The 117,180-nt window shown below is 34.8% G+C and overlaps 3 protein-coding genes across 3 annotated transcripts; 1 reads left to right on the top strand and 2 right to left on the bottom strand.

Annotated features, from left to right (window-relative positions):
- Window positions 1-5,518: 5,518 nt before the first annotated feature.
- Window positions 5,519-68,713, top strand: LOC124371201 (probable phospholipid-transporting ATPase IIB; the record flags this gene model as incomplete). The annotated part of the gene is given in 18 exon segments (XM_046829531.1): window positions 5,519-5,663; window positions 7,328-7,441; window positions 9,501-9,668; window positions 14,049-14,291; window positions 14,459-14,644; window positions 17,639-17,760; window positions 17,952-18,035; window positions 18,658-18,796; window positions 26,263-26,520; window positions 31,826-31,987; window positions 42,492-42,668; window positions 56,788-56,958; window positions 58,263-58,451; window positions 60,359-60,548; window positions 62,814-63,054; window positions 63,850-64,016; window positions 64,212-64,415; window positions 68,316-68,713. Coding segments are annotated over 18 exon segments (3,094 nt in total), but the record flags the coding sequence as incomplete, so codon positions are not given.
- On the bottom strand, window positions 44,068-52,939 carry LOC124371200. Its single transcript, XM_046829530.1, has 2 exons — window positions 52,641-52,939; window positions 44,068-46,633 (listed from the first exon to the last, which is right to left on the bottom strand). The coding sequence occupies exon 2, from the start codon at window positions 46,620-46,622 to the stop codon at window positions 44,121-44,123; it is 2,502 nt and encodes an 833-aa protein (XP_046685486.1). The 5' UTR covers window positions 46,623-46,633; window positions 52,641-52,939; the 3' UTR covers window positions 44,068-44,120.
- A 10,278-nt stretch (window positions 68,714-78,991) lies between the features above and the next one.
- LOC124371202 (dual specificity protein phosphatase CDC14AB-like) lies at window positions 78,992-84,727 on the bottom strand. Its single transcript, XM_046829532.1, has 4 exons — window positions 84,561-84,727; window positions 80,886-81,015; window positions 80,010-80,188; window positions 78,992-79,309 (listed from the first exon to the last, which is right to left on the bottom strand). Exons 1-4 carry the CDS (start codon window positions 84,725-84,727, stop codon window positions 79,078-79,080), a joined length of 708 nt encoding a protein of 235 aa, XP_046685488.1. The 3' UTR covers window positions 78,992-79,077.
- Window positions 84,728-117,180: the final 32,453 nt, after the last annotated feature.

Below are 117,180 nucleotides of genomic sequence, written 5' to 3' on the forward strand. Positions count from 1 at the left end.
TGCAGTAAATGATTTACGAAGCACATAAATGGTAGGCCTACCGCACATGCACAACCACAGATCAGAAACTGGCCAGTCTGTAGCACAGACACTGAAGGCTAGACTCTTCTCCTACTTCCTGCTCCATTCTTACCTTCTAGAGTCTTATCACTTGTTAACACATTCAGTGCTAAGCGGGACCGTTCGGTCTCGCCCAAGCGTCTCTGCACCATTCACGGGTGCGCGCAGGACCTATCGGTCCCGCTGGCCATTGTTGTTTTGCTCTCGGCACTGTTTAGGCAGCACTGCAAAGAGGCCCTTTCTGATAGCGTGAGCGTGTTGGGCCGGTTTCGTTCTTTGTTCTGGTGTGCATAGTTTTTTCGGTTCAGCTAACTAGTTGTTTTCATCTAGTGCTGTGTTTGCTTTTATTTTGTGATTGTTGTTAGCGAAATTAACAATGGCTGGGACATCTAGAGACCCCGAGGTAGTTTGTAATACATTATTAATGATTCGTGATGATATAACAAGTGCCATGACAATAAGATGCACAATAACAAAAAGTGTTTGGTATGATGTACACATTGTAAATAAGACGTGTTAAAAACTACAAAGAACGGAGGGGATGGTTGTAAATAATAAAACTAAAAAACATTGGTATTTATTGTGTTTTATTTATTGTGTTATAAATTTATGACATAATTTGCTAATTAAAAAAAGTCAGTGAAAACACATTAGTTAGTAGAGTGAAACGCCGCCTACCGCATCAGAATACGACGATCCAGTCAGAAATGGCAGCGCATAATGTACTTCACAATGTGTACCTAAAACAAGCCGCCATTTCTGATTGGATAAACCTTTTGAGATGTGGTTTGCGGCATTCAACTCTACTAAGTGAGCTCTTTCAAATGAGGTATCACTCGACCCATGCTTCAATTTCAGATTTCCATGTTTTCCTCTGTGGGCCGTCCCCCCATGGTTGGCATGTCATGGTAATAGCAAGGAAAAATAGTTTACATAGCCATATGACACTGTGCAAAGTTTATAGATGTTATCTCCTATGGTTTTTAAAATATTAAGCCGTAACCCATACTTTTCAAACACCCTGTATATTATTCATCCTCCTGAACTGATTTGGCTTAAGCTATAACTCTCCTACTGGCCATTGATTAGTATCTAGTGTAAGTAATTTGTTTGTTTTTTACCACATATTAACGTTTTTCTCGTTCTATTTGGGGTATCTTGAAATATCATGGAATTTTCACTACTGTCCTTTGTCGGAATATCTATATACAAAATTTAATCAAAATCTGGGATGGTGACAAATTTGCTGTGTTGATTTGACATGGAATGAATCTGTATTCCAATTATTACTGATCTATTACTAAATACAGCACAAACTTTTGGTTGACAGTTTCGTGTTGCAAGGTCAGGTAGTCCTTAAAAAAGTGATAAACATGATAAGGCAGTCCTTAAAAAAGTAATAAACATGAAAAATAAAGTGCTGGAAAGCAGTTGTTGGCCTTGCCAATCAATATGAAAGTTTCATTGTCCAAGTTCATTATCTCTTTTAATCTGAGAAAGGTTGAGGTACTCATGTGATCATAGCTTTATTTTTAGATACTTTCTTGAAGGATGATTTTTCTCCAGGGGAATCTATGATGTATACTTTCCTATGATCTGATTACATTGAATGATTTGGCACGAGAAAGTACTAATTACAAATGCACTTGGCCATCAGAGCAGACAAAGGCCAGCGCTACTCATACTGTTGTTACCAAACAAAAAATACCTAAAGATACATTGAAATAGTACCTAAATTCAAGCTCAGTCCATGTTAGCACTCTAACCTTGATGATTATTCTATTGATTAATTCATTAAAATACCTTAAGATTAAAAAAGAGTGCTTATGGCCAAACGATCTAAGACATTTGACTTTGGATCTGAGTTAGAGATAGCACAGGTTTAAATCTTGTTTGTGACTGCAGCAATTTTTATCAGTATCATCTACCTTTTACTTGTAACATCTTTCCCCCTTATTTTGTTTGATAAGAACCCTCCACAAAAGTGGCCCATGAGGACGGACAGAATACGGCTTAAAAGGGGATCGGCTTCTCCTTTTGTGTTTCTTACTTTCTAATTATTACCTATCATCATCCTAAATTATATAAAAGAGATCGAAGTTGATCCAGTAACAGCTCAGAATTAGCATTGATGGAGATTTCCCGTGTGGTATTCCTTGCTTGCAATTACAAAACATTTTATTACTTGTCAAGAGGCTGGATATTGGAGGTGGCAGATATTGCAGGGCTGGATTTGACAAGTTTTACTGTATAGCATGTGTATTGTCAGTGTATTTTTCTGAAGAATAACTGTTTTTATAAATATATAGATTTTCCAGTTTTAATTTTATATTTTTTTATTGTAATGTACTTATTAAATATTTATTATAAATCATACATTTGCTGTACTGTTATCATAAGAAATGTGGTTAATAAAACTCAATTTTTACATACCAGTATAAAAGCAGTTTTTTTGTCATTTTGCAGTATTTTTATAAGTTAGAGTTTATCATTTTTTTATTTTCATAAACTTTGTCACAATTTCTTAATTTTAGACATATTTATCATTATTTTTGGCTAGCGTGACTTAATACCAAATTAATCAGTTGGATGTGATGTTTTCCTTGAAAGCAAAAGGCCTCATTGAAATAAATCCAATTATTAGATTGATTTTAAAACTAATGAAGATTGACTATAATATATTGTTATTTTTGGTATGAGGGAATTTGATTTTCTTTCATAATATACTTATGTCCATATTCTTATTTAACACTTGAAAGAAAATCATGTAACAAGTAAAGTACAACATGTAACATGTTTACTGTAAAAACCCAGAGCTTCAGCAGTTTCCTCCTGCTTATTACATAATTTAAAAAGCTGATTATCCTGAAAATGCTGATAATTTGAATTTTTATGCCCTCTTTATAATTTCATAGTTACTGTTGAATGAATAAACAGCAACTAAGCTCTCTATTATTATATTACATATGACATGCTACAGATACATTTGATCTGTTATCATATCAAACAATAGATGGTTTTTGTAATCGATGATAGTCAAATTTTTTATGTGTAATTTATCGTGCATTTTATAACATTCATTTGAGTATTGTAGAGAAGTTATAGCATGACCGGTGACTTTGAGATGCGCCGTAGGCAAAGATGGAACTAAAGTGGTGGGGGGTGGAGCGGCTCAGTCTGTTGCCGTATTTAGCCTTGTGAACTTCGGTCACCAGTCTTCTATACGTGCTGCCCAAAAAAACATTCGCTTGTGCCAATTCACGAGTTGTAATACAATTTGTGAATTAATTGCGTTGTGCTCATTACGTTTTAAGTAAAGAGTTTGTAATGGATCGTAATGTAAAAAGTAAAATTGGAGGTAGAAAGGTTATAACACGGCCAAGCAAGAGAAGTGATTGCAAATGTTTACCATTTTATGAAACGGGAAGCAGAAACCAACACACTTATAAATTTGAAGAAAGTTCAACAGCTTGTCATAATGGCAACTGGAATTTCTGAAAGTACGCTGAGACGAATTTTGAAGGAGGAAAAAAAATAAGTCCAATTGGCAATTCTTTTAGTACGCCCAACAAAGTAAGAAAACGCAAACATACTAAAAGTGATCTGGACAATTTTGATTTGGGTGTAGTTCAAAAAAGAATAAATAATTTTCATCGACAACGGGGTTTTGTTATGTTAACTATTGCGTGTGGATCTTTGGCGTTATTGTTATTTTAAGTATACATCATTAAATTAACTTGATACAAGATGGTAGATAAAACTGAGTTTTTTTCTTATTCTACTGTGTATATTGACAAATTAGTTTAACCAGTTTTATATTAATTTTTAATTTAGCAGCTAGGCTATGTCAGTTGAAAATTTTGTAGTGTATAATTGTATCTACTATCGTAAATCCTGAAGCTTACACGGTTAGTATATGATAAATTGAATTTTAATGGCTAACAAAGCGTAACAATTTACAATTCTGAACTGATGTCGTCGTTGGAGATCAAGAATAATATAAATTCCACCAGGTATCTCTACTGCGAACTCATTAAGAAGGGTGAGCTATGAACACAATTTCGGCAGAACATAGTCATTGTTAAGATCACGTACATCCGGTCCCAATATTTCCAAGATTTCCTGTATTGAATTCCCCATCATAAAAGTTCCGTCGCCGTAACTACAAAAGATTCTAGAAATGTTCAAATATTCTCAAGGTCTCCTATACTAAATTGCTCATCATAAAAGACCATCGTGGTAAGAACATAAGGGTCTAGAAATGTTGGCAAACACTACAATATTCGGCTCCCGCCACCACTATGAGCCGGGAGCCAAAAACTCTCAGTAGGGGAGTAGCACCGTATTCACTACCCTACTTTAATTGTGCCCCCACGCGCTCACCTCCTCCACTCCTCACGCGCATCCCACCGGTCATGCTATAACTTCCCTACAATAGTTCTTAAGCTACTAGAAGCATACCCGTACTCAGACTTTTTTTTCAATTTCACATCAGCAAAAAAAAGTAAAGTAAAGATGTCTTATTTTACCAGGCGAAGTTAGGGCTAAGAAGCTCTCTCTAACACTTAACCTGGGGTAAAGGCCTACAGGAAGCCTGGACCGGGTCCAATCACATGTCTATTTGAAGGGACTGGGCCCAGATTAATATCTTTTCCGGACCTACCAATGCTGACTAAGAGAAAGTTGTTTCCTATGTGCTGTTATATACTATGTAACCGAGTTTTTTATCCTGATTTTTAGGTTTATGTGGTCGGTATCATGACTTATCATCTAATATTTATATAAAACGTTAAAGACCAGTTTTGGTTTACCATTTATTGATTGACAATAGCTTTCCACAGTGAGACCTAAATATTTGAAGATTTAATTTAAATATTTTAGTTAAAGTCCTGCTTTGAAAGCAAACAATTAAAAAATAATTCACAATACATTTCATTTCGTTAAAAGATTTTAAGTTTTTTTATTCACTTTAGGAATATGATTTTGTGATTCCATCCTATAATAAGAATCCCAACTCCAGGTATCTTTGTTTACTCTACAGCCAGTGTATTTACTCATGACTCAAGTGTTCGCTTAATTTTGATAGTTTATTATCAATTTTTGACCTAATTCATCCTGCTAATGAACATTTGTTACGTTTTACTTTATTCAGCTATAATTTATTAAAATAATGTGCATTTTAAGTGTCCTCGAGTTTTGACAAACTATGAAAAAAATTTTAATAGCTGAAACAATTACAGCTGATTTTAGTCATGCAATATGATGAAAAAGCAAACAGACAAATGTAAAACTGTGCTATTTTTACACAGCAGAGAACAAATTTAAATGAGTTATCAACACAGAATATTCTCAAATAGTATAAGCTTTTGCAACAGCTAAGTCATCTGTTAAACCATGTTGGCAGAAACCATTTAGATATGAAAAGTCATGCTTTATATAACTTAAGTTCTTGTACAAGGTGCTGTCAGTGGGTGTGGCGCAGATGTTGTCGGGAACGGGAGCTGAGGGCTCGGACCATCGTCATCGGCCGCCCTAGCCCTGAGAAGTTTCCCGCAAATGTCATTAGAAACCAGAAGTACAACATTATAACTTTCCTCCCTAAAGTAAGTGGTATTTTGGTTGTAATTAAAATTCACTTGAAAGCTGAACATGAGATAAGAATTTTATTGTTAAAGATGTAAGGTTATTCAATTAATTCTAAATTATTCATTGAAACAATAAATTCAATTGTAAGGAGTGTTTTTCAGGTTTGAGAGCACTGGTTGAATTATTTTTTAATCTTTCAAGTGATTATAAAAATGCAATTTATTTTGTTGTAATTTTAAAAGGATATAGTTTATTACATTATCAAAATGAAAGCTAGAACAGATTATATTTCCTACAATAATTCAATAAGTATATTTATGTTGTAACGAATGTCAAAACAAATAGGTGCCTGTTATGTTTTGAAATATTGAGGTTTTTTACATTTTTACAATGTGTGTAATATGAAACAATAAACAGTGCTTCCATTACTTTATTTACTATTTACTCTGTAGCAAATAAGCTATCATTAAATATCCTAAAACTACTAAATACATTATTTATTAAAATACCAAACGCATAATATTATAAGTGGATATTACGATTTTCGATCCAAAAGTTTCATATAAAATATGTAGACCTAGTATTCAAGAAATTTACATTTTTTGTGTCAACAAACTGACTGTTAAATATAAACATTAGATTAATTTGGACAAACAAGGTAATTTTTTTTTACATTTTCCAAATTAAAAATGTAAATGTCTTTAGAGGTAAAATACCATTAACATGACAATATGAATAATATTGCCTTGTTATAAATTTGCTTGAGTACCATAATTTATAGTTATGTACATAAGTTTAAATTTTTATTAAATAATGTATATTTGCCTCTCTCCATTTTGTTCATTACTATTTATAACTGAAGACAAAAAGATACTAACTTATCTTCATTAAAATATATGGGGATCTTTGTATGTTAACCTGTATAACAGTTGTAGAATAATATGAAAACTTGTTTTTGGATTTAAACAATGCATTATTTTAATATCTAATGCACAAACAAATGATCTTAAAAATGTAATATATTGAATTAGTTTAAAAAATATAATTGTTGTGTGTTTTTAAGCTGCAAGGCAGCAGAGAATTATTTGGTAGTAAAATTAATTACAGGTTTTACTTTGGATGAAAAAAACTACTAGTGAATTAAAAAAAAAAAACTATTAGAATAAATCATGCACTTAATTGCAATTAAAATCAAATAATAAACTGTTCTAAAGGCCTGTCATTAATTTTATCCATAAAATATTGAGACTTACAAATTTAAAAATAATATAGTTCTGGATTAGATTTATACTTATAATGTGCATGCTCTCTTTTGTTTATTTTTGTTAGTTTTCACATAATTTTTATATTCAATAATTGTGTAATAGAGCAAACTGCATGTTACATGTAAAACATTTTCAGCATAAAAAAATAATTAGAATATAACAAGAATTAATAACAATAATAATTTACAACTATTCTTGATGTTATTACTATCAAACATCAATATTTATTATTTTAATGTGAGCTCATTATTATTGCAAAAAAATTGATTGATGTAATGCAATCTATTTTATAGTATAGTGATATTTGGCTGTTAAAGTTGTTCTACACATTTCTAGGAAGTTGGTTGTTATTGCAGTCTTATATTATGGTAACTTTAATGTGGATTTGTGAGAGCTCAATAGTGTTTGTTGTACAGGTACTGTTCCAGCAATTTAAATTCTTCCTTAACCTCTATTTCCTTCTGATGGCCATCAGTCAGTTTGTCCCAGAATTGAGGTTGGGATTCCTCTACACGTACTGGGGACCACTGGTGAGTAAACTCACGATATATGTTTGTCTTATGTGAAGAAAGATACTATTTCAACTCACATGTATGTAAATCAAGAATTATAAATATTGAAGTTTTCAGGTGCATGGAGAAAACAAACTTGATCCTAAAAATACCTGCCTGCTACAATACTCTTCATAACAGTGTATGACACATTCTCCTGTGCATTCTCGACTTAGGTCTACATAAGGTCTTCCACTAGTTTGATGCAGTAAAAATTTTTCAGGCAAATAGAAGTTTGTACAACGTATGTTAAGCACACTACAGATGTAATGATCTGGAATATAGCTATCCAAAGTCCGGGTTTTCCAAAGTTTGAGATAAGAATTAGCCTAAGTTTTTATAGTAATTCAATTTCACCATTAACCCTTTGCGTGCCACGGCGACGATACATCGTCGCCAAAAACCCTTGCGAAAAGTGCCACGGCGACGATGGATCGTCGCCGACTTACTGTGCGAAAAGTGCCAGGCGACGATCCGTCGTCGCCGTCTGTTATCGTAATTTTTAACGCTTTATTTTTCATGAATTTCTTTTCACAACCAATATTGTTTTATTTGTTAACTATCCTGCAATAGATAAATAATAGTTTCACATGGTACTTTATATTAGTGAAGTTAAAAAAATCACAGAATAATAGAAGCAACAACAGCTGGCGGTGATCAACCGGGCGCGTAACATCGTTGGCGCGCGTAAACAACTCGCTACGTATAGTATGCGTAATATCTAAAATAATACGTTCGGTCACATGGTTGTGTTTACATCGTTTTGAGGTTAGGATCTCTAAAATGATTTTGTTAAATTGGTATCTCCCGTGCGTGCGTGCTTGCATGCGCGGTGCGTGTGCGTGATTGCGTGCGCGTGCGTGCGTGTGCGTGATTGCGTGCGCGCGCTTGTGTGTGTGTGTGTGTGTGTGTGTACATATTTTTTTGGGAAAATATGAAGAACATATATTAGATATACTTTAGAACCAAAGGATAAATGTAAGTAATGCATTAATAATTTTTTGTTTTAGTGTTGTGTTACCGGTACTGAAAAATGACTTTTTCATTATGTACATAATTTCAAGCATTGTTATGTAACTATAGTAATTATGTAAAAAAGTTAACCATTATTTTTTTTTCACATTAACAATGTTATAAAGAATATTTAAAAAATTCTTCCCATAGTAAAAATTGTTTCTTAATTAATTTGTCAAAAAAAATAAAAACTAAAAAAATAAAAATTGCTTTATACATTTTTTGGTTTTGACATGCCAAAACTAATATTATTTTATGTTGTTTCATTTGTTTTGTAACATTTTATTGTAATACAATTTTCTACAAACATTTTAATACCTGTTTCATAAAAATAGTATGAAAAATAAAAAAAATATATTGTTTTTCCGGAAGCCCGGTAATACTTCTTATTATTCCCTGGCATTTTTCGCATATGACTTGCAATATAGTTGTGCTAGTGCATTTCTTTTGTACTAAATTTTTTGCCTTGTGGCATTCAAAGGGTTAAAAGATACTGAACTCTTATGTATTATTGATTTATTCGTTACTACAACATGAAAACATACTGTGTGATTACAAAATATCTTTTGTGAGTGTCACTGCAGTGAACGACTCGTAGCTCATGCTTGAACCAGATTGTATTGTGGACAATAGTGACATTTCCATGCACACACCAGATTATTGTTATTTTATAATAAATACATTTGTATTATTTTTTGTAACTGCCATTATACACTATCATGCTATTAGCTTGCTTCCTGATAGGAATTGATAACATTCTAAGCATATAAATAGCCAACACCGACCCTGACTATTGGGGCGTGCGTATACATTTGTGCATGATGCCGCTGCTCAATTTTTAAATATCTACCAACTAGTAACTAGTTTTACTAAAACTTACTTTTTCAAGTAATGAGAAGGATGAATGCTCCTTTTGTCCGTATAAAATTGACATCACTGTTTTCTACCACACATCATTGATGAAAATAAATTTTATTTTATATCCAAATGGAATAAATTGATAACAGTTGTTTTATGTTGTCAGTGCTTTGTTCTGATTGTGACCATCTGCCGAGAGGCGATAGATGACCTTAGGCGACACAAAAGAGATCAGGAGGTGAACAATCAGAAGTACAAGCGACTGGTGCGTTCCAGAGAGGGAATGGTGTCAACAGAGATGGTCCCAGCGTCTAAACTGAAGGTTGGAGATTTGGTAAGTACTTAGTTCTGATCGTAACAATCTGCCGAGAGGTGGTAGATAACCTGAGGCAACACAAAAGAGATCAGGAAGTGAACAATCAGAAGTACAAGCGACTGGTGCGTTCCAGAGAGGGAATGGTGTCAACAGAGATGGTCCCAGCGTCTAAACTGAAGGTTGGAGATTTGGTAAGTACTTAGTTCTGATCGTAACAATCTGCCGAGAGGTGGTAGATGACCTGAGGCAAGACAAAAGAGATCAGGAAGTGAACAATCAGAAGTACAAGTGACTGGTGCGTTCCAGAGAGGGAATAATTTTAACTGATTGATAGTTAGGTCTTTAAAACATCGTGCTAAAGCTTGTCATTACAGCTCTTGTATGTTTATGAACATTGAGATAAATGTCTATATGCCAAATTACAGCCATGAGCTTCTTGAATTGACATGGAAAACTCTCAATGCATTGTAACAAATTATATTTTAAGTGTCATTTCTTAAAGGTTTTATCCAGTAAATAAATGAAATCAGAGAAAATATAATTGTCAGAAATTTCCTCAAAAAGAATTGTTATATTAAATTTTATCTGGAAGTGAAGATGGACATGTTGGTTCTTGGGTTTACATATCTGGTGTCATAACTAACATATCTAAGTTTTCCGGATCACACTGTGTCGAAACATTGCTTAAACATCAATAGATGATAGTCAAGATGGGTAGTGTTAAGCAGATTTCACTGTTCAGATGCAGGACCAACTTTTCTTAAAAATGATAACAAATTTGAGGCAGTCAAAAACTAATTAAACCAAAGTATAAAGAAATATAACAAACTTTTTTCAAGAAATGGTTTTTGAATATCTTTCGTGTGAAAGAATTTATCCAATGTAGAGATCATTGGTAACTCATCTGTTAACAAGATTCAAGATTCAAGATCTTTATTTTGTTGTTAAACATGATTTACATGCAATAAACATCGTCAGTAATATGAATGGCTTAAAAAATATTTAAAACTAAGAACTTCTTATTTCAGTTTCCTTAAGCTTCTTTCAATTTCTTAATTTTTAATAATTAATTAACAAATTTAAATAGAGTAACAAGAAACTAACAACAAGATTAACAGAAAATATTAACAAGATTAACAGTGAATAACAAAACAATAACAAAAAAAGCCTATAACTAGTGAATTAAAATAATCGAGATAAAATTGGTATAAATTAATCAACAATTTAAAATAAACTACAACAAATCAACAGTAATGAATGTATTATCCTAATTTAAAATCTCATATCACTAGTATCACTTGCCAAATATTGTTCTATAGAATAAAAAAGCTTTCTCTTTAAACCAGGTCCTCAGTACATTTTTAAATTTCTCATGCTGACTGACCAAGCTATTCTTGGTAGTTTATTAAACAATTCTATTTCAATAAATATATGACTTTTCTTTGTTTTCTCTAATCTAACACTTAAACATCTAACTTTCCATTATATCGAGTTGGGTAACTATGTACATCCTGTCTTAGCTGATATTTACTTAGGTTTGCCTTAACTCTTAACAAACAATCATAAATAAATAGACAAAGGCAGAGTCATTATATGTAATTCTTTAAAAACTGGGTAGCAAGACTCTCTTTCTGGTATACCCTTAACTACTCTTAGTGCCTTTTTTTGCCATAAAAACACTTGCTTGGCTGCACTACTATTACCCCATAACACCACTCCATACAGTAGATGAGGATGAAAGAATGCATAGTAAGCTGTCAACAGCATCTCTGAACTTACACAGCTTTTTAATTTACGTAATAAATAAATTTACTCTAGCTAATTTTTTACAAATAGTTTGAATATGAAAGTCCCAGCTTAGCCTACTATCTAAATATATACCTAACTGCTTAACAGGTTAAAATTATTGCTTACATTAAAATCTAAGGAGAAACATATGTGTTCAGTTTTGTCATTATTTACTACAAGAGAGTTGACTTTGAACCATTCTTTTGCTCTTTCTAATGCTCTGCTCTGATCCAACATAAGAAGGTCTAGCTGTTTGTTCCTGCTCAGTAGTGTTGCATCATCTGCATATAGAACTGAATTGCAAGGCATGCTATTTGCAAAGTCATTCACCGCTATAATGAACAAGAAAGGTCCCAATACTGATCCTTGTGGTACACCAATTTTTACATTACAGAAATCAGATTGGTCATTAGCCTGTACCACCGTCTGCCTTCTACCAGTGAGGTATGATGAAAAAAGTCTCAGTTCCCCATCCTTAACACCATATTGATTTAGTTTTTTCAACAGCAAGTCATGTGGAATGCAGTCAAATGCTTTTGATAGATCTATTAGTGTAGCAGAACATTATGGTTTTACATTCAAAACTATTTAAGACTTTACTGACTACTGATTCTACAGCCTTGATAGTTATTACGGCCACGTATAAACCCAAACTGCTCATCACAGATAAGACCATTCTGTGATATATATCCATACAGCTGCTCTTTTTTATACAATGTTCAAAAATCTTACTAAAAATAGGTACCAAAGATATTGGGCGATAATTGGCTGGATTCCGTTTATCTCCTTTCTTATAAATAGGTATCACTTTAATTTACTTTCATAACATTTGGAAATACGTTTTGCTGAAGCATCATGTTGCACAGATATAATAGTGGCTCCAATATAACATAAATAATTTCTTTTACAACCTGTTTGAAAACCATATATGTCCTCACTTTGAGATGAACTTAACTGTGATACACATTTCAAAATATCAAATTCTGTAATTTGATGCCACTTAAAACTTTAAATCTAAATTAGAATGACTAGACAGGTATTGGTTTAAAAATTCTAAAGCTTTGCTACTATTATTGTTTTGACTGATGGCATTACTTTGATTTAGCTGGGAAGCAGCATTAACAAAATATTCATTCAATTGTTTGGAATCCACTTCTGGTTCTTTACTTAATTTTATACTTTGACTTTCTGCTTTTATTACATTCCATGCAGCTTTACACTTGTTATTTGCATTTTGAATGTAATGACTATTTGCAGCTATCTTTGCCTGAGTAATTTTTACACTTGTATCTTTTTTTTGCCAAAGCATAGTTATTCTTAAGCTGAATTTTATCCTCATTATTTACACCATGTTTTAACCTATCGTACAAAACTAGCAAAAATTCTCTCATTTTCTTCAGTTCAGGTGTAAACCAATTAACTTTCGGTTTGTTTCTTAAAGAGTTAACTTTAGTTTTCTTAACCTTACAGCAGTTATTATAGATTAACTTGACAATACACCAATAAATGAACTGAAAGCCTCATCTACATCACTATACATTCTTAATGGCAACCAATCTACGTGTATTAGTTGAGCTTTCAAGTTAGAAAATTGCTCCTGGTTTCAGATTTCTTACACCTACAATAATTTATTCTCTTTATCCCTCGTTAAATTTTGTTTGTTAAATGTTTACAAAAAGTCCTGCATGGTCAGACAAACAAGGTTCAAAATACTTTACAGTTAGTTTTTTCTTTCAAGTCATTAGTTACTGACATTGTCCAGGCATGCATTGTTTCTTGTACTCTCAGTATTTAAGCAATATAAGTTGTAAGATCTAAGCATGTTTAGGAAGGATACAGTTTTAAGTGTGTTCTTTTTTATGTCAATATTAAAATCGCCTGATATTATGATCAATGCTCCATTGTACTTCTTAATTACAAAACTTAATCAATAGTTCTAATAAATAAATAAACATACATACATCTGAAGTAGGTGTACGGTAAATGGTAATAACAATGCTATTTATGTCATTCAAATAATTGCTGATACCTCAAATACTCCTTCAAGACAGAAACTACTTACATTAATTACGTTGTAATTTATACCCACTTTGACAAATATGCAACACCCACCCCTAGTAAGAGGAGGTTTTCTACAGTAAATATCTGCTAAAAACATACCCTGGTGGAATATACAGTGAACTTTTCATCTTGATTCAACCAGTGCTCATTGATAGTTATTATGTTACAATTTAATTTATCTAATGCTAATTCTAAAGAAAACAACTTATTTCTAATGGACTGTATATTTAGATGGAATAAACAATGACAAATTTCTCTTAAACAATGACACAGGTACAGAAGCAACTATATCAGATGTACCTTTTAAACTTTTAAGTTCATTTTGAGCTTCTTCTTCATTGAATTTTTGGATCTCTGGAGCATATAAGCATGCTGCATAAAGATTTAAAAGCGATGTATAAATTTAAACCAACTAAGCTTGGAAATTGTCTGAAATTAATAAAACCAATTTTATGTTAAATCCCTAAACGTATTGAATTAAATATGGAAGCTCAGACTTTATATTCTACCTGTACATGTACTATCTGATGGGCAATAATCGTTGTGCAGATAATTGTAGAGAAGGACCAACGCGTGCCGGCTGATCTGGTTCTCCTGCGTACAACAGAGCGTGCAGGTGCATGTTTTGTGCGCACCGATCAGCTGGATGGTGAGACAGACTGGAAGTTGAGGCTAGCTGTCCCTGACACTCAAAAACTTGAGAGCAATGCCAAACTGTTTGAGATTCATGCCTCGTTGTTTGCTGAGAAACCTCAGCGAGATATTCACAGTTTCATCGGGACTTTTACTCGTGTGAGTTTATTATTATATTGAATTATTTTTTTAATTTGAATTAAATTAATATATTTCTATGTTATTTGTCACTGAAGAAAATTTATGTTTGTATTATTTTTAGGTGAACCATATGTGGAAGTCATTAATGTTTATATTTTTCAATGACTTTGGGTATGAATTTGCAGCATGATGGCAGTGGGGAGGAGAGTCTAGATGTGGAGAACACTCTCTGGACCAATTGTGTGGTGGCCTCGGGTACAGCACTGGGAGCAGTGGTGTACACAGGCCAGGAGACCCGCAGTGTGATGAACAACTGCCAGCCTCGCAGTAAGGTGGGGCTGCTGGATATGGAGATCAATCAGCTCACTAAGGTAAGTTTACTTAGATGATAATGGCTAATGTCTGTCAAGGAAGATAATGCTTAGTGTAAAAGGTGAATATTCTAATCTGTTATAAAATCTTACCTATAGGGAAATGAAAATTTGCTTTCTATGAAACTTACAAACAGCTGATTTAATTGAACTATTGTAACATAATTTGGTATCAATTCACTTGATTATACAGTGTGAGGTAAAAGTATGGATACACTCTGTTTAGGTTTTGATGAATAAAGGTGGAGGGATGGAACTCCGGACACTTTTCTAAGAAATACAAATGAACTTTTTAGTCACTCTTACGACTTTGCCCATTTCCCCAAAATGGGGTTTTGTAGGGGGGGGGAGCTCAACATTTCTAAATGTAAAGACCAATTAACACTTAGAGTGCTAATCCCGTAATTTTACGGAACGGCGAAACTTCCGAAGAATGCTAATCCCGTAGTTTTACGTGGTTGTCATTTCAATTGGTATTATATTACATTGTCCGTATTTAAATGGGTTTTGCCTACTCTACAATGTTATTTGGGTTTTTAGTAACACAATTCACCGCTAGAAAGCGTCAGATGTATTGAATGAGCTTGATGACAAAGCAACTTCGGTCGCTTTGTTTTCGTGCCGCTGATGTGACGTTCGTTGCAGCCGGCAGTCGATGTCGCAATCATGGCTTCTCGCAGCTTGAACGACGTTGCGATCAGTGATGTATTAGATGAAGATAGTTTTATTGGTGTAGATAGTATTTTTGACGATTCTGACATCGATCCTGATTTAATGGAAGAAGATTAGACACATACTTCAGGTAAGAATAAGTCTATTTATCACATAAACATCAGTCTAAAAGTTTGGTTATGTTATTGTTTTCTTGAGTAAAACTATAATTTGTATTATAACAAATTAACTTTATTCAACTAATATTCTATTCATATGAATAAAATAAAAATATATTCATATTTTACATAGTATATTATTATGTTACAGATGCTGAAAACAGTGCTGACAGCAAAAGTAATGCCGACGCATCAATATGACGGCATAGTTTTTGTCACAAAACTACAAAACATAAAAACATTATTTGTATTATTAAAAGGACAGTTTATATTTGTAAATGGGTCATTGTAAATAATTGTATATATGCTTAGTTTAGTTAGTTAGATAACAAAACTGTCTCAAAAAATAATTTTTTTTCCAAAAATATATGTTTTTCAAAAAACAATTTTTATGTGTAGTTTTTAAAAAAACCACTAACAATCTCACGTTAAAAGAAAGACGAAAGTAAGCTGAATTAAGGCATGTAAGTATTTTTCTCGTACCTTAAATACTTTTTTTAAATAAATTTTTGAAAACCACCAAAAACGCCCAGCATTCTACAGAGTTACATGTCATTTAGGGCCAGCACTCAAAGTGTTAAGTGACACGTCATTTGAAAAGTCTTTATAAAAGAAGAGTGTAAACTAGAGCTTTCTATCTCAACCCATTATAAAATGGGAGCTCATTGAAATTAATTAAAAATTAATTGAGGCAAAACATGGACATACAAATTTAGAAGATAAAACAACTTCAATGGACAACCACTTTACTTACAAACTCAAAACCCGTTTTACAGTTATTACCTGCTGCAGCACAGGTCTCCCTTATTTTATTAGTTTTGAGGAATTCCAGTATCATGTTCAGTTTCTGGTTGGAATTAACAAAGTTATGATGTGTTTTTGTGATACTTTACATTGAAATGGAATGTTTAAGTGAACAAGAGCGTATCATAATCCTGATGATGCCATGCTACAGAGACCGGGTGAGATCTTATGATGAAATAAGGAATTTATTTAATGACACTTATCCCAACTGAAACCCTGTGTCTAAATTAGGAGGTCAAAAAACAATCCAACATTTCCAGGAAACAGGCAGCATTAAAGACCACCCAAAACCTGGATGACCAAAATCGGCTACAATCAAAGAATTGTCACTTGACATTTTATAGTGTGTTGTAGTAAATCCTCATTCCTCAACAAGAAATGTTTCTCAAATATCAGGTTTATTTCAAACATTAGTTTGTAAAGTTTTACATGACAGTGGTTATAAAGCATACAAAGTTTGTTTAGTTCATGAGCTAAGTGAGGACAACTTTTATCGTCGAGTGAAATTTTGTGAAATAATGGTCCGGAACATTGATAATAATACAATTAGATTAAACAACATTACTTTCTCAGATGAAGCAACTTTCATGTTAAGCGGTAACGTTAACAGACACAATGCTCGTTATTGGCTGATGTTAACCAACATTGGATGAGAGAGTAGCATACCCAGCACCCTGAAAAATTAAACGTTTGGCTTGGCGTTGTGAGGAACCCCCCAATTCCATTTTAGGGAAATGGGCAAAGTTGTAACAGTGACTAAACATTTCACTTCTGTCCTAAAAGGGTGTCCCGAGCTCCATCCCTTCATCTTTATCCATAAAAAACTAAACAGAGTATATCCCTACTTGTAACTCACACTGTAAAAGATTTTTCAAACTTCTGAGTGTGATATAAACCAAGGTCACAAGATGTTATTGATATGCATGCATTCATATTTCGTTTACCATTCATAAAGCAGTGTACATGACATTATGCTCAACTCTGCCAAGGGGGGGAAAGTTTGAAGAAAAAAAGTATAAAAAAGGAAAACTTCTCACCATATAAAAGGTTGAAGTGTCACCAGTTTGATGTGAGGACACCTGACATAAGTCTGTAATGTATTTTTAATACAATTTTTTATATTTTTTGAGAATAACTGTAAGATGTGCATGTCTGTCTTTTGATTTTTTTCGAGTTTTTGAGAATCTGTCTAGCTAAAGTTTTGTTTCAGATTTAGAATTTATTTTAAATTAAATATTGTATGGATGTTTATTAACATTTTAATTATTTAATATATGATCATCATTGTTTAAATCCAAATTTTAAGGATTTTTATCTTTTTACAATCTTAGCAACTCAACTTGTACCCTACTATCAACAGGTGTTGTTTGGTGCTGTGATTGGCCTCGCCTTTGTTCTCATGTGTCTCAAAGGCTTCCAGGGTCCATGGTACAGATACATGTTCCGCTTTGTGCTGCTCTTCTCCTACATCATCCCTATCAGGTGGGCTCTTTTATATGACTGTTAATTGTTACATGATTAGGTAACATGACTACATTATGAGAATAACCCCTACTAGTTGGAACTTATATATCTCTTGTGTTTGAGTTACACATATTTTACAAGAACAGCAGAGCATATGTTAATTTGTAAGTGTAAAATAGAAGTGTACAATAAAAATGGTTTGTTTGCAGTTTGAGAGTGAATTTGGACATGGGAAAAGCATTCTACTCTTGGTCCATGCAAAGAGATAAGGAGATGCCAGAGACTGTTGTCAGGTTAGAACTTAATTCATCTTTATATACATTACATGGGAGTAATAGGATAGTAGATAAAATCCTTACAACACATCAAACCTAGTCTAATAAAGTAATTGAGTAACAAGGAGACATCATTAAATATATATTTTTAATTTAATAAAGATTTTTCTGATTTCATTGAATTGCCATAATGTCTGAAGAAACTTTTGTGCAGTGTTAAGTTTTTTAAGTATAAAATTTCATATATACATGTTTAATACATTCAAATATGTACAAATTGTATACAGTTAAAACCTCTGTCTCTAAAAAAAAATCTAACACGGTTTTAGATTTTTTATGATTCTTTTTTATTGATTATGATTATTGATTATTTTTTTATTGATTATTTTATGATTCTATTATATTTTATTTATCCCTTTTTAACTGCGAAAGTATTTTGTCCAAATTTTTTTGTAGTTACATGGTATATTGATATTCTGTAGGTCATATGTGAGTGAATTAAGGAAAAATAAAAGGTTTTAAGAGTTTTGATACCAAATTTTAATAATTGTCTCAGAGCATACAAACTGAAGTTAAATACTTATGACATTCACGGCTTTAGAGTGTTTGAAAAGAGAGTAAGAACCGTGTTCTGATGCAGGTGCACCACAATCCCTGAGGAACTGGGTCGCATATCTTACCTACTCAGTGATAAAACAGGCACGCTCACACAAAACTCAATGGTGTTTAAACGGCTGCACCTGGGTACTGGCTCTTATTCCACCGAATCATTTGATCAGGTCAGTGATTATTTGTCTGGAGTATATGTTACTAAATATTTCTCAAATTTAATAATAATCTTCCTCTTCCACCCTTCCCCCTTCGTACTGTCACTTATTCAAGGGTTGGTTCGTGGCTTAGATAAGTGGGGGGGTATCCTCCCCAATCCCAAATATTTGAATCAAGTTTACTTAGGCCTATTTATTGTAGGTGTTATGTTATTCCTATCAACATGGAACTATTAGAGTTTGATAGGTTGACCATACAGTGAGGTTGTAAACCTATTCAGTGATGTTTGCCAGACCACATTGCCAGAATAACAGTGCACCTCTTTCTTACATTGTTGAACAGTGTCCTCATTATTGTTGAACAAAGACTATCATTATTCTTTGTTTGTGCTTGGTACATGGAAAAGATATAATATTTATGTGCACTTCACAGTTCAACAACCACTTTTGAACTTAAGGAAAGTCTGAATGTCATTGACTCATCTGCATGTGTGGATTCTACTTTGCTTAGTAATTGTCTTGTTAAGGTTCCCATTCAGTTTGTTCACATTCAAATTGAATAAATGAATAAATGATTTATTTCCAATTTTAACAAACATTTACAATTCTTTCATTGTTTTGGAAATATACTGGTCACTTTTTTAAATAGTGTGACCAGTTTTGAACAAAAATACGTTACCTACAAAAACATTTAAACTTATGAGTCTAGCACTTTAAAACAAAATAAAAACACAAAGTCGCCATCTGCGATACCTGTACATGACAAAATAATTGATCAAAATTATTGCTTGTTTCAATCAATCTAACAAAATAAACAGATACAAACCCTGGAAGGAATACCCACAAAGAAAACAACAGTAAAAAAAATAGTGGAAACAACAGTTACTAGTAAGCACGTATTTTAATAAAAAAAACTTTTTACTTAATCTATGGAATCTAAAAAGTTAGAAAAATAAAACAGTTTATAAGTATTTTATTATCATTTGAAAAATTTGACAATACATAAAGTACTTAATACAAGATTAACAAAAACTTAACAACTTAACAAAACTTAACAATCACTTGTAAAACCATATGTTTAAAACAGCCTTTTTGAACCATTTTTAACAACAAAAAGAATTTTTTTTTTTCTTTCTTTTCTTTTCTTGCAACAAAATTATGAAATAATTGATGAAAACAAAATATATATATCCTCACAGGTAAGAAACTTCTAGTACATTGTTGAGGTTAGGTAACCAATATCCTGTTTTGAAAGAAGCCAAATTATTACTTCTTTGCAGAAAATTTTAAAATTTATAATATTTTTTAAGATCAAGGGTAACTTGTTGTACAACTTAGGACCTAAGTACTGGAAAGAGTGGCGAAAAATTGATCTGTTTACTTTAGGCAACCGGTAGTTTTTGTTGAGCGCAAAGCGAGTGTTGTAGTGAACATGGTCAATACCTATGTTACCACTCCTGATATAAAAGAGTCGCAATACTTTAAAAATGAACATGTATTGAATTGGTAGAATATTAAGTTGTCTAAAAAGGGGAAAGGAAGATGTTCGTTTTTGTCTATGTAAAATTATGCGCAGAAAATAATTTTGGGTTGTTCGAAGTTTATCAATTAAGTATTTATAAGTTCCACCCCAGCATATTAGTCCATATTGCAATCGAGAGTTTATTAGGGCGAGATACAGAGATTTTAATAAAAATGTACTGCAGAAGTTTCTCAAAAAGTAAAACTTTCTGATTGATGGTCTTAATTTTTTGTGTAAATTTATTATAATATGTTGGTCGAAACTAAATCTTTCATCGAATGTGATTCCTAGATATTTTATGTTTGCAACCTTTTCAAGTGCCTGGCAGTCACAAATCTGCAGATTACATGTTGCGTTGTGATATTTTATAGGAAAGGGTATTTCAAAACCATAAAAGTCGAAATTAATATATTTAGTTTTATTTGCGTTAACTTGCATTTTGTTTACAAGGCACCATTCCCGTAGTAATAAGAGATCTTTATTTATTAGGTCACCAATGCAATTTTCATCTCTGTGAGAGTAGAATAGTGCTAAATCGTCGGCGAATGCATATATGTTTCCATTGAAGTTTAAATTCAACAAATCATTTATAAAAACAAGAAACAAAACAGCAGAAGTAACTGAACCCTGAGGCACACCAGACTCCACTATCCTTGGTGTGCTAAAAACATTTCCTACTCTTACCTGCTGCTTCCTTTCAATGAGGAAACTTTTGAACCAGCTCAAAGCGGTTCCTCTGATTCCCACCGCCTCTAATTTAACCAAAAGAATGTCGTGGTCAACTAAATCGAACGCTTTTTTTAAATCTATAAAGAGTCCTGTGATTTTGCATTTAGAATTTATACCATCGTAGATTTTTTCAGTGACAGTTATCAAAGCATCTTCAGTTGACTTTCCTTTAATAAACCCAAACTGAGTGGGACTAAAGAAATTTAAATTGTTCAAATACTTTTCAAGACGAATTACCATGATTTTCTCTAGGACTTTAGAAAATACAGAAAGCAGGCTGATAGGTCTTATATTGTCTAATTTAATCGAGTTGTTGGATTTTAGTAAAGGAACAACGTGACTTAATTTCAAAATTTCGGGGAAAATTCCATTTATAAAACTATTGTTAAATAAGTATACCAATACAGCTGCAACTTCGTCGATAATAAATTTCAGTAATTGTACGCTTATTTTGTCAAAACCCGTAGATTTTTTGTTTTTCAAACTTTTGACAACGGATTTGATTTCATCTTCGTTTGTAGGCATTATAAAGAAAGACTGTAGGTAAGTGTGTAAAGGCGGGAGGTTCACAGCGGGGACAGAGGTCGGCCGGCCGGACTGGACTGAGATAAGAAAGTTGCCTATCTCATCAGCGACAATGCCTGGATCCGTCTCTACTGTTCCGTCTGCTAATTCTATCTTATCAACTGTTTTGTTAGATACGCTGTTGGTCAGATGGTTGATTATTTTCCACTGTTGGGCTGTATCTCTATTACAGCTTTCAAACTTTAATGTGTAATATTCATTTTTTGTAACAGTAATTAAATTTTTCAAATTATTACAAAATTTCATGAAGTAATTTTGAAAAGCTCTGTCATAGGGTCTTATTTTTAAAATTTTGTACAATTTTTTACGTTTTTCTACTTTTTCAAGTATACCGAGAGTTATCCATGGACTAATACTTTTAGCTTTTACTAACTTAGTGCAGTTAACTACTTTTTTACTACTTTTTTCAATAACAGCAGTTAAAATATTGTAAAATTTGCAAAAAGAGCTATGCACGTTGTGATCAAGGTACAAATTATCCCAATTTACCAGCTGTAAATTTGTCTTTACTAAATTGAAATTTATGTTGCTCTTGTTTGACTGAACTCCAGTAGAATCCCGGGTCAAATTGTGGTTAGAGGAGTTGTAGGTTAGCCCTAAAAAATTGTGATCGGTTATTGGATTGTCAAAAATAGCACTTTGAAAAAGTGATAAATCTCGATTTCTTACAAAAATGTGATCAATAATTGTTTGAGTTGAAATGGTGGTGCGGGTAGGGGAATTGACTAAGGAGATAAAACCATTGTTGTTCATCAGGCTATGATATGTGTTTACAGTGAAATTATTACTAGCTAAATTGATATTAATGTCTCCAACAATAATAACATTATTTTTCAATGATTCAATTTCTTGCGACAGTTCTTGTAAAAATACATTTTCGGGTATGTTTTGAAGTCTGTACAGACAGAAGAGTTTAAAATAGGACTTCTTAAAACTAATATTTAGAAGTAATGCGTCTGCTGACATCATATTTACTTGTGCTGATAAACAACCCAAGTCCTTGTCTACAAAACATAACACTCCTCCCGCTCTATAGCTATCATTGCAATGAGCAAAAGTATTATAGCCAGGAATGTTATATAAGCAGACTTCCTCAGTGTTGATCCAGATTTCGCTTAGTATTATGAAATTAACTTTGTGATTTAAGCTGCTTAACTCTACTAAGAAACTGTCAAAACTTCTTCTTATACTTCTTATATTGGTATAAATAAAACTGAGGCTGTCTACTCTGTTATTTGGCGTAAAAAAGGAGTTGAAGTCTTCGTTTAGCGATAGATTGGATGTTTCAAAACTCATTTAGGTGTTTAGAAAATAAAAAATAAAATAAAAAGTTTACTGTAAGTTTGTTGGGGAAAAAATAATTGAATAACACTAAAGAAAAAAAAGAAGTTAGCGCCAAATATTTAAGGTTTATCAGATCAAAAAGGCTTTACAAGATATTTGAGCCTGCTTACTTGAGCTTTTCCAAATCTCTGTACGAGTCTACTTTTATGTATCTCTCACCCTGACACTTTCTGACAAAGAACTTTCCGTCCCTGCACCATGCGTACATGAAACCTATTTCTTTACATTTTGTTTTCAACTTTGACAAGAATACCTTATTATCCGGCGACAAGTGTTCGTTGATGTAAATCCTTTGCATCGGTAAAGCAGGGTTGACGTCTCTGGCTGTCATCGCTGTTTTCTTCTGCCTGTAGTTTTCGATGAGTTTGTCCCGGGTTGCTCTCCTCACAAACTTCACTACCAGTGACGGGATGCGGTCTCTCTGGTATGAAGGAACACGGTGCGCTGTTGAGATGTCCTGCTGTTGGATGTCCACACCCACCGCAGCTCCGAGGTCCCTCACCACATCGAAGACGTCCTCGTTTTGGGTGACAGGTAGCCCGCTGACTTCTACGTTATCCTTCCTCGAGTACTGTTCCAGCATCCTGACTTTTCCTTTCAAAACGTCTACTTCACAGGTCAGATGACGGTTTTGAGATCGCAGTTCTTCGTTTTCCCTCTTCATGGCGGCAAGGTCGGTTCTTATTTCCTTCATCAGGCTGTTTGACTCATCCAGTTTGTTAGAGACAAAGCTAACTGAAGTGGAGAGATCGCCCATCTCCTTTTTGAAAATCTTTAATTCTCCGAAGACCTCGGTTTTGAGCTCGTCCAAAACTCGGACCAAGAACTCCTTGGTAAGAACAGTGCCTGATGCGGAACTGGCGCCGCTGGCAGCTGATGACGTGTTACGACAGTCCCTGCACCTCCAGTCACGAGATGAACGAGTTTTTTTTCCAGCTAAGTCGTCTTTAACGCACACAACATGAAAATATTTTTCACACCGTCCGGCACATTTTATTACGGATTCAGCTTCCTCAAGCACGCAAAATTGGTTACAGACATCACAGATGATCGACATTATTTATATTAACACTTTAACAAACATAAAATAAAGAAACACAGATTGAGGGTTTACTTGATGGAACGCGTGACAAAACGACACGACGCGGCGTGCACGGGTAGAGAGTAGATAAGCTACGCAGCTGAGCGACCTTATCAGCTCGGCGGACGAAGCTAGACTGACCAACAGTCAATTAAATGTCTACCAACAAGAAAATATACAGTCAGAATGTGATCTTTGTCAAATGCTGACCTGGTTGTCATAGATTGATTCAGAGTTGCCGTTGAATTCGTCGTGGTTGCCTACTTGCGTAACATCTACTTCTGTGCATGGTACTTCTTTATCTGGTGAGGGATTCGGTCATCTCAGAAAGCTGGTATATGTTCTGTTATTTGTACAACTTGGAAAATGTGCGTAGGGGCTTATTTTCTGAGCTTAAACAAGATCAAACAGAAACCCACAGATGAAATATGTTTTTTGCTAAAATCTCAGATTAGAGTGAAACAGAAACAGAAGGTCCCTTTAGGACTAAGTGCATGGCTTAGACTCATTCCTCAGTAAAAATACCTTGGGGTACCTGCATTCATCCTATAATTCCTTTCCTTTCCTATATGTATCCTATTGTCTCTCTTAACCCTTTGAGTGCCAAGGGCCGATTTAATCGGCCTAGCAACATTTCCGCATAGTGCCAAGGGCCGATGTAATCGGCCCGATGGTATTGACGAAAATTGCCAAGGGCCGACTAGATCGGCCTTTCCAATATTGGCCATCCTGTTGCTAAATATTGACGTATAGTATCGTAAAACGTATCAAATTAAAGCCCAAGAAATGTACGACATAATTCACGTAGTGATAATTTGTATATATAGTATACAATATTTTTATGTAGCTGATATCTAGAAGCCTGTGGCGCGAACCGCCTGTTGTCACGATGCAGCCGTTTTGTTTACGTTCAGTTGTTTTTGCTAGCTGTCTATTGTGGCTGTGTTGACATTTTGATTAATGTTTTAAAAGTTTTCTACTTTTATTACTCAGTTCAATTTCATTATTGAATAAGGTATAGTTTGCCGAAATGAGTAAAAGGAACAGATCGCCCTTAAGTGAAAATAGGTCAGATTCCGTTATATGCTCCCAATGCTTAAACTTTTTTCAATGAACTTAGAACGTTACAACACGATGTAGTTGAGTAACAAAACTAACATTATGCCCCCAACGCTAATTTATCTAAACTAACCTAACCTTAAATAATCATGTGATGCCGCACGGCCTGCCGTAATCGGGATTCTCGAGAAAGATAAGATAACAGTGACAACAATACCGATCGCAATACCTGGAAATGTTTGTTGATTGATTGAATGTAAGTTCTGTTACTCAACTACATCGTTTTATAACGTTCTAAGTTCATTGAAAAGAGTTTAAGCGTTGTGGGCATATAACGGAATCTGACCGTGAAAATACATTAATTTATTCTTAGGATAACAAACAACACTCACTCAGTTATTTCATCTGAAGGATTTAGTATAATAGGCCTAATGAAATAAGCCCAAAGTAATTAATTTATGTCTGTTCATAATAAATAAATAACAGTTGTATAATCTACCTTGATTTAATTTCTTAAAACTAGTAAAATATATTTTACATGAACAAGAGTAAGCGTGCATGTTGGAGCAGGTTTTCAGCATTTTGCAGCAATATATAAAAAAAATTCAAAACTCAGTTATATATAAATGTATTTTTATGAAACTTGGTACATGTATTCCAACTAACATGGGGAACATAAAATTGGCACATAAAACTCATAAAACAAAAATAAATAAATACTTTTTGTATCTTAAACAAAAAAAATGTGTTTTTTTGTTTTTCTATTTTTGCTTACACATATATAAATATATTTTTTTTATTTATGGTCAAAATGTATATATACCAATTTGTAGCCTGTATCTTGCCCTAAATAATAAAGCAAAAAGTGTCCCATTATGTTAATATTTAAGGAAGGTGTTAATTTTTTAGTAAAATACTGCAGTAACATAAAAATAGTGCTTGGCACTGAGGGGAATGGCCTGTCACATATGACTGGCACTGGCTGCATGACCTCCGCCACTTCGCGTGGCACTCAAAGGGTTAAACAAATATTTTGCAAGCAATTAAATAATATCAATGCTATTTAGCTCTGGTTATGGTTTAAATAAAAAATAATAAAACACATTATAACACTTCCAACCAGCTTTATAATAATATTTTTCACACAAAATACTTTAGGTACGTGAGAAAGTAATGCAGACATATGCAACACCGGCTGACTCCAGTTCTCCCACGAAACCGACTGCGCTACCCCTCGCTAAGACCAGACGTAGTGAGCACTCAAGGGTCCAGGAAGCAGTGAAGGCTGTGGCTTTATGTCATAATGTCACACCTGTATGGGAGCCCTGTGATGACACCCAGTCCGAAGCTGACCAGCACTACAATATCGAGCGGCAGACCCATAGCGTCGTCTACCAGGCTTCCAGCCCTGATGAGGTTATAACAGATTATACTGTTTTACAAATAAATTTTAAATAAAAAAATATTAAGAAATGTTTTAATCCAAATTATTGTAGTGTTATCATTCAGCACTCATTGACTGAGTTTTTAACAGTACTGTAGAAATTAAATGTGGAGAAATATACAAAAAATTGTTACTAACTCGGAAAGTAAGAGTAACAGCACTTTTCAGAATTATTTATAACTCCTAATATATGAGATCACAAAATTAAAATAAACGTAATGGTGTCTACTGCCTACAAACTTACAGATGCTCTTGAGCTTTGTTTTCATCTCACTTTGTTACCAGCTCTAATCTAGATTGTGTTTTGCATTAACTGTGAAACTGTTACCAATAATCTAAACAGTTTCTCTTAATTTTAGCTACTTAAATACCTCCATATTTCAGGTTAATAACTGATTAATAACCAATGTTAATAATTGAAAATAAAATATAAAGTAAAGAAGTGTGTCATAAATGACTATCTCAAAATCAAGTTCCTTAAAACTAAAATTTAATGTAAGAACTGTGCGTAAAAAATTTTTATCACTTTATTTGAGGCTAGGTTAGATTGGTGTGTGTGTGAAAGTGCTGTGCCTAAACTATGATTCAAACTCTGACCCGAATCTTATAAGCTGTAAGGCTAACCATCTATGTAGCAGACAACCATTTAAAACTGTAAATTAATTGTGCTAGTTCTGGAAGTTGTAACCTACTTTATTCATTTGTTATGCAAGAATCTCTGAGGAGTCTGTTTACTTTGACTGAACTCTTGTAATATAAATTTGTTTTATAAAGAACTAAATTACAAAGATGCGAATATTGTAGTTGATAAGCATATGTTAAATCAGTGAACAAAAACGTTTAATCCTCCAAGCGCTACTATTGCACTGTGCGATATGTTGGTTTTTGTTAAATTACCGTAAAACGGTTTATTTATTCCGTAATTTTCATAGTACAACGTAGGAGAGATTTCTCTATGCACTGGCTCTATTTTGTAAGGCTTTGTGTAGAATGAAAAATAACAGTCAGTTGATTTTGTCAGCTGTTGCCACGCTGTACTTTGTTGTAGTTTTCAAGTATGGTTGTATGTTCTACTTCTCAAAAACAAACACATAGTCGGTACTGGTGCCCTGGATGTGATTGTGGTGTTCATCCTGGTTGCTACAGTACCTTAGAACACTTCAGGAGACCTGTAGAGGGAGACAGAAGAAAGAGGGTAGCACAGCAATCAGAATCTAACTCTGACTAGGTTTCTTTAGTTAAATGTAAATATGTATATAAACAAAAGGACCATAGTAAGATTTTTTTACTATTCATAACTATTATAACAGACATTTAGCTTTTGTGAGGTTATATGTACATTCTTGTTTTTTCTTGTAATGTGTTTACTTTGAATGTATCCATTGTGCAAATTTTGGTGTGGGGAACATTTTTTTAGTTTTAATATTTTATGTGTGTAGTTTTTGTTCAAAAGGCTTTGCAGTGACATTATTATTGTTAACACAATTAAATTTGAAACACTTTGTATATTTTGAAATATTTATAACCATGTTTTAACCCATTGCGGATCAACGACGTGAGGGTGACGCGGAGCGAGGCGTGGACCAAAAGCACAATGACGTGACCCTCACGCGGATGACGTGGTACGGATGACTCATTTGTTTTGAACGCTTATCGCTGTTATAAGTCTCGGAGATTATTTATAGTCCGTTTTCCTGGACTGGCTTCCTATCTTATCTCTGGTACCTGTCCATAAATACTCCCCTCGTTATCGGTCAATAACGTTTTTATTTGCGACAAATTGTTTGTCTGAGTCGTACAGTCGTGGCGTTCGATTTTCCTTTGCCTCGTGTGCGTGTACGTAAATAAAATGGGTGATAATTTACGATCATCTGAATTAGATAGACTATTATTAGAAAGTGGAAGTGATGAAAGTGATATCGATAGTGTTATTGAGGATGGAGACGATTCTATCACGCGTATAATTGTTTCCGTGACTATCACACCAAAATCCACTACTAAGACAAAGACAGTCTCAATATTTTGTAAATATTAGATTAGTTGTTTCTTGAAGTGACAGTATTATTACAACATTTTTTTATTGTGTAAAACGTTTGATCCGTCCTATATCAAGCAGCTACAACACGCAAAAAACGTAAGTAAAAATGTTATGTACCTGTATTTTTACATTTGTTCTAGTATAATATACTTGTCTAATATGATCTGTATAATGCTTATATAACATAAATAACAACATAAACAAACAAAACATGTATAATTATATACGCTGGCCTAATTAGCGAGCGCGCTAAGCAGGCAGGTAGGCGTGCAAACACTGCGGGTGCTGCGTTGTAATACGGATTAATTCGTACTCTAAGGCCCACGCGCGCGCCGTTTTCACGATCCGCAATGGGTTAAAACGCATTTACAACCTCACCATCTAAAAAAAAAACACATGATTTTTTAATGTATATTTTATCTAAAAAGTGGCTTTTAAGAAACCATGTATTTTGCTTCAAAACAGCCCAGCACTACTTGGAGGGTTAAACATTGAAGAGGCTCTCTGTTCAAATTAAATGTTTTCTGGTAAAAATAACTGTCAGTTTTTTACTGCTATTGCTTTTTAACCCCGTCTACATGGTTTGATGTTCTATGGACGTGCCGACATGTCTGCATTATATAGTTTGTTATATAATGTTTATCATCAGTACGTCATGTGGTTCTCTTGCAGCCAATTATTGAATTATTTCAACTGAAAAAGTATAAGAGAACCTAATAGATAAAAGAAGCAACAAATGTTTGTATTGGTTTTTTTTCTAGTTTTATTTTGCTCAGTATTCACAATATTTAACAAGCTTCTGTCAAATGCCTGCATTTATTTTATTTATAAAAAGGAAGAGGTGGATCACCTGTAAGCCTTATTCATTCTCCACTGCCTGATTCGTTGGCCACTGTCCTGGGCAAGGATCTTATCAAAGAGAATAAGAAGAGTCGATGCAGTGCAAGGTTGAAGGGATTGATAAAGAATGTAACAATCACGGACATGATTTAAACCTGCGCTTTCTCTTACTCAGATCCAAAGTGCGACATCTTACACAACTTGGACATTGGCCTTTTGGCAGCATCTGTAAATGAATCGGCAAAACTTGTTTTGCCGGAACATATTCGTTGGCTTTTTTTTCAAAAAAAGTTTTTTGTAATTAAGTGAGAGTGTAATATGTTTTCCCCAAAGCTGTGACCATATGAAAAATAACAGCTAGGGACAGTGAAATTATCTGTGCATTGACAGTGTTTGTTTTCTAATTGTAATAAATCAATTTAAACATTTATGTAGTAAAAATATTATTATAGACTTATTTTGAGTTTCGTCATGTGCATTATAGTATAAAATCATAATTATATGATCAAAATTAGGTAATGTATATTGAGTCATTACTAAACATTTGTGTTTTTTTTTAATACCATTGTTCCAAAAAAGGCCTGCCATAGGGATTATCATACTCACTAAATAAGGTTAATGATCACAGTTTGTTGTTAAATTAGATCACAAAGTCATGTATTAATTGCTGCCTAATTGTACCAGTAAACACCTTCACTAAAACTAATGTCTTGCTGGTCCTCGTGAGTTAATGTAGTTGCAGTGATTGATATAACACAGTCTCAACAGTTTTATCTAGCTTTATGGTCAATTGAATATTTTCCCTCACCATGTAGATTTATAAAAAATGGTTATGTGAAACAATTAATAATTTTTAAACACTTACAACGTGGAAGCAAATCTACCCTCTGTTCAGTTAGCAAGTATTTATTTTCTATTTTGTGGAAAAATAAATAAAAAAGATAATTTTTTTTAAGCTCTATCAGTTTTATATGTAGACTTTTGGTGTTATTTTTTATAACAATGTGAGCAAGTCATACTTTTATATCTGCATGTTGCTCCTTACATCATAAGACAAAAATTCAATAAAAGAATAGGACTGATTTTTTAATTTATTTTCTACTCGTTATGCTATCAAATTTGCTACCTGACTGTCATACAGGGTTTGTCCGGAAAGTAATAGGACTGATTTTCTTTTGCCGAGACTGTACTTCGGAGCGTGCGCGCAACGACTGGATTCGGTAGAGGGTGTTCCTAGCTAACGAACAAGCGGCTGGTCAGTTGTCTCCGAGCACCTGAAGAGTCAGAACAGGCATTTTCAAGTGACGTGTTTTTGTGAGTGAGTGGTGCAAGCTGAAAATGCAGCGTTCGTTAGAGAAGAGGTACACGATTAGATTCAGTGTGAAACTCGGTAAATCTGCGGCAGAGACATTTGATATAATCAAGCAGGCTTACCCAGATGTTGCTTTAGCAAGAAGTGGTATGTTTCGGTGGCACCAGGCCTTTTTGGAGGGCCGGGAAGAGGTCGCTGATGAAGACCTTGCTGGAAGACCTTCGACTTCGACAAACACCGACAATGTGACTCGTGTGCACAAAGTTTTGAACTCAGACTGTCGACTAAGTATTCATTTAATTGCCCAGATGTTACATTTATCGAAATCTGTCGTTCATGAAATTGTGACGGAGCATTTGAACATGCGCAAAGTGTGTGCGAAGATGGTCCCAAAAGTGCTCACTGGCGACCAGAAATTGCGGCTCACACCGTCTTTCTTGTGAATAGCTACCTGACCAAGGCCGGCATCCCAACTCTTCCACAGCCGCCCTACAGCCCAGATGTGGCCCCCCCCCAGACTTTTTTTGTTTTCTCGCCTAAAAAGGCAAGCATTTTGAGACGACAGAGGAGATATAAGCAGCTTGTACCGCGGCTCTCAAGGCTATTCCGGAGAATGGCTTCTGTGACGCCTTCAATGCTTGGAAATCGCGCTGGCAGCGCTGCATCGACGCAGAAGGAGCCTATCTTGAAAGTTTTTAAAGAATTGTAACGATTTGCTCAATACATTTTTTTTTAATTGACTCAGTCCTATTACTTTCCGGACAAACCCTGTAAATCAATACATTTACGCATTCCTACACATTTACAGAATGTTTATGAATTATAATGTGCACAATAAACTAAAATATAAAAATACGGACATTTTCATATGGCGGGTTCAGCGCACTTCCACAGACATATTAATTTGCCCCACTTTGGGGGTTAATATTATGTCCTTGGTCTAATTTGAATCCTAAGTCTAGCTGAAAAATTTTCAATTTGTGTGTTTGTAACATCTTTACAAGTACTTTACAGTAGTGTTTTGTAAACTTTAAGGAGTTGTTGTCATTTCTATGTATCAGAACAGTAATTTAATTTCTTATTTCAGGTAGCACTTGTAAAATGGACTGAAGAAGTGGGGCTTGCTTTGGAAAAGAGAGATTTAGTTTCAATACAACTCCGAACACCAAACAACAAGATTTTGGACTTTTCAATCCTGCAAGTCTTCCCTTTCACATCTGAGACCAAACGAATGGGGATTATAGTTAAGGTAAGACGTCTGTATCTGCCAACACTAGCAGTTGCAAAATGTTTTAAAAATTATTTTTTAAGACAACTCAAATATTGTTGTAAGCCAAATTTGATGAGATGTCAATTTTGATGAGGACCGCTCGTTGCTGCGCCTTATTGATGTAGGTCAAATTTGATGCGAGTGTAAATTTGATGAGAGTCCCAGGTTATAACACCAATTTGCTATGTGTCACTCCCACGTTTGGTTACGATAATTTGCTGAAAGTCAGTTCTTTAGAATTATTCACTCACCATGTAGTTGTACGCGCCTTGTCACAGTGGCACGTTGTTATACATGTTGTTCATCATAGTATCGGTCGCCATCTTGCCCAATGCTAGCTGTATTTCCTCGTATTACTCAAAAAATTATTAGATTTGAATGGTCTCTGGTGTTATCACCAGAGACAAGTCTGTGTGTATGTCAGGGTTCCAAAATATATTAAGTAATAATTACAAAATTTAACATCACTCCACACTTTTTGTAAAAGGGATATTTAAAGAAAGTCAAAGCAAGTGACCACGAGATTAGTTTATTAAATGTTCACACTCTCAAAAAATATTATAAACTCACTCACCTTGCAGTGCTTTGATAATTTTAAAAGTCTAAACAATATCCTATCCTTGGTTGATTAAATTTCAATTTACTATACAACAGATCATTACTTTCCCACGAGAACTAACACAACCTCCTTGCTTCGAGTCTGATGGTAGAAGAAGAACGAATCTCCGTATAATACGACGGATACTGATTCAAAACAACACTCATCTCTTCTCTCGTTCAAATCAGCGTCTTAAACGAATAAATTTAATTTAATTCTTTCTTATAATTGTCGAAAATTTATCACGTTTACGATAATTAATCAATTTAAGTATTTCTATTTTCTTTTTATTAATTTTTCATAAGCTTTTTATTTAAATTTTTAGCAACATGTGCTTTATGACGTCATAAATTTACAAGTCATTCATACCACAATTGGCTCTTCTGCGTAATTCTATTTAATGTTTTTGTAAAACACGAATTTTGGTTATGTTTACTTCATTTTAATTAATCAAATCTTTTCCCGTATAAAGTTCAATAAATGTCTTCGTTATTAAATAAATCTCAATTCCGACAACATGTGATTCTCTGATGTCACAGTCTGCCGATTCATTGACGTCACAGTCTGCCAATTCCCCGTGAATATTCAAATGTCGTAATTTGACCTGTTACACAACCCCCAAATATAAATTGATCATATATTTGTTATCAATTTATATTTCTCTCAATTAAATCTTTTAAATTTTTGTCCAATTACGCTATTATTTAAATTTTTTGATAATTTTGTTTAAAAGTATTCATTTAAAAGAAAGTAAAATATCAAAGCAAAGCTTACAATCATATTACACAAATTACAATGTATTAAATGTTCACACAAATTATAATTAATATTAAATGATTACACAAATTATAGTGTACATATAAATCAATACAATTAATACAAATATCAAATGAATATATATTATATATATATATATATATATATATATATATATATATATATAAGAATAGTACTAAAGTTTTAAATATTTTAAATTGAATACTTGTAACCTCTATATGTTTTGAATATAATGTTTAAACGTGTCCATTTCACATAACACAATGTTTAATACAAGTTAACTGTATCAGATTATACACTCACAAGTTATAAATAATACACAAATACTTTGTAATAAAAATCCTAAATATATTCTTACTGATAAACAATATTGTAATATCCTTATATTGTCATCTCCTACTGGAAACATATTACATATACTATCTACTATATTACATTATCCTTGTCACATCTTATTCTAAATATTTATACAACCCTATACTAATCTGATAATTGTCAGTTTTTTGGGTTCAAATGAATTTTATACTTTTTATTGTTTTATCTGACCGTTAAGGTCAGATATTTTTTATGTCAGCCCGTTTTTTGAAAAGGTTTATTTGTCATTATTATGACGGGGCATAGGCTGACTACATGGGAGCCTACAATATTTTGAAAGAAAAACTGGCTTATTCCCCTCAAGGTTAAAATTTTGACAGGTAAAAAAAAAATATTTATATAATTAGAGGGGTTATTCTTTTATTGGCACATTTCATTAAAGAGAAGGTCACAAGTTTTTATTTCATAAACATGTATTGTTTTTTTATGTGCTTCTCTGTACATTCATCCATCCACACAAGCCAGTTTATAGACCATGTTTTAAACATTTCTTAAATAAAATGGTCTCATTCAGCAATCAGTATGGTCATTCACACTTAAAGAGTTTTCTTACTCTTATTCTATGAATCTCTTTAGTTCCCTTACATTACGGATCCCAAAGGAATTCATTATTGTCTAATCTGGTTAATGCATATGCATTTTCTCTTTTAATGCCTGCGATTACATATGGTCCTTCATAAAGTAAGAAATATTTTTTAATCTTCTTATCTAATGCATTTGATAAAATATGGTTTTTTACTAATACTTTGTCACCTATTCTTATACTTAATTGGATTTAATTTCTCATCGTGTCTTTTATTTCCTTATTTCTGCCTTACTTATTAAGTTTTCCCTTACCATTCTAATTTTATTCAAATGATTAAATTTACATTCAATTGGAAACTTAATTATTTTACTTAGAAAATTATCAGATCTTTCTTCCAAACATTACTTCATATGGTATTGCTTCAATGGTGTCCTGTACTGAATTGTTTAACACATGTTCAGCAAAATAACAGAATGTCAGGCCATTGAGTATGTCTTTTATGACAATATATCCTACAAATTTTATTTACTTCTTTATTTGTCCTTTCCACTATTGAACTTTGTGGGTGATAAGGTGTACTGTGATAAACTTTAATATCTAAGTTATTAAGAGTTGTGTTCCACAAATTTGAATTAAAACATGGACCATTTGTCGCTGACTATTGCTTTCATTTTTCCTATTTGAGGTATAAACTCTTTAGTTACTTTACTTAATACACTTCTACTGTTTGGTTTCTTTATGGCATATAATTTCACAAATTTTGAAAAAAAACATCTACCATTGTTAATATGTATTGTACATTTCCTCTTCCCTTTGGTAATGGACCTATCAAATCTATTGACACCAAGTCTAGTACATTTCTGAGATATTATATTCATTTGTCTACCTTCTTGTCTTACATTCCCTTGTTTACTCTTTTGGCACAATATACACTTTTTTTAACTGTTCTTTTACACTTCTTTCCATATACTTAAAAATACAATACTCTTTAAGTATATTAAATATTTTATGACCTCCTAAATGTCCATATTTTAAATGTGTAAAATTAACTATACGAAAAACCACAAGAGAGTGCAGTTGAGGGAGGAGCCTATTTTGCCCGTAACCTTGGAGCGGCCAACGAGAGCTGAGCGACGTTGCCAAACTTGTTCCCCGCTGTAACCACAAGCCGCGCGATGTCCAGCATTCTTAAATAGTAGGCCTAAAAATTATTTAGTGGAAAATTTGATTTTTTCATAATTTAAAAATATAATTGTTCGATAATTTTAAAATTGATTATCTTGTTATATTGTTTTTTAATTATTTTTAATCAAGGAACACGTTCATGCAGTGTCCAATATAAGCAACATGTATATTAATTTTGTGTGTGTTTAGTATTCGTTTAAAATCACTGAAAAGTTGTATGGAAATAAGCAAGTACTTTACTCTGACTAAACTGACGGGACGATTTGTTTGTTTTAATCGATAGTTCGTTTGTAATAAGCCCATTAATAAACTATACCAAGTAATTTAAATATAATATAGCAAACTGTCAACGCATTTTAAATATTGTTTTTCAATTATACTGATAAGTTTTAAATGTTCAGTGTCAGTGTTAGTTGTGACAGCGCAGCGGTTTATCAGCCACAATGCGCTAGCCGTGCCGGCAACGTCGGCAATGCAGTTGTGTGGCAAACGTCGCGCAGGCCAGTCCATTCTATTGGTCGCCGCCAACTGCACTCTCTGGTGGTTCCTTGTATAAATCCTTTTTAATTACCTTCTGGAATACTTACTTTCCATACAATCACTATTTTCATCCTTTCTCTTAAAAAATTATCCCTCTATACTCCATAAATATTTTATTTATTTTTCCATAATGAACTCCTTCGCTGTCATTTAAGATATTTTTTATATTCTCAAATACTCATCCTGTTCTTGTTTTTTATCTAGATTCTTTAATATTTCCTTTATCTCACTATCTTTAAACAAACCTAAATCAATTTTGTTGTACAAAACCTTGATACTGTATTTTTCTACTGAATTTTGACTATCCTTCTGTGTAATCCTTGACAGTATGTCTGCTGGAATGTTCTCTTTCCCTTTAACAAATTCTATTTCAAGATTAAACTCTTGTATGCTAAAGCCCATCTCAACAATCTACCATTTGTTAATTTACAACTTTTTAAGAATGTCAATGCTTTATGATCTGTTCTCACTATCACTCTGGGATGTCCTATTAAATATGATCTAAATTTTTTACAAGTTAATACTACAGCTAACAGTTCCTTTTCTGTGATCGTGTAAAATTTTTTGCGCTTGTGTTAAAGCCTTGCTATAAAATGATATCACCTGTTCCTCATTGATTTCATACTAACTGGTATAATATTCCACTAATGTTAAGGTTCACTTGCATCTGGTATTTAAATAAAATGGTTTGTTAAAATCTGGATGTTTTAAAATGACTGCATTTAAAAATTCCGTTTTAATTTGTCCAAATGCCTTTTCTTCTTTTTCTGTCCCACTTCCATATCTATTTTTGATTACTCAATAAATGATTTAACTGTCCTATTAAATTGCCATAATGTCTTTGAAACTTTGCATAATACAAACATAATCCATTAAACATTTGTAGTTCTTTTATGTTTGTAGGTCGCTTAAAATTCACTATCTGTTCAATTTTATTTTTATCCATTTTAATTCCTTCAGCTGAAATAATGTATCCTAAATAATTTATCTCTTTTCTTAAAAATTGTGATTTTTTAATTTGGACTATTAATTCTCCTTCTTTTAATCTACTTAAGACCTGTTCTACATGTTTTAAATGTTCTTCATATGTGTTTGAAGTGATTAATATATCATCCACATTATGTAGTTACAAATTCTGTCAAGTCATGACCTAATACTTTGTTTAACCCTTTAATGAACAACGCAGTACTAACATTCAAACCATATGGTAGTCTTTTATATTGTAAAATTCCTCCCTTCGAAGACAAACATACATATTTTCTGGACTCTTTACTTAATTGTGTTTGTAGAAATCCCTGTGATTATCTAATGATGTCATATATTTGACTCTATAAACTTTTTCAATACATCATCTATGTTTATTGGTGATTCCCTATTGGTATTATGTGTTGATTCAAATTCCACTATCTAGACATATTCTCAATGACAGATCCTTTTTAACTACACACACCAATGGGTTAGAATATGGACTATCAGACTCCTCTATGTCTCCTTTTAACATATTTTCTATTTCCTTTCTTACACCTTCCCTCTTTGAATAAGGTATTGGATAGGATCTCCCTAAAAATGGCTTTTCATTTGTTATATTTAATTTGGCCTCATAATCTTTATACAACCTGGTTCATCTGAAAAAATATCTTTATTTTTCATCAGTATACTTTTTGGGAATTTATTTAAATCTTCATTTTCCTTTACTTCACAATGTTCTAATATTTCTAAAAACCTGTTTATCCTTCTCATCATTAACTTTGTCCTTCATATTTTCTGTATGTGTTTTAAATAGAAATTCTATGTTGTTCCAAGAATTTTTTCAGACTCATCTTCACTTACTAATGTATTTATGTAATTGCACCTAATTTTAACTGTATACCATTGACTATATCCTCTGATTCACTGTTTGATTCAGTAAATTCAACATTAATACTTCTTTATCTCCTCCAACTTTATCTTACCATGTTCAAAGTCAATTTTTGCATTGTGTTTTCTTAAGAAGTCACATCCTAGTATTATTCCCAAGTTCACTGCTTAACTACTAGAAAATTTATTTGAAATAATTTATTTTCTATTCTCCACCTCTATATGACCTGTTTATCAATCATTTTTACTTCTAATACCTGTTACTCCTATTATACTTACAAATTTGTTACCGGCAGCTCTAAAATTTCAAGTACACTTCTTTCTTTTATCTAATTATAATACTTTTCTGACATTATTGTCGCCTGGCTTCCTTAATCTATTATCATGTGATACTCCTCTTTATTTATTTTTCCAAGTATCTCAGGTAGTGCTTCTGCTACTGGTTTTATGGGAATTTAATTATAATTTTCTTCATTGGTCAATTCATCAAAGATGTCATTTTCTGGTATAAAAGCTGTATTCACCCCTAGTCTTAGTCCGGATTTTTTCTTATCTGATCTTATCAGATTTCTAAGCTCATTTGCTAGAATTGTTAGACCCTCTTTATTCAGATGTATTAAATCTTCACACCATTTTCCTTTATAGAATATTTCCTTTTTCATATAATTTCACATTACAGTCTGTACTATTCATAGTTATCATAATACTTCTCTGCCACTTCTAAAACTGTAACTTTTTCATTATTTTCTATTACTTTTTATATGTTCATTTATTCTTTCAAGTTTATTTAAATGATATATGTCATTCTCACCTAAACTTTGGTATGGGTGGAATGGTTACAAGATTGAGTGTTTATCAGCTTTCTCCAGTAAAACCTCTACTAGTTTATCATAATCATTACAAATATTTTTTACTTCTTTACCTTAATAAATCATTTGTACCTATCATTACTATTAGCTGTTTTTCTAAATTATTTGTATGTTGCTCTAGCTCTCTGGTCAACTGTTCAATTGTCTGACCTCCTATGCATAAGTTTAATTCTCTTTTCCTCCTTTCTCTCTATATTCACCTCTTAAATTCATTATTTTCTCCCCAAATCTCCTAAGTTGAGAATCTCCTATCATTTGGTATCCCTCAAATTAGGTTCCTTTTTCTCAATCGTTTCCTTCATTCTAGCCTGTCCTACCCATTTGTTTCCATCTGTTTTCCTCTAGTCATCTATTACCTCTCATACTTCCTCTTCCCCTTGTATATTCATATTGATCTCTCTGATGCCTCGTTTCGTTGTTTTCATACCTTTCTTTCTCCTTTCCATAATCATTTGTATCTCTACCCCTATTATTGCTTTGTCTTCTCCTATCATTCTCAAACTCTAGTCTCTCCCTATTATATGTGTTCCTATTGTAGTATGAGCCTACTCTAGTCAAATTATTTCCTCTAATATTCCCTCTAACTTGTGTCCTCTATATGGTGTATCTCTATGTCCTAAATTCTTGTATTTGATTTACATTTTTTTTTGAGTGTTGTCTCATTTCTCTATCAAATGATCTGTCATAACTTCTATATGTGTCACTATTTCAGTATATTTAAGTTGATTCAACAGGTTTTCTAGATCTTCTGATCTTTCAATATTTTGGGCTGCAGCAATTGCACTACTTATGGTTCTAGGAACATGTTTGCTTATATATGCTAGGAATGTTCCCATGTCAATTCTGTTTCCAAATACTGGCTTTTATTATAAAATTCCAATACATAGGTTACTAGATTATCAAATCCAACCCTGTATGTACCGTTACCCATTAGTTCTTTTTCAAATTTTTTCTGTTCTCCTATGGACCAATATTTCCCTTTAAAACTCCTATAAAATTGTTCAAAGTTTTTCCAAATTATTTATATGCTGTCGCCCCACTTTCCTGCTTCATTTTTCATATATTTTAAGATTATCAATACCTGGAAGTCCCATCCTTCTCCATTTTTCTCTATATATTTTTTACAAGCTTCCAAAAATTCCATAGGATGTACATTATTTTTTATTGGATCAAATTCCAATAAGAATATTTCTGTGTTTGCTGGTTGGCTTATTCTCATGCCACCATGTTTTGATTTCTCATCATATTTTCTAGTTGTGTTTGTTTGTTTTCTAATTTCCCTAGAGTTTCATCCAATCTCTTATTCAGGGATTTTTCTACCCTATTTCCCATGTCCTCTATTTCTGTAAAACTACTGCCCGTTACTGACTTGTTTTCTACATCCCTAGTAGCCTTACCATTTTATGTATCCTGGTCAAGTTCTAAGTTAGTTTCTGTCCCTATCTACTTACCATTTAATTCATCTAGTCTTGTTTTAAATCTCTTATTTATCTTTTCTAATCTTTGATCTATTTTCTTTTTATCATCCTCAATGTGTACAAACCTTTTCTCAATTTCCCTCATATCTTCTTCTCTTTTATCTTTTAATTTCTTTATCTCCGTTAGTAACTCTCTCTAACCTGACTTTTAAGTTTATTCCTCTCACCTTTGTTTTTTCTCAGCTTGTTCGTTTATTTCAAGTCTGACCCCCTCCTCCAAGTTCATCCCTTTAAGTCTTTATTGAAAGTATTTAAGTCTTTATTTATCTCTACTCTCATAACCTCCGTTGTCTCTACTATTTTATTGTTTAACTCACCTATCATCTGTTCCATGTCTCGTTTTAACAGTTCATTACTTCTTTAAAAAATTTCCCTTTTTTAGTTCCTCATTATTCTGATCTATTTTATAATTCCAGATCCCTTAATCCCTTCATTATTTTTATCCATCTTTTCATTATTTTTATCTATCTTTTCATTCAAGTCCTTCCTTAATTCCTCATTATTTTTTCTTTAAACCCTCACCATATTTTTATCCATCTTTTCATTATTTTTTTTTATCTATCTTTTCATTCAGACTATTATCATAGTCCTCATGAATGCAATAAGACCTTCATCCCTAGATCAACTCCTACTGAAAATACTGACTCTGCTAACCTCATTCTCTAATGAATTTCTGTCATCTCTTGTCGACACTTCCTGTTCTAAACTGTATTAGGGGATGACCAACCTAAAAACCCTGTATTAGTTGAGCTATGAAGATCTATTTCTATTGATCTAAATATTGGTGTGGGCCCTTCATTATTTTGTTCGCCTTCCATTTTGTAGCTATGTTTAATTTGAAAAATTTAATTTAGGCCTTATTTTTGTTTTATTAGCCTACCAGGAAAAATTTTACCAATTTATATTATAACTAGGTTGTTCAAAGTTATCAAACTTATAGACTAATAATAATTTGTCATTACTTCTTCTAGACACACACCTGAAAATACAATTTACAATTATATAAAAACAGTAATTTTCACTTAGTCTAAAATATGCTACCACTACCTACTTAAATTAGTTGTTGGAAGTTTCGAGGCCCTCCAGTTGGTGCGCCAATTGTTGTAAGCCAAATTTGATGAGATGTCAATTTTGATGAGGGACCGCTCGTTGCTGCGCCTATTGATGTAGGTCAAATTTGATGCGAGTGTAAATTTGATGAGAGTCCCAGGTTATATAACACCAATTTGCTATGTGTCACTCCCACGTTGGTTACGATAATTTGCTGAAAGTCAGTTCTTTAGAATTATTCACTCACCATGTAGTTGTACGCGCCTTGTCACCAGTGGCACGTTGTTATACATGTTGTTCATCATAGTATCGGTCGCCATCTTGCCCAATGCTAGCTGTATTTCCTCGTATTACTCAAAAATTATTAGATTTGAATGTCTATGGTGTTATCACCAGAGACAAGTCTGTGTGTATGTCAGGGTTCCAAAATATATTAAGTAATAATTACAAAATTTAAACATCACTCCACACTTTTTGTAAAAGGGATATTTAAAGAAAGTCAAAGCAAGTGACCACGAGATTAGTTTATTAAATGTCACACTTCTCAAAAATATTATAAACTCACTCACCTTGCAGTGCTTTGATAATTTTAAAAGTCTAAACAATATCCTATCCTTGATTAAATTTCAATATACTATACAACAGATCATTTACTTTCCCACGAGAACTAACACAACCTCCTTGCTTCGAGTCTGATGGTAGAAGAACGAATCTCCGTTATAATACGACGGATACTGATTCAAAACAACACTCATCTCTTTCTCTCGTTCAAATCAGCGTCTTAAACGAATAAAATTTAATTTAATTCTTTCTTATAATTGTCGAAATTTATCACGTTTACGATAATTAATCAATTTAAGTATTTCTATTTTCTTTTTATTAATTTTTCAAAGCTTTTTTATTTAAATTTTTAGCAACATGTGCTTTATGACGTCATAAATTTACAAGTCATTCATACCACAATTGGCTCTTCTGCGTAATTCTATTTAATGTTTTTGTTAAAACACGAATTTTGGTTATGTTTACTTCATTTTAATTAATCAAATCTTTTCCCGTATAAAGTTCAATAAATGTCTTCGTTATTAAATAAATCTCAATTTCGACAACATGTGATTCACTGATGTCACAGTCTGCCGATTCATTGACGTCACAGTCTGCCAATTCCCCGCGAATATTCAAATGTCGTAATTTGACCTGTTACACAATGTTAATGTATTTATTTGTTTAGGATACTACAACTGGCGAGATCACATTCTACTTGAAAGGGGCGGATGTGGTGATGTCTGGCATTGTGCAGTACACTGACTGGCTGGACGAGGAATGTGGCAACATGGCACGTGAGGGCTTGCGTACACTCGTTGTGGCCAAGAAATCTCTCACTGAGGAACAGTACCTTGACTTTGATGTGAGATACTGGACATTTTCTACCTTTATCTCAGCTTAGTTATTAGTTTATGAATATTACCATCTGTTGTAATTAACCAAGTTCGAGTTAAATGTGATGTGTCATGTTTCGTCTTCATAGACTATACTAATATACAAAAATGTGAGCTGCAAAGTTGGTTCACAAGGAACTAAAAAGCAATGCTGTTCATATATTTTATGATTTTAAGTTTGACTGCACAGTAGTTTCTATTCTTTTTATAAACGTTCACTAAACATATTTAAGTTTAACATTATTTCATCACAAATTTTTCTCAAATGTGTATCTCGGTGGATTTGGTTAGAGAGGATTCCATAGATGTTCAATTACATATAAATATTAGCCTACTTTTTTACACTATAATGTAAATATTTTACTGTTTTGTATTTGCAATATTACATGTGATATCTGTGGACTAACCACTAAATCAAAGCTTCTATTTATTTTTATTTGATTGTTTTTGTCACTTATAATCAAATAGATTGGTACTATTTCACATGATGAAATGTTACTGTGTTTGCTGTGAAAGAATATTACTTAAATATAAACTTCTTGATAAAATAGAATAAAATTTAAAACAAACTGTAAAGACCAAAAACTAATAAATTATAAAAGAATTATGTAGAAAAATATGGTTTGCAATTCATAATTTTGGGATGGATTTCTTTTTTTATTAATGGTATAAAAATATCACTGAAATTTACGGAAGGTTGGGAAATACAATTATCTTTTAAAACCGTCATACACGCACTTTTAATTTTATTTCTTTTAGTCAACTTTGATCTGTGATTTGTCGGCGTTTGGTGAACTGTGTGAAATCGCTCTAAATCGCGGCAGGACCAATCGTTGTGAGTTGCCAAGATTAGGCTTTCGCGATTCTCGCTGTGTGAACCGCTGCTACAGGCGGATTAATAGTAAGAGCTCTGATATGGTACAAGTGGCAAATTTTATCCCATTCTATGCTCATTATTTAGCAAACCATATTGTTGGACGCATACCGCCCCCTGCTTGTGTCGTAACCAAGATCTAAAAATCAATGCCTATTTAGTAGATGCATCCGTCCATTTCTGCATAAATCATTGACATCGTTAGTGAGATAAGGAAAGGTTTTGAATAGTTTCACCATTTTGCCACGTCTGAGAAACGATACACCTATATTCAAGCTGAGTTGAGATGCGAGAACCGGCAACAGTCGCCAAAATGCGAGGCTAGGCCACTGCACACACTTGTGGCGCATTTTGGTGCTAGATACTGAAATCGACCACTCTGTGTCAAAAACTTAATTGATAACAAATTACTTGTTTATACAGTAAATCATTTTGTACTTAGTATCTTTAATCTACTTCTAATTTCTAATGAAAGAAAGCAACATTTTCAAATTATTATAGCTATATTTTGCTTTCTTTCAAATATATTTGTGTTTGATTTAAAGATTCACCTTTGTCTTTGTTTTATTTTTACATAATTTTCAAGCTTTCTGGCAGCATTTGATAACAATCGATTTGTATAGGCTGGACTGTTTTTTCCTGTAATTCTAATGTTTTTCTTCCTTTTTTTATTGCCTTCGTTCCATTTGGCATTTATCACATATCTGTCTGTTGTTTGTTTCTTTTTGGCCTCTTTGAGTATTAATTCTAAATCTTTAATATCTACTTCTAGTTCAATGTTTGTTTCAAAATCATTTGAAGCTCCTGAATGAAATTTGATAGCAGTTTCAGTACTAGTTACAGTCATTACTTGTGTCGAGAGTCTACTCCCTGACTCATCTTGTTCTCGCAAATATCTGTGCCAAGTAGAATCATCAGACTTTATCACCTTAACAAATCCTGTAGATACAACAGAGTTTATATTATTATTTTTATTAGTTTGTGTTTTTGTACTAGTTGTTTTACTATTTCGGGAACATTCCATTGTCGGTTTTTCAAATCGTATATTGTTTGATTCTGCACTCCAATTTTTTACATTTTTATTCAAATACGTTACTTTTACTTCATTGTCTTCTGTAGCATTTAAATATGTAGCTTCAGATTTCCCCTTAGCTATGTTAGTTCTAAGTTGTTTAGTGAGAGTGTCACTAGTTTTTTTCTGACTAAAGTTTTCTGCGTTTACTTCAAATGAGTAATTACATGACTCGTAACAATCTGTAATTGCTGAAGTCAGTCTCTTTTCTTTCTTAGTTCTTTTCAATTTTGCTACTGGTTGTTTTGTAATATGGCCTTTATTGTTAGTATAGAAACGTTGAATCCTCTCTAAACTCTGTTGAAATGGCCGGTGCAGTGTTTTATCTGTTGGTTTTAGTTTCTTAATTTCTTTCTCAAATGCTTGATCACTAACGTCAAGTTCACAAATAAATGAGGAAATTTTTCCAACAGCACTTATCTGTTCGATATCATTGTTAATTGGTGGTAGAGGCATAACATCACATTCCATTCCCTCTTTTAATGCCAAGTTCTGTAACTCTTTCACTATCAAATGTTCAATTCTGCTTTTCTTTTTCTTATTTACTTGAATTATATGCCCTCCCCAATTAACCACACTCTTTTTTGTACGTGGTGATTTTTTCTTTTTCTTGTATGGTATATCTTTCTTCCCGATGTTACTTGCATCACCCTTTGCATCCTTCTGTTGATCTCTTGAATATTTATTTTCTCTGATGGATTTGTTATGTCTATCCCCAGACGGTATGTTTGTTGAATCACCAATAATATCTAATGTTTCTGGTGGTGATTTTGCTTCCTGCAGTGACCGGCAGTCACTCATAGAAATTGATGTTTGCAAGGATGGTGAAGTGGTGTAAATAGGTTTAAAGCAACAAGTATCAGAATGTGACTCAGCAATCATTTTTACCTTAAGTTTTGGTTTACTTTCATTGAAAGTTTTCACCAATTGTTTATCATTTGGTTTGATGACGGGTTCAAAATAACTTTGATATTGTACAGGCAAAGTGTCGACTTCGCCTTCACTTTTGTTAGTTTCACCAAAATTTTCCATTGCATCCACCAGTATGTTACTTACAAGTTTCCCTAAATTATGAACTGGAGCTTTCTTAGACTGCATTCCAGTTTGGTTATTTTTGTCTTTATCTATCACCAATTTCATGTTATCTACTTCTTTCTTTAATGCTGTCAGTGCTGTTTGAACAACATGGTTTTTATCTGCATTTCTAGTTGGTAAAAAAATATTGCTTAGTTTCTTGGCAAGTGAGTCTTTTCTTGGAGTCATTACATTTCTTGCTTTGTCCTTTGTAAAATGTGATGGGGATACTCTCTGGTAACCTTTTGTATAGTGGATACTTAAGGGACTTGCCTCTGGTAAAATTGTCACAAAATTGCTTCTGATATTTATGCTATTATTTGTATCCTCATTTTGCTTATAGTTTTTTTTAAGATGGTTTATTGGATTTTCCTGAATTTTATGTTCTACACTGTCAAATTTTTTTATGTTTTCACAATTTGGTTTAGTGATGACCCTTTGGAACCAATTCCTTCTTTTCTCAGAAGGAGATTCGCTTCTGGAATTTTTCAGCTGTGCTTGAAAAGGGATGTCTGGTGGGCATTTCCTAGAATCACAGTCCTGTGCAGCCTGCTCTTTGCTCTTATTGTGTTGTATGATAGTTACTTCTACTAGCGAATTTGTTGGGGTGTTGTCTTTTGTCCTCATCAACTCTATTTCTAGTGTTAGTTCTACGCTTTCTCCCTTCTGGAGTTGGTTGTTTTTTGTTACATTTGTTATGGTCTCTGACAGAATAGTACGCAATTTTGAGATTTGTGGAGGTCTTCTGTTAAACCTTTCAGGCAAAACATTGCAATAGTCATCTTGTTTGTTCATGTTTCTATCAATCATGAAATCACATTTTCTATCAAGTGTATAGGTATAATGTAAAGGACCAGCTGTACTTTCCCTGTAGTAAGAAGAATTACTGTCATAGTAAGGCATTTTTGAAAAACCTGAAATTATATTATATCAGTTACATTCATAGAAAATATATATTTGTATGATTTAACCCTTTGCATGCCAACGTACCGGTATTACGGCCGTCGGCTACTCAACTGAAAATCGCCAACGGCCGTAATATAGGTACGTCACGTTTTTCGCCTGTAATTTTCTTATAGTTCATCTGATTGCCGCAAAATTTTGACTAATCGATAGTCGATTAGTTACTTTGCAACCACAAAGTAGTTAATTCCTTTATGGACTGTTTGTTTGGTCGTATTTGAGCTTCGCAGTTGTTGAATTTTTTGGTCGAGATTGAGGTTACGTTCGTGTTGCTATGCGTTTTTTACGGTTGTAATTCTCTCATTACTTTTGTTGTTAGGGCATTTTTACTATGCCCCTTTTATTAGATTCATTGGTACTTTGGGGTTATACCGACCACACCCAGACATGAATCGTTATTTGACATTTAGCTTCAACTGATTAATAGATTAGCGTAGAACAATATTTCGTCGATATAAAACAGGAATTGTCTTATCGCAACCCCTCCCCATCCTCAGACAGTTGACATTTAGCTTCTACTGATTACTAGATTAGCGTAGAACAATATTTCGTCAGTATAAAACAGGAATTGTCTTATCGCAAACCCCTCCCCATCCTCAGACAGAGGTCAAAGTCGAGCGGTGTAGTAGATAACGTGATTGCAGAGTCTCGCCGCCCGTTCGCTTTGTTGTACTTTCGTATTTTACCCCTACATTTCTCCAAACACAAAAATTCAACAAAAACAAACATTACCAAACAAAAACTAAACTCTTTATTGAAAATAACACACAAAACTTGTTATTATTCTTGATCAAACTCCGCCACCCAAAATGCGAGTGCCTCCGGCCGAAGGTGCTTCCGAAGCTCGCGCTGATGTCAACGAAAGAAAAACATCCCTCGAGATAGTATCTATCAGTAAATATAATTCTAGAGGGGCTGATCAGAAATATAACTTGAATTGTAATGGAAAGGCAATTATGTACCATGCAAAAAACTTAAATAATCATGTGATGCCGCGGCCTGCTGTAATCGGGATTCTCGAGAAAGATAAGATAACAGCGACCACAATACCGATCACAATACCTGGAAATGCTTGTTGATTGATGGAATGTTAGTTCTGTTACTCAAATACATCGTTTTATAACGTTCTAAGTTCATTGAAAAAAGTTTTAGCGAATCTGACCTCATTAACAATTGATAATCTTTGTAAGTTTGTAATTTTGTAATTAAAGAGTTGTTTTTTCGTTCTACAATGTTTGTTTATAATATATCTATAAATTTATTTTTTTGTGTTCTCCATACTGGTGTGGTTGGTATAATCCCAAAGTACCGATTTGTATAGTGTCAAATATTGATTTGTGAATATAGTGTAACATTACATACAACGTCCATGCAAATTACAAAAACTGTGCCCGTGTCACATTTAGTGAAAAAAATCATAACTGGACTTCTATATAAGGTAGGCTTTTGAAATTTTGTAATTAGGTTAAGGGTTAGATATAGTTTACTAGGATATAACAGGAAATCAGCATACATTTTTTTTAAACCACTTATTTGTGCTAAAAAAAAATGTTTTTTGGAAATTTTAAATTTTTTTTCTTAATTTTTAACTTTTTTATAAGTTTAAAGTACATTTATGCAACTAAAATTTACCAACAGAACAAGGGCATTTCATAAGCAAAATAATGGTAAAAAATCATCAATATCTGTTAAAAAATAAAAAAGTTATGATACATTTAGTGAAAGCTTGCAAAACTGCTGAAAATGCCCTTGCAGCCATTCTTTTGTTGCGGACGTGACAGTTACACACCTTCTCATTAGAATAAAAATTAAAGTTTTTTTTTTTTTTCTATAAATAATTAAATACCAAGCAGATAGACAAATGTGTATACAATTTCATCCTGAATATAAAATACATAACATTATTTGTTTTAATGCCATATCTAATAGAGTTTGGTGTTACGGACGTGACGTGAAAAGCACCTAGGTTCTGACATAGTATGACAACTGTTTAAAAGTCTGTTAATTATTTGAGAATATGCAATTTAAAATTATCTGTGATAGTCTTAAGAAAATTTCCTACTGGGAAACATTAATGTCTAATCAGAAAACATTGGAAATAAAAAATAAAAAAATGTAAACATTGTTACGGACGTGACTGGGGTTTGTTACGGACGTGACAATAAAGTAAAAATTTTCTCATTAAAAAACCATTTATTTGACACAATGCACACTTTAAACATATATTATATGTAATAATATAATTAATAATAATATAATCAATGTAATATATGTGTGTGTGAGGGCTAAAATCGCCATGGGCGAGAGAAAAATCACCGTGAGTGGTGGAAAAACTTTTACCTGATCTAAAACCTGAATAATGTAAAAAATTACAAGAAGAATTATTACTGACTAGTCAGTAACAATAAAATAATAATAATAAATAAAATAATGACTAAATTGTCTTAGTGACAGAGGCTTTGACAAAAGTCCAAGTCCCTAACTTTTACAGAGCAACATCATTTTTTTAAACTGGTAAAGAATTCTACCTCCCTTGGTAATTATATCAGGTTTTTAGGCAAAATGCCAACGATCTGGTCACAAGATATAAAGCTTATGTCATTTTCATTAGGCTTAAACGTAGATTTGCCTCCATAAGGTTCCATAAACATAACTTCAATTTCACGATCAGGCTGTACTTCTCCTTGAGTTACTGCCACAAAATTCAAAGTCTTTTTACCCCGTGGTAAATGAGAACGACAAGGTACACATCCAGCTTCAATTCATCAAATGTGTATGGAGCAGGTTTCGTTGTATTTTCTTCTTCTTCTTTAGAGCTGTCCTCAGAGTCAGTATACACATCCCTTAAACCTATAGAAGCGGTCATGATCTTTTGTTAGAGTCATTGAACTAGAAGGGTTGTCTTCTTCTTCACTTGAAGGTTCATCACTTAAAGATTCTTCTACAATTGGAACTTTTAACATCAAAATCAACCGATGTCTTACCAATGAGCATGTAGTTATCGTCATACCCCTGAAAGTGATGCGTTGATTGTATTTTAGGTATCTCAATCAGGTTGTCCCATCTTTTAGTGAGGAGTGTTGCAACTGAATCTACTTCAGCCTGTGGGACAAATAAAATGACAGTCTCTTTGCACTTTACTTTGGCTGTCTCATAAAAATCATAAGGCGTGCTCACAAAACATTGCCTCCCTTGAACTTCCCTCCAGGACAGTTCTCTTGACAGAACCTCCCACTCCATCAACTGCCCCTTTGCCGTGCCCCGAAGCAAAAAAAAATTCCACTCCAACGTAACTCCAAAATCTTCTCTCAGCGTAGCAGACAATTGCGACATTATACCGGCTCTTAAATTGGCCTGCACAGTTGTCTGAAAAAAACAATCAACTTATTTACTTGTGGAACTACTTCCTTAAATTTAACTTATAATTGCCTTCATAAAAGCAAACACTGAGTTTTTGCTGTGTTTCAAGTCATCACTTATGACAGCAAAACTGTATACTTTGTCATTGTGCCAAATACAACAGGTAAATATTGTAGTTTGGTTATGAGCCCAGTGAGCGCTTTGAATTTCATCCTGTTGGATGATCGAATAATTTTCTGCAAAGTCTACTTGCATTACAGCACTTTTTGGGTTCTTGGTCAAAGATTTTTTACACTTCTCAAAGTATTGTGCCTGTTACTCTTTTAATATATGTGTGCGTCTTAAAAATGCAGCTAGTTGACTGTTTAATGTTAAAACCATCCTCTTCAACGTTGTAGTATTTTCTACCAACTTAGGTCTATTATTTACTGTTTTCCACTCCTTCCACTTGAGCCCTTTTATTCATATCAACATCAGAACTCAGCAGAGTCTCTAATTTTTGAATACAGTTCTCGCATTCATTTGTCATACAGGTCACTGATTCTGTATCACAACAAACTGACCCTAAAAGCCTCATTATGAGTTTTTGGGAATGCAGGATGAAATTTAGATATTGGTTCAATCAAGAACGAGAAGTTGGCGTGTTTAATGCAAACACATACTGTATGGGGCATCTCACTTAAGGGCAGGATGTGTTTAGGCCGCAAGCTATAAAAACTTAGATTTTTGAAATCTTCTCGTCTGGATGCGAACTTTTAAACTGTTCATAAGCCTCTCTAATTCCCATAACCATAATGGCGAATTTGGATCAGGCCCCGTTTCCCAGTAAGAGGGTCCTTTACAGATTTGACATCCCCTTTTTCCTGGAGCCTGACGGCTAATCTCATCATTGTTAAAAAATTCAATCACGCTCTGTTTGCACTCTTCTGATAGTTGTCTTGATCCAGATTTTCTTGTTTTAAAAATATTTTTAACTATCTCAGGACCAAGGTTTTCATACATTAAACGCTTAAAAACTGCACTTTTTTTGACGGACTCTTAGGCAACAAAGCTTTTACCTTCTTCACAGCCTTTCCTAGGGTTCTTGGACTTTTGTAAGAGCCAAGAACAGACCCAGAGGACTTCAACATTAACATTTTTCTTTCTCAACCTGCAACGACGCTGTCTTTCCCTATCATTTTTTTTTCCCTTTTTAGGAGTAAAAGTTTATTTATCACCATGTAAATCTTCTTTTTCCTTAGCTCTGACGGCTGTCTTACGCAACTTATCTTTCTCAAGATGCTCTTGCCACTTAGTTGGATTTTTCCTTCTTCTTCGCTCTGCATTTGGCAACACGATCTCTACTCGACATTTTCTGGAAAAATAAAACAGGTTATATTAGTTTTTAAATAACCACTCCAAAACTATAAGTTTAAGACTATAACATAACTAGAAATGTAACCTCTTTGTAATCAGTAGGCCTAAGCGGTGATCACATCTGCCCACTTCATCCAGTTGCGGTGTGGGTATGTCCAGTAACTCAGTAACTGGCGAATAGGAATGCCCAATGAAGACAAGTGAAGGTTTTAACCTTTACTGTTTGTTAGGAATCCATTAAAATTACAAATACTGTAGGCTATCTAAGGGTTTGATATCACCACTCACCCACAACCTTAATTATATTGGCATATTTTACTCAAACGAAGTTTAATGTTTAGCACACATTTTTTTAAGGTTGGAAACACAAGGCACCATGTAAGCCTAGGCTACTGAAATCACTGCAAGGTACAAAAACAAACTTCAAGTAGGCCTATAGGTTTTAAAAGCACACACAAGCTGTTAAACACTGCCTTTTCCATATCAGACAAGATAGTATCGTGTTTAAACAGTACGAGATGTCACGTCTGTAACACTTATTTTTTGTCGAAAATATTTTTATTCATTCACATAAAGACTACCAATTAATTAAAAAAGGTACACTCCTAACTTTTATAAAATTTCATGTTGATTAACCAACTATTACAATTGGTATTTAAACTTTTAGTAGTTTTTTTGTTACGGACGTGACATCAAGAATTGATTTTTGTATTAGTTAAAAAAACCAGCAAAAACTTACCAAATCAAAATGAAAATTTCCCCAGTTGAAGAGAAAACTTCAATCTTCTTGAACATAACCTCAATTTGTTTGGAGGGAAACTATTAACAATGTATCAGCTGTCCAAAAAAAAACATATGTTTGGTTACATCTAGCCAGTAAGAAAGCTACAACTTCAAAGCTAAAGAAAATGACAAAATAATTTTTTTTAAATGCAAAATATTATCAGTTCTACTTTTATTAGATGTTTTGAAAGGCTTTATTTAACGGTTATATTAGGAAATTCAGTAATTAATTTTATATACCCTTAGGTGTATGTTTGAAAAGAATGGCTGCTTGGCGTTTCTGGGTAGTACTTTTGGAAAATGGGCTGGCATGCAAAGGGTTAAACAGGCCAATATTGTAACTCAAAGCGCTTCTAGGTTAAATGAAATACACATATTAGTATAAATGATTTTTAGTATAATTATTACAATTTGATCATCTTATAAATATTTTTAGTATATTTATTTTAAAGTACTTACCTCTTAATTGTTGGTATTAATTTTAATTCAAATAAATTGAAATTTAAAAATAAACACTGAAGTTTACATTTAATTCAAAACTCAGCACTGGTGACCATTCAGAGGATCTATAATTATTTTGACATCTATAATTTGATACAGTTATTTAATTATATCCAACTATGGTGAATTTAACGGGGAAATTAACCCTTTGCTGGAAGAGCAATTTATTAAGTCAAAAATAAATAGTTAGATAATTTGATATATTATTTGTTTACAAAATCACAATAAACTTAATTCTTCCTACCATGTTCAAAGGTTATGTTTAACAGCTGAATCTTATAACTATTGGTTACTACATAGTCAATGAAGGGAAGAAAGTTTACTGAATCCATTTTTTTACATGTGATTTCAGTTCATTTTGACTCATTACTTAACCCTTTCCTGCCCATAGGCTCCGTATGGATTCAGTTTCTTTCTGATTTTCTAGAGCTAACATCTGAAATCTTACAGATTTTAAACTCTGGGGACGGGTAAATTTGATGTTTGGGTGGGAAAATGATTTTTTTCATGTTGGCAGACCTGTAAATTCTCAAAAGAAATGGTTTTGTTCAGCTGAACTCACAGCTACTATATCAACTGCTGGATTCATAATTTTCAGAGATAAATTAGTATTATTTACTATTGTTATGGAAAGTGGGAAAAAATTATTATGATGTTGCCTGGGCTTTCACAAATGTATTTACTTACATAAAATTAAGATAAGTGGTATAATCTTTTGTAAAACACCCAAAGTATAATTGAATCCGTATGGATTCAATAGGCATGACAAGTTCATTGTTTTATGGTAGTGAAGTTCTTCCTATGCCTGTAAGTGCCATATGGATTCAGTTATTTTGTTCAAACGTCATGGTTCCTGCTGTACCTGTAGGTGCCATATGGATTCAATTTGATTTACCTGTGACTAGTATTTAACTGTGTATATTGCAATTTGTAATAATTTTGACCAGTATTGTAAATAATACATTGTTCAAGAAAATACAAAATGTTATTGTTATTATTCTCCTATGTATCTAAAAGTTTATTTTTTTTTTTTGTAAATTAGTGCCATATGGCACCTATGGGCAAATAATTGTGTAGTGACAAAGTAATTGATATTGGATACTTGTGTTCCTATAGAATCCATATGGACACAGTTTCCTAAATGTTTAAATTGTAATGGATTTTCAAAATAATTAATGAAAAGTGTTTACTCAAAGTGTAAATAAAAGCTTGTTTACAGAAAATTATTTTTTTTCTTACTTTTTCATAATTTGGGCATGAAAGGGTTAAATCATGTATTATGAATGAATGAAGAAAGTTTTGTTCTTAATATAAATGTAATGGCACCTGAATATTACTATAAGTTTAATATTTCTATAGCAAATCTTAATTAACATAATATTAGAATACTTTTGATCTTAGTTAGTAATCCTTTTGTAATAATGGGAATGTATTACTCATTTTACAAAATTGAAGTGAAAAAAGTCTCTTTTGAGTGTACCTAGTGCCTGGATATGTTTGCCATTATTAAAACTTATGATGCTGGATCCCAAAAAAATTCTTGATTTTACTAAATAGTATTAGTTGTGAGTCTTTTTTAATGGGGGCAGCAAAACTTATCAACAACATAATAAATGTCTAGTAACATAACATTTTTATTCCTAATTATATATTCTAAATTAGGTATATCACCAGAAATTGCCATTTGAAATATTCTGCTTGTTCTATCACCATAGAGAATGTATGTTGTAGAAGACCACTTTCAGCAAATAGTTTGTCCTAAACATTTGGGTGATTCCCTTTGTTGCTCCATTAACATAAAAATCTCAAATTCCTCAAGTGTCAAGGGCTTTTGTCTTCCATAGATAGTCATAATTACTGGGTCCTTTATATTGCTAATCTCTTTTCGTAATTATTTGTACAGAAAATGTGATGGTTGCAGTTTACTGGAAATACCAGCTTTGGATTTCCTCAAAATAAAACCAAAAGTAGCCGGAGAGTTGAATACATAAATCTTTTGTACCTTCTCTTTGTACTAATAAATGAATGTTGTAAAATATTAGTTCTAGTCTAGCTGCCTCCTGTCTTTTAAACATGGTTCATGGAAGTTAAAAGTTGGTCTACAATGATTCCAAAATACTTGGAATGTTTGCAACTTGCAATGTCATTGTACTATAAAGTTACTTAGTTAGATGTCTAGGTTCAAGGGTAAAAAGAAATGGGTGGGTAACTACTACTGTGGACAATAGGATCACTGACATTCTGATATGTGTTGCAGACAAGGTACAACGCAGCCCGCATGGCTATAGCAGACAGAGGCTCTCGAGTCTCAGCTGTGGTGGAGAGCCTGGAAAGAGAGATGGAACTACTGTGTGTGACAGGATCACTAACATAGTGATATATGTTGCAGACAAGGTACAACGCAGCCCGCATGGCTATTGCAGACAGAGGCTCTCAAGTCTCAGCTGTGGTGGAGAGCCTGGAAAGAGAGATGGAACTACTGTGTGTGACAGGATCACTAACATAGTGATATATGTTGCAGACAAGGTACAACGCAGCCCGCATGGCTATAGCAGACAGAGGCTCTCGAGTCTCAGCTGTGGTGAAGAGCCTGGAAAGAGAGATGGAACTACTGTGTGTGACAGGATCACTAACATAGTGATATATGTTGCAAACAAGGTACAACGCAGCCCGCATGGCTATTGCAGACAGAGGCTCTCGAGTCTCAGCTGTGGTGAAGAGCCTGGAAAGAGAGATGGAACTACTGTGTGTGACAGGATCACTAACATAGTGATATATGTTGCAGACAAGGTACAACGCAGCCCGCATGGCTATTGCAGACAGAGGCTCTCGAGTCTCAGCTGTGGTGGAGAGCCTGGAAAGAGAGATGGAACTACTGTGTGTGACAGGATTACTAACATAGTGATATATGTTGCAGACAAGGTACAACGCAGCCCGCATGGCTATTGCAGACAGAGGCTCTCGAGTCTCAGCTGTGGTGGAGAGCCTGGAAAGAGAGATGGAACTACTGTGTGTGACAGGATTACTAACATAGTGATATATGTTGCAGACAAGGTACAACGCAGCCCGCATGGCTATTGCAGACAGAGGCTCTCGAGTCTCAGCTGTGGTGGAGAGCCTGGAAAGAGAGATGGAACTACTGTGTGTGACAGGATCACTAACATAGTGATATATGTTGCAGACAAGGTACAACGCAGCCCGCATGGCTATTGCAGACAGAGGCTCTCAAGTCTCAGCTGTGGTGGAGAGCCTGGAAAGAGAGATGGAACTACTGTGTGTGACAGGATCACTAACATAGTGATATATGTTGCAGACAAGGTACAACGCAGCCCGCATGGCTATAGCAGACAGAGGCTCTCGAGTCTCAGCTGTGGTTAAGAGCCTGGAAAGAGAGATGGAACTACTGTGTGTGACAGGATCACTAACATAGTGATATATGTTGCAGACAAGGTACAACGCAGCCCGCATGGCTATTGCAGACAGAGGCTCTCGAGTCTCAGCTGTGGTGGAGAGCCTGGAAAGAGAGATGGAACTACTGTGTGTGACAGGATCACTAACATAGTGATATATGTTGCAGACAAGGTACAACGCAGCCCGCATGGCTATTGCTGACAGAGGCTCTCGAGTCTCAGCTGTGGTGAAGAGCCTGGAAAGAGAGATGGAACTACTGTGTGTGACAGGATCACTAACATAGTGATATATGTTGCAGACAAGGTACAACGCAGCCCGCATGGCTATTGCAGACAGAGGCTCTCGAGTCTCAGCTGTGGTGGAGAGCCTGGAAAGAGAGATGGAACTACTGTGTGTGACAGGATCACTAACATAGTGATATATGTTGCAGACAAGGTACAACGCAGCCCGCATGGCTATTGCAGACAGAGGCTCTCGAGTCTCAGCTGTGGTGGAGAGCCTGGAAAGAGAGATGGAACTACTGTGTGTGACAGGATCACTAACATAGTGATATATGTTGCAGACAAGGTACAACGCAGCCCGCATGGCTATTGCAGACAGAGGCTCTCAAGTCTCAGCTGTGGTGGAGAGCCTGGAAAGAGAGATGGAACTACTGTGTGTGACAGGATCACTAACATAGTGATATATGTTGCAGACAAGGTACAACGCAGCCCGCATGGCTATTGCAGACAGAGGCTCTCGAGTCTCAGCTGTGGTGGAGAGCCTGGAAAGAGAGATGGAACTACTGTGTGTGACAGGAGTCGAGGACAAACTACAAGACAAAGTGCGCACAACACTTGAGCTTCTTCGTAATGCTGGAATCAAGGTAAGACATGGAATTCTTGATCTAAAAATTGCTTCTTTGACGAAATGTGTGGTTGTTGGTTATGATCAGTCACTTTCTCCTTTGTGGATCTTGTCTTTTGTTACATTTACTGTGGTCTGTGACAGAATGTTAAGTAAATTTTAAATGTGGTTTGTACAATCATTTATTTTGTTTTTAGGCATAATAGTCCTTATATTTTAGCCCCTCTGTTAGTTTTAGGATATACTATTTGGTTTTGTTTTACAATCCCATTAAGCTTCTTTGTGCAAAGATTTATCAAACAGAATTAAGTATTAGTTGATATAGTACAATATTTCTAACTCAGATCCAAAATCCTGTGCCATAGATGATGGAGTAGCTGGTGCTCTCTAGTTTGACTCACATTTTATTTTCCGTGGCTAAATGGCATTAGGCAACATTTATTTTATTCTAAATAACCATATTTGCCTCCTCCTTTTGGTCCTCAGCTAGTTCAGAGCTGTAATATTCACCTAATTAATACCACTGGTTATAAACAACATCTAATATGCTAATGCAAAAAAAAGAAACTGAATTAGAGCAATATGATACCCAGAGTTTTAAATAGGATTCTTTAAATAATAAGTAATGTGTTGACATAAATGGGTTTGTATTAATCCTTATAAGACTACTAATATTGTAATGTGCTCAGTGACAGCTAACTAGTCTTAATTTGTTAGCGTCTCTCCAGAGGATTTTGAAAAACTAAAAGAAGTATCCTATTGATACAGTTTGGTGTACTCAGGTAATCCCATTTGGGGTTAACAAATCAAAGGTTGTATTGAATAAATCACTCTATCCAATTAAAAATTGTTATATTATTATCATCATCACTCATTTAAATTACAAGAATAAGCTAAAATTAGGTAGTTTTATAATTTAAGTAATTGTTTACGTAAAACTAGTGACCAAATTATCTACTAACAATTTTTTTCACAAAGTGTTTTTTAATATAAAATTAAACCCCCTGTAAAGATATTATTGGAATTTGAAGAACTGATGTTTTATTAACAGTCTCTTTTTCCAAAACTTATTGATCTCTAAAGAACTTTATAAAATAAAATCTGGAAATCGGAGCAATATAACCTTATACGTGACAACACGTATTTCTACCAGTTTCACTACTGTTGTTAATTATCATAATTAACAAGAAAACTCAAATTTATCATTATGATCACAAATTATTATAGCAATGTGCATAATATTTTAATTATAATGGATCCAAAATAAAGGTTACAATCCTATATATTGATGAATGTGTTGTGAAATATGGTGTGATTTGGCAGGTGTGGATGTTAACTGGAGACAAGTTGGAGACTGCCACTTGTATCGCCAAGAGTAGTCGACTGGTTTCACGCACGCAGGATCTGTACGTGTTTGCACCTGTCGTCACTCGCACAGACGCGCATCAACAACTCAATTCTTTCCGAAAGAAACAGGACTGTGCCCTCGTCATTACTGGAGACTCATTGGAGGTATAAATATATTACAGTTACAGTATTTTATTGTATGTGATTTGTTTTGCCTATCTTTGCAGAAGACTGAATGTAACATTCTCTGTCATTCTTTGTCATCCTACTACAACATATAACATTTTCTGAAAGACCTAGACAGTTTTTCTCTTTGTGTGATTTACTTGGTATGTGTATGGTAGATTTCATTGAGTTGATAATTTTTGTTTCTTGGTTAACTGCCTTATCCCATGGGCAGCAGCTATGTGATTTTGGACATATAATAAACATCGATAAGAATAGACCATTGATTTCTGGATTAATGAAAGTATATGTAAAGAACAGTTTGTAAAAGTAGACTAATGGTATTATGATGGGTTTGCAGAGTGCTATTGAAATGTTAGTTTTTAAATTTATTTTGTAAGGATATTTGCTTACTAAGAGGGAGTACCCAATAGCGCTGCCAGGGGTGGAGCTTGCGTGGCATGTAAATTTTCTACTAGACGTGTAAAGTGCATCTCATTAGCAGTAGATCAGTGTTGTCTGTGTCGTCAACCTGGCTTGTTCTGACATCTGTATTGATCGCTTTTGCCCATGCTGTTGTTTTTTGTGGTGGTGAGTTTAAGCGAACCAAGTACTGACATGTAATCTAAAAGAACGTTGAGTTCAAGTGTCTCATACTTTGAAAGAACAGCTTAAAACTTATTTAGATTTCCTCCCTAAGATCATTACTGGTGATGAGTCATGGTGCTATGGTTATGACCCAGAAACAAAACAACACCCAATCCTATAGGAAACACTGTTCAATCAATCATCATTAATATCTTTATTCATATCTGAACATTAGAAACAAATGAATAAAACACAAGATTCACAAGATAAAACTAACATCACAGTAATGCTCATTATTCCCTGTTAAAAATGTGGTCTGATCAAGTTGGTACAATTATAATACTAATTTTTTGGGTGGGGAGATGAAAGGGTTTATATAGCCCATCCAGAGTTTTTCCAACAGGCCAAATCGTTACTCAAGCCTCTTAAAATTTCTAAAAAGATTGTACATCAATATTTGTCAAGAAAGACCTTACTTTTGAAACAGAACATTTTGTTTTTACAACCTGTCTACAAAACATTCTATGGTAGTGCTGCCTTATTTGGCACATTCACCTGACCTAAGCTCAGTGTGATTTTCATTTTATTTTCACATATTGTGAAGAGGAGTATAAGGACTTAAATTTGATAACATGGATGATATTAAGAAAGAATATTAAGAAACAAGAGTGGAGCTATTGCTGAAGATGAATTTTTCAATATTCTGAACACTTGAATCATTGATTATAAAAATAACGAAATGTATCATTTAATTGAGAATATTTAAAAGGAAATAAGGTAGTTTTTGTAAAAAATATGAAGTATATAGCTTTCAAAAATAACTTTTGTTTTCTTTGGGGCCTCCTTGTAAATAGATGTTTTATTTTTTTATAAAAATAGTTTTATTTGTCCTGAAATTGAAAGTTGTTTTGTGTTTATTAGTTTGAACATTATGTTTCAAAGTTTAAATTGAGTACTTTTAATACAAAAAATAGGACAGGAAGATAATAAACTAATTAAGATAATACTATATTTTTTATAATATTTTTAAATAATTTTCACCTGATGAATCATTTGGTAACTTGTTAAGCATCCTAAAAATGTCAAATTGAAGTATGTAAAGTACATAGGTAAAGGAGTTTGGGAATTGCCTCATCATCCTTTGACATCCACTTCAGGTTTCTGACATTTCTTCTAGAGAACTGAGCCTGACTGTTAGATTGCAAGTATTATGGTAATAGTTAATTTGAACAGTAGATTTTAAGAAGGTTCACAGTGTCTATCAGTCAATCTGTTTCACAAGATGGTATTCTATTCGATGTACCATGATTGGTGTGCAGGTGTGCCTGCAGTATTACCAAGTAGAGTTGTTGGAGCTGGCATGCCGCAGTCCTGCAGTGGTGTGTTGCAGATGTTCCCCCACACAGAAGGCTCAGGTGGTGCGACTGATACAGCAACACACCGGCAAGCGTGTGGCAGCCGTGGGTGATGGTGGCAATGATGTTAGCATGATACAGGCTGCAGACACAGGTATAATAGCAATAATAAAATACTTACAGTTTCATACATTTTCTGAAGATAGCTGGATCACATTGGTATGCTGGTTTATATCAAAAAAGCTAAATATGATTTTTTTTATTCCAATATCATCCACTTTTAAGTAGTTTTGTTACATAACAATGAATTTTTTCCCTCAAATGTTGTGTTGAGTAATGAGTGATTTACTCATATCAAGCTGGTGATATTTCTGTTACGAAGACTTCACAAGTAATTGCTATAGACTGGATGTGGAATGCCAAAATTTACTTTTTGTCTTGAATAATAGTTTCTAAACTAGGCAAATCCAAAATAATATAATGAAACCTTTAAAACCGTTTTAGGCATAACTAATACAGTTTTATTCAGAAAAAAAGTGTTCTATGATTTAGCAGGGATGAGCTTTTTAAGTAGTCATATATCGAGCATGACCCAAAAATGTTGTTTGTTGCTTGAAAATTTGTTAAAGATTGTTAAATACAGTATTCACATATTATTATAGAAAAATTTATTAACAGTTTTCATTAAAATTGAACAGTAAAATATTGTGTACAGGGTGAAGCAGACCACGATGTAGAGCGGCTGAACCGAGAAACGTATAGTCTTCGTTTTAACAAAAACCTGCCATATTTTGATCTAAAAGAATTTAGGAACACAATTTTTAACGTCCAAAAATACCCCAAAATAACACTTGGGGGGGGGGTTCATTTTTTAAAGATTTAAATTTGTAAAGGTAGGTCAAGCCATCATTTTTAACCCTCCATCGGGCGCTAAACGGAGTTTTCCTCCGTGTATTGTTTATTATTCAAAATAGTACTACTTTTCTGATGTTGGCAGTCTTGTCCCGCAGTGTACTTCACGGCAATCTTTCGGGGAAGCGAAACAATAGCCTCCCGCTTATCTTTGTCAAAATCTGTCAGTATGAGGTCTACTTCCGTTCGAGACTGGACGATTCCTCCGTGAGCGCCCGATGTCGTGTTTGGACGAAATCTCCGTGAGCGCCTTATAGTGTTTAGTTTTTATGTAGTAATAATCCGTGTGCGCCTAAATGCCTGACCTGTGATGGGTTCTTTTTAAGTTTTACAATATATTTTATTTGAATTTTGTGAAATGGAGAATGTAGACGAGAGAATTGTCAGTACAGTACCCGTGTGCTAGGGAACATTTCAGTACTGTTTATGGAGTGAACATTGTCGTTATAAGAACCAGAAGGAAAATGTTTTGAAACTTTGTGTAGTGTTCAAAAATTTTTAGTAAAGAATAAATTTTGATTTTAGAATAATAATTGACATTACAATTGTATAATATCTCAAAAATTGAAGTAAGTTGTTTTTGTAAGAAGTGAAAAACTAAGTTAATTTCTATATATTATTACAGAAGGTTAAACATTTTTACAATTAATTGCAATATTCCTTAAAATAAATCATGTTGTTACTATACAATAACAGTTTTTTAAATTTCGAAATTCTTATTTGGAAAATTCATTACATAAGAGAGTAATTTTTATTTAAATTCTAAAAATGAATATATTACATTGTAATTAAATCGTATGAATATTTAAACAAATAAAAACAGTTCAAACGACTATAATATCCATTATTTACTAACCTGGAGGAAACCTCCGTGAGCGCCTGATGGTGTTTCTAATTTAAAGCGCCCGATGGAGGGTTAAAATCTATCTACTGATCATTTTGGAAAAAAAAAAACGTTTTAATATATGTTGTTTCTTGTATACAGGGTGGTCCTAAATCTCAAAATTGTACGGTTTTACAATTTATTTCACTTTTACCTCTTTCAAAATGTTTGTAAATCCCAATTTTTATCCAAAGTTACCAAATAAGTACTCTTTCTAAAAATACAGTACAGTTGTCACTTTTCAGCACATTTTCATTTTTCTAAATAGTTCAAACTTAGGATCTTTCAACTCATACATCCTAAAAAATTCAAATAACAAGGTATGACTCATTAGCTCTCTAAAAAACTAAAATTTGGATGGTTGAAAATGGTGGTTCAGTCGCTATACATCGTGGACGGGTGGTCTACTGTAACAGGTTAACATCGTACCCTGTATAACGCGTTTTATCATTTTCACTACTTGTTGCCAAATAATGTTAGAATGTTCATGCCATCAGCTATAAAGTCAGTATTGTATTTATGTATTTTATAAAACATTTATCCTATGATACTTTACAAAGTATTTGTTACAGTCAGATAGGAGCATATGATTTGATTATAAACAGTGTTAACATTGGTCCACAGGTATTGGTATAGCAGGACTTGAGGGCCGACAAGCCAGTCTTGCTGCTGATTTTTCCATTACTCAGTTCTCACATCTGTCTCGACTTCTGCTAGTCCATGGTCGATATAGCTACAAGCGCTCGGCTTCACTCAGTCAGTTCGTCATCCATCGTGGCCTGATCATTTCCATCATGCAGGCCATCTTCTGCACTGTCTTCTACTTTTCCTCCATTTCTCTCTACCCAGGCTACCTCATGGTTGGGTGAGTAAGGAAATATTGACAGTCTGACAACAAAACATTACTGACATTGAAAATTTTACTCTACGTTTGATTTGCACTCTGTGATTAGTTAGTCAAATTTATATTGTATCTTAATTAAATGTTTATTATTGTGATTTTGAATTTGCATAAAGTTTTTACATGTAAGATGTTCTTTAAAATAATGGTCATCCCAATTTTGCTATTAATATATTTTGACAAATAAAAAAATTACTATTAGTAATGTGTTAGTTCTATTTTTTCTCAAATTATTTTGTAGCTTGGTTTTAAGTACTTTTCCAGAAGCTTTTTTTATCAATATTTTTACAGTCATACTTATTAGATGTACAGATGTACATGTGTGAAAACATGCATTAAGTATTAATACCTTCACTACAACTCTATACTGACATAGTTATGAATACTAGGTTTTATTTTCATGTAGATTTTTGTTGTAAACCTAGTATTGATAAATTTTACAGATCATCTTCACAAAGTGTCTTGATTACTAAGTACTAAATTTACATGATTGATTTTTGGTACTGATAAATGGTGATCCATCATTGTCAAGTTTGGTATTCTTAAAGAAACGATACAAGGGGGAAGTTATTCCGGAAATTGTTGAATTACACAACAGTAGTTATGGTGGTTTTTTCTAATAATGATTGATACAACTTTTAGAATTCCATGCTAAAGGTGGTAGAACTATTAACAATAATCGTATAACTGTACGAGGATGATTGAGAGAATTTATTTTTAGATATTTTATATATTGTTAATATGAGTGACGGTTTGCAGATATGCCACAATTTACACCATGTTTCCTGTGTTCTCACTGGTGCTAGACAAAGATGTATCAGACAAGATTGCCCTCACCTATCCAGAACTCTACAAAGAACTAAGCAAGGGCCGTTCTCTCTCTTATAAAACATTCTTTATGTGGGTACTCATCAGTATTTATCAAGGTCAGTCCTTTGTTAAGTATTATGAAACCACTAGTGCACAAGCTATAAGAATATATAATTCAATTTTAAATCTGTATGAATTGAATCATTAAATTTCATTATTGATTAGAATAATGTACATTTGTTTAGAAATACGTAAACTATTTGAAACTAAATATTAAAAACATGATTGAAACTAAGAATATGATGTTGCAGGAGGTGTTATCATGTATGGTGCCCTGTTTCTATTTGAAGATGAATTTATCCATGTGGTGGCCATCAGCTTCACGGCTCTGATCCTCACAGAGTTGATCATGGTAGCACTGACTGTGCGCACCTGGCATTATCTCATCATACTGGCTGAGGTCTTCTCCTTGGGTCTCTACGTGCTTTCGCTAGTCATTCTAAAAGACACTTTTGGTAAGTTGGTATTTTCATTTTAGCTTTACCTGATGCAATTTTTGTTTTGGTAGGGGCTTTTTTAACTACTTTTTTATTCTTTTTTTACTTACTTAGAGCGTTTTACCATTGGAAGCAATATTGGCTGACACTAGGATGAGTTGGCTCATGGCCATCCCCCAAGGTGATTAAATATTTAATCACTTTCAAGGGATTAGGTATAGATCTCTCCGGGGTTTTCAGTATCTCCACTACCTTCCTGAAAATTGCTCTAACATCATCACATATATTCCTGTTGTTCTTATAGGTTCTGAGTGCTCGAACTGCCAAAGAACTTTTACTGCTAAGGTTAGCCTAAGTGTTCATTTGTGAAAATCAGCATCAAAGTGAGTTCAACTCTATATTAAAATGTTATAACCCGTAATACTTCCAATATACTATAGAAGACTTTAAAACTTCCATTCACTTTCTGGATGCTCCCTGCTACCCCATTATCGGAATGGTATACATGTATGAGTTAAAATGTAGGACAAGCAAATTTAACCCTTTTAGTGCCAACATTCAACTGTTCGGCCATCATTAAGTGCAAAAAATCTGACAAGGCAGTTCCCAGCTTAAGTACCAATGTCTGGTTTATCAGTGTATACGTAATGAAAAATCAACATAGCATAGTGATGTTGCAGTGTTAGATAAAGTATTTTACAACTGTTTGAAACATTATGACTGTTTCAAGTTAAAAACATTTATTAGTGTAGTTTGTAAACATTTTCAATAACTAAAATGTTATATTCCCACAATATTATTGTTTATTTCTTGTCTGTCTTCTTAACTCATGTTTGAGATAATAATGTGTACCGTAACAATTATGGTTTTTGACTCTCCTATTCAGAAAAAATTGCTGTTGAATCTTACAGTAGAAATGCATTTGGTATGTATGTTTTTTTCAATTGTTTGTATAAAAAATTATGGAACAAATGTTTAATGTTATTGTACACCTGGGTAGTTGAAAGCTAATTGCGGGAGTGCAGTTTAGAGGAATTAATAACAAATGTAACAATATATTTCTATAATAAACAAAATTATTTAACCCTTTTAATGCCGACGTGCGCCGCGAGCGCACGTCACTGTTTATTCGAGAAATGCCGACGTGCGCTGGGGGCGCTCGTCCGGTTTTTCTTATATCGTAGTTTTAATTATTGACCAAATGCCACTACACTTTGCATACTGTATCTAGACTCTACTACTATTGATGCAATAAAATCTTTTTTACTCTATGGTCAACATGTGATGACGTATATCAGCTGTTTTCAACCTTATTTACGTTTAATCATTCAAGAGCGTCTTTGGTTGCTATGGTAATACGTTGTTGCTAGGTTATGTTTTAATGGGAATTATTCGTGCTTTTCTTTTGTTTATTTCAGTTTGCTTATATTATTATTAGTTTTGTGATTATTGTAAATAGATTTGACCATGAGTGAAAGAGGGGGATTCATACTTTGTGCTTCGGCAAACAAAAGTGTTATAAAGTTTTAAATTATGTACCCTTTATTGTAAATAATTAATTTTAATTTTGTGTAACCTACTTTCTTTATTATTTCAACAAACAATTTTATACATTGGGCTAAACAATACGTGTAAATAAAGTGATTTTGAATGAAACTGACCAAAATATGTCTTATTGAATTTTACTGTAAAATGTGGACTTTACAAGGTTTTTGATAAAATGCTGTAACTTCTCTATTTTTCAAGATAAGTTCTTCAATTTTTGTGTGTGTTTTAACAATTAAATATAGTATAATTGCCAGTAACTACTTTTTAGTTAAGGCTAATAATAAAGGTACTTTTATATGTTCAAACAAATTTTTTTTTAAGTTTTTTATTTTTTGTTTTTTACAAATATAAATTGTATAAATTTGTAAAAATTTTAATACTTATTTTATTTTAACACTCCACATTATTACATAAAAAACAACACCTCAATGGATAACTTCCTTCAGTAAATAAAAAAGTTATACATTTTTAAAAAAATAGTTGTCAAATTATGGAAAAAGGGCCTGGCATTCTTCGCATGTACTTTTTGAAAACAGGCTGGTATTTTTTGCATGGTCACTGAAAAAATGTCTGGCATTAAAAGGGTTAATAAAAACAAAAATGTAATACAAAAATGTATTTCTTGTACATTTTATTCGTAAAACTTTATACTTGAAAATGTTCACATTTATTAGATCTAAATACTTAATGTTTTTTGTATGTCTTATTAACACATTCACTGTAGAAGACAAAATTACCGGCGACAGATAATGCGGGAATTTTTGTTTGTTTTTTATTTACCCAAAACGGAGTCAGGATAGCCGAAAGGGTTGTCCAAGGTATCCCGGAAGCTTCGTTGGCCGGAACTGGTGACGTCATGTCCGTGCCGAGTCTGCTCGTCATCTGCACCGGGCGCCGGTCCCCGTGTTGTATGTGCTCGCAGCGCACTAGGTTTCAGCACAAACACTCGTGAATTACACGTATATATTACATATTAGTTTGAAAAATATACAACAGTTAACACTCCCCAAGTAAAAATTAGAAAAAAACTATGTACATCCCCACCCACCGCCGAAGTCTAAAAACTACTTATTTGTCCTCGTGATACTTATCAAAGCAACTGAGTTCACACAGACCTGGTTCGTCAGGGCACACTGCACAATAGTACACTGTTTCCTTACGCTTGCCTACTTGGTAGCAAACGCGGCACCTCCGGGTAACTGACTTGCTGTTTCCTTTGCGCTTCGTTAGTTTGGAGAGACGATGCATGCTGTTGCGCGCCGGTGTGATGAGCAGTGGGGCTTCCTTTGGAGGGAGCAGGTCTTCAAGAACACGAACTCGGAATTCATACAGGGACAGTCTATCTGAGTTGTACATGTTGTATAGGTAAAAAGAATTTACTTCAACAACCTGGAGGAAGTGCATTTCATTGCGACTCATCGTCTTCCTCCATTATGAGTACATACACTTACACAGTCAACAGACACTATAATCCACTCACAATATCGCAAAGCATACACAACAAACGAAAATGGCAAACCGGCGACGAATCGCAACCAATTGACTCATCGAAACAGGCATACCTCGCTATGAGTGTTACAGCCTTTCCGGGCAACTGCTGTATGCCAAGCTCGCTCGTCCACCGCCCGGCGCCATTTTCACATGACGAGCATGCTCGTCACTCGCAGTGAATGTGTTAATGGTAATTTCTTATAGGCTATTCAGTAAATAACTATTTTTTATATGTAAGAGTTGGTCAAATATGATGGAGATGTGTAAAGAGAAGCTCACGCAGTGAAAGATGATTACGTTAATTCATTTACATGAAATCTTTTTTCTCTCTCTAAACCTCTATGTACTCTAAGCTATAAACAGCTTAGTGCTCTTTGTATAACAAGCATGATTTTTTACTGGGACTCGATGTAGAACAGAGATTTTTAAATGTCACTAAAGGGTTAAACATTAGATAAAGGCACAGCTATCATGTTGCATATAGCATAATAACATTTTATGCAAAAACCATTGTGAGTTCGGTTTCAGATTAAATGTAATGTAAAATTTAAGTCTTCTAGTTTTCTAATCCTTGTTAATACTGATTGATTAATAACCCCACACAAGGTCGTAGATAGTACATGGGACACATATTCATTCTGTAAATATTTAGAGTCAAATGGGTAAAAATAGTAATGTCTTTTAATTAATATTATTACTTGTATTTATCCAAATTTTGAACTTTAAATTCTGAAAGTTTAACATTTGAGGCAGAATCCTGGTACTAGAAGCTGACAAGAGATTGGCACTTCAAGATTAATACAATTAGAATGAATAGTAGTAGACACTTCTGCATTATTAACATGTGTACTGTCAACTTGTGTGTTTTGTTTGTGACAGATGCACAATTCATCAAGACAGGAGATTTCCTGTGGAAGACAACAGCAATCACCCTCGTGTCCTGCATGCCTCTTTACATCATCAAATTCCTCAGGAAAAAATTCTCCCCTCCCAGTTATTCCAAATTGTCGTAATGATGTCAGTGCTTCTGTTGATAATTACATTTCATTATACAAGCCCTCCTTAATTTATTTTTAGAAGTCTAATATTGTAGATTATAAGATGTTGAGTATACTTTATACATTGCACATATTACGCTGATAATTTCTTGTAATTCTTAAGCCCTTATAAAAATCTGTGATTATTTTCTCATTAATGTTAAATATGGTGTTTATCAATGTATACATTAATGTTATGCTTTATGAGTATGTTTTAGATAAACGAAATAAAGTATTTTTTAACTAAGTAATGATTTATTAACTTCCACATGTCATTATTTTAGTTTACATTAACTCGGGAGCTAGTGTGGTGCACACTATCCTGGCTAATGTGCAAGCAGTGGAGAACAAGTAACCAACAGCAAGATCATTGTCAGTTGTTTTCCTTTTGTTAATTCTTTGTTTGTGGCCGTGTTAGTGGTTGGTAGTAACAATTGTCCTGACTTTCAGAAAACTTTTATTACAATTAGCAGCTACTGACTTAGTTCAGATGTCAGTAGAGAGACTAATCTATGCCTATGCACTATTTTATCTAAAACTATTCATACCTGAGAAAAAAGTAAATTTAAATAAGCTATTCATGAAGTAAAATATTTGAACGTTGTATTACAATACTTTATACCAGGGGTGCCCAACCGTTTTTACCCAAGGGCCACATTGTAAACCCTTTATGGCCAGGCGGGCCAACATCCCAGGGGATTTGGAACCCCAAACAAAACGTATTGCCCGGGGTTTGTTCCAGAAATCTTGTGCAAAATATAAGTTTTAAGGTTATTTGGCCCTTGTTTCCTGATTATTGTAATTTCTTATTATTTATTAGTTGTTAGGTAAAGGTTTATAATGTTTTTAGGTCCTTTTAGTAGAAATAAATATAAACCCAGACTTTTGGATGTTTGCTCTAATTCTGAGGAACAATAAAAAAGTCACCAATAAATTGAATACATTGATTTAAATTAATCCTACTAGGATACTAGGACATACAAATTACGTGGCGAGTGGTGACCTTGAGTTGGGTAGGGGTTACGTCGCCGCACCGCGCGCTGTGCCGTGCTTTAACGGCACGCGCTCTATTCTCCAGCCGGCAGCCACCACCGTAGTCGGTGAAACCTGTCTGCAACTACTTTACGTCTTTCAACACTCATACTCCACCAAATGAATACGGCTCGTTCTACGTGAAATCGGCTGGACTGCTTGGTTCTCAAAATTTGTATTTATTTAATATTTCAAATGCTTGTAAACAAATTTGGTTGTTTTGGCAACAAGGCGGGCCACATAAAACTGACTTGCGGGCCGGATTCGGCCCGCGGGCCGTAGGTTGGGCAGCCCTGCTTTATACAGTCAATAAAGAAATATGTAAACACATTATTGAAGATGAAAAGGTTTTTGATGTTTTCAGTATGAAATTGCTGTCACTGTAGCTCTACAGTGTGATTCCGATAAAAGTGTGCATTATTTTAGGGTTGATAGAGGATGTGAATACAAACATTTATTGTCCAGTACACATGGGGTCGCAAATGTTCTGTTTCTGAGAGAATTGAGAATTTGTGAAACATTTCCTTGTAGGCAACATGTACTGTACCCTTTGAGATTTGGCCAGAAAATTTCAAAGCTACTAAATGTGTTTTTCTTCTTAATTACAAATAAAAGAACCACTTCATGCAAACAAAGTTATTAGTACATTAAATATGAAGACTGTTGATACCAGGTAACTGACTGGCTCTCTCAGTTGTTTAGCCATCTTAACTTTCTCTTCTCTTCATCCCTGCAAAACATCCTCAAATTGTCTTTTACTGTAGAATGTGCGTTTTCAAGCTTTCACCATTTAGAAAGGACTTTCCCCCCACCCTTGTAACTGTACCAAGATGTTGTCAAATAGATATTTTTCTAAAGAAATTATTACCAATCAAAACTAATGGGGAATCTATAAAAAGAGATTGGCTTGTTTAGAGTGATGAAGTAACTGCCCCCTTTTCTTCCTTTGTACACTTTTTAAATGTGATTATTAAATAGAAACACTTAAAGTACAGTTACGTTATGGGGGAGATACTGCCAAATGAAAAAGTTAAAATCCATGAGTCTAATGTTGATTACTTAAAAAGTCACATCCAATGGCAGGGGTGGTTCTAGGCCTGTGTACCTGTGTCGCTGCACAAAGTGTAGAAATCTAAAGAAATGTTAAAAATATACACTACAAAAATGGATTTCTCTTTAAAATAATATCTGTAACGAGAGTTGATACGAACGACGATACATGTCCTCCTGAAGGCCCTCTTGGGTCCTTGACAATTCTCTGATAATGGTATAATTCTATTATAACGTAAAATTTGACATGAGATTTTATACGTTTTTAGTTTTAAGAAACAAGATCTGTGTTTATAAATTTAGAAGTAATTAGTTTCTATTATTTACTGACTGCTGACCATCCTTAATAACTAGTTTGCTGCCAGTTGTGTGTCTAAGGCTCCACTTTGGACATGATAACGGTTTTATAATAGATAGGAACTCGTTTCAAATCCATAAATGTTTTACGTCAAAAAAGTTGATTTAAGTGTGTCATTGTTAAATAACTGTTAAAAATATAATTATCTTATAATAATAATGGTTTATAATTTATATCCGTAATAGAATTTTTTAATAGAAAATAAACATTTAATATTAACAGATAATTGTATTTCTAATAATTTAGACACTACTGTCTAAGTTCCTGAAATCAAACATTTATGGATTTGAAATGAGTGCCTATTTATAAAGAGTTGTAAACTTTATCCCTATGTTAACCTCAGATATAACTAACTCCGGTCGCTTCATTATCACAACAGCCGAGCTCACACTTGGAAACTCAACATGGGCAGGATTTGGCTGAGTGTCAGAAAAGTCTATCTCTCATGGAGCTGGCAAAATGTCTTCTTTAAATTTGTCCACCTTTCTGACTGTCTGTCCACTGGATATCTTGAGACTGAACTTAGTTATAGATTTGAAATTTTCCATGAAACTTCAGTAAAGCCTTTAATGTAATAAATACTGTGGCATACACCTTGTATAAGTTTAGAGAAAGTTATTTTTATGTTCATTAGTTTACATTGTCCATCACTACATAGTAGATAAGGACATGGCACTTTATTAAGTTTTAATGATTAAGTTACATAATAATGGTTGAAGAAGCTGTCTTGTTTTTGCAAAATAAGGTCTTTTTTATCTTGGACTGCCTCTGATCAAATCACATAGAAGGACCTTTGCATTGCATGAGGCATAATTGTTGTAGAATTGCAAAAAAGTGTGATAGGAAGAGGAAAAAGCCAAAATTTTGAAGCTCTAGTTGATGTTATTTTTGGCCAAAAATAAATTGAATTTGGGTGAAATCGTGTGTCCATTTTTAAATAGATTTGCTATTAAAAAAGGACAGTATGGCTTTTTCATAATCCAAAAAATTTTAATGATAATCACTTTTTTAGTCATATAATATTTTGGGTTTTTTTACTTCTCATGATTTTCAAAATTAGATATGTTACATTATTATTTTGCCTTTTAAAATGTGGTGTTATTCTCTCCTCCTCACTTTTCTAAGGGCTTAGGTTTAACTACTTAAATATTAAAATTATGGAAAGGATGTGTAAACTACTATCTTTATGTTTGTGTGCATTCACTAACAGTTAATATATTAAACTCATTAACTTTCAACAACTAAATAGATTAGGTTTATTCCAAGAGTAACATAAAAAGTCAAGCAAAATAGAATAGAAGTTCGAACATTCTATAATTAATTTTAGTCATAATCATCTACGTGGGCATTTGAGCTTACTTTTTTGTCTGTGATGGTAATCTCAATTCATTGATTTTTGCATCTTTTTTAAGATTTTCCTTTTTTATTTGAAGTCTTGGGTTTTTTGTTGTGAATTGATATTATTGAAAAAGTTTTCTTTCTAGCTTTTGTTTTGCCTCGGCTCTTCTGCGATTTTGTGTTCTCGTCCAGTTTTGGTTCCAATTTGTTTATCTTAGAAGTTAAAATCCTCTTTAACTTTATACTATACTCTGGTGGATGCATTGTCCTAGTCAGTAAAGACAGATAATTTCTCTTTGTTTGAATTTGAAACGTTATATTTTTTGTTTTTATTTATAATGTAAACTTTGACGTAATGTTGTATCCATGGCTAAGAATTTAGTTGATTATTGTTGTATAAAATTCACTGTATTTGTAATTTTATTTACAACTATTTTAACGCCTTGTTTGTTAACCCTGGATAACTCAAACAACTAGTGACTAGACGCTTAAAAATGTTTCTCCAATGTCTAATCACTAGCTGTTTTTGCATTCATCTATGTAATAAAACTTTTGCTATTTAAAATCAGATTTAACCCTTTGCACTCCGACGTCCGAAATATCAGACATCGTTGTTTTGACCAAAACCTCGGACGTCCGACATTTCGGACGTTTGGTAAATCCTTTATACTGGCTTTATAAATTATCCAAATGCGGTAAATTTGCGATATACGCAAGCTGGATAGCTGTTGGATGTAAAAACGTAATAATCCTATGGCGGTGATTTTGCAGTTTTGCATTGTGTTGTAGAGGTTTGTCAACTTCACCATTTTCATCAGCTGATTTGATCCCAACTTCAACAGCTGATCTCTTCATTGTTTTGTTTAGTCTGATAAGTTATTTCAGTCAATAAGGTTATGTTGACGATCTGAGTGATATTTTTGTCAGTAACATATCAGATTCGGAATCATCTGACGATGCCAAAAGTGAAAGTAAGGGAGGTATTACAGTATTTTGGTATTATACCGACCACACCCAGACATGAATCGTTATTTGACACTTTGCTTCTACTGATTACTAGATTAGCGTAGAACAATATTTCGTCAATATAAAACAGGAATTGTCTTATCGCAAACCCCTCCCCATCCTCAGACAGAGGTCAAAGTCAAGCGGTCTAGTAGATAACGTGATTGCAGTCTCGGCGCCCGTTCAGCTGGTGCTTCGCTTTGTTGTACTTCCGTGTTTTACCCCTACATTTCTCCAAACACAAAAATTCAACAAAAACAAACATTACCAAACAAAAACTAAGCTCTTTATTGAAAAAAAACACACAAAACTTGTTTTTATTCTTGATCACACTCCGCCACCCAAAATGCGAATGTACTGCCGAAGCCCGCGCTGATGTCAACGAAAGAAAAACATCCGGCGAGATAGTACCTATCAGTAAAATATCAAATTCTAGAGGGGCTGATCAGAAATATAAATTGAATTGTAATGGAAAGGCAATTATGTACCGTGCAAAAAACTTAAATAATCATGTGATGCCGCGCGGCCTGCCGTAATCGGGATTCTCGAGAAAGATAACAGTGACAACAATACCGATCACAGTACCTGGAAATGCTTGTTGATTGATGGAATGTTAGTTCTGTTACTCAACTACATCGTTTTATAACGTTCTAAGTTCATTGAAAAGGTTTAAGCGTTGGGGCATATAACGGAATCTGACCCCATTGATAATCGTTGTAAGTTTGTAATTTTGTAATTAAAGATTTATTTTTTCGTTCTATCACGTTTGTTTCTATAAATTTATATTGTATATAAATTTATTATTATATATCATTTGACAAATAACTCACTATTTGGAGAAATTGTCGGAAATTACAAAACTGCCTACTAAATTTTTGTTTATAGAGGTACGTTTATAAAATTTTATGTGCATATTTACAATTATGTAAGGAACCTAGAAATAATAATAGTTTATATAATGCCAATGCAATTTTTTTAAGTTATTACAGCTAAAAGTTAACTTTTGTAAAAGTTTTTGCAAAATTTTTATTTTTATAACTGAAAAAAGGTATTAAAAATAAGGTAATTACAAATATATAATTTTTAACAATATAGAATTTTATGAGAAATAAAACAAAACCAAAATTAAAACTCTATCTGCTAAAATAAAAAAGTTATAACTTTTTAACAAAACCTTTACAAAATTGATAAAAAGGGCTCCGAGGTTTTCGCCAGTGCTTGTTCAATAGAGGCCCGAGTTTTTGGCAGTGACCAAAAATTTTACTCTCGAGTGCAAAGGGTTAAGAAGAACAAATTGTACATCAGATTAATAGGGATATTTCACAGTTTAATTTGACATATTGTTTATAGAATAGTAATGTAAAAGAAGTATGCACTGAAATTATAAAGATCCACTCAAAACGTTAACTGTTTTTGCTCGTCTAGTTTGTCAAAATGAAAAAAACGGGAATTTGTCTTCTACTTTTGACATGGAAAGTTTCATTTGAGAGGAAGGTTGGCTACATCATTGCGTTCAAAACTTCTCAACAAGAACATCTGTTACTCTCTGGTTTGACGAAAGACATCCAATTAAAACACGGTTTATAGCATCTCTATAATGTCAAATGACTGGTTTTAACTAGTCCCTAGTATTTTTGTTATTTTTTATTTTCATTTAAGGTTGTGATTGTATTAAGTGATATTCGCTATCAAGTGCTATATAATAGTGAAAGATTCAAAATATAGCAAGCATATTGAAACTGTCTTAAAATGTATGAATTTGAATATGTGGTATTTTGTAAAAACAGAGTAGTATTTTAATATTTTGCATAAAAACCTTTTGGGGGATATTTTTTATATTTTAACAAAAAGATCCTAAATTGAAATACAAAAATAGATCTAATTTCATATAAATCTTGCGATGTAAAAATAAAATATATAATAGTATATACTTTAATAATAAAATGTTATATAGGTTTTATTGATGATGTACACAACTAGCAAAAACCTACCTGCCATTACAGCATTTTCAACTGTTAGATCCAGAGTATCAAGGGTGACTCTTACGTTCAACTGCTATGCTTGTACTGTGTTATCATGTTTCTAAACACCTGCATGGTTACACGCATGACAACTGTGAGATGATACACAAACGCCTCTAGTAGTGTTTGGTCTTCCCAAATATTTTCTACATGGCATTGACCAAATCTGCTATCACCGATACTTGATTTATCATGAAAATATTCCCCATCTGTCTTTGGAAGTTCTTATCCACTTACACCATCACATTGGGGCCTTGGAATAAGGTTATCTGTCAATGAATATCTGCTGCTGAAACATTCTTTGTTGTCAAAAACTGACTTACTGAATGTCAAGAGTGTTGATCGATTGCTTAATATGTTTTAAACTGACAATGCAATAATATCCTCCAGCTAATCTATCAAGGAATATAGTGATTACAAATAAATTATTTCCCTTCTCCAGTGTGGTGAATACTCCATCCTGTTAGAAAAAATTAATAGGCAGTTTGAAACATGTTTAGTTATTTTATTCCTGTTCCTCTATTCTCTGTGAAGGAAATATACAACTTTTTAATTTTAAGTTGGATGCATTCCACATCTTTATCTGATACGATATTGACAGTTTATGTTTGAAAATAATTTATACCATCGCCTAATGATCAGAGCAATTTCGATATTCTTAATGAAAGTAATCACAGACATACTTTACGAAGTTTAGAACACAAAATATTTTCTATTGTGGGAACACTACTTCCAGAATGAAAGGTGAGTGAAGAGTATTGTAGCTGCCATCTACAACAAATACGTAAACTCCTTTTAACAGTATATTGTTAAATAAACATGGCTTACAGGCCTCATTATTATGTTTTTCAAATTAGATTCATTTAAATGAACTGTGTTAATTAAAAATGTATGATTTCAACGTACTACATTTTATTAATTGTTACTTAATATATGTTTGTTTGTAAAGTTAACGTTGTTAATAATTCTACAATAGGGACCAAAATAAGTGTTCTTGCATTTGCGGATGATGTTGCAATTATAGCGAAGAGTAAAGAAGAGCTGAAAGTGCTGGTCGCAAAACTCCTAAACCATACACAAAAAGTTGGTTTAAGCATAAATGAAGAGAAAACCAAAATAATGGAGTGTGGGAGAACAACCCAAATAAACAATGAAAATAATATAGAAATAGAAGTGCACAAATTTGAAAAAGTAAACAACTTCACTTATTTGGGAGTAATGCTGACGAATAATAATGAAGAAGACATGGAAATACAACAAAGGATAAATGCAGCACACAGAAGTTTATCAGCATGCCACAAGCTATTAAGCTCTCGACTACTATCACACAAAACCAAACTCCGTATATATAAAAACCATTATACCAGTTCTGTTATATGGCTCAGAAAACTGGGTGTTAAGTAAAAAAACAGAAAAACGTTTGATAGTATTTGAGAACAAATTATTGAGAAAAGTCTATGGGCCAACCCTTGAAGATGGAGAGTGGAGGATAAAACATAATGTAGAGTTGAAGCAACTATATATGGACCCAGACATAGTGGCCGAGGTGAGAAGTAGGAGAATGAGATGGGCTGGCCATTTACTAAGGAAGGAGGACAACTCCTTAGTCAAGAACGTCCTTGTAAACAATCCGGAGGGCAGAAGACCACCAGGAAGGCCCAAGTTGAGATGGCGAGACCAGATCAGAAGAGACATAGGAAAACTGGGAAGAAGAGGCAATGGATAGAGAGATCTGGAGGCAGTGTGTTGGCGAGGCAAAGTACCACCTTGGGTACCAAGAGCCACGGCAGTAAGTAAGTAAGTAATAATTCTCTCAGCTATGCAATCACAATTAGAACATAGCACTGCAATATATTTTATAATATTGTTCCAAACTTAAGTCTTCATTTTGATTGATATTTTTATAAACTATTTTTAACAGGTCATTTTGCTATATATGTATTGTACATTACTCAGAATCTTTTAGAATCATAGACAGTACACAAATTTCAAGTAATAATTACTCTACATACAATATTATTTTATGGTTAGCAGTATATGAGTAAACACTATTACAAAATGTAGATTCTAAGACCTTTCTTATTCCCACTGCTAATTGGTTTTTTAATTGAAGAATAAACGTAATCACTCTACTCTGAGTAACGGCATAATTACCTATCGCCAGGTGATCAGCTTTGTTGTATAATGGCATGTTTATGTTTTTAACAATGTTTACATGTTTATTTTCTTTAATTAAAAGCCGGCGTTAGTGACCTTTACTTTTATTCCATAAGTAGGCTGTAATGCAAAACACTGTCACTCTCTCAACTTCAGTCATAAAATTCAGAAAGTGTCTCATTTTGTAAAGATATTGTTCATTATGCATTCAAAGCATGTTTAGGTTTTCCTTTAAAGAGCACATACTTTTTTATATATTTAAATGATAAAGTTTAAAAACATTAGATATTTTTTTCTGAATAACCATTAAAAATATAGAAAACTGTAAAAAATATTTGGATGCATATTAATTATATCTTTGAAGTAAAAATTTTTGAAGTTTGACATTATTTTTATGGGGCTAAAATCAAGATGGCTGCCAGTGCAGCTGGCTCCTACACACAACTAAACTCTTAATACGATACTTTTCAGCTTTAATATTGTGTTTTGATCTGTAAATATTTCCATTGGTGACAATTACAAAAGTACTAGTCAACAGAAAATTTAGATAACGAAATATAAAGAAAATTTTATATTATCTTGTATCACTTAACCTATGAACTCGAAGACAGTATTTATAGTTTGTCTTCGGAGCTCATATGGCCAGCTCAAACGGCTGATAACATTTTGTTGGAAGCGTGGATTAATTTTTGCCACAATGTTATCTCAGCTCATATGTCCATAGCTCGAAAGGCCAGTACCACTGGCAACTAAACATAGCAGTTATTTTCTAATATTCTCTTTGTTTTATAATGAATAGAGAGTACTGAAACCTATCGAGCAGCTTTATTTTAAAGTAATCTTTTAGTAAAGCAGTACATTTTTTAATTAGCATCTGTACTGGTCATGCGAGTTGTGGGGACAAACTATGACAAAACTAATGTGAGATGTCTGCAACCTTGGTGTGACTAGTGCTGCTGGCCTTGTGAACGCAAAGGGTTAAAAATGGTTTAAAAATATGTTTTTACTTATATGAGATTGTACATGTGAATTTTGAGTTTATCTCCAGTTCACCTTCCTCTTAATGCAGCATCTAGACCCTGATGCTGTCACAGATTTGATGTCTGGAGTTGTGTTCATCTGAAGAGATCCAAAAAAAGTTAGTGACAAAGAAGCTCAAAATTAACCTATCACGTTGTTTCGACATCAGGTGCACAATAGTGCGGTACAATGTTTTAGATACGGCCCCTAAGCTCGGTGGAGCAACCGAGTCTTTTTAAACATAACAGCTATGGTGGGAAATGTTGATTCATTGTGAACAATAAATTTAACTCCAGTTCACCTTTCTCTTAGTCCATATCTGTTAGTTCAAAGTTAACTCTATACATTATAATTCATTGTTATTGTTACTCTTTATAGTTGACCCTTTCTTTGGATATCTTCATGAACATGACTCCAGAAATCAAATCTGTGACAGCTTCACTGTCTAGGCGCCCTTCCCACCATAGCTAAGTTAGATTATACATATTTCTTATATTCTGGTTTGGACCAAGAAGGAAATAAAATGCTCAAAAGTTTCATGTTGTAGGTTCATTTACTTTTAGTGCGTCTTTTTCAACACCTTCTTGAAGCTCTTGACTGTCTGCTGCATATCCCGCCACCGCTTAAACAGCATTGAGTTTGTCCCCCTGTGTCTCTGTCTTGCTGCTCGTCGCAGTAGGAGATGCGTGCAAGGATGGGTGGGGGTAGAGAGTGGGGGTGGAACCTTGCTGCATGTCCCTGCAGTCACATGAAAGCCCCTCCACACTCTGCATCTGATTCGGTTCTTTGTTGCGGAAGCTGTAGATACCGTACTTGTGGTTATGAATGCGATCTACACCCCCGTGATAGCGCAACCTGGGGACACACTTAATCAACTCAACTTAATCTGAATTAAATGTTTACAGTTACATAAATATATTTTACTGCTACAAATCCCTAACTATTTCATAATTCTATAACAATACAGAGCATAAACACAAACTACTGCATCATTAAGTATAAAATAAGAAATTATCTATTACTTAGTTTCATGTGCATAGTTTTTTTTCTTTTTACAAATTTCCATTTGAACACTTGTTATTTGTTAAACTCTCTCCCAGGTTGGACAGTCTAAATCCATATGAAACCAAATTTAAATTTGATTTTGTGGTCAAGGTCTAGTTCCATCCATCTTATTAATTTCTCCTCCAGCACTAGTCTTGTAGAAAAATTCTCACAGAATAGCATTAATGACAATTGTTTTAATAGATTATTAAAAATACTGATTAATATAGTGTGTGTTTTGTATTAGACTCAAACTTGCTCTGTATTTGTGCATTAAACTACTTTTTAATATAAACAAAATTATACAATTAAGCACGGAGTACCTAATGGTCTAAGTTTTATTCAGTAATGCTGTCATACACCATTATACAAATCTTACATTTTTTAAACTGAAGATGGAGAGTAATTCAATAATAACGTAGAAACCTATGTATGTTTTGGTATTGCTTGCTAGTCATGAAACCTTTGAACCTGATTTTTGAAAAATATGAAATTCAGTGATTTCACTTACCGGTACGAGTCACCCATGTTCCAAAGGGCAGGTTCCATCTCCTCCAGCCAGGTCTGCTGGTAACCGATAACACAACCTGGACGACAAATTCGCATCCATGCGATAGCTTCCAGCGCAGTCATCCGATAATGTTTGATGAGGTAGGCTCCGATCAGACAACCAGTCCTCCCTAAACCTGCCTGTCCCACACAAAGTGTTATGTGTTGGATAAATATCATGGATTTGTTTGATATGTATCAATAATGTAAGGTTATGATTGAAAGGATGATCATGTGAAAGAAAATTAAATGGACAGAGTCTGAAATAAATTGACTGGAAAACATTGGGCATTCATAAATTGGGTAGCATTTTATATGTGTTGAAATCTTTGTCTGCTACTGTTATCAAATTCATGTATTATTTTTTAAATGTAGTAGTAAGGTGTTACCATTTTATTGCCAGAACAGCTCATCCTGGGATAATTATAACAATCCAGTTAAACTAATCTGGGAACAGCAAGACAGTTATATTTGTTCGTTCGCTAGCCCCAATTTATTGTGGAAGATCTAGTCTGGAATAGTAACAGATGCTTCAGTATAACAGGAGAAGGTTAATAGCCTAGTGTGCAACTGGAGGACTAGCCTCCACCATTCTTTTTGTCTTAAAAGTATTCCAGACTATTACTTACTCTTTATTTAATTTTAATTACACAATGCAAAAATAAAGGACTGACCGCTCGGATTCTCAAATCTTATTCTTGCCACACAGAATGATGATCTGCACAATTGGAACTTCCTTAATAGTTACAAGAAATAATTAAAGTAGAACATTAAAATCATCTCCCCAATTGTATCCAATGGGTTGTTATATTATTAATCTGGTGCAAAGTGACAATACCTTGCAGTGGACGGCAACTGCACCTGAAGCGTTCTCTGTAATGTCAAAGAAGCGTGTCACAATCTCATGGGAGGGAACGCTGCCATCTACAAAGTATAGCTCGTAGTGTGCCACACCAGCGTTGCTAAAACTGTACACAGAACAAACTGTACATTCAGTTTTTTATAGCTTTGAAACAAGATTTAATGTGACTAGATCACACAAACAGTTAAGTGTGAATGGAGGGAGACTACCAATCCAACCTGCCAAGCAGACTGTACTGGTGCCTATCTTGATTTCATAAGAAAAAATGTTAAACTTCTATCCTCTTAATTTTGGTCATTGAGTTATATATAATAAATACGATTTTAATTTAAAGAAGTAATCTTAATTAGAATAAATGGTAGATATGATTTAAGAATTCTGATAATTATTATTAATGTTGTACATAAAAATAAACAAAGCAAATAAAAATGACGAGTGAACAAAAATTAATAAAAATAGGATATTACTTAGTGAAAATGGATTTTTCTATCTTTAGTTTGGAGTTAGCAAGTACAACATGTCAATGAGGGAAATACCATTTTGGATTTTGTCTGTAAACCACCATTCCATACCTCATTGAGCTTTAAAAACACCTATAAAAAACTAAAATGAACAAATTCCACCATTTTCAACACTTTAACTGAATAGTCTATGCTGTGGAGAATTGAGAAAATATTTTATAAATTAATATAATTGGCTGTTTACTTAAAATGTATTAATGCATAAATATGTCTTAAAAGTCGTTTGGGCGTATAATATTAATTTTAATCATACCAGGTTTGTTTAAAACCAATTATAAATTATTGTAATTGTAATTTTTGTGATAATACTCATGCAAGCATATCTGTCACCATTCCATAATTGGTTTCCATAAAATGTGGGTGTAATGCCATGAATATGGCTCACTTCTCTGCTACTTACTTTATTGGACAATTTATTTTGGTAGTGGTTTTCAAAAAAAAAATTGTTAGTTGTGTAGGTTTAAAGTAGTAAGTGTGTTTGTTTACGTTCACTTTAGAGAGTTAACCAAAGAAGCATTGTATTTACCTGTACACTAGTACCTGTATGTACTTATTATTTGTAATATTTACATTATAAGACATTGATTGACAAAGAATACTATTGTAGGCTTTGCACAGTTAGTAATTTAATTAAATATGGATTTCTTAAAGAATAATCAATTTGTATGCTACATATAGTTTGTTTATCTCTTATTAGTTTGAATGCAGTTTGAGTGCATATATTTGCTTAGATATAATAAAAGCAGATTTAAATAATGTTGTCAGTTAGTCTTTTAGTCATTTTAATTCTCCATAATATATATGCATTATCAGTAGTAAGAAGTAGTATTCCATTCATATATAACTTGTGGTTATCATAGAAGTTTAAGTTTTTAGAAATTACTGCTAGTATTTATTAACAAAACAAATAATATAGTTGATAACTCTTACTATTATTTATTATAAAAATAAGGGTTTAACTGTGTAAATGGAGTAAAGTAAACATAGTCAAAGATTGATTGACTATTAGATTGGCAATTAGATGTATGTTAACCAAAGTTCACAGGGAAAAGAAACATAGTGATAACAGAGGAAAATTTGATTTAGCTCAATATAAGGAAAATTGAGAGGTTACCGGTACAGGTTAGTTACAACAACAAGAAATTAAACAATTTTATTAGTGGATTAGATAATATTTTATCAATGATGCTTAAAACTACATTATTTCGGTTACAAATAAGAGTTTGTGAGGATTAAATAAATTAGCTATTGACGGTTTAATGTTAGTTTCTCTTTTATTGCCATTCTGTGCATCAGGCTAAAAGATGAATAATAGAAAATTGCTTTCTAATCGCAAAAATAATTATGAATATTTAAATGATTTTTTTGTCACTGTTAACAGACATTAAGAAAAATTCTTAATAGCAAATCCTGTGGATGGTCTAATTTAAAATTGGCCTATCGTTTAATAATAAGATTAAAAAATTAAAAAAGAATGAATTTTAAATATAAATGTATAGACCCATCAGTACAACTAATTAATACACTTTGATGCTTTTCTGATTGTAAGATTGCTAAAGATAGACTTCTTTTAAGGCAGGTGAAGAGCAAGAGATTTGCTGTATCGTGCAATCTTGGTACTATCTGAAAATTAATTGAAAAAGTTGTTTGTGGCCCACTGTCTACTTACATAGAAGAAAAAACTCTTGTGTGAACGGCAGTATGGCTTCAGAAAATCTAAATCAACCAAATTTGCTGTAATTGATTAAGTAAAAATGATAGTGTTCATGCAATGGAAGCTGGAGAGACAGTTGTGGGGAACTTTGTCAATCTTAGCAAAGCTTTTCATCGTGTCGATATTGATATATTAATTGGAAAACTCAAGTCACTTGTTTTTTCGAGTAGGTTTTGCTTCGAGGTGCCACTGAGATACATCATATTGTACTTTAGTGACAGACACCAGATGACTAAAATCCAACATTTATAAAAATTGAATTTGTCATATAAAATGAAAGAACAATTTCAAACAGTGTACCACAGGGACCTGTGTTTGGGTCTCATTTTCCCTACCTATATAAATGACAGAGTAGATGACACTCAAAAGGTGACCTCTGTATATTTTTGCTGATGATACATTTGTTGCCTCCAAGCATAATGATTGTAACATATTAGAAGTAGTTATATTCATAGAAATAAAAAAGCATGGCAAAATATGTTTCACTTCTCTTAAATAAAATTAACCAAAATTATTTATATTTGTCCAGATCAAAAGCACCCATAAAAATCCTCAATGACTCACTGTCTGTGTTGGAGACAATCAGCTTGAGGTCACTCAATCAGTCAACTTTCTAGGGGTGAGTTTAGAAAAATGTTTGGAGTTGAATGAGTTGGTGAGGATCTGATATAGGCTGGCCAAGGGTATTTTTACCCTTAGAGGATTGGATGGGCTAAAAATTTGGCTCTTCATAAATCAGTATATCATTGCTTGCTTGAGTCACACATCTCCTACTCTATAAATTTCTGAGGAACCTCAGAATCAAAATTAAATCAAATTTTTGTATGGAAAAAGATGTATTTATGGAATGCCCCCTAAACAAACACACTATCAAGAATTTTTCAAAAAAGTAGGAAACCTAACAGTTTCTACTCTTTTTACATTTTTGATTTGTCAGAATATATTAACAAACCCAATAATATACTAATAAAAATCATGAATAAAATAGGTACCAGCCAAAAACATAAATTTATTGTCTCATAGACAAAATTTTTTGAAAAGAAACCTATATATTTTAGCTTGAAATTTTACCAAGCATTATCCATCAGGATCAAAACAATAACAAATCAGAAATTTGGAAATGCTTTCTGACAGAAGTTTTTTAATAGTTCAAAAGAGGCCAATCAAGGACCCACTATATCCTCAGCTCTACTCTTAACCTATAGGAAAGAAGATCTTGTCCTATTAATTGATAGTTGTTGTTAAATGTCCAACGTAACTTTAAATGTCCAATTTCAATATATAAATATATTTATCAAAATGTCTAGCATAAGGAAAACTCTTTCTGTGAAATCTACACAACATCGTCTATGTTTGTTAATATACGCATAGAACAATTGTTGTACAAGTATAATTGATAAGCAAGGGTGTACTCACGACTTGGAGTTGTACATCTTGACGTTGAGGCGAATCACAGTATTGACCTTGTTTTCACGGAAGTAGTTCAGGTAGTACTCTGGGGCGTGGTAACACTCCTCCCCAGGACTGTCGACGGGGCCTGAGAATGCCAGAAAGAAATTTCTCAGGCACGATCCAACTGACATCTCCGTGCTTGATGTTGTCCATTTTCTCGTACTCGTCGATATTGAAGTCATCGAAATTAACGATGCCGAAGAATACTACCTTGCGGACCGCGTTGAGGCAGTCGATCAGCCTCACTTTGAACTGGGACTCTCCCATGCTGGCATCCTGGAATGACGTATAAGGGTATTTCAAGGAGCAAAGACGATTGTAAGCTTCGTTCGGAGTCATCTTGAGGTTTACGATAGCATACACGGCGATTAGAAAAAGCGGCGTTGACTCGTTTCTTCTCGTTGGATGACGTAAAATGCACGATCACCTTGGAGGCCAGAGAGGGTGATTTTAATTTGAAATTCATTTTGTTTATGTACTTGGCGACGGCAGCCAAGTTAAGCGGACCGAAATCCGCGTAATAGTTATTGTAGACCAACTCGTCGTCCGTGGTGAAGTAATGGAAGTCGGTGGTGTTGCGGTGAGTCTTGTTGCGGAAAGTGACGAAGTAGAGTCGGTTGGGGATGAACTCGGAGACCACCAGCGCATGCTTGTCAGCCTCCAACTCACTCTTGGGGCAGGTCATGGTGTCTGTGTGTGGTGGAGGTGTATGTGTATGTGTGGAGTTTCGAGACAAACGGGAATTTCGATTGTTCATGCACCAGTAATTTTGATTTGAAAACCGGCCTAATTAATCACCCATGTTTTCGTTTTGTGTTGTCAACGTTACGAATCATATGTTAATTCTGTACCTCAGAACCAGACTAGCGCAACTCACATGTCACTAATTTTACAGGAGAGCACAAAACTTGTAAGAACATATGTTTCTTTACTGTAACAATTCTATGGCTTGGACTTTTTATGAATTATTATGTTTTTTATGTTTTTAGAGGTGAATTATTCATGACTTTGGTTTAATAATTTTTTTGAAATTTTTTAATAGCTTGGTAAGGGACTTACGCTGTTATGGTTCAAAATAAAAAACACATATATTTAAGATACGCTTTTATTTTTATATACATCTAAATTAATAATACTTATTTATTAATGTGTTTACATAAGTAAGGTTAAGTCAAAAATTAAAACATGAAATTCATTGGTAGATGATAAATATTTTTTTTAAATAACTCAACTGACGTTGAATCTTCATCTGGAAAGTCTCCCGCATCCTCTCCATGGGGCAGGAGTTGAAAGTAAGCTTTATACTCATTAGGTACCCATTGTAAAATTGTCATGAGATCTCTGTATTTCTGTGAGCTGATTGGCTTTTTGCTCTGTCTTAGCTGAGGGATGGTTGTAGGCATTGTAACTTCTTGATTTCTCAGAGATCGTCTGGTTAGGTCAACTTCTTTGAACGTGTCATTTTTAAAATTAGTTTTGTAAAAAAGAACACCCACTTTGTCAGATCTAAGTTGCAACCACACAGTTGCAGATATCAAAAAGGGTTCACCATCAGTGTTTTTCTTTCTTGCTACGAAAGCAGATTTTCTGCCTTTCACAATGGCCATGAAATCTAGAAAATCTTCTAAATTCATTCTCTTAACTTCAAAGGGGCCTTTCTTCTTACAGGAAGCAATAACATTTGCCCAATCATTACATGTATATATTGTGTTGCCAGAAATATGTTTCTTGGCTCTTTCAATTATACTGTGTTGGCCATCTACTTCCATATGTGTGTGACCTGGAAGCAAAAATTTGTGATTTATCTCTCTCAAGTTTGGACTAGTTTTCAATAACCATATATACATTAAAATCATGTTCATGTTACGGTTTTGTCCGCTACAGTTGTCTGTCCAGACGGTTAATTTCTCAATTCCGCTTTCAATAATATCTCTACTTGCCCAAGCATAAAAACAAGAGGCCATTTCACTTCCACCTCTACCCCCTGTTACTTCATCCCATAGCATGCACCAGGTCTTATTGTTTGCAGGATCATGAATCGTGTAATTTAGTGTCCAAAGTTTCCTTAGGTAAAAGCTTTGTGAATTTGTAAGATTAGGTGTAGGGAGACATTTTTGAAGGTCAGCCATTACTACTTTGCTTTTGTGATCTTCTTTTCCATGAAGTTTGTCTTCCCTTTTCAAACGATATCTGGACGCAGCCTCATCTAAATGCTCTTGGTGTCTCCTGCTAATCTCTTCCAATTCTTCTGAATTTTGTTTATTCTTCAATCTACATTCAAATTCATCACACACATCGCATGTGTCATTGTCTGGTAACTTGAATGCCAAGTTAAAGTCCTCATTAAACACTTTGCTAAACAACCACTTCTTTGCAGGATTAACTTGTTTTTCTCTACACTCTTCAACATACAGTCCATACATTTTGTTAATGTTGAGGTGATTGCCCAAATATTTCCTGCTTGTACGTTCTCTGCTGTAATGGCTTTGATACGCTGGATATTTTGAAATATGAGATTTAATTCCATCTATTATTTCATTCTTAATTTTTGTTCCAGGTACATGTTTACCTCTTTGGTCAGGCTCAACCATTCCTGTCTTGCTTGTTTTCTGTTGTGATATTCGCATAAACATCTCAGAGATAGCCAGAGTGTTTAGGAAAAATGTTTTGCAGACTATTTCTTCACAACTATTTATTTGAAAACTAAATTTATTACTTTGAGCCCGGTTTCCCTTTGAGCCATCTTTCTTCCTGGACCTAGCGACAGGCTTGCTGCTTATACAGGAAACAACAAACTGACGTTTAGAATCCCAGTCTCTGTCTTCTCTCCAAAAATCTGAAAATATACCTTCTCTCTGATCTTTGGTAAAGCGCTGATAGCACTTGAGACGGCAAGTAGATTTGCAAGGAGATTTCAGAGATCTTGCTTTAATCTCTGCTCCCTTAGCACTAAGATAGTTTTTTCCACTAACTCTTAGCTGTTTCCTCACACATTTTTTCCATTTGTTTTCATTCCTCACCCTCTTCTTTCCTTTTTTTACATTAGGATTGGTTTTGTTTGCTTCTTCCTCCGTGTCCGAATCAGTGTAAGGAACCAGTAGAATTTTGTCTTGAGCTATCTTTTGGCTCCTCCTCACATAAGAAGTACTGTCACTTGAAACCTTTGAAGCAACTCTAGGAATACTCACTATAGACTCATCAGTAGATAGTTCTGACTCTGAGTTGAAACGAGGACAATATGTGCTATCAATATCAGTGTCATCTACGTTAGATGACAAAACAGAAGTTCCTGGTGATGGGATATCTGCATTACCAGAGACAGCCAATTCTTGAAGACTATCCTCTTCTTCAGCAACTAGGCCTGAAAAATATGAAATTGTGAATTATCGGTTATAAATGTGGTATTATAAATTTAAAACTTGATTAACACAACCGCTGAAGATCATAATTAAAGTATATATAATTAGAAGTGTTTAAGCATCACATTTTTAGGTCCAGTATGAACTAATGTATGAAAGCCTTGGTAGAATCATTTGTAAATTAGTATGACAAAACATTTGTTTTATTGAAATTTTATTCACATTTTGTACAACATAAAAATTTGTCTCTACAAAAAGAAGGCCGAATGTCAAACTTGAGATTAAAATTGCAATATCAAGCATGGTAAACTACATATTTTTAGCAGTTTGCAATCATCAAAGCAGCTTTAAAAATATGAATTAGTTGTATATGGCACCAAAAATTAAGATAAATATATACGTATGAATGTACTTGTAACACACTTAATCTGTAAGAACGAAAAACACTCACTTCATGGGTAAGCTTAAGTATACAAATAGCTATTATTTGTGTAGTATGACAAAAAACAAGTCTACTATAATTTACAAAACTTTCCCATCATGGTGAATGGTTTTATAGGGCTGCAATATAATAAATGACCATCAGTCGATTAACAGTATATCGACTATTCATATAATCGTAGTATCGATATTCGTGATTATCTACCACAACCAAAATATCCTACCGGTAATTACATCATAGTTATTTCAATTCACAGTCTAATTCAGCTGTAATATCTAAAATAATAACAGATGACAATGTTATTAATTTTAAATATTTATAATTCGAATGTTTATGTACTCAATAGTTTCAATATTGACTATCGATATACTGGTATTCGACGGGTGGTCGCTTATTATACTGCAGTCTTTTATAGTAGTGAGTTTAAAACATTCTTGATGAACACTTACCTTGCGATGAAAAGGAGATATCATATGACTGAAAATCCTGGTTGGTAATACCATCATTCCAAACAATATTTTCATCAGTAGCGAATTCTTTATTACTTTCTGATTCGACTTCCATTATATATTCATTTTCATTGTTGAGAAGAACAAACGGATCAACTGCCTGCAAAATATAAATTTATTGTATTTTTACGACCTTCAGTGAAAATAGGCTAATAGTATAATTATTGTTGTGGTATGCTTATAATTTAATTTTGTACGGATAGGCTCAGCCACTTGAAAGTAACTCACACCAGTATTGTAAACAGATTTATCAATCTATACCAATTTGATTACCAATAAGTGTTTTAACCCTATAAGTGGTAGGGATGAAGTTGCTGGAGAGTTTTTAACAAGTTTTGGGACCCAGAGGTTTAACAAAAGAATAATACCAGTTGTTAGAAAAAAATGAGGGCTAAGAGTTATAACAGTAAAAAAATTGGTTTGCAACACAAGTAATTGTATAAGTATATTTTAACCAGGCTTACCTGTAATGATGTCAATGAGGGTGCAGGATTTGTGTCCATCGAAGACAAGCTTAAGACGTTTGTTTCATTGTTTTCTTTAGTAGTTTGTTCTGGTAATAATAGTAATTGCTGAGAATTATTTACATTGTCCTCCAAAGCTAATTGTAAAATAAGTTTCGCTCTGCTGCTCATGTTGATGAAACTATAAGTTTAGGTTAGGGCATCAATTCATGTAAATTTCACATTCGACCAATCAGCTGAGACATGCACAACTACTCTAGAAAATAAAACAGCTGTTTGTATCAACCATTCTAGCAACAATAAAGTTGAGCCAGAGTAGCGTAACTCCCCAGCTGGAGTTACGCTCTGTACTTTTTAAATTTTTGTGAGGACCATAACATATTAAGTGACCTTACGCTGTTCTGGTTCTTACATCCCTTTGGAATTAAGCTATTTCAAACACTCCTATTTCCTGCTAGGTTTTTTTTTAAGGAGTTACATTGTTATGGCTTTATAAAGCAGAAAAAAATATATACAGAATGCTCAAAACCAGAATATCGAAAAATTTGGAGTTACGCTAGTGTGGTTCTGACGTACAGAATTGTGACGGAACAGATGTCATCAAATAACAAGCGGCAAATTTGGAGAGGATGTTAGTATTCTACGTAGAGTAAAGAATATAATATGTAGAGTGGAAGCCAATGTTAAAAAAGTTAGTTCCAAAGTTTGATTACCATGCGGTCTTGCATTGTGGAACTATCTCTAGCTTACCGGAAACAGGCTGTTCTAATTCCGTCATCTTCCACAAGGCGCGCAATTTCATATTCACCAATATTTTATTTGTTTTATTTATACGCTGAAAATGTTCAATTGTTCTTAATAGCATTTTTATCTCCTGTCGTGTAATATTTATCGTGGTTCGATATTAGAGAATTGCGTAAACAATGTATACAACCTAAACATGTAGTTTACGTTACATTAAAAAAATATAAATACAAATACAAAATTTGTTTTTTATCTCGTTCGGACAATACTTTGACGTTAAGAGCTAAACACATTCAACAAATTAAAAACGAGGTACCTTGACTAGAGCTCCTACACAACTAGTGTCCATAGACGAAGAATACCATAAACTAACCAACTCATAATTTTACTCGCCGAATGGAATCCGTAAGAAATCTGTAGATTTTGATATGAAAGGAATAAGAGTAATCAAGTGTAAACTGATCGACGGGAAGACCGAGACCAAGCCCGGTTAACACACACCTGGTGAGCGTTTTCCTTCTTATTCGGCTACGAGAGCTCGCTGGTTGTGTAGGTTGTGTACTACACCGAAATGAGCTCCCAGTTTCCTGTTTGACTGGCTGAATATGTTTCCCTCTAAATGCTAGAGTATTATCTGATATATTGATACTATAAATTATTGTTTCACGTTTATTGCAGAATCTACTTTATTGTAGCCTATGGCAATATATACATGGAAATCGAACAAAGGTGTTTAATATACCGTAACAATAAATACATTAATTAGAATTTGTGCAATGTGGTAGGTGAGGGAAAGTAGGATCTCTCGTTTTCGGTGAGCTATGGATGATACTACAACGCGAGAGTGTGTGATATTCAAATTTAACATGGACTTGCAGTCAATATTTTTTATTTGTTACTGTATGGCCGAGAAGTCCAAGCGAAAAACGTTAATAAAAACGAGTGTTCGTATAGGCTGCAATAACAAATCATTGTTCGTAACTTTAGTAGTGGTATTTAAAAAATATTTTTATATGTGAGAATAGATCATTCAAATGTACTGAATACCTACACTAAACATTTGTTGCAGAAAATCGGACAGAAAACTTGGAAGCTAATTTCGCGAATGTGCAATGAATGTGCAACGACTATTGGAAATATTTGTATTTAGTTTCGAAGTAGGATAAAGAGAGAAACACTTTACAAAGAACGTCAGATTGTGCAATAATCTTATAAAAAGTATGTGGCCTAAGCTTGTTCTTATAAAAAGTAATTAAAAGCGTTCACTGGTGTTCATACGAAAACATTTACAATAGAGATGGTATATCAGAGTGAAGAGAGGAAGGGGGAGGGGGAGTACGTGGAAGCTTCTGTCTATACGGTTACAGACTACTGATCAACTCTACCGAGAAATCTCACCACCGACGCGCGTGCTGGCCCAGTAGAGAGATCAGGTGCGACGAGCACGTTTTGGCTCTTGTTGCGTCTCGGCAAATCAGCTATTTCGACTAAATCTTTCACAGTTCTGTTTCTTGGACTAATTGGTTTAAACATTCCACGAAATTGGTTTAAAATCCCTCCTGCAGTGAGAATTAGAAGGCTGTCTACTACATAACCCAGCAGCACATGTGAGATACGTGCGTGCAGAGTATAGAAAAATTGTATATTGTTGTAATAATTGTAGAGAAACCATATATATATATATATATATATATATATATATATATATATATATATATATATATATATCGTATGGGGGACAAAGGCAGCTATCCATAAATAAATAAATTTAAAATTACAATTATTAAAAAGTACGTAAGAACAAAGTTCTTGAGTCATAAATTAAAAATAATATTAAAATCTCCCGTCACAAAGCTAAATCCAAAATACTGAGCCAGTTTAGAGACCCATCCTCTAAACCACTCAGACCAGCCAGACCACCAGAAAACAATCGCAAAGGGCAGTCGTTTACAATGTGCTCAATTGTCTGAGAGTTTGCGCCACAATCACACGTCTGGTCGTCAGTAATACCCCACTTGAATTTCCAGTGATTGCTTCTCCCAACCCCAGTTCGAAAACGATTCAATAAAACCCATTCCTTTCGGGGAATTTCCAAGCCACCCGCTGCTTTCGTAGGATCGGATATCAAGAACTTGTTCCGTCCATCGAATGATTCCCAGGATGACGCCCAGTTAGCATTTGGCGTAAAGTTCTCCTCTATCAACTGGGATGCTGTTCGTAGTGATGGCTTGCGTGATTTGAGCCGGCTATCTTGCTGAGGAAGGTCGCGCGTAACGGGCAATTCGGGATTGGACACGATCTTATTGAACTCTCTCAGAAGAGCCTCTTTGCGTCTAATCTCAGGTGGTGCTATATTGCTCAGCACTGGGAGCCAAGGTGTTGGTGTTGCCATGAGAGTTCCAGTAATTGTCCTCATGGCCCTATTAAGAACGACATCGACCTCTCGCACATGTGCACTATTAAGCCACACAGGAGCACAATATTCAGCAGCGGAGTACACAAGGGACAAAGAAGTGGTACGCAGTACTTTAGCGTTGGCTCCCCAAGTTGATCCAGCAAGATGCTGTACTATATTAGCCCTTGTTTTCAGCTTTGCTGCTGTCTTTTGAAGGTGACTTTTAAAAGTGAGAGATCGGTCTAAGGTAACTCCCAGATACTGCGGATGTTCATTATGTTTCAATTTGACACCATCAAGAGTTATATTTAACTTGTAGTTCGCCAGTCTGTTATTTAGGTGGAAACATGATACTTCAGTTTTATTAGGATTTGGATTTAGCTTCCAGGCTCTAAAATAATCTGCGAGGACTGAAAGATCATCAGTGAGTGCCTGTTCTGTTTTCTTTATGTCATTATGTTGGTAGGCTAAGGCAATATCATCCGCATAAATAAACTTTCTGGATAACGTTGTTGGGATGTCGGCAGAGTACACGTTGACAACAAACGAGCAAGTACTGAGCCCTGTGGAAGGCCGTTTTTAAGTTGCCTGAAAGAACTTTCCTCACGGCCAAGGCATACTTTTATAAGCCTGTCGCTAATCATTGAATTAAGAAGCCGCAGAAGGAAAGGGCAAGGAATTAGATTATAGAGCTTTACTAAAAGGCCTTTTCTCCAGACAGTGTCGTAAGCTGCAGTAAGGTCTATAAAGGCTGTAGAGGTTTTTGCTCTCCTTTCAAAACCATTCTCAATAAAAGTTGTTAGCGCAAGCACCTGGTCACAGCAGTTACGACCAGGTCTAAAGCCAGCTTGATCTATAGGAATGCTGGCATTGAGAATGGGAAATATTCTATTATAGATCAACCTCTCCAGCAGCTTATAACACACACTCAACAGGGCTATGGGCCTATAGCTCTCAATACGCTCTGGGTCTTTGTTGGGCTTCAAAACTGCGATTATTTTAGATCTTTTAAATGCTGCAGGCAGGTTACCTGTAGCCAGTATTTCGTTGAACACTGTAAGAAGCCAGTATTTAACTTTGATTCCTGAGTACTTTAGGAATTCTGGGAAGACGTTATCGATACCGGCTGCCTTCCCAACTGACAGAGCGGAGATGGCCACTTCAATTTCATCAAGTTCAAATGCTCTCGATATTTCCAACGGAGCTTGCCGACTGCTTTTAAATTCGTTTAACTTGTAGTTAACCAGCTTGTCAGATGGGTGGCGAACTGACTTGGACAAAGCAACAATACGCTTTGCTATTGCACAGGGTTTCGGATGTGACAAAGAACTGTTCGTCGAATGCTTGCCGGTGGAGAGCTTTCTCAAGAGGGACCAAGCTTTATGGCTACTATGGGTGAAGTTAAGATTTTCCATTGTGTGTACCCACTTTTCTCTTCTTGCTTTGTCAAGAGATTGTAGCAGCCGATCAGCTGTATCTGTGTTCCCGGTGTCATTGAACTCACTGTAAAGGTCCTCACACTCTTGACTCCAACCTGGCACATAGCTCTTTCGAAATCCTCGTGGAATGCACAGTTTAGCAGTAGCCAGGACTAGCTTTGTGAACCGGTCATAGTTTCTTATCGTGGGAGGGATGAACCTGATGCCATCATCAAGTCTAGATGTAAAGGCTTTCCAATCAGCTTTGTTAAAATTCCAGCGAGGCCGAGGGAAGGATCTTACAAGAGGAATCTTGATTCTGACTGAAATAAGCACAGGCCTATGCTGAGAATGAGGAAAGGCACCAAGAACTTTCCTCCCAACTGCTAAAGGCTTAAGAGAGCGGTCACAAGAGCAAAAACATAGGTCTGGAGTATAACCACGACGCCAGCGGGCTGAATAAAAAGTGTGGGCGTCTTTGGCATCATGTATTAATATTAAGTTGTTATTTTCAGCCCAACTAGTTAAACTCGTACCATTGTCGTCATCCGATGAGTATCCCCACGAGCTGTGATGACTGTTAAAGTCCCCAATGTAAAGGACGGGGTGTCCAAATATGGGAAGTACTGTGTCAGACCATTGTCTATTAGGTGGTTTGTAGACATTTACTATAGTTGTTTCTGACACTTTCACCACCAGTACAAAAATATCGTCATCACAGCTCTTGTAAATCGGGGACACATCATCGATGCCCTGCCTAACATAAGTTGCCACTCCGTATTTTCTGTGGCCAATGGCTTCTACAAGTGTATATCCAGGGATATTGCCTCTTGCACAGGTGTTAGAATTCTCAATGTGAGTCTCCTGGAGTGCTAGGACATCGACGTTGTTCTTTATCATAATTTTGCTTAGGCACTCACATTTAGATCTGCTCAGACCCTCGGCGTTAAAATAACATATATTTAAAAGAGAGCCAATATTTAAAAAATCAGTATTTGTTAAATACTGAAGAATAGATCATTCAAATGTACTGAATACCTACACTAAACATTTGTTGCAGAAAATCGGACAGAAAACTTGGAAGCTAATTTCGCGAATGTGCAATGAATGTGCAACGACTATTGGAAATATTTGTATTTAGTTTCGAAGTAGGATAAAGAGAGAAACACTTTACAAAGAACGTCAGATTGTGCAATAATCTTATAAAAAGTATGTGGCCTAAGCTTGTTCTTATAAAAAGTAATTAAAAGCGTTCACTGGTGTTCATACGAAAACATTTACAATAGAGATGGTATATCAGAGTGAAGAGAGGAAGGGGGAGGGGAGTACGTGGAAGCTTCTGTCTATACGGTTACAGACTACTGATCAACTCTACCGAGAAATCTCACCACCGACGCGCGTGCTGGCCCAGTAGAGAGATCAGGTGCGACGAGCACGTTTTGGCTCTTGTTGCGTCTCGGCAAATCAGCTATTTCGACTAAATCTTTCACAGTTCTGTTTCTTGGACTAATTGGTTTAAACATTCCACGAAATTGGTTTAAAATCCCTCCTGCAGTGAGAATTAGAAGGCTGTCTACTACATAACCCAGCAGCACATGTGAGATACGTGCGTGCAGAGTATAGAAAAATTGTATATTGTTGTAATAATTGTAGAGAAACCATAAATGATTTTTTTATTTAACACTATGCAGTTTTAAGGTTGACTGGTTTTATTGCCCCATATGCAATTGAGAAACTATTTATATGAATCATAAATATAACTTTGAGGTTTTTGGCAAAATATTTATTTTGGGTTGTCCTAATGTTGTGAAAGTCGATTTTTACAAAGAAAAATAATTAAAAAGTGGCTGAGTTTGCCACTAATTTCTGGTTGTGATCCTTCTTGAGAAACCATGTGTGAGATACGTCTTCTCGTAGTACCGGAAGTACCGATGACTGGTTAACACGTGTGGGTGCCTTTCAGTTTGACAAAGGGAATGGTCCAGTACCTGTGACTCAGAATATCTACACTGACTGACTAACTGGCTGATTGAGTCTGGCATTTATTCCGCGCAGCACTCAGACTCGCGTGCTTGTCTTTCTGTAGAAACGTGTTACCATAGTACCAGATGTGCCTCCTGGTTGCGCAAGGTTCTGGTGTTGGGTTGGATTCCTGTTGGTAATGGATGCCCCCACCCTGTACGCGCCAAGAAAGTGTTGACACACTGACCTCCCTAGGGTCAGTTGATATCTGCCTTGCCATTCCTCCACAGCAGTAGGAGTCGTGCGTACGGAGACGTATGGAAGGGGGTTGATAGTGACCCAACCCCCCTCAGGTTATACCAGTGCAGAGCATAGCCTGTGTATGACTCAACGCAGTGAGGCAACGCTGGGATGTACACAAGGTGTGCGTTCGTGTGTGATAGTGATCACACGGATTGTTTAATTAACTAGATTTTGGCCTATGTTGTAAATGAACACCTCCAGATCATCTTTCGTCATTTACAGATTTACTCTCTTACGTGTTCATTGTTTTATACCATATTTAAGTAATGTATTGTGATATCTCAAAATAAATATTCAGATTAAATCAATTGGGGTAGCCAGAGTTAGAAAGATTGGTTTCGTAAACGAGTCTGACTGTGTCAGCGCACGCGTCAGTGACTGTAAACCCTGCATCACCATTACTAAATATGGTTGATCTCGTGTTTATGGAATTTGACGTATAAGCAGTGATATGTGAACATCTCCAAACTTTGTTTTTATTTTTAATCAAATGTGTTTTCGACAACGCCATATGTAGGCTATGTAGTTAGGTGCTTAAACACCACAATGATTTGTCGGTGCTGTTAAATCTAAGGTATCAAATCCTTCTGCTTTTTAAGCATAGCAAATTTATACAGATAAATAATGCATACTCGATATCGTTCTTTTTTTGTAACTCAAGAAAAAATACTTACAATTATCATAAAAAACAACAATTTTTTGAATACATAAAAATCCATAACTAATTAATGATTAAATAAATATATATATAAAAGTTTAAGATAGGTAACTATTACGAAAACAAAAAGAAACACTCAATAATGTCTAGGAAAATATGATTGGTTACAATTGTTGCAACAACATTTTTTCCTTTATTTATTGAGCCCATTGGTAAAATTGTTTTTCCAATTCAGTCATGATAAATTTCAATCCTTGTAATTGTATTTAAATACTTACAACGGCTAAGGAACAAATGTCTCCAGAGTTCTTAATCTATAATATTATATATCTGGGAACTGTACTAATAATTTTGGCAATCTCCATACTTATGTACCTATTGCTATACCTATCATCAAGAGAGAAGACATTATCAATTCAATTATTATACCTATTCCTATATTTATACATATAATAAAAAAACTACTATTATAAATAGCTATTATCAATTTAATTATTATAGCTATTGGTAGATTCTATACATATCTTCAAAACGTAGACATTATTAATTCAAAATATATATAAAATGAATTTATTATGAAATTATCATTGAGTGACTGATTAGGCACTAAATCTCTACGAATGTGATATTGTACGCTAATTTTAATATTTTATGTAACCGAGAAAACAAAGCATTTCTCGACTCTCTTAGGCCATACATGATCATAGATATACGTAGTGGGTTTTAATCAGAAACAGTGTTTTACTAGGTACATAATATAATATAAAATTTTGTATAGGATATTATTCAAAACATTATCTATACAGTTAAAGTTATGAACAAAAAAACACCCAAATATTAAAAAAGTTTACGTTTTCTAAAGCTTTACATTGACACAGTTTGGTTTTTTAACATTTTGAACTTAATAATGGATATTATAAATGAAGGAGGGATTGCTTAGATTTGCTAGCATTTACTATAAGATTTTTATACCAATATTATTGAAATACAATATTATAACAAGCTGTTACCCGCAGCATCGCAGGAAATTCATAGGGTTTGTTCGTGCAAGAGCAAATTACGAGGTTCTAGTGAATTATATTTTTGACGCCAGTGTTGAGTTTGCCTTGTTGCCACGATCAAGAAAATCAATAAAAAAGTTTATATTTATTGTCATTGTAATTTGCTCCATTCTTAGTACTTTTGTTCCATAGTTGATTTTGCTATATTATCCCGATCAAGAGAATATATAATTACATGCACATGTCTGATAGCCTACTTCTGTCAAAAGACAATTAGGACGGGTTTTAGAACAGTCTTTAAATTTATAGTAAAAGTTGTAACTTTGCCTTTTATATCTGTATTACAGTACTGACCAAGCACTGCATACTTAATATTTGCTCATATGTACAGTAAGAAGTATATTTTTACTAAAACATTTAACTATCTTATCTGGATATTTTCTTATTCTGTGCTCAACAGCGGTTTCAGAAAATGTTGAAATAAAAAGTGTTATTACTTTCAAGATTACTCTATGCTTTCTACTATAAATGTAAACATATTCAAAATAGAAGTTAAATAAATTAAACATATGTTTATGCTATGATGGTTTGTTTACAGATAACAGTTGATTACATTTAACAGGCTCTTCCGCTGTTAAATCCATGATTAATTTTAAAGGATTACGTTAGATAAAATGCATACATTTTACCAGGTTAATTATTAGAGAGGGCTTATTAGCCCTAACTTCGCCTGGTAAAAAGACATCAATTGACCTTAACTTAAAATTTGTTTTATTTGAAACATTTGTTTACAGTTCTCGTTTCATTAGTGTTTCAAAAACTTACTAAGAACGTATTTACTTTTTAAATGTCTTATTTCAAGTTTAAAACATTTTACTTCATAAATGATTAAAATTCGGCATTTCCTGAAAAAATATGTACCGGTATTGTTTTCTTGCATTTACTTGATAAGAAAAAAGTTTTTTTATCAAAAAGGAAACCCTATTGAGCTTAAGGAATGGGCTTGAATTAAAAAATACAGAAGAATGTAGTCACTTTCATACTGACAAATCTATACATATTTATGAATATTTTTTAACTAGTATAAAAATGTATGTTGAGAAGAGTTAAATATTTACAATAGTGATTATATAAAAATACACGTGTTGATCACAAAATATTCTGTTGGAGCAAAAATGTTGACGTATGTGTGAAACCGCTGTCATTATTATACTTTAAAGTTTATTAAAGTTTACCGGAGAATATGTAAGTGTTGCGGACTAGGTCGACGTCTACATTTGACCAAGCCCCTGTGACTGACACAGCCTGGCAACCAATCATATTTTGTAATGACGTCACTGTCACTCTTTGTCCTGCCCTGTGTTTGACTTCCTTAGTAAAGCCGATAACAAATTGGTAATCAAGAAGCCGACCGCGTGTCTGAAGTGTGACCTCCTCAGCAACAATCCTCAGCGTGGAGTTAGTCACCTCATCCTCACTCATCATTTGTCAATTTCCGGACCGTGAGTTGACCTCAGACAGACGGACACCGCGCCGTGACTCAAGATTGCTCAATACACTCTGTCAATAAAAATGCTCACATTATTCATCCTTAGAGTTTGGCATGCCAAGCGTACATTGTATCAAACCTTGCGTAAACAATGCTGAGATTTGGACATTGTATTGCAACTTCTCTTGGAGTTTTTATTACTTTAATTACGATAATTACAGCTACTACAACCGGTTTGACTAGAAGAGGTAGAACCACGCTTTACTATAGGCTAAGTAAAGACATTCTCAATTTCTTCCACTCAAGATTAGATTTTTTCTAATAAATACATGAATTTAAAAACTTAGTTTACATTTTGAAATATGTTAAATTGAAGAGATGGCACTAAGTAATGTAACCAAGTTGATGAATTAAAATAATTACTAAATTAAACTATTTTTTATGTGCAGTCGGTTTAAACTTGGCCTATTAAAAAGTTGAAGATATAAATATTAATTATTTTTTATTCATGTATTTTTCATATATTTTACTGACTTTGAAAATCGTGCAGATTTTTTTTATAAAATTAATAGTTGTTTTTTGTATTTTCTTAATATTTCCCTCGTATGAAGTAAATTGAGATTACCTTATTAATATTTCACTAGAATTATAATGTCGATTATAAATATAACTTCAAGAAATAAATAAAAGTTACAATTACAACAATTTTAGTTTTCCGTCTAATTTCATCAATATAGTAATCGTAGGTAAAACCTCACATTTTAAGAACTTTGTAAATAGCTTTAGCGCCTACATCTATTTCCTACGTGATATGTTCAGCGCATAAGAAAGCACAATAGTATTTGTAAATATTGCAGGCGCTCAACAAACTGTTGTTCAATTCAGCCTAATGTTGTGTATACACACCAAAATTATCAAAAATGTTATGTCTTATTACGCTTATAGTATTGTTATTGGAGACAATATCAACTAAAATACGTAGACTACGTTAAAATTAGTTTACATATTATATTCACAATAGACTAATAGTACAAATAGGTAGCTTTAACAGTTAGTAGTCTAATTATTATTGATATGGCGTTTTCTTATAAATTAAAAGTCCTATAATATTTTCAATTTCTTCATAGAGATTTTTAGTGTTCATGAAATCCTTACTATACAACTTTACAGTGCGATAATTTTATTGTTAATTAATAGAACAAAATTACGGTATCTATAACTTACGATTACAAAATAATTAAATTATCGAGCAGAAGAAAAATGTCTTCTTTATATATTTAATCAATTATTGAATTTGTGACGCTGACGTAAGTTATGATAACAAAATTAAGAAGTTCGTCATCTATTGCAATGGTATTTAAGTCATATAATTATTTGTCTTTTATGCTTTGGAATAGTTTGTATGCGAACACTAACTTGCGCGCTCTTTAGGTTAACTAACAATAAGTCGATTTAACACTGTCACGAGTTCATTAATGTGTCTGTTCTGGAGACCACTTTTATGGCGTGATCCTGACGTGATTTAGTCATCAGTAATGAGTCCCAAGTACGGGCTCACGACTTGGCCGTGACTAGCGAGACAGCGAGCCTCTACGTGACTACTCCGTGTGTCTGAGGAATATAGCTTTGTAGCTTTTATTGTTTTGCAAATTATGTTTAAACAATTTTACCTAGCGTTTCCTATTTAAAAACTAGATTGTCATTCATAGAAGGGAGGAGGCACACTTCTGCAAAAAAACTGGAAAAGTTAAATATTTCAATACAACAAAGATTTGATGTTGTAAAATTGCAAACACGAAAGTGTTCGAAAGAGAAACATACCGATTTGGAAAAACTGCCCGAAAACTGATTGGTCGTGGAAAGAATTAAAATCTGAGTTTTTAGTGGTGGCTAGTAGTTATAATTTTGCATTATTGACCCATACAACTATTGGTCATAAAATCATTTATATTATCAAAGATAAATAGCAATGTAAAGAAACCCCTAAGCCGGTGTCTGTAATATAATATAATGCATATACAATTATTATCTCTCATTTTGTTTAAACTGTAAACAAACTACGGAAAATGACGTAATTTAATTTGATATTTTTAGCAAAGACATTCTAAACCAGAAATCTTACTGAGATTATTGACTAGGATACAGTCTAGCAAGTTCCACTAATGGTACTACCTAAGTATATTATAAACGCCGAATAACGCTTTGAGTATTGTTCCAGTGAGATTTCTGTATTGAATCTGTTCTGTGGTTTTTGTTCCAAATAAATAGTTTTAGCATACAAATTATAACATTAAAACTACTCCACTAAAGTAGTGTTTCGAGGTTCTGCTATTAAACAGCTGTAAACCAAACTTAACCATAGCTGTGTAAACAAACATTGTATCCTAACCAAAATCATTATTCATGTTATATAGATTTGAGTTAGAAACCTGAACCCTGGGAAAAGATTAGATGTTGGATGTCCAAATGGCTCAGAATTGTGACCTATACTATTCCTTATTTATAAAATGTTAGCTTTTTTGGAACGTTTTGTCCCAACGAAATCAACCAATTTCCCCTCGGAGACCATCCAAATAGTTGTGTTACTATCAATGTCCAATTTGGATGCTTTTTTTTAGAACAGAAAAAAGTTTGAAGATAATGGTTGAGATGTTTTATGCGTTATATCAGTTGCACTATGCGACAATAATTTAATTAAGATAGGATCTGCCTTCCCAACCAAACGTAAAAATTGTGCCACGGCCAGTCTAATTTTATAGACAAATAGAGAGAGAGTTTTCCCCGTCACTATCGTCGGTGCAGCCGTTTTCCATCTAACAGTCATCCAACAGGGAGCTGGTGATTATACAGCATGCCACAAAACAGTTTAGGCCTACATGACTATCAAGAACATGAGCAAATGAAAATATTGAATCACAGAAACATATTAGGCCTATTTCTGCTTGTTTTAGCCTTGAGCTGTCTTTTTTATAATGTCTATAATTAAAAACTTTTATTTATGTAAGCCTTGGTCGATATTTTACCAACCCAGATATCTAAAATGTAAAATACTTATACCTCTTAAATTCCATGAAAACCAGAAGTCTTAAAAACCAAGTGAAAAAGTTTACGAGTAGAACTTTTCTATACCGTACGTATCTAAATGTATCTATTATCCAAAAATTTGCTCACAAATGTAGAGGGATGTAAATGTTGTTAAGGAGAGATTTTGTCTTGGGAGAGGTCTTAACACGTAGACTAAGAGAAGATTAGTTGAGTTTGTGTCTGGGGAAATATAACTCTCCATCAAGATTTGCAAGATTCGAGTACTGCGAGTTGGAGGTTGAAAGTGGAATAATGGGAGAAAATTTATGGATTAAAAAGTGAACAGGCGCTGATGAAAACTCAAGAAAACATAAGCAGGTAATAAATTCTGATCATCTATGTAGATTGGCAGCAGATCTACAGGTCTACCCGTGTAGATTGGTTGAGAATCAATAGGCTATATTTATTACCTCCACTATGAGCATTCATCAATACAAAAAACACTTTACCTTGTAGGCCTAAGTTGTAAAAACAGTATTTATTTGTGATTTTATTTTTATTTAAGGAATAAAATTGTAACTAACACACTACCTTGGAGCTAAAATCTTCAGTATAATTATTACTATCATCCCTACGAAATCTGGGCAGCTGGCCTGGCAGGACTGTCAAAGTACCGCGTTTACGTGGCCATGTATTTTCATAAGAGATCATTGGCAACGCTGAAGCGACATTTACGATACGCCATCAGCATAGAAATTACCAGTCACCGATTTCTCTCCGGACTTACGTGGGCATCAAGGCTGCTGGAGTGTTGGGAGTATGATGTCGTCAAAGTGTAGTTACCGTAGCAGATCTCTATGGAGTCGGTTTGTTTTGATACATGTAGCCTAAATTGTGGCATTATGATATGCTTTGAAATTATAGATTACCTAGGACATTACCCAAACATTGTCTTACAAGTCCGTAACTACACAAAATTTGTTCGAGTTTTATAACTCTTTTGTACTTTTACAAAACTGCATTTTCACAGTTGTAAAAACAGTATATTCGTATAAATTAACTCAATCTAAAGAATAATCGGATTACTGTTAGCTGAAATTTGATTGATATGCTGCTACACGAACCTGCAATGCTAGCTCAAATAAATTGCTATTTATATAATTTATTTTTTATAGTCTTTTAGTAAAGTTTTGAAAGTCAAATGTATTATTTGTTATAGTATGGAACGTGTTTTCATTAACCGAATACAAACAAGGTCCGTGCGTTTTTTTTAGCCTTCCATCTATTCTTAAGTTAAAAAGCATTTTTGAAAATAAGAATTTTCCATTTTAAAACACGAAATAATTAAAACTAATAAGTTATTAGTAATTACAGATGCATTCTCATATTATTATATTAATAACATACTTTCACATGCTATTACTGATTACGTTTTTAAACTCCATAAAAGTCACAATTCCCCACAAAATTGTAATAAAACCTAAATACGGGTTACAGTTTTCAACATCAAACGTTCAGTGAATAGTAGACTACATACACACTTTGTCTACAGAAAAGCCAACACTTTTAGAAACATTGATTTCGCGCGGTACTGCTATAGGATCGTATTAAACACTACTTATAGTACGTTTGTATCAGTCTAATAATCTATAAAATAATTATGACGTTAGGTGTGCTGTCTGTCCATTTAAACAATCCGAGCGCAACAATGCCGCCTCCCCGGTTGTTGCAGGACTGATGGGTACACTCTGATTCCTAGAGTCCCAGACTGTACTCTGAATCTCAGTTTCCCCAATGGACCCACGAGAGAGGGCTCCGAGAGCTGGGCTGTGATTGGTCGACAGTACAGTGAGGGGCGGAGCTTGCTGGTCCAGACAGCCTCCTCCTGGACCAATCACGGCGCCGCTCTTCAGCTCTCCTGAATCTGGGAGTTATACCTTGTTTGCTTTGGGTTTTGCCGCAAATATTTGAATTTGTATAAAATATTGTGTCGTTTAGTTATTTAAGAAGTTTCTATAAATGTACCCTACGATAGAAGGTCCAAATTATGTTCGTCAGTTACATTAAATTATAGTTTTCAGTTCAAATTATATCACATTTTCTTCTCTTGATCAATGTTTTTTCAGCATTTTAATACTGTAACGGGTTGGAATGGTCATTATTTTTTTCGTTTCTCAAAGTAAATCTTCCACTTTCATTTTTATTTTCATACTATTATAACAACTTAATTCGATTATGAAAGCATACATTTTTATGCAATTGTCAGTTTATATTAATGTTTTAAATAACACAACAATTTTAATGTATATAGTCTATAAATCAAGAAATTAATTGTTCCATTTAAAATAATTTATTCTCAATACTCGAAAAGATTTTAATTTTGTTTAGTTGGAATTAACAAATTAATTTTTCCTTTATCTTGCTGTTCTTATTAAAGTAGAGGCTTAGAACAAACCGTAAAGTGTTAAATTGTATAGTAATAAAACTAAAGATTATTAAGAAGTAGGTAATCTCAATCTTCTCATTAACAAAATAAAAAAAAACTATTAAAATACATTCAATTTTAAAAATTACAAGACTTTTTAAAATTGTAAACTAAGCAGTTTTGGGTTTTTTTAAGTTGAATCTCCAGCATTTAAAACTGTATAATACAAAACTCATATTTTGTAATAGCATTTAACAAAGTTGTACGGTCTTATGAATAATATAGTTACGCCTTATGGTTTTGTTTGGCTGGTAACCCAAGATACTAATGTAATAACCAAGAAGGCAAAGCGAAGTGGGGTTTCGATCTGTACTACCCAAAATTTGAGAAATTTTGATTGGGTGGAAGTTTTTGTGGTATATTAATATGTTCGATTATGTTTGCGCCCAATAATCCATAGCTCTTGGTACGGCCCTGCAGAAGGAACCACGACCCATTGTCGCACTACCGGCAGGCCTGATGGAAGAATCGGACCCGCTATCGAGCTGCACTAATGATCAAGAGAGCCGTGTTCGGCCGACCCTGGACACCGGAGACGTAGGATCTCGCCCAATTGCCATCTCCGGATGCATAAAATCCGGCAAACAGGTAAAAGCACTAGCCCGCTTCCCGCCCACTACACCGAAAACTGCTTTAAGCCGAAAGGTTCGGTCTAATTGTCCGCGCGGCGACGGGGACTGCGACCATCCTTGCGTGGAGAGATACCGTGACACTCGGCCTTGCACAATACTGGCCACCGGTCCTCCACCGCCATCCACATCCACATCACACAAGTGCTCGCTCCACAAACCCAAACTATTAAAACGAACCGCGAATGTTGAAATGGTTTATGATACTTGAAATGGTATGGTTTGAACTTTAATTTTATTTGAATCCTAATAGGCTATAAAACAAAGGAAGGGTAAATTGAAATGATATTTATTCAATCATGACTTTCAATTATTTGTGACTTGCTTACTTTATTCTTCTTCTTGAATTTACCCGGTTCATGTGTCATACAGACCGTATGCGCGGAGAAATTAACAATAAGCTATAGAAAGTGGATAGTCAGTACAAGAGGAAAGACACCGATAAAAGTGTTCTGGTCTAGGCATGACAAATCTTGAAGTTATTCAAACATGTTTGCTATTTAAAACTCAATTCTCCTTTATCCTCATGTCATAATATGTAAACATGTACGTGTGAGAGATCCGGGTTCGAGTCCCGGCGGAGCAATTACTTTTTTTATTCAATATTTATTGAAATTGTATTATATTAATTTTCTTAATGTAATTTTTTCTAGATTTAAATTTAAATTAATGTAATCATTTTCAAAGTACACACGTTGTGTGTAGGTAGGTAGGTATTATATATATATATATATATATATATATATATATATATATATATATATACATACATACCTACACACAACGTGTGTACTTTTAAAATGATTACATTAATTTAAATTTAAATCTAGAAAAAATTACATTAAGAAAATTAATATAATACAATTTCAATAAATATTGAATAAAAAAAGTAATTGCTCCGCCGGGACTCGAACCCGGATCTTAGCCTATATATATATATATATATATATATATATATATATAATATATAATATATATATATATATATATATTCAGAAAGAACATTTATTTCTGAATGTAATTTACACTGTAATGTAATAAACTAGATATTAGGTAATAAAGATATGGAAGCTTTTAATTTGTATAATTTACAGTGGTTATAAACGATTAAATATTTAGTAACATGGATATTGAGTCTGTATGAAAATGAAGCAATAACATTGATAAGTACAGACTAGTAGGAATAAGAAATAACAGCAGGGAGATATTCTATGTAATATTAAATAAATACTTTAGAGTACATAACTACACGTTATTTTAAGTACCTAAGAATAATTGCTACCAAACTCACTTATTTTTAGAATTTTCAGTACTCAATGTAATGTTTTTATTTAAAACCATTTTGTTTTGCATTAAAATTTAAAAACAAAACTTATTTTCAACAATTTGACATGATTGTGGGACAAGAATACGTGAAGCATGTACTCTTAACATTATTGAGTCCCTGAAGTAAACTACAGTACCGAGTCACTTAATTCCTATTTCACGCAAAATAATAATTATCATATAATTATTGTACTTTAGGGTGACAGTATCGCGGTCTATAAACAGTGAGGGGATGCTTGTTTACCATCCCTCGGGCTCCATAAGGGACCTAAGTTTCATTGTGTTCTTTTTTTAATCAATGAACAGTTTACAACCTCAAATTTATCAAGGTTGTTATCACTATATGGTTTTTAATTTTTAAGTCACCATTTCGCCCTTATAACTTAATACTGAAAATGTAATTTTAATACTATTTTTGGTGTTCTGGGCGCACTTAAACTTTTAACTTAGAGCACTCTTTATAAAGCATGTTGAAACACGGTTTCAGTCATTTAAGTAAAATTTTCAGGAAATGTCCTTTTGTTATGAACAGCCGACGTGCGCTATTGCCATCTCGAGACGAGCTCTGTCAATGGATGGGAGTTCATGCCTCATAGTCGCCACCATCCTTCACTCTATAACGGATTTTTTCTTTTTGTCATGCAATTCAAAGAGATAGCTATTTCGTGTTTAATACGATGATTAGTTCCTGAAAACCCTTTTAGAACGAAATACAAAATTCTACAGTAGCCAAATTTTAAATACCTCCATTGCCCACTCTCTTTGTGTAAAATATCATGAAAATTTAACTTCAATAATTAAAATTGTATTTGAACTAGCTATCTGAAAGTGTTCATAAGCTCATTACTTTAAGCATTCCCAGAATTGAAATTGTTGTGAATTTAAAAAATCCAATGTAATATAGGCGCGAGCCCTGAGGGCTTAGGTCAAATTCAGACCTAACCTGAAGTAGGCTAATGTGACAAACAGTTTCCGGGTTGAGATCCTGAAGTGTAGAGGAGGTTTTAAGTGGGTAGTTTACCACCTTGTGAGAGTCCCACATTACAGGCTGGCCACCTGTGTGCATAAATGCATTTTCCTTCCTCTCCCTAAAAAAAATGTTATTATTTGAGAAGGTTTTGACGAAGAAATAATGTATTAGGTGACTAAAAAGGCGTCGCCATATTCACTAAGTCCAGTGTCACATTACGCGTACTTGTGACGCTCGGTGGCGGCGGCAGCGATAGCGAACCGCACGCGACGGCGAGCGTTTCGCAGACCTGACGCCGCGCTCAATTCGCTCAGCACGTTTACTTACAGAAACTGTCACATTTGGCGTTCTTGTCGCTACAAATCGACCCTCTTCCATCTTCATTCAATAGGTCATTCAGGCTCAATAAGCTACTGTTCCTTTGTTGAAATCTTTGTTAAATTTGTGCCAACTTTTTTTCAGAACTGTTTGTTTGGAGAAAGTTCGATACAGAATCGTTAATAAATAAAATTAGACAAATCAAATCAAATCAAATGGAGTAATATTTTGATTCTCACTAAAAGTAGCCTAAATTAGAATTGTATAGTTCTTCGTTAGTAGTTTGAAGTCTACCGTTGACTAATGGAATACTTCGATCTTAACTTGTATCCATAAGATCAATGACTTTAGACACTTTAATTCCTTGTTTTTGGTCGCAGAGTAATGGGAGATGTTATATTTTAAACATATTATCAATGCTTTTTGTATTTTTCTGGTCAATTTTGAGCAGGCATATTAAACGATGAAGTAAAATAGGTTCCAGATTTTATTTTGAATAAAATAACATTAAAGTAATCAAGACAAAACTGAAAAGAGTTTGAATGTGTATTAACGATATGTAACAATAAGGCATCTCCTATTACTGTAGGAGAACAAATAAGAGTAAAAGTGCTTAAAGTTTAAAACTTTTCTTATGAGGCTAAAATGTCCCTTTTACATCTGGAACTAAAGCTACCAGTCGTTACTCTGCTGGTACACATTATCCTTGTTAATATTTCCATTTCGCACACACGATAATACATTTATGAAACGATAAAGCTTCCAAGCGAGAGTAAGAAAAACAGACTTATGTCCGTATTCCCTTAACAAGTGTGAATTTGTACGGTACTGGCCGTTAGTAAGACGCACAATATTTATTAGATGGTACCAAAATCATCTCCTTTTCATTAAGTTCTCACAGCAATAGCTAGCAGCAAATCTGGTTCAATGAAGATGAAGATAGGTACATAGCCAGGGAACAATGAAGATGAAGATGGGTACAGAGCCAGGAAACAATGGAGATGGGTACAGCGCCAGGAAACATTGAAGATGAAAATGGGTACAGAGCCAGGAAACATTGATGATAAAGATGGGTAGAGCGCCAGGAAACAATGATGATGAAGATTGGTACAGAGCCAGGAAACATTGAAAATGAAGATAGGTACAGAGCCAGGAAACATTGATGATGAAGATGGGTACAGAGCCAGGAAACAATGATGATGAAGATGGGTACAGCGCCAGGAAACATAGAAGATGGGTACAGAGCCAGGAAACATTGATGATGAAGATGGGTACAGAGCCAGGAAACATAGATGATGAAAATGGGTACAGAGCCAGGAAACAATGAAGATGAAGATGGGTACAACACCAGGAACATTGAAGATGAAGATGGGTACAGAGCCAGGAAACATTGATGATGAAGATAGGTACAGAGCCAGGGAACAGTGAAGATGAAAATGGGTACATAGCCAGGAAACAGTGAAGATGAAGATAGGTACAGAGCCAGGAATCAATGTAACACCTCTAAAGCCCGCGTTTCAGTGGCCGGGACGCCCGACGACAGTCTCGGCGTCAACTGTGCGTAATGTGACTATAGCCTTAAGGGTTGAGATATGAGTTATTGTCTCCAAACAGTTAAAATTAGACCACTCATTGTAAGAACGCCAGTAGAAGCAATTTTCTGAAAGTTCCAGTAAGGAAGAACAACAGAGTTACGTAAAATTATTTTAATTTCCGTCCAAACGGTAGCTCACGATAATTGGTGTTGTCGCGTCTGCTACTATACCCGTCATATGGTAAACAAAGCTCGCGTCAGCTTCCTGAGGGTTCAGTTGCGACAATCCTCCTCGTAGTAAAACTTGTTAATTCCGTAATGTTTTATTTCATTTGTATGTAAGTGAAACATTTTGTATTACACTCACAATTGTAATTAAATACCGTTTACTAACATTAAATTAATCTTAGTCAATTAACAAAATAAATTCTAACCAGAAATTAATAAATATTACCATACAATTTCAGTTTATTTATTGATATGATATGAGTTATCAAATTAAAGTATAAAATAATTCTTCTTAAAAAATAGTAATATTCCCAAATCGTATAAACCTTATCATTAATTAAAACTTCTTTCAAGCAGTTTAAATCAAATGTTATTACTTAAGTTCCTTTTATAAATAGGTTATAAAATAATAGGCTTCGCATGCCATATTTAAAATTGTATAAATAATGAAGTTACGTGAAATGGAAAACTGTATTGTTTATGAGTTGGTATTTATAACCATTAACTACCATAGAAGTAGAGAAACCATTATTTTACAATAATTAAGAAAAAATACTATTTAAATAACTGTATTAAATCTTAGCCCCACCGAGGAAACTGTGGCATCCCACTGTCCAAACGTGACCAATTACCACTAGAGGTCATATGTGTTCGGATAAGGTATCTATCCAATGACAACTCTCCTGGATATCTTGTGTAGTGCAGCGTTTGGAGGTGAGGATTTCGTTCAATTACCTTTAGTAATAATATGTGTTCGGATAATGGAATATATCCAATGGCATCTCTCCTGGATATCTTGTGTAGTGCAACGTTTGGAGGTGAGGATTTCGTTCAATTACCTTTAGTAATAATATGTGCTCGGATAATGGAATATATCCAATGGCATCTCTCCTTGATATCTTGTGTAGTGCAACGTTTGGAGGTGAGGATTTCGTTCAATTACCTTTAGTAATAATATGTGCTCGGATAATGGAATATATCCAATGGCATCTCTCCTGGATATCTTGTGTAGTGCAACGTTTGGAGGTGAGAATTTCGTTCAATTACCTTTAGTAATAATATGTGCTCGGATAATGGAATATATCCAATGGCATCTCTCCTGGATATCTTGTGTAGTGCAACGTTTGGAGGTGAGGATTTCGTTCAACTACCACTAGTGGTCGTATGTGTTCGGATAAGGGTATCTATCCAATGGCATCTCTCCTGGATATCTTGTGTAGTGCAACATTTGGAGGTGAGGATTTCGTTCAACTACCACTAGTGGTCATATGTGCCCAATGATAACATATAGTGTTCATATGATAACACCAACACAGATTGCGGGGACTTTGCACCTATTAATACCACCCTCGTAAAGTTTGTTAATTACTCCATTGTAAAAATTAGTAAAAAAAGTCTTCCTAGAGTCGAGAAATAAAGCAGAGCAAATAGTACTTTGGACTGAAATCATAGTTTAGGAATATATATTTAGTTATTCAGATGGCCTCTTATACTCTACATCTCTCTGTGATATTGTAATTAGTATCATATATCTTAAATACAAAATAAGTGTCTTAACCGTATTTAGGTAAGAAAATATCGGAATGACATGGCTGCGAACTTAACATGACAAACAATTAAGCTTTTTGGAACAAACTATAAAATGCGTTGTGTAATATATTACGTTCTCAAGTTCGAACAATGCGGCTTGTTAAACTAGCAAGCATATCAATTAATTATTTAACCCGTAATAGCCCAATGTAGCCACGTGGTATTACACCTGTGCCTGTAGTGTACAGTATTACACAATAATGTATGTGCCCTACTATAAAATCCGGGCTGTGACGTATTAATTACCTTTAATTGACACGCATTATTTCTATTGACACCCTCAGGGGTAGTCGGCTTTCGACTACACGGGAGGCCTCCCCTTTCTTCGGGGAGGCTGGCGACCCCGGGGCTACCTGAGCCTAGCTGTGAGACTCTCCTCACAGTCCTTCTAGAGCTAAGGTCTTTCTTCTCTCTTTCGGATCTTAGCTCGACATCTTTTATCTTTTCTGGGCAAATCTCACCCACCTCTTCTTTTCTTCGACCCCACGTGGGTGTCACTTCCTCCTTCTTTTCGACCGGCGCATACCGGAGAACCCGGGGAGTGTCCCTGAATTGTCGCAGGGACTGATGTGTGCTTTGCACTGCCGATGGTGTTTTCTCTGGTATGACGCCAGGAGCCAGCCCCTTCGGGCCCTAGTCAGGAAGTGCGCCATGGATGCAGAGGTCGGACTCTGCATTGCTACGGTCGGCCCCCGGCACGTCTGGTTTCCGGTGCTGGGAGTACGGAGGTCGGGCCCCAGGGAACTGGGGGTAGAGGCTCAGTCCTCGAGGGTACACCCGTTCCCGATTTTTCCGGGCCGCCCTTGTCGCACGATGCGCTGGTAAACCTAAAGTATGGAATTGCAAAAACCCATCGACAACGATACAGAAAGGTTGGAGAAGGAATTCCCCCCTCTCCCTTCGTGTAACTGCAGACCCGTTTGCTAAGAGTAGTCGTTTATTAAGGTCCCCTCCTTCGCGACCTCATAGCGAGACTCCGCCTTCGGCATCTCTGCAGGCCATGGCTTCCTGTGCCTCACAAGAGACGGGTACACCGGTTGTCTCTGATGAGTTTCAGTCGGAGGAGACACCAGTCAGAAGTCAGGAAATATTTTTTCCCTTGGCTTCCCCCGATGGGAAGAACATGGAGTATGCGGCGGACACCATCTTCACGGAGGTAAAGAGGATGAAAGACGTCCTTCTCGACATGCGAGCAGCTACGTCGAGACAAAAGAGCCTAAGCACGGCAGTCAGGAACGGCATGATCTCTCTGGAGTTCGTCTCTAGATCTGATCGGTACATTTTGGCAGGTCTGGAAGATATCGATGGAGAGACTGCAGAGAGAAAGTTGCGAAAAAGAGACTCAGGCCCCATCACCATCTATGGTGGCAGCAGCCTCTACCACGGCTGGGAAAAGAGCGGCCGGAAGTCCCCCTGAACATCCAAGGGAGGAAAAGCGGCAGAGAGACGCCGGAGAGCCTGCTTCTGTCAACGAGACAGAAGAGAGCGAGTTTCGCCCGGTAGTCTCCAAAAAAAAAGAAAAAAAGGAAAGCGAAGGCCGTAGATAAGAGCGGGAAGAGGCAAGACCTACCTCCACCTCCTCCCCCACAAGTAAAGAAGCCGGAGAAACTCCCGCGTTCCAGGCCTGGGAGGCAGGTGGTGATTGTCAAGCCTAAAGCTGGCAAGTCATACGCCGAGATTCTTGGTGCAATGAGGGCTGGAGTTACTCCCGAAGAGTCAGGCACCGTGGTACGCCACATAAGGAAGACTGTCACGGGAGGAGTATTACTGGAAATCGCAAAATGCGACGACAGAAGGAAACTCCAGGAGGCGATACAGAAGGCGGTGGGCGACAGGGGCGATGTTCGCTCCATTGTTCCTAAGGCAAGGCTAGAGATCCTAGATCTGGATGCCTTGACCACCGAAGCCGACATCTCGGACGCCCTAAGCAGGGAGTTTCCTGTCCTTGGTGGCGAAATTAGGGTTACCCTCTTCAAGCCTAACCGGCAAGAACAGAGGAAGGCCGTGGTTGAGCTGCTCGAGAGTGACTCCTTGACAGTACTCCAAAAGGGGAAGATCAAGGTCGGGTGGGTCGTCTGCCGGATTCGGGGCCGTGTGGAGGTGGATAGATGCTTCCGCTGTCTCGGCTACGGTCACACTAGGAGGAACTGTTCCGGACCGGATAGGAGCAGTAACTGCTGGAAATGCGGCAGCGCCGAACACAAGGCGGCGGTTTGCACGGGGGCTCCTTCTTGCGTCTTATGTACCGGAAACCCTGGATCAAAGACAGATCATGTTCCAGGATCAGGTGCCTGCGGGGTTTTCAAGAAAGCCCTGGACGACAGGAAAGCCCGTGCTAGGCCACGAAAATGATCCGATTTATCCAGGCCAATCTGCAGAGATGTCACGCTGCGGACGCAGTCCTTGAACAGCTGGCCTGTGAGACCAAAGCCCAGATAGTGATCGTCAGTGAACCCGTCCGAACCAAAACCAGCTCATCTTGGTTTTACGATGGACTCGGCACTGCGGCTGTTTGGATCGCAGACAGTCGTGGGGTCCGCGTACTGAGTCATGGTTCCGGTGACGGTTATGTCTGGGTTAAGTTGAACAGCGTTACCATTTACAGTGTGTACCTCTCCCCCAATTACTCCGCGCGAGAGTACCTGGAAAGGTTGGAAGCGCTGGAAGACAGTCTCCGAAGCGTCCCTGGGCGTGTTATAGTGGCGGGTGACTTCAACGCCCGTGCGGTCGAATGGGGTATGCCCGTGACTAACGTGAGGGGAAGACATATTTTGGAGATGGTCTCGAGACTCGATTTGGAAGTCGCGAATAGAGGGACAAGGCCGACCTTCCGAAGCACTCTCGGTGAGTCAATACCAGACATTACGATGGTATCGGCCGATTTGTTTCCTTTAGTAGCGGAATGGCGAGTGATGGACGTCTACACTGCTAGTGACCACGAGTTCATCGCTTTCCATCTCATCGATAATCGGCTGCCGCGGCTAGCGAATACCCGAAACACTCTTGGCTGGAATCTGGCTAAGCTGGACAGGGGAAAACTTGTCGAGCAGCTAGATCGTAGTATCGAGGCTGGTGTTCCGGGGGTTCCCGAGTCCACTGAAACAGCTGACGTTGAGGCTTATATCGACTCTTCCATGAAACTGATATTAGAACACGCTTGCAATTCGTCAATGCCTCGGAAACGACCTTACCGGGGCCGTCGCCAAGCCTTCTGGTGGACGGACGAAATTGGCGAGCTCAGGAGAACTGCACTAATGTGCAGACGTAGAGCGCAGCGAGCTCGAAACCGGCCTGAAGCTATAACTAGGTCGGCAGAGCACAAGGCTGCTAAGAAAGCTCTGAGTGCAGCAATTCGTTTGAGCAAAGCACGATGCTGGCGTGAGCTCTGCCAGGAAGTGGACTCGGACCCTTGGGGAAGAGGATACAAACTTGTGCGAAAAAAGCTAGGAGGAATAGGGAAAAAAGCACGGAAATGCCTGCTGGAATGATTTCGACGATCGTGGAAGCTCTCTTCCCAAGTCACCCTGTAAGGCGGGAGGAGAGAGTAGCGAGACCGGTACCAGACGTTCCCATTTTTACGGAGCAGGAGCTTGTAGCGGCGGTGTCTACCATGCGCAACAAGAAGGCTCCTGGACCTGATGGCATTCCAGCTGAGGTTTTGAAGATTGTGGCGGCGAGTTATCCGCTCTTGCTGCTGAACATGTTTAATGCATGTTTGGTAGCGGGTGTGTGTTCCCGTCGCGCTGGAAGGTTGCTAGGTTGGCGCTGATCAGCAAAGGCAAAAATGATCCGAACTCCCCGTCGGCATACAGGCCACTTTGTATGCTTGACACCGCGGGGAAGCTCTATGAAAGGTTGCTGAAACCCAGGTTGCTGTCGTCCATCGAAGCCGCCGGAGATCTCTCTCCCCGGCAGCATGGCTTTCGAAAGCGACACTCAACTCTGAACGCTATTACAGAGGTGATCAGTGCCGTCCAGCAGGCCGAAACAGCTTGTCACCAGGCTCGGCCGATTGTGCTGTTGGTTACACTTGACGTAAAAAACGCGTTTAACTCTGCTCGGTGGGAGGACATGCTAGAGGCGTTGCAGCGGGACTTCAGTGTGCCCGACTATCTCCTGGTCATTGTGCAGGACTACCTGAAGAACCGACGGCTATTGTATGAAACCAAAGACGGAAGGAGAACAAAAGAGGTCACTGCCGGTGCGGCTCAAGGGTCTATTCTCGGCCCAGACCTATGGAATGTTTCATACGATGGTTTGCTTCGCCTCGAGATGCCCCACGACGTCTACCTCGTGGGTTATGCTGATGACGTGGCTGCAGTCATCACGGCGAGGACGCCGGACTTGGCACAGTTACGCCTTAATCAGGTAATGATTCGGGTCAATGCCTGGATGACGAGCCATGGACTTGAGCTGGCGGTCTCCAAGACCGAAATCGTTATGCTCACTCGACGGAGAATCCCCACTCTGATCTCTATGAATGTGGGGGGTGTCGAGGTTCGGACAAGGACTGCGGCGAAGTACCTGGGTGTGTTACTCGACTGCCGTCTTCGGTATTGGGAGCAACATTCAGGCGGTGTGTGACAAAGCCTCTAAGGTGGTTATGTCTCTCGGCAGGCTGATGGCTAACGTAGGAAGCCCTAGGTCAAGTAAGAGACGCCTCCTCATGTCTACTGTAAACTCAACCCTTCTGTATGGCGCAGAGGTTTGGGCGGGTGTCATGAGGATAAGGCGATACAGTCAAAAGCTGTTATCGGTACAGAGAAGAGCGGCACTTAGGGTCGCCTGCGCCTATCGCAACCGTTTCCGGTTCAGCCGTGGCGGTCGTGGCTGGGGTGATTCCTATTGACCTGCTGGCCATCGAGAGACAGACCGTCTTCCGGGAGGCTGCCGAGCGGGGTAGAAAGGATGCCTTGGCTGCTGCCAGGGCGGAGACCTCTGCAGGTTTGGCAGCGGAGGTGGACGGAAGGATTGGACGGCCGCTGGACCTTCCGTCTCATTCGAGAGCTTCCAATCCTGGATAGATCGTGGCCACGGGGAGATAGATTTCTACCTGTGTCAGTTCCTGACGGGGCACGGTTACTTTAGGAAGTACCTCTACAGGATGGGAAAAGTCAGGTCGCCTCGGTGTGCTTACTGCCCGGAGGAAGATGATGATGTTCATCACACCTTCTTCGCTTGCGGGCGCTTCACCGAGGCCAGGCAAAACGCTCGCCACCACAGTTGGTGATGTTACGGCAGAGACCATTGTGGAGATGATGCTGCAGAATGAGGACGCCTGGAATGCAGTCACCACTCACGTACATGCGATCCTTCATCAGAAGCGTGAAGACGGATGCCTGGCTGACCCCTAGCTTCCGAAACAAGTAGTTTTGTCCTGGTTGAGACATAAGACACACGGACCAGGCAAGATGTCATCCGAAAGGGTTCCGGCCTGGGCTCTCCGTGGCCCGTAGGGGGTTTAGTGGGTAGTCCCGCAAGGGAGTCCCACACTCCGTGCGCAAATGCATTCCCCCTACGTAAAAAAAAAAAAAAAAAATTATTTCTATTGACACTGAGATTTCGGTAGTGATAGAAACAAATGGTTCGTTTGAAGTGTCTATAAAAAGGTTTCAAAGCTTAGATTTCCAGAAACGTTTTAGAAGTTCAATGTACTTTTCTCATTTAAATTTTCTACATTTATCGCAACCTATAAGTTGTCAGTGATAGCAACGAAATATTGCGGTTCTATAAACA

Source organism: Homalodisca vitripennis, unplaced genomic scaffold (assembly GCF_021130785.1).
Source record: "Homalodisca vitripennis isolate AUS2020 unplaced genomic scaffold, UT_GWSS_2.1 ScUCBcl_1061;HRSCAF=4203, whole genome shotgun sequence".
NCBI classification, from domain to species: Eukaryota; Metazoa; Arthropoda; class Insecta; order Hemiptera; family Cicadellidae; genus Homalodisca; species Homalodisca vitripennis.

Excerpts from the sequence above, each read along its gene's own strand:
- LOC124371200 (XM_046829530.1), bottom strand. The coding sequence starts at position 46,622 with ATGCCTTACTATGACAGTAATTCTTCTTACTACAGGGAAAGTACAGCT.
- LOC124371202 (XM_046829532.1), bottom strand. The coding sequence starts at position 84,727 with ATGTCAGTTGGATCGTGCCTGAGAAATTTCTTTCTGGCATTCTCAGGC. Across the intron at positions 81,016-84,560 it reads AAGATGTACAACTCCAAGTC|TTTTAGCAACGCTGGTGTGG; the intron begins GTGAGTACACCC and ends TTCTGTGTACAG. Across the intron at positions 79,310-80,009 it reads AACATGGGTGACTCGTACCG|GTTGCGCTATCACGGGGGTG; the intron begins GTAAGTGAAATC and ends GTGTGTCCCCAG.